Source organism: Lithobates pipiens, unplaced genomic scaffold, assembly GCF_037356315.1.
Source record: "Lithobates pipiens isolate NorthernLeopardFrog02 unplaced genomic scaffold, aLitPip1_a1.2 Scaffold_13, whole genome shotgun sequence".
Taxonomy (NCBI): domain Eukaryota; kingdom Metazoa; phylum Chordata; class Amphibia; order Anura; family Ranidae; genus Lithobates; species Lithobates pipiens.
In genome coordinates this window covers 14,601,304-14,711,073 of record NW_027507718.1, presented here as the reverse complement: position 1 = coordinate 14,711,073, position 109,770 = coordinate 14,601,304, and the positions used below count along the sequence as shown (strand labels likewise).

At 41.8% G+C, this 109,770-nt stretch overlaps 1 protein-coding gene across 2 annotated transcripts; it reads right to left on the bottom strand.

Moving 5' to 3' along the window:
- Positions 1-307: 307 nt before the first annotated feature.
- LOC143973952 (uncharacterized) lies at positions 308-108,236 on the bottom strand. 2 transcript variants are annotated; one of them, XM_077474873.1, is made up of 15 exons: positions 108,104-108,236; positions 96,371-99,158; positions 95,563-95,677; positions 67,985-68,070; positions 67,296-67,412; positions 64,181-64,242; positions 61,144-61,291; positions 51,233-51,402; positions 42,629-42,783; positions 33,865-33,942; positions 30,532-30,721; positions 26,615-26,742; positions 22,138-22,254; positions 3,767-3,877; positions 308-713 (listed from the first exon to the last, which is right to left on the bottom strand). In XM_077474873.1, the coding sequence occupies exons 2-15, from the start codon at positions 99,156-99,158 to the stop codon at positions 587-589; spliced, it is 4,392 nt and encodes a 1,463-aa protein (XP_077330999.1). In that variant the 5' UTR covers positions 108,104-108,236; the 3' UTR covers positions 308-586. The 2 variants fall into 2 exon arrangements, with proteins under 2 accessions (XP_077330999.1, XP_077331000.1); XM_077474874.1 differs by having other exon boundaries at positions 108,085-108,193.
- Positions 108,237-109,770: the final 1,534 nt, after the last annotated feature.

Genomic DNA, 109,770 nt, shown 5'->3' with positions numbered 1-109,770 from the left:
CTGGGCGCCATGGTATGATATAAAGTGGGAGACACTGCATTGAGAGTTCCTACCTACAACCTATTAGGAGTACTGGAGGAGGGGGAATTTTTCTTTGGAGTGAATTTTGGCTTGCAAAGAGAATTTATGCTTGAGGGTAACCGTGCAGATTAGTGCTCTATTTTTTTGAAGGCGAGGGAGGTTTTTTTTTGCAGACCCATAATGCTCATACATACACTGTTTTGCCTCTTTTCCCTGGGCCCTAGATGATCTTTTCCTGTGTAAATGAGCCTTATATTGTGGGAAACAAAGAATTAAAATGCATTCATTTTATTATGTTTGTCAAAAAAAATTTTATTAAGAGAAAAATAAATACAAAAAATATACGATATAACAAATACAGGGCAAATTTCTACTTTCCAGTTTTGGCAGCATTTTTCGGGTAACCCAAACAGCTCAGAAGAATTTATTTGTACAATTGATAGAGCATAAAAAACACATGCATATCACATGCAATACACATAAAAACGGCATGCCTTTTTTAGAAAATGCAAAAGTGGGAATGAGTCCTAATACAAACAGTAAAAGACATACTTAAGATAGATCTTCATTCTCCGGAAATTTTTGCAGTTGCTATAGAAAGATCATGAAAAATCTGAAAGGATTTACTGAACTGTTTAATATGTTCAAAATCAGGAGATATGCGACAGCCATAGAGATGGAGTATCTTCAACCTGAAACAACAGTGCACATTGTGTAATATTTAACAAGTATTTCAATTTATTTGCAACACTGTAGAGAGAAAAGCACTACTATATGGAACTGAAAAATCCTCCTAACTGAACTATTAACAATAAACTCTATTACAGTACCATGGCCCATCACGCTGCATGTTAAAGGTAGACTCACATCATAAGATAATTAATCAGGGTGAACACTATTCAGGGCCATTCTTCTTCCTGGGATGGGGGGGGGGGGGATTCAGCCTCGGGCACCTGGAGGAAAATATTTAGTATTCACCATTACAGCCCGCCCGCCCCCCCCCCCCCCGATACAGATCCCCTTCCCAATACAGCTTCTCCAGGACAGATCTCTCTCCTCAACCAGTAAAGTTTCCCCCAGTTCAGATCCCCCCTAAACACTCAGGTAAGATCTTTCACCTGTTTCCCCCAGTACAGCTCCTCCAATACAGTTCCATCCAGGGCAGATCTCTCTCCTCAACTAGTACAGTTCCCCCAATACAGTTCCACCGAGGACAGATCTCTCACCTCAACTAGTACAGCTCCCCCCACTACGGCTCCTCCATCCCCAATACAGCTCCCCTTAGGACATATCTCTCACATCAACCAGGACAGCTCCTTCCAGTACAGCTCCACTTTAATACAGTTCGACCCAAGACAGATCTATATCCTAAACCAGTACAGCTCCCCCAATACAGACCCTCCTCCCAATACAGCTCCTCAGAACAAATCTCTATCCCCCTCTAGTACAGCTCCCCAGTACAGTTCCCCTTTAATACAGATCTCTTTCCTCAACCAGTACAGTACAGTACAGACCCCCCAATATAGTTTCACTCAGGACAGATCTCTCACCAGTACAGCCCCCCCCCCCCCCCCCCAGTACAGATCCCCATCCCAATTCAGCTCCTCGGGACAAATCTCTCTCCCCAACCAGTACAGCTCCCCCAATATAGTTCCACTCAGGACAGATCTCTCACCTCAACCAGTACAGCTCCCCCCAGTACAGCTCCTCCCAGAACAGATCTCTCTCCTCAACCAGTACAACTCCCCTCAGGGCAGATCTCTCCTCAACTAATACAGATCCCTCTCCCAATACAACTCCCCTTAGGACATATCTCTCACCTCAACCAGTACGGCTCCCCCCTTTACAGCTCCCCCAATACAGTTCCACCCAGGACAGATCTCTCTCCTCAACTAGTACAGCTCTCCCCATTACAGATCCCCCTCCCCAAAACAGCTCCCCTTAGAACATATCTCTCACCTCAACCAGTACAGATCCCTCAATACAGTTCCGCCCAAGAGAGATCTATCTCCTAAACCAGTACAGCTCCCCCAGTACAGACCCCCCTTCCCAATACAGCTCCCTTCAGGACATATCTCTCATCTCAACAAGTACAGCTCCCCCAATACAGTTCCATCCAGGACAGATCTATCTCCTAAACCAGTACAGCTCCCCCAGTACAGACCCCCCTCCCCCTTATAATACAGCTCCCCTCAGGACAGATCTCACTCCTTAACCGGTAAAGCTCCCCCCAATACAGTTCCACTCAGGACAGATCTCTCTCCTCAACCAGTACAGCTCCCCCAGTACTACCCCCCCCCCCCATACAGCTCCCCTCAAGATAAATCTCTTTCCTCAACCAGTACAACTAACCCCAGTACAGATCTTCCCAATACAGCTCCCCTCAGGATACATCTCTCTACTCAAACAGAACAGCTTCCCCACCCACCAGTATAGTATCTGGCACTTTTGGCCTTCCATGCTGCCTGGCTCCATAGAATTTGCACAGTATAGCCATAGGATTAGGGTTGCCACCCCATCCCTTTAAACTCAACACATATTAATTATGCTGATTTAGATGGTAATTAAACTAACTTGGTGCCTTATCTATGTAACACGGCCCCCTAGAGGACTGCTTAGAATTACCTGCTCATCTGCAAGGCCATGACCTGGTGAATTTTCCAAGCCACGCTTTCTTGTATCCCTGTGTGGCAATAATCAAACAACTCAATGTATTTAGGTTCAATTAATATTTTACTTGAACCAATAAATGGGAAGATGTCACAAGAGAAGGTAATAAATCTGTTTAAGTTCTAGGCAACTGCACCAACTTAGCAAAAGAATTCCTCCGAAAAAGACACAAGACAATATTTTAACAATGACAGTACTATATACATATATGTACATTTCCTTTAGATGTAATGTTAGCCCCTAGAAAGATGTTTCAGTTAACTGCCACACTAATAAAGATGGAACCTGGCCAGCCTACCTGCTATCCTAGGAAGGGAGAGTGGGTCTAGAGAAGAGTAATATAGGGGCCTTTCTATAAGTAATGGCAATAAAGGTCCCGTTGCAAATCAGATGTTCTTCACCAGCTAGTCGGAGCTCATTAACTGTCACCAACGGCCAGACCACTCCGATGTCCTCCAAACAGGAACTCATGTACAATAATCATGCAGCGGATCTGCTGTCTCAATCTCCCGATGTAAAGCTTGCCACAAACACCGACAGGCAGGTGATTAACAAAGTTAGCCCCCTCAGGCCACGGGTTGGAAGTAAGACTCCGTGTGGTAGGTCGCGACCTCTTTCTTTCTGTTGCACAGAGAGGTCTGTCTTGCGTCAGGCCCAGGAGGAAGAGCCTCCGCATAGGCATCTGTTGCTTTTATAGCTACTCCCAGCAATCTTCAGATGGCAGAAAGGATCCCTGGGATATGTAGTCCTAGCATACAATCGTACAAAGCAATTATCTGATGGGGAACTATTCCTCCCACAATCCTTTTATGTGGCACACAGATATAATGTCACTGCATACATTGATCACTAGAGGGACAGGCAATAACTCGAAATGTTAAAAAAAAGTGCTTTATGTTTGTAGTCCATATTGCTACATCTACATTAAATCAGCCACACAACCTGTGTAATTCATATGTGTTTGGATTTAAAGGGATGAGGTGGCAACCCTACATAGGATACGTGTGTACATCCACAATGACATAAGCACGCTCATTTTCCAAAACATCAGCTACATGCTACTTAGCTTCCATACCTTTTGCAGTTTTTGCTAAGTTTTTCAATAGAATCAGATGTAACTTCCTTGCAGAAACTGAGCTTCAAGCACTCCAGTGAATTATTGCAATAGCTGGCTAGCAAACATACCCTGCAAGAGAGAATAATAAACAGTTAACTTCACATAAATAGCACTGATGCAGTATAAAGATGAATATATAATCGCTTAAATATATTCATTTTAATGTACTGTACACCTTGAGGACTTTTTCCTGATTAATGCTTTGCACCCATGCAAAAATTAATACCATTAAAAATCATTATTTGGATTACATTTAGAAATGTCCTATAAATACAGGCCAGTCAATACCAGTGCGGATGAGGCCTAAGTACAAAGTATAAACTATGCAGGAGCGGCAAACATGAGAACCCAGCTGGATTGCCTTGGCAGGCAAGGGGCAGTCTATAAACTTTCATTATACATAGTAATGTGTTAGGCTACATGTACACTGGGAGTTTTGGATCTCTGTGTGCTGTGCGTCGAAAAACCCAAATTTTTGTGCTCACAGGAGGCACAGGTGTAGCATGCAGCCCCTCTGTCTGCAGCCTGTCAAAGTCTATGACAGGATGAAACAGGCTGCTGCTGGATGCTGTGTTAAGTGGTGTTTGATAGAGGATCCATTTCAGAGGTACTCAGTATAGAGACCGACTGGTTATACAGGAAGCATTACTGTACCCAGGACACAGTGAGTATGAGCCACAAGGACACTTCCTGTTCTTGTCCTAGAAGGTTGCCCCAACAGCAGAGCCATTCTGAATCGGGTTTACCTTGCGTGTGCGCCCCCTCCACTGGCACTACATCCCTGCGGTGAGACGCTGTCTGCGTTCACAGGCACGGGAGCCATGGCCGTGTCTAAGATGCTTTAGCTCTGCCTTCCATGCCATTTTATTAAAATCAGGATCATCATAATATGGCCATCCTGGGTAGGCAGGAATGGGCGTGGATGCTGGGAGGTGTCAGCACCGAAGGCTGTTATACTGAAGGCTCTTCTCATTCATACAGTCATCCGAAAAGCAGGACACTGCGCATGCGCGATGCCGCTAAGCATAAAGGGAATAGTTCCCATGAATTTATGGCGTAGCGGGAGGGAGCACGCTCCAACAACCGGAAGCTATGGGAATTGAACGAGACTCCAAAGTAGGAAGTGGCAAAAATAGACACCCAGAAAGCAGGTTTAATATAAATTTTGGATGATAAAATATGTAGATTACCGATCTATGCAGCATATAGATCAGATATATATATAAAAATATTGTTTACAACCCCTTTAAATTTAGTTCCCAACTGACGTGAACTCACTTTAAAATGCATCTACCACTACAGCTAATGATCCCCCATGCCACACCAAGTAAAGCAGATAAGTTTAGGTTTCCCTAAGGGATGTACACTTAATGATTTGTCATGGTGAAAACTGATATTACTATCTGTGCAAGTCTTCTTCTAATGATATGTTATTAGACCACAGCAAATTTCTATTGCCAGACTTATGAAAATAACCCAGTGGTTGCATGGATTTAGGCACTTTGCTCATTGCACATTACATTATTACGTTTACTATATTACGTCACAGAGTAAAATTTGCTTGTGAGATCTCTGGAACCAGAATCTCAGGTATGCAACTCATTTCTTTTGTAAATATATGTAATTGCTTAACTGACCTTACTGATTATGCACTACACTGGAAGTAGTTGTGGGCGATGTAGTTGAGTGTTAATTTTTATTTTTATTTTTTTGCAATGGAAGACAAGATCAGAGCCTTATAAAGCAGGCTGAGACAAAATAGAAAGTACCGTAGGTTGAATATGTTTTACATGCATGTTGCCATTCCTGACTAATTCATTGTGGAAAATCTGATTGCCTTTAAGCACACTTGTGCACGTGCATTGTAGTGTATCTTTATGCTCATTTATGCTTTATGCTTATATAATTTCATTGGCACCTATCACACATCCATGTTAAAAACAAACACATGTGACTTTCAGAAAAAGGTTAACAGTCTTGTGGTGCACTGGAAAAATAATAAGGCAGGTTCATGGACCCACATTGAGCGCCCAGTAAAAATGTGTGGGCAACAAAACTCCCATTATTGTGCCAAAGAGCACAATTTAATGCTCACACAAAAACCTGCATAAGTTTGAGAAGGCCTTTACGGCCCATTAACACAAGGGTGATGCCTTGTTTTCTAAAACTGGAGTGCAAAATCTGGCGCAGCTTTGTATAGAAACCATTGTTGATAGTGCTTTACGTGAATTCCTCCAAATGTTCGTTATCCCCGCAGCGGTAAGGTAAACATTACAGCAGCACAGTAGTGTGTGTATATAGGCCTCCCACACCTTTTGTGGCCTATTAGCTGCTGTCAGGGCTGGCTTAGCCCTTCCTTCTTTGGGCTGGCCGCTCAGCTCTCGGCTAATTGCCAGCTCTCTTCTCTCTCCACAGTTACCAGTTGTTCCTGATGATGCTCGTCTGACCTGCCTACTTAAGCCTTCCAGCTCACTTCACCTCTGCCTTCGCCTTGGTCACATCACTAGAAACCATCTCCTGCAGTTTGTTTAAAGACTGGCTTGATGACATCCCTTCTGGCTACTTATCCTGCTTGCTGTTGCTCTACTTGGATCCCTGACTTCTGGCCTGGCTGATTACCCGATCTGGTTATTGAACTTTGGCTGACTACCCCATCTGGTTACTGGACTCCGCTTTTTCTATTTACCTTTTTATTTTTATTAGTAAACAAGTGTGATTTAATTGTACTTCTGTCTCAGTCTGATTCATGGTTTCTGACAGTAGGCGAAGGACATGAATTCAGAAGATACAGTCAATCCACTTGTTGGTAATATTTTTTCCAGATTGGATGAACAAGATCACCGCATGGATCAGTTTGCCATGGCGTTGCAAACGCTCCTGAATCACACGGCTCACCTGGAATCCCCCAGGGTGGCTTCTCCAGTACAACCTGAGTCGCAGGCAGTCCCTGCTGCTGCGTCAGTCTCTGTGCAAGCACCTGCCTTGAGTATTACCTCTATAAGAGGTATATCTGGTTCTGCTCCACTTCTCCAGTGATTTGGGGGCAATCCAGTTCAATGCAGAGGGTTTCTCAATCAGTTTGAGATATACTTCGAGATTCTGCCCCAGGCGTTTCCCACGGACAGAAGCAAAGTAAGTTTCGTGATATCTTTGCATTCTGAGAGAGCCTTGGCCTGGGCTAACCCTCTTTGGGAGATGCAAAAACCTGTTGTCTTGAGTTACCCTCAGTTTGTGGCATCCTTTAAAAGGGTATTTGACATTCCCGCATGCTCCGCTTCTGCTGCCAAGTGCCTCATGTCCATCAAACAAAGTATGAGAACTGTTGCCGACTACGCCATTGAATTCCGTACTCTGGCAGCAGAGGTTGCTTGGAACAATGAGGCCCTCGTGGCTGCTTTTTCTCATGGTCTCTCGTATTCCATCAAGGATGAGATAGCAGATATACCTACTGAGCTGGAGAGCTTGATCTCATTTGCCATCCTCATTGACTCCAGACTCAGAGAAAGACTTTCTCTTAAGGTGCCCTTGCGGAAGCCTCCTGTACGTTTGCCTCCGAGCTTTGTAGTCCCACCCATGCCTCCCTCACCTCCCATGCCTCCTGGTACCGAGTTGGTCAGTGAAGATGAACCCATGTACCTGGGCTTCACGTGTCTCTCTGCGGATGAGAGAGCCTTTAGGAGGAGGGAGAGATTATGCCTTTATTGTGGTCAAGCAGGTCACTTTTTGAGGTCTTGTCCTATCCGTCCAGGGAACGCCCGAACCTTGAGGTCCTGTCATGGACCGACCTTAGGTGGCGTTGTTTCGTCCCCAGTTATCCAGAAGGATAAGCCCCTGGTTTTGGTCACCCTATCTTGGGCTGAGTCGTCCATCGAGATACAGGCTCTAATCGACTCTGGGGCTGCAGGCCAGTTCATTGATGCTGCATTTATTTTGCAGCACTCGATTCCGCTGCAGCTGCGTGACACTCCACTTGCCATTGAGGCTTTTGACGGGAGACCTTTACAGCCTGCCCATGTGACTCATGAGACAGTTCCATTGTCCATGACCGTAGGGGCTCTTCACCATGAGATAATCCAATTCCAAGTTATTTCCTCACCCAGGTTTCTGCTGGTTATTGGTTGTCCTTGGTTACAGAGGCACAATTCCTCTTTTGATTGGCTCCGTGCTGAGGTTCTCTCCTGGTCACCACAATGCAGTGAGACATGCTTCTTGAAGGTATCCAAGGTCCTGCGCACCTCTTTACTCCCCTCCCTGCCGGAGAAGTACTGTGATTTTAGCAATGTCTTTGATAAAGGTCAAGCCGGTAGTTTGCCTCCACACCGGTCTTATGATTGCGCAATTGACCTTCAACCTGGTGCCATACCTCCTCGTGGCCGGGTTTACCCTTTGTCGGTCTTGGAGGATAAGGCCATGGAGGAGTATGTTGCTGACGCACTTTCTCGGGGTTTCATCCGCAAATCCTCATCTCCTGCTGGTGCTGGTTTCTTCTTTGTGAAAAAGAAGAGTGGTGAACTGAGACCTTGTATAGATTATAGGGATCTCAATCGTGTCACGATTAAGAATGCCTACCCGGTTTCTTTGAGAGCTCCAAGGATCCTGAGCTAAATCCGCTGCCATCCTTTCTATTCAGACCTCACAGGGGCTAGCCACTTCTCCTAGCTGCTCATCTGGATGTCCTGCAGTGCTCAGCGCCAGCATTTGTGCAAAATCTCTCCTCCAGACGGCCCGAGAGACAGTATATGCCGGAGGCTCGCGGCCGCCATCTTGCCGCTCCTGGGCCTGGAAGCTTCATCCTCCACTGGGACGCATCAAGAGGTAGGGGACCCTCATCCACCCTCCTATCCTTCTGGGCTAACCTTCCTGTATTCCCCAGTAGGTCTGCTGAACCTCTGGGACGAACGCATAGGCCGCGGCCTGATCCGGCCTAGTGCGGCCTAGTGAGGCCTCCGCATCCCCGGCCTTTCCTACGGCAGCAGCCCACGGAGGACCATCGCGGCTGGCCGTTTTTTTGATTGAGGTGTATACTCACTATCTGTCTGCCCACTCCAGCCTGCGGTTCCAACACAGTGTCAGTGCTATGTCTGGAGTGCCTGTGGCCTGGGACTTCCTTGCCTAGATCTGTTATCTCCTGCGGCCTGGACTCTGATGCCTTTAAACAAAACACTGATTTACCTGACAGCCTCGCCATTTGCTTTTCTATACCTACTCTACAGCTGCAATTGCTGGAGGGGGGAGGCTACTACTAGATACTGAATTCCTACACACTTGGCTGCCCTTGTTTCATCAGTGCACCTCATAGCCCCTGAGGGAACGAGCCTGACACTCCTACATATTGGGAGCTGACCGCATTGCTCCTTTTTTCTCCATTCATGCCCGCATAGAATAAAACCGCTACCCCGTGGGGCGTGGCCTGGCCGCTGAGCGAGATGGCCGCTTGAATGCACTGCTCCGCTCCTCCACACTAAAGCCCAGCACACCCAGCCATCTCCTGCCACACGAACGGACTGCTAAACAGCCAGCTTTACACCGGACAGCCTCCGGACTATGTCCAAGAAGAAAGGCAAGCTCAAGGGACCCCGCAGACTCCTAGACTTCTACATGAAGCCCTCGCAGCAGGACTCGCAAAATGGCGCCGACCGGGACCCGGGAAACCCGAGGCTCCCTCCTATCAGCCCTGCGGCGGCCTCCTCTCCGATCCACGCATTGGAAGAAGGAATGGATCAGATGTCAGAGCACTCCATTTCCCCTGGGGACAGAGGTAAGCGGCTTGCAGAGTTCCCCTCGCATTCCCCTGACAAGCAACCCCCCTCTAAGAAGCAGTATGGCGCTGGGACCTGTAGTCCCACCACTACAGACCAACTAAATACACAGTCTCTTGCTGCCTACCCCACCACAGACAACCCAGCATCTGAGCACTCACTGAAAGCCATGCTACTCTCCCTGCAAACAGAACTGCATAGAGACTTAAAAATCTCTCTTAGTCAGATACAGGAGAAGGTCACCACCTTAGAGCAGCGTACAGATCATATAGAGCAACATCTATTTGAAGCCACCAAAGCTCACAACAGCATGGTTGACTTACAAGATGAGCAAGCTGCTATGGTCACCCAGCTCCGTCTCAAAATCGCAGACCTCGAGGACCGCTCGAGGCGGAACAATATTAAGGTGAGAGGGGTCTCTGAATCACTTGCAGCCACGGAAATCGTGCCATACCTACACCAATTGTTCCGCAAACTAGTGCCCACGCTGACGACACAAGACATGCTCATAGACCGAGCACATAGGATTCACAATACAACATCTGCCGGATTCTGTCCCCAGAGATATCCTGGCCAGGGTACACTTTTTTCATGTCAAGGAAGAGATTATGTGGGCAGCAAGAGCTCTGCGCTCACTCCCAGACCTCTTCCATGGGGTGGCACTCTTTAATGACATCTCGGCGGCCACTTCACAGGCGCGCAGGGCCTTTGCACCGGTCACCTCCGTTCTGAACAAACGAAAAATTGCCTACAAATGGGGCTACCCGGTTAAGCTCATTGTGTCTCATCGCAACCAACAAGTTGCTATGTTATCACCCAAGGAAGGCCTTAAACAGCTTCTCAACTGGGGCCTGCTTGCCCAGGCGCCTCCTCGTACCCCGCCGGCAAAGCCACCCTCCAAGATTTCCAACCCGTGGGAGCCACACGCTCTAACTTAGCCGCAGTCCACCTGCCTGCACTGTGCAACATTCTGTCTATCTTTAAACGCATATAAACTTTTTGGCTGGTTCTTTACTTGCATTATGTTTTGCATTTATATTATTGGAGTGGAGGAGTGGGAGCAGATATGTTGTCCCTTCCACGCTCCACAATTGTTGATGTGCTAAGCACATTTATTGGTTTACACGTTTAAATCTTTCATTCGTTCTGTTTGCCTTTGATTTATAAGATACGTCATTGTCCTGTTCTAATATCTGCATAGCTTTAATTTTGCCTGCTCGGATTGGGCCTATTTCGCCTGATCTGATCCAGCTCATTGCATAACTACCACTCTGTATTGTGATATACTGTGAAACGCCTACCTTCCTCCCCCTTTCCGTCCCATCCTCCCCCTTCATTTTTCTCTACCTCCAGTAGAGGGCTGTTCCCTCCCCTGTACCGTGCGGACACCCACTATTTGACCTCCCAGCTCTACTGAAATGACGCTCACAATTGTCTCCTTAAATGCTAAGGGCCTCAACAGTCCTTTTAAAAGATCTCTCCTATGGCGCAAAGCATTGAATCAGAAGGCGGACATTCTATGCGTCCAAGAGACCCATTTTTCTGATTCCAATCCCCCAATATGCACTCATAGACTATTCCCCCACTGCTTTCATGCCCGCGCTGATAAAAAAGTGAGGGGAGTAATGATAGCAGTTCGCTCTTCGGTGGCCTTTACCCTTAGGCACACAGAATATGACCCCGAGGGCAGATACCTCATACTGTCGGCTACATTCAACGACCAGCCGCTCGTCATAGTTAATATATATGCGCCTAATACTCGCCAGAAATCTTTCCTTAAAGCAATACTCCACAAGATCCAACACTACCCAAAAAATGAAATTGTGCTTTGTGGAGACTTTAACAAGATTTTAGACCCCCAGATAGACTCCTCCAACCCAAAACGTAAATTCTCCGCGGCCCTGTCCTCAATAGTCTCCATGGAAGACCTTCATGACCCATGGTGGTGTCTGCACGGTACTGAGAGGGACTACTCCTTCTATTCCCATACCCAAAGATCTTACTCTCGGATCGATCTGTTTCTGGTCTCCAAGATCCTGCTACAAAAAATTAACAAAGCAACCATTGGCCTCATCACATGGTCGGACCATGCACCAGTCTCCATTTCCATCTCTCTCTCGCCCCCCACCTCTAGACACACAATCTGGCGTTTAAACGCAGCACTACTCAACGTAAAGGAGGCCAGGGAGCGGATTCGGTCCGAGATAACTTCTTACTTCACCTCCAACAACGGCTCTGTATCCAACCCGACCACACTCTGGAATGCACACAAGTCGGTCATTCGGGGAATTTTCCTCCAGCTGGGGGCCCAGGAAAAGAAAAAGAAAACACTTGCAATCAATGCCCTCCTACAGCGTATTCAAGCTACTGAAACACTGAACAAGCAAAATCCCACCCCGGCCAATGCCAAAGACCTTAGTGCCCTAAGGAATGAACTAAGCTCACTCCTTCAAAAAAAACATGACTTCTATCTTAGACGTCTTCGTCTAACATGGTATTCTCAAGGCAACAGAGCAGGGAAACACTTGGCCCAACAGTATAAAAAAAAGCAGCGCAAAGCAGAATCCCATTCTTATTAAACCAGCAAGGTCACAAGCTATCAAACCCCAAAGATATAGCAAATGAATTCGGTGCCTTCTATTCGAAATTGTATAACCTCTCCCTATCAACCTCGGAACCGCAGCCTACCGCACAATTGATACAAGAGTTCCTTACCCCCTTACAACTCCCCTCGATAACTCCCCCCCAACTTGAAGAACTGGCCAGGCCATTCTCCCAACTAGAAATACTCAATGCCATAAGCGAACTTCCCCTACATAAAGCTCCTGGCCCGGATGGTTATATAAATGAATATTACAAAACTTACAGAGATCAAATTACACCCCATCTTTGCAACACCTTTAATAGCTTCTTAAGCACTGGTCAGATCCCATCAGAATCCCTCGAAGCTACAATAACTACCATCCACAAGCCTGGTAAACCTTCTCATGACCCTGCTAGCTACCGCCCCATCTCGCTCCTTAATACGGACACTAAACTTTACGCCAAATTATTAGCTACCCGCCTAGCTTTGTTTATTCCCAACTTAATACATCCTGACCAGATGGGCTTCATCCCTTTCCACCAAAGCCTCAGACGGCACCCGCAGGTTCATAGACATGATACATTGGGCGGAGCACCGTCGAGTGCCTTCTCTGCTGATCTCCCTTGACGCAGAGAAGGCATTCGACCGGGTTAACTGGCTCTATCTAGACCTTGTCCTGCAAAAATTTGGCATAAGTGGCCCTTTTAGACAAGCCATTCTGGGCCTCTACTCAACCCCAAGCGCAAAAGTTCTCACATCGGGACTATTGTCCTCCCCTTTTTCTATCACCAACGGAAACCGTCAGGGTTGCCCCCTCTCCCCACTAATTTTTGCGCTGGTGATTGAACCGCTAGCGCAGGCGATCAGAACTCACCCAGAAATAGCCGGACTGAAGATAGATCAAAGTACACACAAAATAGGCCTATACGCCGATGATATTATTATCTGGCTCACCAACCCACTACGCTCACTGCCCCCGCTTTGTGATCTCCTACATCAATTTAGTCTCATTTCTCTATACAAATTGAACCATTCTAAGTCTGCTATGCTAGGAATATCCTTATCCCCGCAGCTCAAAACCAACATTTCCTCTGCATCCCCGTTTTCCTGGGCCCCCAGCTCCTCTCTGACCTATTTGGGCATCCAGCTGACCTCCCCCGCCTCTCTAATACTGCGCACTAACATTGCTGTTCTCACCCAGAAGCTACAGGCTCTAACCAATTCACTTCTACAGGTGCAGGCTTCCTGGGCCGGCCGGATAGCCCTTGCTAAAATGTTTTTATTACCACACGTCCTGTATATGTTCAGAACTCTACCGATACCAATACTCCAATCTGACATCACTAGTCTCCAGCGACTTCTTAACAATTTTATCTGGGCAGGGCGCAAACTACGAGTTAAGGCCTCCTTGCTATACATGCCGACGAAATTTGCTGGGCTGGGAGTGCCCAATCTCAGACTCTATCACAAAGCAACCTTACTCGATCAAACCAAAAAACTTTGGGATATGTCCTCGCTACAGCCATGGACCCTAATCGAAGCAGCAGACATCGTACACACGCCCTCGCATCTCCTAGCAGCCATATGGATGGGTTTTCACCCCACACAATCCTTTCTACCTACTTTGAACGCAACTTTAAATAACTGGAAATCTATAGCACAAAGCTCTGGGGGAATACACCCCCAAGCCCTCCGTCAAATGCCTCTTGCATCCATCTCCCTCCTCTCCCCGGATCTACCAATACAGAAGTGGCTGGTGCAAGGCATCCGGAATATTGGGGATCTATTTCAGGACGACCATCTCCTCTCCTTCCATCAACTTACAATTCGATGCCTCCTCTCTCACAAGGATTTCTACATATATTTGAGAATACGTCACATTCTTTCCTCAATTCCAACATCCACTTGCAACTCAACTAAAGACATCGCCCAACTACTTTGCTCGTCCAAAAACAGGACCCGCGGCATCTCCTGCTTCTATGCTCTCCTAGCCCAGCAGTCTCAACTAGAAAGCCCTCCGGCAATTACTCACTGGGAGGCCAAACTGAACACTCATATTCCCCCATTAGACTGGTACCGGGCAATTCGCAAAGGTACTCAAAAAACGTGTCGCACTGGGAGACTGTAATTAAAATTTTATACAATTGGTACTACACTCCTGTAAAACTGGCCCGCATCTTCCCCGCTCATTCCAGCAAATGTTGGAGAAACTGCAATACGGACGGTCATACACTTCATATTTGGTGGGGGTGTCCCTTTATAAAGGTATTCTGGACAGACATCACTACTTTCATGTATGAGGTAACCGGCTTGTCTCGTGTCATTACCCCGCAGATGGCCTTATTTGGCCTAGACATCTCGCTCTGGCCTCCACATTTTCACCCTATTGTCACACAAATCTCTATAGCAGCCCGTTTAGCTATAGCACGCCGATGGAAGCAACCCACTGCCCCCAATATCAGCGATGTCATTGAAATTTTAAATGAACACTTGCTGATGGAATATCTTTTTGCAAAATCACAATTGTCTTTGAGGAAATTCCACTACCACTGGAAGCCCTGGCTCTCCGACCCCAGGGCTAAACCCTGTACTTGATTAGAACATAACTTTTACCCCCCGTGATAACCTCCATATAGAAGTAATCTTCCAGATCTACTCTCCCTTAGAGTACCCTGAACCCACTGCAATAAGAATGACACGGAGACAGGCTAAACAGCTCACTAACTAAATACTAATCTCGATCCCCTACTGGTATCCACCCCTTTCGCTTCTCCCTTCCTTCCCCTATCCCTCCTTTCCCCCCTTCCAGATCCCTCTCCTCCTGGGGAACTGGAATATTCCCTAAAGCTTGGTGCGCTTGTTCGAGCTATATGCTCTTTGTTATTGTTGTTTATGGACATTATGTCTTGCCTATGTTTTGTCCGCAATTTTCCATGTCTCAATCTGTACTTTATTCATCATTTTCAATAAAACTCTTTGAAAATCAAAAAAAAAAAAAGAATGCCTACCCGATTCCATTGATTACAGAGTTATTTTACCGCCTCAAGGGAGCAACGGTTTTCATGAAGCTTGACTTGAGAGGGGCATACAATCTGGTGTGCATTAAGGAGGGCAACAAGTGGAAAACTGCGTTTAATACCAGAACAGGCCACAATGAATACCTGGTAATGCCTTTTGGCCTTTGTAACGCCCCGGCAGTTTTCCAGGAATTTATTAACGATGTCCTCCGAGATTTGTTGCAGTTGTGTGTGGTGGTTTATCTCAATGATATCCTCATATTTTCCAAGTCCCTGGAGAACCACCACACAGATGTCTGTCGTGTGCTTCAGAAACTAAGAGAGAACAATCTCTATTGTAAACTGAAGAAGTGTGAGTTCCATCGTGAACAGGTTACATTCCTAGGCTATGTCATTTCACTGCTGGTTTTTCGATGGACCCAGAGAAACTTTTGGCAGTCCTACAGTGGCCTCGGCCCGTGGGTTTACATCCTCTGCAGCGTTTCCTGGGCTTTGCCAACTACTATCGGAAGTTTATTCGTAACTTCTCGTCTCTGGTCAAGCCCCTGACTGATATGACCAGAAAGGACGGTAACCCACAGAGTTGGTCTCCGGAGTCCATTAAGGCCTCTCAAGGCTGCCTTTGTTTCTGCTCCTGTGTTGGCACATCCTGATCCTACATTGCCTTTTATCCTAGAAGTTGATGCTTCTGCGACTTGGCGCCCTTCTGTCTCAACGTCCTAACTCTGAGAACGCTATGCATCCGTGTGGCTACTTTTCCAAGAAATTGTCACCTGCTGAGTGCAATTATGAGATTGGTGACAGAGAGCTGTTGGCGATCATTTTAGCCCTGAAAGAATGGAGACATCTCCTTGAAGGTACCACTGTGCCTGTTCTTATTCTTACTGACCATAAGAATCTTACATTCTTGTCTGAGGCTAAGCGACTCTCTCCCAGAAGGGCACGATGGGCTCTTTTCTTGTCGAGCTTTAATTACATTGTCTCATTCTACCCGGTACTAAGAATGTAAGGGCTGATGCCTTGTCACGACAATTTTCCTCCACTTCCAAGTCGGAGTCGGTTCCGGTTCCTATGATTCCTCCTGATCGTATCTTGGCTACGGTTCGCACCAGTCTTACTTCTGCTTTGGGTGACAAAACTCTTGCTGCTCAGGTCCATGCTTCTCCTGATAAACCTTGTGACCGCTGCTTTGTCCCAGAGAGTCTACGTACTGCTGTGCTCCAGACTTACCATTCTCCCAAGGCAGCTGGCCATCCTGGGAAGAATCAACTCATTTGGGCCATTTCCCAACAATTCTGGTGGCCTAGTGTACGGGCTGATGTTACTGCCTTCGTAGCTGCCTGTCCCGTGTGGGCTCAGAGTAAGACTCCACGACACCTTCCAGTGGCCTAGTCTACGTGCTCATGTAACTGCCTTTGTAGCTGCCTGTTCCATGTGTGCTCAGAGTAAGACTCCACTATACCTTCTAGTGGGCCTCATACAACCCATACCCAATGGAGAGAGGCCCTGGACTCACCTCTCTATGGATTTCATAGTGGAGTTGCCCAACTCCCAAGGCAACACTGTTATCCTTATGGCGGTTGACCAGTTCTCAAAGATGTGTCATTGTATTCCACTTAAGAAGTTGCCCACCTCTAAGGAACTGGCTTCCATTTTTGCTAGGGAGATCTTTCGCTTACATGGGCTACCCAAGGTGATTGTCTCGGACAGGGGCAGTCAGTTTGTCTCCCGGTTCTGGCGAGCCTTTTGTGCACAGTTGGGAATCCAGCTTGCGTTCTCTTCTACGTATCACCCACAGTTTAATGGGGCCGAAGAACGAGCCAATCAGTCCTTGGAGCAATTCCTACATGCTATATTTCTGACCATCATAACAACTGGTCTGACCTATTACCTTGGGCAGAGTTTGCTCACAACAGTGCCTTGAATTCTGCCTCCCAATTGTCTCCATTTATGGCGAATTATGGTTTCCAACCTTCCATGTTGCCTGACTCGTTTGTTCCGCTGAGTATTCCTGTGTTAGAGGAGCATCTCTGTGGTCTTCGTTCCACTTGGGTACAAGTCCAGGAGGCTTTGTGTCATGCTAATGATAGGTACAGACTCCATGCTGACCACAGACACCTGCCTGCGCCTTTTTACCAGGTTGGGGACAGGGTCTGGCTGTCATCTCGCAACAAGCGGCTTCGTGTTCCCTCACTGAAGTTTGCACCTCGGTTTATTGGGCCTGTCCGTATCCTTCACAGGATTAAACCAGTGGCTTACGTGTTGGACCTTCCTCCTAGTATCCGCATCTCAAATGTGTTTCATGTCTCCTTATTGAAACCGTTGGTCTGTAACCGATTTACTACGTCGGTGCCACATCCTCACCCTATACAGGTTGAGAACCTTGAGGAGTATGAGGTACAATCCATTGTTGACTCCCATAGGTTCCGTGGGCGCATACAGTACCTGGTGCATTGGAAGGGGTACGGTCCGGAGGAACGCTCCTGGGTTTCATCCTCTGACATACATGCCCCTGTCCTCCGCAAGTTCCATAGATGGTTTCCCCTCAAGCCTGGTGGCCCTCCGAGGGAGAGGGGTCATTGAGGAGGGGGTACTGTCAGGGCTGACTTAGCCCTTCCTTCTGTGGGCTGGCCGCTCAGCTGTCGGCTAATTGCCAGCTCTCTTCTATCTCCACAGTTACCAGCTGTTCCTGATGATGCTCGTCTGACCTGCCTACTTAAAGCCTTCTGCCTACTGGCCTGGCTGATTACCCGATCTGATTATTGAACTTTGGACTGGCTGACTACCCCATCTGGTTACTGGACTCTGGCTATGCTTGACTACGCTTTTTCTATTTACCTTTTTATTTTTATTAATAAACAAGTGTGATTTAATTGTACTTCTGTCTCAGTCTGATTCATGGTTACTGACAGCTGCATAGTGACTACATGGCGTCAGATCTCCAGACATTGCTATGTGCCTGAACACTGCAGAGAGTTGTTCAATACAGCAGCACCAATTTTTGTAGTGAGGTATACAGTTGGAGGCGTAATTCTCTAATGCCGCGTACACATGACTGGACTTTTTGGCAGACTAGGTCTGGTGGTCTTCCCGACGGACTTTCGGCGGAGTTCCGACGGACTTTCCGAACTAACGTGATGACGTAAAAGGGACTAAACAAGGAAGTTCGATAGCCAGTAGCCAATAGCTGCCCTTGCGTCTTATTTGGTCCATCGGACCAGCATACAGACGAACGTTTTTCCCGATTTTGAGTCCGTCGGGATTGAGTCCGTCGGATAGATTTGAGACATCTTCTATTTGTAGGTCCGTCTGATTTTTTTTTTTTTTTTTTTTTTTAGAAAAACGATCGGATTAGCCCACACACGATCGGACTGTCCGATGGACTGATACCGTTGGACGTGTCTGCCGGAAAGTCCGGTCGTGTGTATGCGACATCAGAGTGCATTATACAGACCATAGTTCCCAACTTTCCCTGATTTTGAGTGACTGTCCATAACTTGGAACAAAGTCCCTCTGTCTTTCTTCCTCATTTGTCCCTCATTTTGATCTGATTTGTATAGTTGTATATAAAATGCACTATTTATCTTACGAAAAATGTTTCCCATTGCTAAACCTTTCATCCAATTTCTAAATTGCTGCATCAGTGAATTTCAAAAGCCAGTATAAAGGAATAGAAGTGGTTAAAATAAGCACTTTTGGGTTTAACTAGTATTTTTTTTGTACAATTCTCCTTTAAGGAGGCGTGTCAGAGGGGTGTGTCCTATGCCTACATAGTTTTTCCAATAGGTGTCCCTCATTCCCATCTCAAAAAGTGGGGAGCCTAAAAAATCCATAGCTCTAAAAGTCCTTCTAGTCAACAGAGATCTGATTAACTTTAATTTATTATTGCAAAGGAGGTCACAGTTACATAAATTTGCAAATATATGTGGATGTCACACAACTCCAAGGTGGTTCTATTGCATTGCAGATCCAAATATTTTATATGTGTGTGCCAAACACCGCAAAAAGAGACGGCAACCTGCTCAATCAATTTTTAGCCAGCAAGGAAAGAGTAGGTCACTTGGCTGCCAATACAAAATTCAAAATTCTACAGCATGCACCACCAGAAAAAGGCACTCTGGGTATTTTGCATTATACATTAAAAAAGGAAAATCAAACGGCACTTGTTACCATAGCAGCCATTCTTTCAAAACATAGAATCTTAATGCATGCTACCATAGGAATGGGGATTGAAAATGTTTTGAAAAGCTCTTAGGATTTTTTTTCGTATTTCCGTATTTTAATTAGTGGGCTATTATTGAATAAATGATGACTAGTAAGGACCCTCATTATACCTGGCTGCATGCTATTATCATGGGATCCTATGACCCACAGCCTTCTCAGTAGCAGTCAGCCCTTCTCACTAATTAAATACTAACTATATTTTTGCTGTCAAATGAAAACAAACACAAGCAATATATAATCAGAAGTGGTTATCAGACCATGGTGGGAGTTAATCCATGAGTTGTTCGTGCTTTCTTGCAGCTGTAGTAAGGCCTTGTGCACATAGGTGGTATGGTCCATCAAGAGTCGAATCCTGATGTTTTTTTTTTATTTTTCAATTAACATTAAATGTAAAATTTAAAAAAAAACATAAATAAATTGTAGCTAAAGGCAAACTTTTTTTAGATTACATTTCTTTTTTTTTCCTCTATTAGGTCCCTTTTCACACTGATGAACTGATCTGGTCCCCTTGTCAGATTTTCAGGTGGACCCACTGACACCCACCGGCATCTGATCAGTTAAAAACAGACAGATGGGGATCCGTTCCCCATGCGCCTGGCGGATTAAATCGGTTGACAGTCAGATGAAAACACACAGGCCCAAAAGAGAATGGCATGCTGTATCAGTGTCTGCTCTGCATAGCGGAGCTGACACGGACCTGTCATTCGCCTGCTCAATAGGGATCAGTGGAGAGATCACCCTCTGAGCAAGAGGGTCTGCTTGATGAAGTCCACCCCGTCTGATAGGAATTACTATTCTGATATCAGCCCAAAATTTGGGCTTTTCTTTTACTTACCTTTTTATGAAAATGGTAAACAGGACAAATAGAGAGGGTGAATCTCCCTTACTGGGGCACAAACAAGCTCAAGCACAAACTTTAATAACTATTGTCTGCCGGTGCTGTATAGTTTTTTTATTCTGAGCCTATAGTTCTACTTTAACTCTCCTAGGAAAGTTTGTGGATGTGCAATAGTCTCACCTGACCATGAATGGATTAAACTCAGTGGCAGGTGTTTCTTAACCACTTCAATACCGGGCACTTAAACACCTTCCTGCCCAGACCAATTTTGAGCTTTCAGCACTGTCGCACTTTGAATGACAATTGCGCGGTCATGCTACACTGTACCCAAATGAAATTTTTATCATTTTTTTCCCACAAATAGAGCTTTCTTTTGGTGGTATTTGATCACCTCTACGGTTTTTATTTTTTGCTAAACAAATAAAAAAATACCGAATATTTTGAAAAAAAAAATGTTTTTTTTTGTTTCAGAATTCAAAACTTTGCGAATAAGTAAGTTTTCTCCTTCACTGATGGGCACTGATGGGGTTACACTGATGGGCAATGATAAGGCGGCACTGATGGGCACCGATGAGGTGGCACCAATGAAGTGGCACTGATGAGGTGGCATTGATGGACACCGATATGTGGCACTGATAGGCGGCACTGATGGGTGGCACTGATGGGCGACACGGATGGGCACTGATAGGTGGCACAAATTGGCACGGATTGGCATGGATGGGCATGGATAAGTGGCACAGGTGGGCATGGGTTAGGCGGCACAGGTGGGCATGGGTAGGCGGCACAGGTGGGCATGGGTAGGCACTGATAGGTGGCACAGATGGGAACTGATAGGCGGCATTGTATTATAATATATTGCACTAATGGATGCCAATCAGTGCCAATCAATAATGCATGCCAATCAGTGATGCCCATTGTGGGCACTGATTGGCATCCATTATGGGCACTGATTGGCATCCATTGTGGCACTGACTAGAATCCCTGGTGGTATAGGGTGGCATACCTTGTCCTTGGCATCCCTGGTGGTCTGGTGGCGTCCCTGGTGGTCCAGTGTGGGCATCCTCGGGAGGGCTGTGCTGATAATCGATCAGCACAGACCCCCCTGTCAGAGGAGCAGCCGATCGGCTCTCCTCTACTCGCGTCTGACAGACGCGAGTGAGGAAAAGCCGATCACCGGCTTTTCCTATTTACACTGTGATCAGCCGTGATTGGACACGGCTGATCACGTGGTAAAGAGTCTCCGTCGGAGACTCTTTACCAAGATCGTAGTTGCGGGGTGTCAGACTGACACCCCGCAACAACGATCGCCGCGATGCACGCCCCCGGGGGCGCGCAGCGGCTCATAATCCTGATCACGTCATATGACGTCCGGTCAGGATTATGAAACCACTTTGCCGCCGTCTATTTGCTATAGGGCGGGCGGCAAGTGGTTAAAGTGGTTGTAAACCCTCTGGGACCACTTTAACCTACAGGTAAGCCTAGATTGAGGCTTACCTGTGGGTGCAAGAAATATCTCCTTAACCTACACGGTTAAGGAGTTATTTTACAAAACCTGGGCACCGCTGTCTACAGTGAAGGCGAACGTGTCGTCACTGACGGCTCCCGTGGACATGTGCCAGAGTGACATCATTGTGTCATAGTGCTGGAGCAGCGAGCGGAGGACGTGGACGATGGTCACTTCGGGGGCTTCGATCTCAGGTAAGTTATTCATAATGAGCTAGTAGCTCATTATGACTTTGCCTTGCAGGGTGTATTTTTTTTTACAGGCTTTACTTCCTCTTTAATACCTATGTGATACAGTTAGGGTAAAAACTGATTCTGCCCATATTTCTATATAAATAAATATTATATATATATATATATATATATATATATATCAACAAAAAAAAAACGATTTATAAACATACCCCCTTTTTCCTGTTCCTGTTGAACTAAGATCCAGATATCGAATCTGTTGACAGCTTCTTGCTAGTGCTTGAATTCCTATGTCTGATATCTTTTTACATCCACTTACGTCAAGATACCTGGGGGCAGATTGAACACTGCACAATGTAATTGTTTATATGGAAATCAACATCAAAATATTTCTTCTGTATTCAGGAGCTTAGACACAATTTTATTTTAATAACATCACACTGCAGTATGGTATCTATTAGTTTCTACAAATTTAATCTAGAAGTAATAACAAAGGTACATTTTACCTTTTATAAATCAGATATTGCTATATACAAAATATGTACTGATAATAACTACATAGAAGAAGGGAGAGAAAAAAGCAGGCTTTACTGGTACCAGGGAACAGGGACATGCGGTGAGGTCAGTGGCTGGTGAGGCACTGGCTAGTATCAGAGCCAGATACACACAGGTTACATATGCCGTGATCATTAGAGCGAGAGCAATAATTCTAGCACTAGACTTCCTCTGTAACTCTAAACATGTAACCTGTAAAAATGTTGGCGCCATTCCACCAGTGTGCGCAATTTTAAAGCATGACATGTTGGGTATCTATTTACTCGGCGTAACATCATATTTCATAGTATACAAAAATCGGGCTAAATTTTGTGTTTTTTATTTTTTTATTCATGAAATTTCCCCAAAAAAAACTTGTAACATCAGAAGTTGCAATGACCACCATTTTATTTCCTAGGGTGTCTGCTAAAAAAATATATAATGTTTGGGAGTTCTGAGTAATTTTCTAGCAAAAAAATGATGATTTTTACATGTAGGGGAGAAGTGTCAGAATTGGTCTGGGTGGCAAGGGGTTAATTACCATAAGTAAGATACAAATAATTATTATATATTGTTTTTAAGGTTATTTACTATATTTTCAAAAACTGTACTCAAGCAGGTGGCTTAACCACTTAAGCCCCGGATCATTTGGTTGGCCAAAGACCAGAGCATTTTTTGCGATTAGGCACTGCGTCACTTTAACTGACAATTGCGTGATCGCGCAACGTGGCTCCCAAACAAAATCAATGGCCTTTTTTCCCCACAAATAGAGCTTTCTTTTGGTGATATTTGATCACCTCTGCAATTTTTATTTTTTGAGCTATAAACAAAAAACAGTGATGTTTTTGAAAAAAACACATTATTTTTTACTTTTTGCTATAAATATCCCCCCCCCCCCCCAAAAAATATAAAATATTTTTTTTTTCCCTCAGTTTAGGCCGATACATATTCTTCTACATATTTTTGGTAGAAAAAAATCGCACTAAGTGTATATTGATTGGTTTGCGCAAACGTTATAGTGTCTACAAAATACAATGGTATTTTTATTAATATTTTTTTTTTTTTTGCTAGTAATGGCGGCAATCAGCGATTTTTATCATGACTGCGACATTATGGCGGATACGTCGGACAATTTTGACACATTTTTAGGACCATTAGCATTAATACAGCGATCAGTTAAAATCAGTTAAAACTGTACTTACTGTAAAAATGTCACTGGCAGTGAAGGGGTTAACACTAGAGGGCAGTGAAGGAGTTAAGTGTGACCTAGTTTGTGTTCTAACTGAAGGGGGGAGGGGACTGTGCAGGGAAGATAACAGATCGTCTGTTCTCCCCTTTTTAAACACACAGATCCCAGTTCTCCATATGGCCCGAGCAATTGCAGGAGCCCAGCAGTGTTCGAGACCGCCGGGCACTCGCATCGGCTCGGGGGGCGATTGGGGGACGTCTATGGTACCGACGTACCACGGCGGCGATATGCGCAGCTGAGCCATGTTGCTGCAGTATAACTGCTGCGGCTGGTTGGCATGCAGTTAATGGACAAATTACTGAGTTATAACTTCAAAACAGTAATTTCACAGTAAATAGATAAATAATAATATATCATTTAGCTTGTACCTTTTCAGAAGCAGCAGATTCTCATTCTCGCTCTTAACTGTGTAAGGAGAACATGGGATTCTGGGTAAATATTACATGTGTTTTCCTTGTAGTTAAGAGGGCTGGGCTGGAAGGGAGCATGCATCTTTTAGACACATTCCCCCTTCTATGACACTGCAGTGAGAGGTGTGCCTCCACTGCAGCATTTTTATTGGACAGCTTGGGCCAATGGTATTTTACCATTGGTCCAAGACTCTAAGCTGTCCATTGAGCTCAACTGCTGAGCTACAACCCTCAAAGTCGATAGTTGTTTTTTTTGGGGGGTTTTTTTTCATGGCAGGTGAGGCTCTGCCTCCCCTGACTGCATGTCCCTGCCAGGAAAAAAAACCAAAGGGAACAATTACAAAGGCTTTAATAAATGATAAAAATCACAAGATAAAAATACCATGGGATAACATATCCCTAGTATGACGTCACATGTCTCATGATAACAGTATGTAATGTGAATAATTTAACACATAACAGAGCAGTCTAGAAAAGGTTGACGTGTTTCACATGGGGCTTCCTCAGGACTTTTTTACATGTTCATGAGGAAGTAACCTCTCTAAAAAAAATACATGTTAAATATCCATCTTGCAACTTACATTTATTTATAAACAATTATCCTGCATTTTTATTTTGTGACGTTTATCATTTAATCAAGCATTTGTAATTTTACCTGTTGTAGTTTCCCTGGTACACGTAAAGTCTGCTTTTTGGATGCTTTAGGATGTGATACTATACTGGCAGCTTCTCTTTTGTATTGATAATAACATTAAAAAGGAAATTCTAAGTTTTACAATGGGATTGATTTACTAAGGCAGTAGAGGCTATTCACTTAACAAAGTGAGTGTTCAATTTGAAAAGTGTATGTTTAGTAAATAAGATGAACCTGTCTTCACTTTAATACCCAATCAAATAAGCAAAGAAAATTGGAAAAACATGATTTTTACCAGCAACTACATTGGATGATTAAAGTGAGCATAGCTATATCTTATCTAAAAAGCTCAGTGAACATTAACTTTCCAAAATGAACATTCATTTTCTTAATGTTAAATGGTGTTAAATTAAGCTAAAAACAGATGCAGGATAAATGACAAGCTCCCCCTGACAGGCAACTCCTTATTTAATGAAACAGGACTTTAACCAGTGCTGTTTTAAGTCTTTATGACAATCTGAGCAAAATCTAGTCCAAAGCAACAGACCGACTGATGTAACATAAGTCTTCTAATTTTGGATTTATTTTCTTTAATGACCGAACAAATTAGACAACACACTATTGTATATACACGTTTTTAAGATTTTCACCACTAAAGATGGTTTTGGCACTCCCTGTGCAACACACCTTCTTCTTCTAATAGGAAGAACAGCTACATCATATTAGGTGGTTTACCAGTCTGCTACAAAGCATAAATGCAGTACTGAGCTTTCTAATTCAAAAGCTTAGCTTGTTCTGGAAACACAGTGTTAAGCTGGCCATAGATGGTTCGAATCTCTGGCGGTTCAGTGGGGAATGGGCGAGATTCGAGCCCCTCTATGGACAGGCTTATTGTACACAAGTGGATCCATCGATCAACTTGGGTACAACAAGCATGTTGGATTTTTACATGCGATTATTGCCAGCAGCTATAGCCGCTAGCAATAATCACTGTGTTCTCCTGGGAGGGATGGCTTCCCGCACCTACCCCCTGGGAGAACACAACAGCTCCACAGGAGGGATTCCCTGATTAATACTGACTGTGTTGATGGGGGAATCAAGGGATTTTTATTCCTGCAACCTGTGGTTGTAGGAAAGGGATCACCTTAGGGATGCACAAGCAATAATTGTTCATTTGTAAAATATACATTTCATACTAACTATTTAACATTATATAAATCATTAGTGTATCAATGTGTAGACTTTTTAAGATATAAAATCCTGACCATACACCATTATCATTTCACTTCATCCAGGGAGGGCTCTATGTACATCAAGGAGTGGTAATTTTTTTGGCAGACAATTATTTTTTAACTTAAAGTAGAAGTGCACCCTAACACTAAAATCCCTGCATCTATAGACACCCACAATCCAACACTAACCTATCTAGCGCTGTAAAGAAGAAATCGGTATACATATCTTCTTTGAAGCTGTTCCGACCCGATCCCACACTGCGCTGTCAGCTGCAGCTTCGCTGTGGAGGCGGGTGCAGAAGACACAGGCGACAACAGAAGCCCCATAGTAACTCTATTAGTGACGTCACTTCCCATTCATTTCACAACCATTGTCGGCCGTGTCCTCTGCAGAGAGACCAGATAGGCTCCAAAGAAGGTATGTACACTGATTACTTCTTTACAGGGCTAGAAAAGTTAGTGTTAGATTGCGGGTGTCTGTAGATGCAGGGATTTTAGTGTTAGGGTGGACTTACACTAACACGTATTTATAGGTGTAAGCTTCACAGATAAGTATAGTTGTACTTACGTTATTGAAATTTAAATGAATTTTGAATAAATTAATGAATTTCTAATAAATGTTGTACTTACGTTATTGTTTTTAGATATGTGCTAATTTCCACTAGACTTATGTCTGTTACTTGAGAACATGAACTGAGAGTGATATTGTCTAGCTTTGGGCATTGTTTCACAATATAATGGACAGCGCGATCTCTTACCTGCAATACACAAAAGAAATTCAGTGATAATTAACAAAATATATAAGGTAATGTATAGCTATATATATATATATATATATATATATATATATATATATATATATAGCTACAGCTTTGGGCTGTAGTATAGTTGTTAGAAACATGGGGGTAACATGCACTAGTTTCAGCGCTTATTATAGATTTATTCTATTCTAGTCAAATACATTTAAAATGTAGAGCATGCTATTTTGCATAACTTATAAAATAAATGTATTTCTAATTTAAACCCTTACAGCTCTTATAGATATTTGGACTTGTATATATTGTAGTATCATTGCTGACATGGGGTGATCGGAAGCAGTAACAGATCACCATTGAAAACACTTCTAGAGCCTAAAATGTTCCAAAACTTTATCCATGATTTGATATTTCAACACAATCTTGACTAAACAAATAATATTTATTAAAAGGGTTATAATGTGGGTCATTCCCAGTAACCAGTGTGGTAAGACTGCTTCTGGGGCTCATAAGAAGCTGAAACCATTTCCTTGGAACCAGGGGCCACCAGCACCTAGTTAGAGAGTACTAAACATCTTTCAGGTCACAGTTGTTTTATATGAAGCCTTCCTGAGCTATGTAAGCTAACAGGGCTTCAGAAAGCCCCTAAGGCCCCATTCACACCGGAGCTTTTTGTAGCTTGAAGCTACAAAGCTCTGGAGGGGGGAAACAATCAATTATTCTCTATGGAGATGGTTCACATCTCCACTCCAAAATGCCTGAAGCTCAAACAAGTTCTAGAAGTTTTTTTTTTAGGCAGATTTGGGCATTTTTCTGCTTTTTACATTGGTGACCCTTTGACCTGTACAAAATCGTGGCACAAATTGTATGACTTTCTGCCTGAAAACGCTACGCTCAGGTGTGAATGGGGCCTTATCCCCCACCACCCCTCACTACTTTATTACTTGGGACCTTTTCCTGTTCTTCGCTGACAGTGATAGGCAGTCCATTGCAAGAGAAATGTACCTACTCATTCAGATCTCTTCAGCATACTCCAAGCCCTGAACATCCCATTTCTGTAAGCAGTGCATTATATCTACTTCTCTCCACCTGCACACACCTACGTAAATAAGTCTCCAAAACTGTCAAAGTTCACACAATAAGCCTTCACACATATAGGAATGGGTGGAGATTTCTTACAAACACTTGAGACAGAGCATACAATCCTTATTTTTACCATAGACAGGGAAGCGGAGCTTGAAGTGTAAATCTAAAGGCAGTCGTCAACAAGGATAAACTCCTTCTAGAGGCTGACTTTTTCCAAGGCATGACAGTCCCATACACAAGACTAAAATTAGCTTGACCAAATTCCTACACCATTACTGTATTTGCAACTGCTACCCACTGCTCTGCTTCACTCTAAACCACACAAAGAGAGAGAAACGTAACTATTCCATATCCCTCTACCAGATTTCTGGATGTTACAGAAACACTAGGCATTGTTGGTCAAATTAGAAAAAAGTTCTATTTTTTTTTCTCTGTTAATACATAGAAGACAATCAGACTCTGGGAAGAACCCTTATTTTTCAAAAAACTTAAAATGTATACGCAAACTGTTGGTTCATTTTTTAAATCCTGTATAATAATAATACATGTAGCACTAAGGATCATAAGTAATAAAGGACAGGGTGAGGCCTCATTTACACCTGAGCTTTTTCAGCTCGTAAAACGCCCAAAAAATGCTCAACAAACAAAATCCCATTCATTTCAATGACACCTGGTCACATCTGAGCGTTTTGTCACCTGAAGCAAAACACCTGAAGCTCAAAGTACATGAGCTTCTTTTTGGACAGATTACAGGCATTTTCCGCTTTTTACATTGGTGACCTTTTGACCTGTGCAAAAACGCAGTAAAACGCGTGACTTTCTGCCTGAAAACGAAACGCTGAGGTGTGAATGCAGCCTCAGGTGTTAATGCAGCCTTACTGCCAAATCCAAAGGTACATAGCTGAAAAGTGAAAAAAAAGTTCTGGTTAATAAAGGGTATAAATTCCCCAGTACTTAAGTAGTTAGGAAGACATGGCTTGCACAAGTAGGTGAGCAAGACATGGGAGAATTCATTGCAAAGTACTTTGTAAAGTGAATTTGAATGCTAAATGAGCCTACACAATGACTGCATCCAGTGGGATTGCCAATGTAAATATGTTTATTTAACTCATCCTGCCTCATATTAAAGTAAAACTAAAGTTAAAACCTTCTTTTTTTGGATAGAGTGAGAGAAGGGGGTAAGGGAGGGTTATAACCCCTGTCTTTTTTTTTTTTTTTTTTTTTACCATCTGTGTCCTATTGAGGAGATTTGATTTCACTTCTTGTCCCATAGCCAAAATAGGAAGTAGGAGAAATCCACCAGGATCTCCAGAACTAGTGTCTCCATTGGAAGGTTTCGCCTCTAAATGTACTAGTAACAACCCAAAATGTGTTACATAGTTGATAAGGTTGAATAAAAACACTAGTACATCCAGTTCAACCTGTGGGGTGTGTGTGAGTTTATGTCAATAGCAATTCCCATATCCCTGTATGTTGCAATTGTTAAGGTGTTTCTTTTAACTATTGGTGCTCACCAGGTCCTTTTTTATCCTGGATTCCCCCATTGATTCTCCCCCTATCGAGTAACTTGCCTTCATATTTTTAGCACCCAGATGCATTACTTTACATTTTTCAACATTAGACCTAATTTTCCATGTAGTTGCCAAACCCATTATTTTAATTAGACTTTCTTGTAAGGTTTCCACATCTTGTTGTAAAGTTATTGCCCTGCTTAGTTTTGTGTCATCAGCAAACACTGAGATTTAGCTATTTATCCAATCCTCTATATAATTTATGAATAAATTAAACAGAATTGGTCCCAGGACAGATCCTGGGGGGACCCCACATACCACATCAGACCATTCCGATTACACATTTTTTATCCTGTAACCAGTTTTCTATCCAGGTACATACCCTATGGTCCATGCCTACAGACCTCAGTTTGTAAAGTAAAAATTTATGGGGGACTGTATCAAATGCAAAATACAGATACACCACATCCACAGGCCTACCTTTATCTAGATGGCGGCTTGCTTCCTCATAGAATGTTAGCAGATTGGTCTGGCAAGAACAACCCTTCATGAATCCATGCTGATTACAACTAATGATACTGTTTTCATCAGCAAATTCTTGGATATAGTCCCTTATCATCCCCTCCAATAGTTTACAAACTATTAATGTTAGACTGACTGGCTTGTAGTTTCCAAGGATATATATCTTGGCTCTTTTTTAAATTGGTACCACGTTGGCTGTTCTCCAATCAGCTGGTACCATTACATTCAGTAAACTGTCCATAAAAACAAGGAACAACGGTCTAGCTATTACCTGACTGATTTCCTTAAGGATTCTCAGGTGTTAGCCATCTAATCCTGGTGATTTATTTATGTTAAGTTTTTCAAGTCTATTTCTAACACTGGCTTCTGTTAGCCACAAGGGTACATTCTGTGATGTGTTATTAACATTACAGTTTCAGATTTCTTTCACTTTCACTCTTACTAATAATGGTAAACAGGACAAATAGAGAGTGTGAATTTACCAAACAGGGGTACAGGCAATAAAAACCCGACAGGTGTTCTAATCCTTCTCTACTCTATCCAAAATTAAAAAGTTATGCCTTCAGTAATACTTTTATTTCTAAAGATTCAGGTGCTTACATTTGAATTTTTTTTGCACAAGTAAATAAATGTGTAGCATTTTTGTGCATATTGCTAACAACTGGAAGCTTACCACATTAAGGCCTGTCAAATTTAGTGTGTTGATCTTGTGCAGGTTGGATGCTATTTTTGTTAGACAGACATCAGTGACTTTCGGTATTCTGCCAATATTTAAATTTTCCAGGTGGGAACATTCAGTAGTTATGGAAATCAAACTCTTAGCGGTGAGGGCATGGCAGCCAAATACTTCTACTTTGACAAGACTAAAAAAAAAAAACATTTATTACAATAAAATACATCTTAAAAAATCCAGAAAAGCTCAAACGTTCCTTTTTTCTACTTGTCAATATTTTAAATTTTGAGATATATATATATATCTCATTTACACAATATTTAATTTCACCATATTTGTGAATCAAATGCCAACATGTCAAGTATGAAAATATTTGAGTTATTATTGTCCTACAATTTAAATGCACTTAAAACAAAAATATACAATAATATTATTAAAAATACTAATGCCATATACGAATCTGGCAAATTGAAATGATTAAGTGAACAAAAACCTCCAAATCCTCAACATGTTCATGTAGAGCGAGTAGAAAAAAAAGTTCTACCAGCATAAGTTACAATGATACACAATACAGAATTCATTGTCTCACAGGCACCCAAAAACTCAGCTTACAACCAAGCATGGGTTTACATAACAGGACCTGGAATTATACAGATCTTACTGTAGATGCCACACAGTTTTGTTGTTGCTTTTAGAAAACAGCAACAACAAAACAAAAAAATCAGTCCTTCTAAAACCAGTCCTGATCATGGTAATGATCTTGATACAAGTGTATTTCTATCACTACAAAAGGCATGTTGTTGCTGGACCATGAAGGTTATGGAGTTAAAATACACAGCATACATAGGATAATAATTGTCCCAACACATCATTTCTAATACTCTGTACACAACTAAATCCTTTGTACATATAACGTATATGATTATCTTTTGTGTATTGGTCTGTCTGTTACTCTGTATTCAAGAAAAAATAAAACTGAAATCTCCCTTTTTAAAAAAAAAAAAGATTAAAAAAATAAGGGGCCAACAGCAGTACATTATTTTGAGTTGAGCTGCAATGCATCTATTTTTACAATATATTACAGACTTTGTGCTTGTAGAACATGCGGCATGGAAGAAACTCATACGTGAGTCCAGAGCAATGAATCAAAATTTCCTCAAAAATAAATTAGGACTGATTCAAGTGTTTGCAATCAGAAATGGGAAAGCATATCAATTCATCAATATACTGAATTCTTCAGAGGACAAGGTCAACCGAATCATTCTAGCAAACATCCATACAACACAACAGTCAGTGTTAAACCTGCCTTCGGAAGTAAAGTTGACAGGAAAATATCAGTTATGTTTAAGTTTATGTACACACATGAGAATTTACAAAATGTCCAAAATATTCTTATATATGCCACGTCAATGTAAATGAAACAAAAATGAATCCAACACAGGTAGATACTGCCAGAGTGAGTGGAATCCATAATATTGGGATAATTTATCTAATTTTCTAACAGTAGAATTAAATGTTTAGAACATGTCAGTTTTGTAACTCAGTGCCTTGCATGATACCAGTACAAAAAGATCCTTTTGTTGAGCAAACATTTTTTTACAGGAATAATACAATTTGTTTAGAGTATGTAACACATACATTTGCAGAACTATACTTCATATACAAGACACCTTTTGATGGGATTTACTCCATAAGGGTCCTTTCACACGGGGCGGATCAGTTCTGATCCGCCCCGTGGATGTCCGTTTGCTCAGCGGGGATCACTCCGCCGATCCCCGCTGAGCAGGGAGATGACAGGTCTGTCTCTGCACACTGCGCAGGGACGGACCTGTCACAGCGCCGCTCTCCCCTATGGGAGATCGGATGACGACGGACCGCAGTGCCCGTCGTCATCCGATCCGATCCGCAGACGGATGGAAAAATAGCTTTTTCCTCCGTCACACTTTTTCGGATCGGAGCGGGTCGGATGTCAGCGGACATGTCACCGCTGACATCCGACGCTCCATAGAGCTCTATGGAGCACCCGTTCAGGTCCGCCTGAAAAACTGACAGGCGGGCCTGAACGGCACGTTGGTGTGAAAGAGGCCTAAGTCTGAATTCCTAAAACTTATGCACACACCACATCAATCATAGGTGGACAAGCAAATCATATATATATGTCAGTATTAAGAAAAGTTGTAATTTTGTCTTTTTACTAATCAATTTCAGGTCTCTATTAGAAAAAGGCAGCTGGAAACTTCTTGTATACAGGGAGTTTCAATTTCCTGGCTTTGCCCAGGAAACCACATGGGCCATGTACAGCCTTCCATACAAGTGAATGGTTGTACACCCTCATACTCTTGTAGATGCCAATGCTTCTTTGCATCAGCGTTTATCCATGCATGTTTTTTTCATGTGCGACTTCCCAGACCTGGCAAAGCACCAGGAATTTACGCCAGGCATGGAAAATGCCTGTAAATGCCCTGTGTTTATGAACCCTTATGCCCCATACACACGAGCAGAATTTCCGTCGGAAAAATCTTGGATGGTTTCCGCTCAAGCTTGGCTTGCATACACATGGTCACACAAAAGTTCTCTGAACTTTCGACCATCAAGAACGCGGTGACGTATAACACTACAACAAGCCGAGAAAATTAAATTCAATGCTTCTGAGCATGCATTGAATTGTTTCCAAGCATGCGTAGGAATTTTGCGCATCAAAATTGCTACAGACGCTCGTAATTTCCAATCGGACCTTTTTCCAATGGAAAAATAGAGAACCTGTTCTCAATCTTTTGCTGGCGGAAATTCTGCCAGCAAAAGTTCGAAGGAGCATACACACGGTCGGTATTTCCAACCAAAAGCTCACATCAGACTTTTGCTGGCAGAATTTCCGATCGTGCGTACGGGGCATAAGTGAATTTCTTTTGTGGCTGCTGGAAAGGCATGAAACCTTTGATTTGTTAAATAGTAACTTTCAAATTACTTAGTTACCTCAATTTTTTAATTTCCTTTACAATGGAGATGAAGATGATGTACAGTGGGTGAACAAAAAGGTCTGAATGAAGTTACAAACCAATGCATTCTTAGCTTATTAGTCATAACTTAATTAGTTTAATTAATTATTTTTTATATCAGCATAGTTTCTAGATGCTCTGACTAAAATGTAAATAACAGGGAGGAAGGGAAAACTCTGAGTGGTGTTTACGATGAATAGAAAAGGTGGTAGATGGCTCTGAGGAAAATTCCCTTGTAAAGTGTAACTTACCTTGGAAAGCGAACCGTCTATTTTGCTTTTAGAAAATCAACTATAATTAAGGTGATATATCAAGATAGAGTTTATGCATTTTATACCTTTTACTATGCTTTTTCAAAAGGGAAGTGATGGCATGATCTGTAATTTTGCAGCCATTCATCGAAAGATTTTTCAATCTACAACAGAGAAAAAAAACATTTTGTGCATATTTGCTTATAACAATTATGTGAATTGTGTCTTTTTCATTATTTGTAATATACAATATATTGCCCAACTAAAATAAAAAAAAATGTCTGTGTAAAGATGAATGCAATGTTTAACTAGAAAAAATATGTGAAGAATCATTACATAGGTAAGCTAAGTCATAATAAGTGCTGCAAAGAAAAAGTGGAGGTGTTGCCAATAGAAACAAGTGAGAAATATGCACAACAAAAATGGCATCTTGAAGATTTTTCCTGCTGTGCTTATGCATCAGCCCATGTCCAAAGAATGACCAATTATTCTGTCACCTTGTGCCATGGTTACCTTCTAGCTGTCAGAATTCTCAGTTTACTTCCCGCCTGTTAGTTTCCCCATTGTTTCATTAGAATCTTATGACATCCTATACTACATGCATTGAAATGTAATCTGTACACTTTGACAAAAAAGACATTAGTAAGGTAGTTTAATATTTTCAAATGTGTAACATGCATGCCATTTCATGGAAGTTGGCCGTCTGCCAACTTTATAAGCCATTATTTAGTGTTTGTCAATTTTGCTGATTTGTAATCGCAGAAGATGGTTTCAAATGCAAAGAGCAGACAGAATCTGGTCATATTGGGCATTTATTACTGAACAATTGGGTCTTTTTCAAAGTTATTTTTTAAAGGGTAAATACTGATGACTATCAAAGTGAGACTCCATTTTTCGAATAAAATGCAATTATCTTCAGGTTAGTTAAAAATATTGCATGAATTTTAGAAAACTTTATTCCTGAAGTGTGTGTGTTCTATGGATTCTTATTCCTTGATACTCATTGCCATAATTAAGGATCTCTAAATCAGGATAGTTGCTGTTTTGACACTACTGGTTTATCTTTGTGACTAAGTCTAGGTTCACACCTTTGCATCTCCCTTTTGCATGCTGTTTTTAGTGCATTTTGCGATGCATGTTGAAGCGTGGCTTGCACATTTCTATGGGCCTCAAAACCCATGAAAATAGGTAAAACAAGCAGACCTGAGCTATTTTACTAGCGTGTTCTGATGTGCATGCTGAAATGTGAATGTGTGAATGGATCTTAGGGGTTGAGTACTCTGACTAAAGGGCTAAACCTCACTCAGGTAGTATGGGACACCATGAAGGCATTTTTGAGAGGATTATTGGTTAAGGCCATAAGCGTCTACAAAAAAGCATGTAGAGCAGTGGTCATCAACCCTGTCCTCAGGGCCCACCAACAGGCCAGGTTTTATCTATTACCTTGGGGAGATGCAGACTAGAATACAGCAATCAGTGAGCAGCAAATGATATCACCTGTGATGTATTTCAGTTATCTTGCAAACCTGGCCTGTTAGTGGGCCCTGAGGACAGGGTTGATGACCACTGATGTAGAGAACGGGAATCGCTGTTAGCAGCATAGGCGCAGCAGAAAGAAGTTCAGTATAATCAGAGTCCTACTACCTCTAATCGTAGGGTGTGGAATGATGCACAATTATTATTAGACATGTGCATTCGTTTTCGTCCGAATGCATTTTCGTCCGAATTTCAGCTATTTTCGTTTTCGTTTTGACAAACGATAACGAAAGCACAAAATCCGAAAAACGAAAGATCCGACATAATAAATGCTTTATTTTCGTTTTCATTGCTACAACAGTTCGATATAGAATAGGAGATTCGACATGACTCTGACGATAACAATCTCTATAGAACCTGTGGTCGAATGTGCTTAACCTTACCTCTATTAGTCCAAGATTATATAGAGAAAATATTCGACAGAGAAAAAAGATTTGACAGAGAGAAAAGATTCTGCAAGTTACTGTCCTAAAAAGTGTTTGGGGACCCAGGTCCTGCCCCAGGGGACATGTATCAATGCAAAAAAAAGTTTTAAAAACGGCCGTTTTTTCGGGAGCAGTGATTTTAATAATGATTAAAGTGAAACAATAAAAGTGTAATATTCCTTTAAATTTCGTAGGGGGGGGGTTGTCTATAGTATGCCTGTGAAGGGGCGCATGTTTCCCGTGCTTAGAATTGTCCCTGCACAAAGTGTCATTTATGCAGGAAAAAAAGTCCTTTAAAATCACTCGCAGCTATTATGAATTGTCGGCTCCGTAATACAGAGAACACTCATTGAAAGTCATTGATAAAAAAATAAATAAATAAAAAAGCGTGGGGGTCCCCCAAATTCAATTTCCAGGCCCTTCAGGTCTGGTATGGATATTAAGGGGAACCCTGCCTCAAATTTAAGAAAAAATTTGACGTGGGGTTCCCCCTAAATATCCATAACCAGACCCTTCAGGTCTGGTATGGATATTAAGGGGAACCCCGCATCAAATTTAAAAAAAATTTGACATGGGGTTCCCCCTAAAAATCCATACCAGACCCTTTATCCGAGCACGCAACCTGGCAGGCCGCAGGAAAAGAGGGGGGGACGAGAGAGCGGCCCCCCCTCCCTCCTGAACCGTACCAGGCCACATGCCCTCAACATTGGGAGGATGCTTTGGGGGTCCGTGACCCCTCAAAGCACCTTGTCCCCATGTTGATGAGGACAAGGGCCTCATCCCCACAACCCTGGCCGGTGGTTGTGGAGGTCTGCGGGCGGGGGGCTTATCAGAATCTGGAAGCCCCCTTTAACAAGGGGACCCCCAGATCCCGGCCCCCCCCCTGTTTGAAATGGTAAGGGGGTACAAAAGTACCCCTACCATTTCACAAAGAAAGTGTAAAAAATGGTTAAATAAAACAAACACACTTTTGAAAAATTCCTTTATTAAAAATAAAAAAAAGATTCCAGCGGCGGTAATCCACTCTTGCTATCCAGCGACGGACGGTCATCTCTCCAGCGATGTCTAATGTCATCCAGCGCAGCGCAGCATCCTTCTTCTGTCTCCGTGGAGGAGACACTACAGACATTCCGGCGGCTTGACGTTTCTTATATAGGGTGGGCGGGGCCACCCGTCACCTGACCCCGCCCCCCTCTGACGCAAGGGGAAACCCGGGGTTCCCTGTGACGTAGGGGTGACCCGCACCCCTCTGATGTAACACAGGCAGGTTTCCGTTACATCAGAGGGGGGCGGGGTCACCCATACGTCACGGGGAACCCCGGGTTTCCCCTTGCGTCAGAGGGGGGCGGGGTCAGGTGACGGGTGGCCCCGCCCTCCGTATATAAGAAACGTCAGCGCCGGAATGCCTCCAGTGTCTCCGTGGAGGAGACAGAAGAAGGATGCTGCGCTGCGCTGGATGACATTAGACATCGATGGAGAGCTGACCGTCCGTCGCTGGATAGCAAGAGTGGATTACCGCCGCTGGAATCTTTTTTTATTTTTAATAAAGGAATTTTTAAAAAGTGTGTTTGTTTTATTTAAACATTTTTTACACTTTCTTTGTGAAATGGTAGGGGTACTTTTGTACCCCCTTACCATTTCAAACAGGGGGGGGGCCGGGATCTGGGGGTCCCCTTGTTAAAGGGGGCTTCCAGATTCTGATAAGCCCCCCGCCCGCAGACCTCCACAACCACCGGCCAGGGTTGTGGGGATGAGGCCCTTGTCCTCATCAACATGGGGACAAGGTGCTTTGAGGGGTCACGGACCCCCAAAGCATCCTCCCAATGTTGAGGGCATGTGGCCTGGTACGGTTCAGGAGGGAGGGGGGGCCGCTTTCTCGTCCCCCCCTCTTTTCCTGCGGCCTGCCAGGTTGCGTGCTCGGATAAAGGGTCTGGTATGGATTTTTAGGGGGAACCCCACGTCAATTTTTTTTTTAATTTGACGCGGGGTTCCCCTTAATATCCATACCAGACCTGAAGGGTCTGGTTATGGATATTTAGGGGGAACCCCACGTCAAATTTTTTCTTAAATTTGAGGCAGGGTTCTCCTTAATATCCATACCAGACCTGAAGGGCCTGGTAATTGAATTTGGGGGACCCCCACGCTTTTTTTTTTATTTATTTTTTTTTTTATTTTTTTATCAATGACTTTCAATGAGTGTTCTCTGTATTACGGGAGCCGACAATTCATTATAGCTGCGAGTGATTTTAAAGGACTTTTTTTCCTGCATAAATGACACTTTGTGCAGGGACAGTTCTAAGCACCAGAAACATGCGCCCCTTCACAGGCATACTATAGACAACCCCCCCCTACGAAATTTAAAGGAATATTACACTTTTATTGTTTCACTTTAATCATTATTAAAATCACTGCTCCCGAAAAAACGGCCGTTTTTAAAACTTTTTTTTGCATTGATACATGTCCCCTGGGGCAGGACCCGGGTCCCCAAACACTTTTTAGGACAGTAACTTGCAAATTTGCCTTTAAAATTAGCACTTTAGATTTTGAACGTTGGAGTCCCATAGACTTTAATAGGGTTCTAAAGTATGCTATATAGTTAGCTCTGTCGAATCTTCTTTATACATTCGACAGACACCATAAGCCTTCCAAGACAGATTCGACCGTAATTCATGTGGATTTTCGGACGAATGCAATTTTTGAACGAAAAACGAAATAAATAAAAACGAATTTCGGGAGTAACTAAATAAATTAAGTTTTCAGACGAAAACGAAATTCCGAAACGAAATATTTTACTCTGCACATGTCTAATTATTATATAAACAGACTTCTATGAAAAAGGCTGCGCAGTCTGACTTTTTGTCTAGATGTCGCAGTTTTGAAGAAGGAGAAAAATCAGGCAGAATGCTATCAGTAATAGCCAAATCCCAAGAAGATAGTAAAATTATTTCTGCTATTCGTACAGTGGAGGGAGATATTACTTATGACCAGAAGGAAATAATGCGATTCTTTGTTCATTTTTATAGTAATTTATATCAAAGTAAAGTTAATTGTTCTGACAAGACTTAGAGAATTTTTAGGACCTTTAAAACTCCCCTCTCTTTCTGAAAACGATAAACAAGAACTGGGAGCTCCTCTGACATTGGAGGAGTTGATTAAGGCAGTGGAAGAAAGTCCAAATGATAAAGCCCCGGGTATTGATGGGTTACCTATATAAACAATATGGTGAGGTTTTGCTTCCAGAATTATTGAAGGTCCTTAACCAGGCTTTGGAATCATTCAGGCTTCCTGAATCTATGAGGGATGCTTGTATTATTGTATTACCAAAGCCGGGAAAGGACCCTTTGGCTCCAGAATCCTACCGCCCGATATCATTGTTGAACTCGGATGCTAAGATTCTAGCCAGGGTCCTGGCTAAAAGACTAAGTAGACATATGCAGGGATTGATTCATCATGACCAATGTGGCTTTATCCCAACAAGGTCTACAGCTATTAATATAAGGAGGCTTTATTTGAATATGCAAATACCAACTGATAATATTGGGACAAGAGCGATTTTGTCACTCGACGCTGCGAAAACTTTCGACAGTGTCGAGTGGACATATCTGTGGGAGGTGTTGGGTTTGTTTGGCCTGGGGGAAAAGTTTATGATCAGGATGCTGTATGCCACTCCGAGGGCATGTATGCTAATAAATGGCACGGTTTCAGAATTTTTCCCACTATACAGAGGAACAAGACAGGGGTGTCCCCTGTCTCCTTTACTATTCGCACTGGCCCTTGAACCACTGGCCGAGGCCGTCCGACAGGCAGAATCTATTTGCGGATCTATTTGCGGATTTATTAGAGGAACGAGGATTGAAAAAATCTCCTTGTATGCTGATGATGCATTACTGTTTCTTGGGGATACAGAAGGTTCTTTAAGCTCCTTAATGTCACTAATAAAAAAAAATTGGATCGTTTTCTGGTTACATTATTAATTGGGATAAATCCGTACTACTTCCCTTAGACAATCCTAGTCTGTCCAGGTTAAAAGAGGCCCCTCAAGTTAAAATAGTGTCATCATTTAAATACTTGGGAATAATGATAAACTATAGAATAGAAAACTATTTAATGGATAACTTGTCACCTATTCTTAACAAATTCCAACTTAAGAGCATGGCGTGGACCAAATTGCCATTATCGGTGGTAGGCCGTGCAAATCTCATAAAAATGATCTGGACCCCTCAATTGTTATATATACTCCATAATTCACCGATTTGGATAACTTTAAAATGGTTCAAAAAAACAGAATCAATATTTCGTAGACTATTATGGAAAGGAAAAACCCCGAGAATTAAGTTATCAATTCTCCAGAGGGCAAGGGATTGGGGTGGATTAGCGGTACCACAGCCAAGACTCTACTTCATAGCCTCCCAGCTTCAGCATTTTGCAGGCTGGGGAGAAAGTAATTGGGAAGACCCCATACAGGTTTTACTGTTAAATAACAGTTTTCGATATAATCTTGTGGCTCAGTTGGAATCCGGAGCCCTGGGTAACACCTGTAGGGGTCTAACAATGACACTTATGAATAGAGTCTGGAAAGAAATGAGGAGTATAATGAAATTTGAAGGAGTTTCAAAATACTCCCCGCTTTGGGGGAATAAGCAATACAAAGAATTATATAAATTGGAGGGATTCGAAAGCTGGCTCTCTAAGAGGCTCCAATCTATAGAACAGATGTTTACACATAATGTTCTGCGCTCCTTTCAGGACCTGCAAGAATCCTTTCAACTGCCTTCTAGTCACTTCTATAAATATTTACAATTACGGCATGCGATTCAAACTCAGTTTAGAAGGGAAAAGATAGTGATAAAACCTACCCCGCTTATAACATCATTAGCAAGGGGGGAGGAAAAAAAGGGCTTGATCTCGTCTTTATATGGTCAATTGATGAGACTATATCAGGATAAAGTTGTCAGCCCGGGTAGAACAGGCTGGGAGAGAGACATAGGGGACATCTCAGATGAAAACTGGCAAATTATCTTGAGAAGGGTACCCCTAGTATCATTATCACCGGCTCAATGCCTGACGCAACTATTTATAATATATAGGGTATATAGAACACCAGTTAAATTATTTAAGTGGGGCAGACGCGATTCTCCGGAGTGTCCTAGATGTCAAAAGTCTCCAGCTGATTTAATACACATGATGTGGAATTGTCCAAAAGTGGCTAGATATTGGCGAGAGGTGGTTAATACAATCAATGCTACATGTAATACACATATCAACAGGACCCCTATGACATGTCTACTGGGATATTTTGACGAGGAAGGCTTCTTTCCCAGGGAGGTGATATTAGATACCAGACTATTGTTTATTGCACGTAAGTTAATTGCTCTAAGGTGGATATCTTCGAATGCACCTTTACTTGAGGACTGGCGTCTTCAGGTAAATGAAAACATCTTGAAAGAACAGCAAATTGATTGCAATAGGGGAGAATCCAATAACTGGATTAAAATATGGAAACGATGGATATCGGATCCACGGTTAGTTCCACCCTCACTGGTAATGGGGGAGTCTGTATTGAGTGGTTAGTATCGTTTTTTTTTCTGTTTGAGTGGGACAGTAAACGCGGTATTCAAAGGAAAATGGGGTAGAGAGTTATACCAGAGGGCAGGAAAAATTAAAAATAAAAAAAATTGTAACGATAAAAGATGTGGGTAGAAACAATCTTCTCCTTTGTCAGCTTGTGATATATAACTCACTATCGAAACTACGCTAGGGATTTGTCGCCCAGAGAGTGCGTGTTTTTTTTTTTTTGTGTGTCTGTCTGTGTGTATGTTTGTAAATACTTGTGTCTAAAGGATGGTTAGGTAGTATATATGATAGTGGCAAGTAAGAATAAGAGAAAAATATAAAAAGTTGTTTTACACGGATCAATTGAAATAAATAGGAAAACGAAAATAGGACGTTCTAGCGGTATAAGGAAACAAAACTGTAAAATATATACTGATACTGTAACTTGGTCTGTTATAACTTGTAATATGTCAAATAAAGAAATAAACAATAAAAAAAAAAAAAAAACCTCACTCACCCACTATTCCTCATCCTATGAGAGTGCATTTACTGGTCATTGAGGCATGATCATTGGATAAGAATGGCAAGTTGGCAGAGCTTAGACCCAAAGCCAAGGAAGTCAAGCCTTTAGCAACAGTCAAAGTTAAAGCATATGGTCACACAAAAAAAAAGCTTTCCTGTCTAAAAAAGGTAATAGTAGACATTTATTGGTACCTACCTTAGGCAGGACTTTTCATTTTAAATGTTTAAAATCGGTAACAGATTCACTTTATGCACAGGACTATTAGATCTAAATGTGGAGTGACAAGCCAAAATGATACACCAAATGCAATTAAAAAATGGATAATTGTCAATACCAGGATGGCAAACCAAAGTATATAACATAATGCAAAAGATGTATTTTATAAACTATGTAAAGCCATATGGCTGAGTTGGGTCGATGTGCCGACATACATTTGCATTGGCAGGGACTGTGTTTATGAACAAGTGTGATCAGTGTCATAGTGCACATGTGTATTAGCAGTCTCAAGAGCAAGGAAAACATTGGAAAATAGCACACATACACCCAAAAACAAGTGAACTGGATGGCTAATGTGAGTTTCAGAATTAAATACAAATCTGTTTTTGTTATGGCATTCTAGAGCAGTGATGGCAAACCTTGGCACCCCAGATGCTTTGGAATTAGATTTCTCATGATGCTCATGCACTCTGCAGTGTAGTTGAGCATCATGGAAAATGAAGTTCCAAAACATCAGGGGTGCCAAGGTTCACCATTACTGTTCTAGAGTGTCTCCAGAAAGTAACTGAACTATTAAATACCATATACAATATTTACCGAGCACATCCTTCTACAAGAGCAACGATGCCTTTATCTGTGGCCCCTGTCCAGCTTATGTCTACTGACGTCAATTGGATACAATAAGCACTGGCATGGGATAAAACCGCGTCTCCTTCAAATCTCAAACCACTGCAATTTGTTATATTCAGTTCCTGCACAGATAAGAATTACAATAATGTGAAGCACATGTATGACATTTCTGAAAAGGAAACACAGCATTTTGTAGAATCAAAAGAACTAACATTTGGTAAATATAATATTAATGCAAATCTAAACCCCAAAACAAAATGTAATAAGTTGCAGTTTAACCCCTTTACGCTGCTTAATATGTATGTGCAGTAGCAAAAGGGTGGGCTTTAACATACATGTGTCGCTGGGCAGCTGTTGTTTACGTGCTGAGAGTGAAATCACTGCTCACTCCCAGCACAAAGATTGAGCTGTGGCAGACTGTTCTCATTCCAGGCTACATATCAGTGGCAGAACCGTCTTCTGATCATATGACCACTTGTGAAAGCGGTCACATGATCACCAATCCCCCCCCCCCCCCCCCCCCTCAGGGCGTTCCGAACTATTTAAAGGGACACCATGGTAGGCAGGAAGGAGTTAAAGTGATTGTTTCACCTTGTAAAACAACCCCATTCAGTTTAAAATAGAAATGAAAGGCATAAAAGATATAAGATATAAAAAAAAATTTAAAAAACATTATAAATACCTTTTTTATAAGTGATCATATACCCTCTGTTCTCAGCTGCATAAGAGCTGGGGGAAGAGAAGAAGCAGCACACTGAGCTTCCCAGTAAATGGCTGTGCAGCAGGGGCATGTCAGGAAAAGTTTGATCATTGGAGGAGAGTACACTAAGCTCCCAGCATAGCTAGAGAACTGACCACACTGTGATTGCCTGCTTAGTGTGGTCAGTTTTTAATAGGAAAGCAGAGGTACTGGTAGGAACACTAGTGATTTCATGCAAAGGAATAACAATACAAAGAGAACAGGATACTTTTTCCTACAAGTACATTGTACAGCAGGCACAGATTAGGAATAAGAAGTGCTGGCGTAACAAACGCTTTAAAGGCTTCATGCACATAGGTGTATTCGCCTGTGCAGCATAAAGACACTGTGCATTTCTGGTGCCCAGGATGTCCTAGAGCGGCCACCTATAGATATGAATAGATGAAAATGGATAGTAGTGCATGTGCATAGATGTAGAGCAGGGGGAAAAAGAAGACCCCCCTGAGAAAGGAAGTCACGGATGGACCAATCTGCTTATCAAGGGAACTTTATTATTGCACAAATAATAAAAACAAGAATACAAAAATAGGTACTCACCACCAACACCTAGACTAATATTAAAATAAGACAATGTTGTCTATATAAAAGCAGCTGCATCACATATACATCAGGGACACACACGTCACGGATGGTGCACCTCGTCACGTTAGCACAAGTGCACCATACACTAAGAGTATAGTGGGAGCTATCTCCATCTGAGATATCAGGACGGCGTGCCTAGACAGCTTCACAATGCTACATCAATACAGCGGTATCAGCAGAAGTACCCTATGGAACTCCCTGGACTTCTGTGTGGCAATCGAGCACCCTGCATTAAAGGATGTGAGCAGTGTGAGATCCCCTTATAGATGGCATACTATGGAGATACCTGGGACACCTGCCAGCTATTAGAGACTCTTGTCCACAATGGTTGGGTGAGTGGACCAGTGGTCCTGTGATTGTCTATATCATTGCACAATACAAAAGGTCTGTCCTGACCTGCAGAGGAGCTTTACCCACTATCCTAGTTAAATAAACTTTACACTGGGATACCCTTGCTTATAAGGCTTGGCCTGAAGCTAAAAACCTGTGACTTCCTTTGTCAGGGAGTCTTCTTTTTCCCCCTGATCTATTTTTGTTAGAATTTTAAGCCCTGGAGACCGCACCATAGCTGGTGAGCCTGCAGCTTAAGAGACACTGCACCTGTTAAGCTGATGGTTCCCTATCATTTTAAATAGATGTAATGACCTGAAGGCACATTACCTGCATTCCGGCCATTACATTTGTTCTCATGTGCTGCTTAGCTGGGTATAGGTTCCCTCAACCCATTTGTGTCTATGGGCAGCACTACCTAGCTCCAAGACATCTGGGATACCAAAAATACACAGCATCTTTATTCTGCAGGGGAAAATGCACCTTTGTGCATGAAGTCTAACAGTGCTTAGATGTTAGTTTTCCTATTTTAAAGCTTTCTTCCATTTAGGGATGTTCATATGTAATCACACATGGAGTGATTACATATGGTTAGGGATGTGTGGATACTCAGTTTTTGTGTCTATATTAAGCATATACAGTGGGGAAAAATGTATTTGATCTCCTGCAGATTTTGTAAGTTTGCCCACTTACAAAGAAATAAAGGGTCTATAATTTTTATCATAGGCGTATTTTAAATGATAGGAACAAAATATCAACCACAAATCCAGAAAAACTCATGATACAAATGTTATAAATGAAGTTGCAGTTCAGTGAGTAAATTTAAGTATTTGATCCATAAGCAAAACATTTAGTACTTGGAGAAACCCTTGTTGGTAAGCACAGAGGTAAGATGTTTCTTGTAGATGATTACCAGGTTTGCGCACATCTCAGGAGGAGAAGATCCACTCCTCTTTACAGATCTTCTCTAAATCCTTAAGGTTTCTTGGCTGTCCCTTGGCAACTCAAAGTTTCAGCTCCTTACATAAATTTTCTATAGGATTAAGGTCTGGAGACTGGCTAGGCCACTCCATGACATTAATGTGCTTCTTCTTGAGCTACTCTTTTTTTGCATTGGCAGTATATTTTGGGTCATTGTCATGCTGGAAGACCCATCCATTAACCATTTTTTTTAGTGTTCTGTCTGAGGGAAGATGGCTCTCATCCAAGATTTTACAATACATGGCCCTGCCCATTGGCCCCCCAATGCGGCAAAGTTGGCTAGAGAAACAGTCCCAAAGCAAAATGTTTCCCCCTCTGTGCTTGACTATAGGGATGGTGTTCTTAGTGTCATAGCCAGCATTTCTTTCTCCAAACACAGCGAGTCTAGTTAATGCCAAAGAGCTAAATTTTGTTTTCATCTGACCAGAGCACTTTATCTCAATCCTTCTCTGAATCATTTAGATGTTCATTGGCAAACTTCAGACAGACCTGTACATGTGCCTCCTTGAGGAGAGGCAACTTGCGGGCGCTGCAGGATTTCAATCTATGGTGGCGTATTGTGTTAACAATGATTTTTTTTGGTGACTGTGGTCCCAACTGCCTTGAGATCATTCACAAGCTCTTCCCGTGTAGTTCTGGGCTGATCCCTCACTTTTCTTATGATCATCCTTACCCCATGAGGCAAAATCTTGCATGGAGCTCCAGACCGAGGGCGCTTTATGGTTATTTTGTATTTCTTCCATTTGCATATAATCGCTCCAACAGTTGTCTCCTTCTCACCAAGCTTTTGCTGATGGTCTTGTAGTCCATTCCAGCCTTGAGCAGGTGTACAATCTTGTCCCTGATGTCCTTTGACAGCTTTTTGGTCTTGCCCATGATCGTGAGGTTTGTATTTAAGAAAGAGTTTCTGTGGACAGGTGTCTTTTATACACATAACGAGTTGTCGTTAAGAGCACCTTCTTAACCGGTTCCCGACCAGCGCACGCCGATGTACGTCGGCAGAATGGCATGGGCAGGCATATTGGCGTACAGGTATGTCCAATCTCTAATGCCGCCCTGCCATCGCGAGTGCGCCGCCAGAGGCACACTTGCGTGCTGGTCTCACGGGGCGGCTGAACGGAGAGATGTAAACAGCATCTCACTGTTCTGCCTAGCAACTAGTGACACTGATCTCTGCTCCATGTGATTGGAGCAGAGATCCATGTTCACTAAATGAAAGCCCAGCCCCCCACAGTTAGTAACACACCCCTAGGAACACTTAACCCCTACACTGCCACCCACTGGTTAACCCCTTAACTGCCAGTGTAATTTACACAGGAATCACTGCATTTATATAGCAGTGATTGCTGTATAAATGACAATGGTCCCAAAAATGTGTCAAAAATGTCCGATGTGTCCGCCATAATGTCGCAGTCACAATAAAAATCGCTGATCACCGCTATTACTAGTAAAAAAAAAAATTATTAATAAAAATACCATGAAACTATCCCCTATATTTCGCTTAATGCTATTTTTTTTTACCAAAAATATGTAGAAGAATATGTATCAGCCTAAACTGAGGGAAAAAATGTTTTTTTATATATTTTTGGGTGATATTTATTATAACACAAAGTAAAAAATAATGCGTTTTTTTCAAAATTGTCGCTCTATTTTTGTTTATAGCACAAAAAAATAAAAACCGCAGGGACGATCAAATACCACCAAAAGAAAGCTCTATTTGTAGGAAAAAAAGGACGTCAATTTTGTTTGGGAGCCACGTCACATAACCGCGCAATTATCAGTTAAAGCGACGCAGTGCCGAATCGCAAAAAGTGGTCTGGTCTTTGACCAGCAAAATGGTCCGGGGCTGAAGTGGTTAAATTGACAGGACAAATCTGTGTACTACATTAACACATACTATAGCCAGTCTGGGGGAGCCAAAATATTTGTTGGTTGGTAGGGGAGCAAATACTTATTTTACTCACTAAACTGCAACTGTAATTTATAACATTTGTATTATGTGTTTTTTTCTGGATTTGTGGTTGATATTTTGTCTCTATCAAAAATAAAACCTATGATAAAAATGATAGACTTTTCATTTATTTGTAAGTGGGCAAACTTACAAACTCTACAGGTAATCAAATAATTATTTTCCCCACTGTATATGACTTTGTAAAGTTTATACTTTTTTTTATAACGAGTTGTGATATCATATGTGTACAAATAGTGGTATAATAGACAACTTGTGATAGTTTTCTTAGCTTTACCAATAAAAACCTGACAGATTTTACCACTCTATCCATAACTAAAAAAATTATTTTGGTTTGAGTTACACTTTAGGCATTCCATTGCCTAATCAATTTGTTGTTAAAGATGTGCAGAGTAAGTAGTATTTTATTTTGTAACTTAACTGAAAGTATATTTTCATGAGAGGATGCATTCCAGGACAAAGAAACTCCCAGTTACCAGATGACCGATAACTCGGTAAACTGGTATGTGAAATAAATCTCCTGCATTTCATCTAAGAGAACAGTGACGTCCTCCATTTCTCAGTACCTTCTACATAATCTCACACACTTGCTTGCCAGGTATGGTTCCAGGATGTGGTTTTCTTTTGTAAACAAACACGTGAAAGCTCTTCAGACTTCAATAGATATGGGTATGGCTACAACTGCACTGTGCCTCAGATATTCCCTAACAGTCCTAGTCCAGTTCTGCACACTAGTGACGTCTGTCCTGCATCTAACCTACTAACTGCACAGCCAAAACAGTAAATGGAAACAGCGAGCTGTGCCAAAACCCCTTAAGGCTTCGAAGGAACAGGTGCATTATTCATTTGCGCACTTCAGACGTTAATAAAACACGTTCAAGATGTTGTGGATTTTTAAGATACGTATGTGAGAACAATACAAATTTTTATTCAGGGTTTCTCAAACATTTTATCCAAGCCACCAGACTGGCTCAGAACTGTATTCAATGGAAACATTTGGAAAGATCCCCACAATTATTTTTTAACTATTGGTGTAAACTTTGAGTATAAATTACTCCACAATGCCTGTTTAACACAAAAAAGTGTGTAAAAAAAATTGTAAGAAGCAGTATTTGAGAAAAGGTGAGGGAAACAATGCTTTATTTTATAAGTCAGCCTAATTTAAACTAAGAAGCATAGCAAAATAGAGCTTATAGTGACCTATTAAATGTAAGGAAATGTCAAAATGCTAGCCTGTGCTCTGTAATAAACCTACAGACAGATGTCATATTCATTTTGTCCCTATTGAATCGCTCCCTCTGTATCTGAGGCAACGGGACGTTGTTCTCATCACTAGCCATCAAGATTGGGAGCAACTTCTCGCTGAATCTGCCTACAAAGCAAGCAATTCCGAAAGGACAGTGGAATCACCCATCTGACATTGTCCGAAACCTGTTTTAATCTTATCTTGATGTTATATTACCAATATATGCAAACAGATCATTTTTTTTGTGTTCACCATTGTGTAACAGCAAAAGGGGAAAATAGTTCAAATAAACTTTGATTTAATAAGCAGTAAACATGTCCTTGCTGCTGCTGGTAGTGTGGAGCAATTCAGACTTAAAACTCCCCAACTCCCATTCCGCAAGACTGGGAAGCTGTCAACTTACTGCTGGGACTGAAAGCTAAATCATCTACGGAGTGAAAACTAAATCATCTACTGAGTGAAAATTAAAGTGTTGTTGCTGTGAATTTGAGGATGAATTACTCCACAATGACTGCTGATACAGATGTCAGGGAAGGCCACTTTTAAAGCTTATTTATTGCTTGGATTGTGTATGAAAATATTTAAATATTTAAATGTTCTTATGCTGGTCATGGCTCTATAGTTTTTTTTTTATTTCACTATGTTGCATAAAAGATGGTTAAAAAACTGTACAGAAAAGCAATTTTGTTAAATTTTTAAACATGTCTTCTTTATTGATAACAATGCACCCAAATCTACTAACATATTACTACTATTTCTGTTTCCCAACATTTTTGCACTTAACATAAAATAGTTTTCTTAAAGTCTATTGAGGAACATAGGAATTTAGGAATTCTGAAACAGTTCAGATATACTGCTGACTGTGGCAAAACAAAATTGTTGAAACCAGCCCCCACATAACCCCAACTCTACTCATCATGCCCCAATTTTGGGAGCAAGCAATACACAGGCGATCCAATTGATGAAGGAAGCTCCCATAACAGAGTATCTTAAAGAATCAACAACTGAATCAAGGCTATATGAAGAAAAGGCCATACAAAAACAGGGAAACTGCCACAACCAAGGGGAATGCACTAAAGGTCATCTGTCTTGAGGTCATTCTCAAGACGGAGAATTACCGCTAAGTGGAAACTGCCAACTATCTACCAGAAAAGAGATGGAAAAGCACACTATCCTAACAGGAAGAAAACTAGACCAACATTACAATTGGGTCAACCAGAAAAAAATGTACTGGGAAAAAAAGATCCCTAAAGAGAAGATTGAACAGACAACTACATCCAAAAGTGACACCGGCTGGTTGATCAACCAATCTCGCAACAAGATAGTCATGATCCCCCGCAGGGGAAGCATTTCCGTGATTAGAATAAATTAGAAGGATGGTAGAAACTTAAGGGAGCTAAACCTGAAAAGGTAGGGTTATAAACAACACCTGCACAAATGGCTGGCAGGGATGAGCATATAATAGATTTAAAAAGCACATAAGGGGTCCTTCCAATGAAACCCCCATGGGTGTTCCTGGGGTGTGATGAACCACATAGTTAACTTCCTAACCTGTTGCTAACTTTATGATTTTACGAATTATTTAATTTGTAATGTCCCTGGAATCACTGATAGAAAATGACTGGTTTAGCTATTCCAGATGGATTATGTTCCTTGTAATATCCCTTGATTCATAGATTAAAATGAAAAGATTGTTGAACATACTAAAGAGATTGTTGCTCACACTACCAATATTGAGTTAGATCATTATTTGACTCAAACTGATATGCCTAACCTATCCTCGCAACAAGTATTGTTATTGGAGGCCCCCATTACAATTGAGGAAATAAAAGCTGCTGTCTTCTCCTTTGTGTTTAATAAAATGCCAGGGCCAGATGGTTCCCCAATTAGTGGTATAGTCACTATAAAGAAATTCTACAAAGTTCTAGAAATCCTTCTTACCTCTAAGGAAGGCATAAAAAACTGTATACTGTGAATCATTTTGCCTCATCTGTTTAATTAACTCAATAAACTCAAGCAGCACTGCTTGTCAAACTCAGTCATTGAGTACAATAAGGCTGTACTTCAACTGTGTGCAATGCACAGCATTGCAGCGTGGAAGTTCGGCAATATAGGGTTAAATCAGGTGGTGAAGGCTCAATATAACATTGCCTCACTGTCTGTCAAATGCCCTCTGAAAAGCACTGTGACTGGAAGGAGGGAGCCTGAGCTCGGTAAAGCAGGGATTTCTGCAGATCCCGACCTGGAATGAAGAGCAGTTGCAAGGCTCTTGGGGCTTGCAGCGTGCAGGCGATATCAAAGGAAGAACTTGGCCAGGTAGAACAACACTCTCCCATCGGCTACCTGCTGTACCGATCGGCTTTTCAGGCTCTCTCCTTCCAGCTCTTGCAGCTTTCCACACAGATGTCTGTCAGCATGCCTCGTTGAGCCTGTCAGCGTCCTTAGTGAAGATGCTGGTTAAGAAAGGAATACTGACAGTGGAGGTTTTAAGGGCCAGATAGGGACAGTCAAATTGCTAGATTTGGCCCTGGAGCCGCAACTTGCTTATTCTGACTTATATGTAGCCATTAAATACTTTAAACTGCAAAGCAATATTTTTTATGATCTTATGCTAAAACATATTTAGTGATCTAATATTAAAAACATCGTGAAATAAATAAAATATGTGCTTAGTGACCTAGAATATTTGCACAGAGGTTTTACCATAAGAGAAGTCTTGCAATGCTGGAAAAGTTTCCCAAGGCCTTCTTCTGTTATGTTTTGGCTCTCATCATGGCAGCGATATAAGGACAACGTTTCAGGGTGATGAAGTCCTATAGACACTAGACAGTTGTCACTGAGAGAATGGCAGTTTGTAATCTTAATCACCTTCCCTAAATCAGAAGAAGAAAAATGTTAGTCAAAGGTATTTCATAAAAGAGCACTGCATCAAATACAGTATGTTATCCAGTGTCCTTGTAACTTCCTAAGGACTGGACTGATACCAAATGATTTGAGTGATATCTAATCAGCTTTCACTTGCTATCTTCTGTGGACTATAAAACCTCGCCTCACTATGTGAGGAAGATAAGGAGAAGAGGCGGTATTTGTAGTCCATATCAGGGGAGCAGGCTGACAACGTTGCTCCTCCATAGATACAGTACAAAGAGTGAGCATTGCCACCCTAGGGTAGTGTATTACTGGCAGGATCAGAATGTGAAAATAAAGGAAAGCTGCCTGAAAAAAGAAAATGGATACAACCACTACATCCAAGGACTGGTAATCTAAAATATAATTTATTTTTGTTATTGGTTTTACAAGTTTTTCAAGTTATTTTGTGGGATTTGTCTCATGTTAAAGAGTAACTCTACTTTTGTTGTGAAAAAAAAACATGCCCTTATGGGTGATTTACATTGCAAGGATTTTAACAAACTTGCAGATTACTACCTTTTTTGTTATTCTGAAGAAATCCCTGTGTGTTTGTCTGTGTCCATGTGGAAACGTGAGTCTAATGGGAGTGGTTTCATAATTATCAGTCAGCTGTGCAGCTGCAGAGCTCTAATGAAGAAAGCTGCTGGGGCCTGCATCCCTTTAGACGTGTTCCTATTGGGAGTATCTCACCAAAAATGACATTTTTGTTGTAGGGGATGCCACATATCTGACTTGTATCTTAGTACAGACTTCTGGGAAAATCAGTGAGCCAATCACAAAAGCAGGAAATTATGTTTCTGGGGGGGGGGGGGGGGTGGTCTGTACACATTCTGTGTACAGAACACATCCATGTAGCCACACTGCATTGCATTTTAAGAAAATTACAGATCTGCAGATTGAAAAGGAAAGGTCATTTTTAAAAACATTCAATCACAATATGACTTAAGTCGCAATTGTATACGTTATATTATTTTTTTCGTTATTTGCTTTTTTTTTTCCCACGAAAGTGAAGTTGCCCTTTAAGCAAATTTTTCTGCTTGATTGTGTAAATGTTGATTTGGACTAATTTTGTATGTTCTATTTACTCTTTTTTAAATCTGCTTTCTAAAGGAATTTCTATATGAATGTGTATATGAGACCTGTCAGCACTGCAGACTAATGACATACTATCTGTACTATAATCCAGTTGTTCTTTTGTTTGCCATTCAATCACCAGGGAAATATTTCTTGTTTGCTACTGGTGACCGCTCAGTCACTATGCAACCTGGATAAACATCGAGATCTTATCCACCTTCAGTTATCCTGTACAAGCAGCGGCAATTGCAGCACTCAAACTCCTACACAAAATAAACATTTTGTTCAGAAAACAGATGAACAGCGACTCTGACGTTGTGCTTTGATACTGTGAAGTACTGCGCACTGCATGTTTGTCCAAGGTGTTAATATTTGTATTGGAATTTACAAGATAAATGACGCAGTACCCAGGCAACATCTAATAGTACAACCAGCCAGTGTCCCTGTGCCCCAGGCCAGAACGTTTTACATGAACGCGGTTTACGTCTGATTATATACTGTATCATACAGACATACCAGCTGCATGAAATAAACGCATTCATTTGAAATAAGGGTCATTTGTAAGCAAGGTTGCAGGGCAGACCCCTCCATTCTGTACAAAGACAAATGACAATTGGGCACTACAGTTAGCCATCATTACAGAAGCATTTATTAATGATCAATTGAGATAAACCTTGAATTTCTCAACCTTTCTCAACCTTTTTTAAAAATGGGTGTATATGTAGCCCTGTGCTACACAGGCGTTCACATAACAAGTTGGCCTGAATCTTGACAGCCTGATCTGATGAACAGTTTCTGGGTAAATGCAGGTACTGTGCATATGGTATGCTACCGTAACATACCATATGCTCAGTACCTGCGATTACGTGGAGGATAAACTCCACCTGGGGTCATGCCCACATCATAAGATTCATGTTCTGAAGCTCCATAAGTGCTCTGAACAAGAGGTTTTGCTATATATGTACAGGGACACCGCCTCAAGATGTTAGGGGAGAATTTCTTTTAACTACTTCCCTACTGGGCACTTTTACGCCCTTCCTGCGCAGGCCAATTATCAGCTTTTAGCGCTGTCACACTTTGAATGGCAAGTGCGTGGTCATGCAACACTGTACCCATATGAACATTTTTATTATTGTTTTTACACTAATAGAGCTTTGTTTTGGTGGTATTTGTAATCATGACTGGGTTTTTTTAATTTTTGCTTTTTTTCATAGTTTGTTATAAAATTTTGCAAACAGGTAATTTTTCTCCTTCGCTGATGGGCACTCATAAGGCAGCACTGAAAGGCACTGACAGGCTGCACTGATGGGCACTGATGCGGCGGCACCAGTGAGAACTAATGAGGAGGCATTTATGAGGCTGCACTGATAGGTGACACTTATGGGCACTAATATGTGGCACTGAAGGGCACTGATAGGCAGCACTAATAGGCAGCACTGTGCACTGATAGTTGGCACTGATGGGCACTGGTAGGCGACACTGATAGGTGATACTGATGAGGAGGCACTAATGGGTACTGATTGGCAGCAATGGTTAGCACTGATTGGCAGCACTAACTGGTGGGCACTGTTTGGCAGCACTGGTGGGCACTGTTGGGACTGAACTGATAATCAGGACACTGATAATCAGCGCCCTGAATATCAGTGTAGATGTCCCTTTCACACAAGCCGGTTATAGGCTCTCCTCTCCTCATGCTGTCAGAGTGGTAAAAGGCCTCCGTGATTTTCCCTTTACCCTGATCTGTGATCAGCTATGTTCTAAGGACACAGCAATCACAGAGTGCACCGCCCTCACGCCGCTGCGGTCATATTACGCCCACCCAAAACTGACCAGCCGCGCTGTAGCCATCATTCAGCTATAGCGCAGACAGCAAGTGGTTAAATATGTGTAGAAGTAAACTTTACATTGGTAGTCAGTGTAGAAGTGATATCTTATATTGGTGGGCAGTGTAGTAGTGACAACTTACATTGGTAGTCAGTGTAGGAGTGATGTCTTATATTGGTGGTCAGTGTAGTAGTGACCATTTACATTGATGGTCAGTGAAAAAGTGATACATTACATTAGTGGTTAGTGTAGAAATAAACATTTATCCTGGGTGTATGGCCCCATACATTTGTGTATATCAATGTAGGCAGGAGATCAATCTGCCACTACTCTTGTCTCAAGAAATCAATAGTAACCTATGGAGGAACCCCAGGTTTCCATAGCATCCCGGATGAGAAGGGCTTTTGTTTTAACTTGTCTAGACTGATTGGCTATGACAGCCTTCCTTACATATTGTGTTAGGTTTGAATGGTCACAATTATTATTTATTCTTTTATGTCTGTCAACACAAACATTATCATTACACCCAAAACTCAGTTCCTGTTGCTGAAGAGCTAGACCTCCTTTCTCCTTTCTCAGATGTTAAATAGCAGGTAATCTGCTTTTCTACCTAAATCTGTCATACTTGAGGTGATTGTAGCCATATTAGTGCAATTGTGACAGAGAAAATTGAGTACTGCCCGTGATACCTTCTTTATTTGCACAAACATACAACTTTTCAGGAGAAGTTTTTGGGGTATGTCCCCTTCTTCAAGGTCCAATCAGTACTGATTCACAACAGTTTTAGCAGAATGTTAAAATGTGAAAGTAAAAAAAAACAAAAACAGAAACAAAAAAAACAAAACATAATCTCTGAGGGAAAGGGAAAGGGAAAGGGAAAGGGAAAGGGAAAGGAAAGGAAAGGAAAGGAAAGGAAAGGAAAGGAAAGGAAAGGAAAGGAAAGGAAAGGAAAGGAAAATAAATAAATAAAAACAAACACATACAAATCAATGTGTATGGCAATGGTAATAAAGCTAGCAGCAGAGTTAGTGAGATAAGACAGAGGGATAGCTATAGACTGGGGGACTGGGGGACAGGGGACGGGGGGAGTTGACAGTCACAGAAGGGGTCATAAAATTGTAGTATAATGGGTAAGGAAACCAATATCTAAATTTAGGCCGTTATTTTTTGTGTCAAAAAGAAGTATCATTCTTAGTTCAAATGGGGGAGGGGGGGGGGGGGGGGAGTTGACAGTCAGAGGGGGTCATAAAACTGTAGTATAATGGGTAAGGAAACCAATATCTAAATTTAGGTCATTATTTTTTGTATCAAAAAGAAGTATCATTTTTAGTTCAAATGTTTTCCTTTCCTGGATAGTTCTGAAATTCCCTTTAAGAACTACAACATCTAAGAACTAAAACACACTATAGAGGTCTTCTATAGTGTGGTCCGGTTGTGTGAAATGATGCCCCACAGGTGTGCACAAACTGTCTTCTTTATGTTCCTTAATAGTGTGTCTGTGCAAATTAATCACTCGCTTCTGTCCTGTTTCACCAACATAAGATCCTTTGCTACACCTTTTGCATTGGATGAGGTACACAACGTTACTGGTGGTGCAGCTGTATGATCCCATGATATTAAAGGTTCCATTTGTGTGTGTGACACTTTTGAATAGATTGATCTGGTGTCACAGTTTGCAGCGTTTTTTTTATTGCAGGGTTTGCTTCCATTATTTGTGAAAATGTCAAAATCAGAGTGAAGTTTCCTGCTGATTAGTTTATGTCTGAGGTTGGGTGGTTGTCTGAAAGCCAATATTGGGGGTTGTTGGAATATTTCTTTCAGAGTTTCATCCTCTGTTATAATGGATTGTAAATCTTTGATTATCTTTTTGATCCCTTCAAGTGCTGGGTTGTATGTGGTGCTTGTTTTTTTCTCTGTGTTTTGGAGAAGATTTTCTCTTTGGGATTTCAAGGCTGTGTTTATGTTGTTGGTGTTTTTTTCTTTGTAACCTTTCTTATGGAAGGAGTCTACCAGTGTACTGAGATGTTTATCTCTGTCTTCTGGGTCTGAACATAGTCGGTGGTATCTGATGGCCTGGCTGTGTATGATGGGCCGTTTAGTGTGTTGGGGGTGAAAACTGTAACTATGGAGATAGCTGCATCGGTCAGTTGGTTTTCTGTATATCGAAGTCTGAAGCTTATCATCCCTGATGTATACTGTGGTGTCTAGAAGTTGACGTGTGTTTGAATAACCCATTTTTAGTTTGATAGATGGGTGAAAAGTGTTGATCAATGAGAGAAACTGTACTGTCATCCATTTTCCATCCATCCAACATTCTGCTAGAACTGTTGTGAAACAATACTGCTTGGACCTTGAAGAAGGGAACATACCCCGAAAGCTTGTCCTTAAAAATTGTATGTTAGTGCAAATAAAAAAAGTATCATGGGCAGTACATCATTTTCTCTACCTAGATCTGCACACTTGCTATTGTCATTACAAGTGAGTTTCCCACTCTGTTGAATATTTTATTTCTACTATGGAGGATGCAGAAGAAGTGAGAACACCTAAGCCATTACTGTACTAGAATATCCATTGTTCTAGAGTCTAAGGTGAGCAACAACAGATCCAGGCACTATGGTCAGAAGACTGGTGCCCAAAATAGGGCATCTGCTATCAGACTTGCCTGAATTGACTCTTTAAAGTTGAACCCCAATCAAAAGCCTAAATACAAAAGCCTAAATACATATAAGCCTAAATTGTTATATGATAGCTGTTCTACTTGCCAAATGATTTATATTGCCATCTGTCGAGTACTGAGATTTACAGAGCCCTAGTAGACAGATTGGTGACCTTACTTTTTTTCTTCTGCAGTAATACACTAGAACCTGGTCACCTCCTTGCCCTCAGCCTGTGAGTGGGCAGACATGATTTATCGCTCTTCTCTTGTCAGCAGAAGTATATATAGTATTGGCTTCTAGTGATGCCCCTTGCTCTTCTTGTATAAGTTGTACTGCTGGATAAAGTACTTTTAAATGCTAAAATTGAATCAAATTCAGTTACTTAGACTAGTTGTATTTCAAAAATAAATGCCCAGAATCTGGTGTTCTCACCTTCGAAAGAAAGACTACATAAAAGTACAATAACTGGCAAACACAAATGCAGGCAAATAATTTTCTTTGTATTTATTCCTACTTTTATCATGGAACAAATCAGTCCAGCATTGTTTTACCTATAAGCATAGCACAATAGGCTATGTATTACAGAAGATCACTATTGATAATTGTCTACTTTTCATTTTGGATATGCTAGCATGACTTTCCAGGTGTGTTTTTTTTTTTTTACTATTTTATTATTTTTATATGACCTGATGACTTAATGTATTCTTTGTTTTTGACCTGCTCTCTCTTAATATGTTTTTAGCTTACTGTTGATTTATGCTAATTTTAATACATTTGTTAGATTACAGCTTGTTTTCCAACAAACCACTAAATATAGCTACAAAAATAACTTATGGGAATAAGGCAGCTGCTCGTCTAGCTGTGTACTTTTTCTCCAGTCAAACAAGAATAGAAAGAAACAAACTCATTCATCAAATATTTGTCATCATCATTATTAATCAATCAGAATTGCTGTTTACTATTCATATGAATGTTAACAAAATAATTATATTGCAATGTGAAGTGAAGTCAACAGATTATCAAACTATAGAATTACAGAAGACGGAAACAAATTCCATTTACAGATGAGTGAAGCTTTATTTCCGTTCTCACAAATTCCCCTCTCTATTGGTGGGACATCCACAAGATCCCTCACTGATGCTGACATCTGTGTCTGTCGTCTTCTGGGTTTGTCATCTTTGGCCATTTTGATTGAACAGCCCGGGGTGACATAACTCCCACCCATGCGCACGGAAGTTGAAGTGGAACTTTATGTACAAAATAAAAATTGGTGAACACACAAGATTTTTGCAGGCAGGACATGCTTTGTCTCTTCTGCATTAAAATGGCCCACCTGCTTGCCTGCCTCTGTACAGTGAGCTGCGCACACACAGCTAACTGCAAATACTTGGCAATGCCCAATCTGACTGCACTACCGTGTATGCGCGGGAGTGATGTCATAGCAGCCCAGCCAAAAGAGGTGCCCAGAAGCCAGCCACTGGAAGAGCTCCAGGATGCAGCATTGCTGGAACTGAGATGAGTAAAGTTCTGCTTTAATTGATCCCAGCACCCAGCAGATGCCACATAAATCTGCATGTACAGCTCAGTGCACAGTCTTTAGAGGTTGGGTAACTATTCCGCAATAAAATGCCTGCCTGCCTGCTTGCAAACGTTGTATTAACCAAAGAAGAATGGCCAAAGCTTGTTTGGCCATACTTCTCCTGTGGGTCACAGCAGTGTACTTACTTTAGCATTGATGGCCCAGAATCAGCCAACAGAGGGCTGAAGTCCACTGTTGGTTGACGTCACAGAGCTGCTCTGATCTTGACAATAATCTCTAGATCCACCCAGATTCCTGACCAGACACTGGCTCAGCCTCTCAGTGTGCTGCTGAAAGCCTGAGCCAGCCGTTCCCGCTACCCTTCTAAAACCTGGCGCTCCAGTAAGCTCTGGAGAGGCAGAGCAGAGAGTAGTGATTGAGTCAATACTTTCTGCTCAGAGCGGACCGGATAATTGAACTCAGTGCTCGCTCAGTTCTCCGGCTTAGAGGCAATGGGTGACAGTTTGCGGCATCGGACTGATGTTGCATCAGGTAGGTAAGTACGTATGTTTATTTATTTTTTTACAGTCCTGCACTTCTCCTTTAATTTGACACGTAACCTAGATCACGCAAATCCTTTTGCTAAGCAAATTCTAAAACTTCTGTTGGTTTGCCCTAAAGGGTTCATACACATTTTGGTTCCTGCTGCAGTTCTACAAATGCTCTTCCTTGTTTATTCCCACTCTTTGCCTTCAGCCACTTAGGAGAGGCATTTTATTAGGCACACCTTCAGCCTTGTTCATTGAAAAATCACTTATGAGGCATATCCTCAAAGTGTGTTCCTAGACATTATCCAATTTTACCCCCACGCTCCCTCTCCTCCTACAGAGCATGTTCTAATATATACAGTGCATATATATATATATATATATTAGCATAACAAAGAGGAAGATAAAAGAAGATGAAGAGGATTAAAATGTAATAGATTTTAAAGAGGATTACCTAACTGAAAAGACAGTCACATCAACGGAGATGTAATTCGATGAACCCAATACTCTTGTCTTTTAAGTACACCTTGCTTTTCAGTCAGTTATGATAAAGACTGTGGGTTTGCAGTCAGGGCTGCTGATAGAAACCATGGGGCCCCGTACAGCCTACCTGATGGGGCCCCCTTCTGCCCCAACCTCAACCCCACCTATCCATCCAGCGAAAGGGCTGATATAGGTGGGAAGGGGTTAATGATGCCAAGAGGTGTCCATGTCTTACTTTGTAAACTTACAATCTTTTTTTTATTTATGTGCATTATATTAAAAATATGCAGCAAAGTCAGTGTAACTGGCAGAAGATGCGGGGGGTAGGTCAGTAGAACAACGGACAGAGTCCCCTCCATCACAGCAGAGCCCCCTCCATCACAGCAGAGCCCCCTCCAGCAGAGCCCCCTCCATCACAGCAGAGCCCCCTCCATCACAGCAGAGTCCCCTCCATCACAGCAGAGCCCCCTCCATCACAGCAGAGCCCCCTCCATCACAGCAGAGCCCCCTCCAGCAGAGCCCCCTCCCGCAGAGCCCCCTCCATCACAGCAGAGCCCCCTCCATCACAGCAGAGCCCCCTCCAGCAGAGCCCCCTCCATCACAGCAGAGCCCCCTCCATCACAGCAGAGCCTCCTCCATCATAGCAGAGCCCTCTCCATCACAGCAGAGCCCTCTCCATCACAGCAGAGCCCCCTCCATCACAGCAGAGCCCCCTCCAGCAGAGCCCCCTCCATCACAGCAGAGTCCCCTCCATCACAGCAGAGCCCCCTCCATCACAGCAGAGCCCCCTCCAGCAGAGCCCCCTCCATCACAGCAGAGTCCCCTCCATCACAGCAGAGCCCCCTCCAACACATCAGAGCCCCCTCCAACACAGCAGAGCCCCCTCCATCACAGCAGAGCCCCCTCCATCACAGCAGAGTCCCCCCCAGCAGAGTCCCCTCCAGCAGAGCCCCCTCCATCACAGCAGAGCCCTCTCCATCACAGCAGAGCCTCTTATATCACATCAGAGCACCTCTCAACATCAGTCCCCATTTCAGGTTGGTGGGGGAGGGGGCCTCTCAGGAGGTGTTAGGATCGTTTACATTACAAAACATTTGACTGTTCATGTTGTGTCAGTGCTGGCAGGCCAGATGCAGTGTCAGTGGGCCTGTTTTAATCTGTGCCCACATGAGAGAACTCTCCTGCACAGCAGCGTGTCTCTTACCTAAGAAGCTTCTGTCCAGGGCTGCTAATCCGTAGACTTCTCTCCTCCAACCAATGAGAGCAGCGGAGGGGTGTGGTCTTGGGTCTGTGGAGAAGGCAATCTAGAAGCTCTGGACTGGATTACAGAGCTCAGCTGAGGTCCTGGGAGACACAGATTCCTGGATTCTCTTTCCAGGATTTTGTAATGGAAAGATCCAGTTTGTAGTGTACAATGAGCGCAGGGAGCCACTTGTAAATTAGAAAGCGTTTTTTGGGTTTTCTCTACTGAACTGTCTTTGAAGCTGCACAGGCCCCCCCTGCTGGCCGGGCCCGGTACAACAGGGCTGGCTGTACTGGCTTATCAGCGGCCCTGTTTGCAGTGCCCTTATAAGAAAAATATACCAAAGAAGTACTTACATAAACTATCATCATTTGCAATGTATCTGAACCTTCTGCATACTTGAGCAACATTAGCCAAGTCTTTATGCAACAAATTAGCAAAAATGTTAATCCACAGTTCATCTGGTAGAAGTAGCCACATGGAATCATGGTCTCCATCTGGAGCCTGCACCAGAAATAAACATAATTTAGGCAAATTTTGCATTCAGTCTATTAATAACAGAGTTGTACAAGATGGTACATAATGAAGGTTGTATTTATATTACGATCACAGTGAAAATAATGGTCAAAAACAGCATCATAACTAAGGCAGCCCATACACAAGTCAGTTTTTATTTTGTTCAAGCAACGAGTTAAACTGACCAGATTCCCCCTCCACATGTTTGAGGTGGATGAGGGAATTCTCTCTGCTGTGGTCCTGCAGCACTTGTCGAGTGGGGAAAATCCAACTTCTGCACAACCACAGTGCCCATACATGGATTGACATTTGGACAGTCCCTGCTTATCCGGCTGAATTTCGATCCATGTATGGCAGGCTTAAGCTTCCAGGGTAGATGGAAGGCAAGGAATATGTGCTAAATATTAAAAGAGACATTTGGCAAACCATTTTTTGGCTATACTTTTGGGTCAAAGGAGTACATTGCCTACTCCGGTGACCCAGGGTCAGTTGATAGTAGGCCTTCGCCCATTGTCAGCTGACAGGCTAGAGCTGTGCCATCTTTGAGAAGGATCCTGACAATATTATTGAGATCCACCTGTCTGCCTGATTGGCAGCTAGCTCTTCTTTTTAGCATGTGACTGAGAGCCAGCCACACCCCGCCCCCCCCCCCCCATTTTGGAGGAGGCGATCAGGGAGCAGTGATGGATAGCCCAGTTTTCCGCTATGAGTAGCTCTCTAAGACTACGCATGGGACAGCTGAAATGGATGCTGCAGCATGGAGGAGAGTATGTATGTTTGTTCCTCTTACAAACCCCATAATTCTACTTTAAAATGGTTGCAAATGTAGTAGCATATCCCTCTATAGTGTGTACTTGTCTCAGTCCAGAGCACTAAGTGTAATTTCTGTCCACTGCCTTGTTCCTCTATCTGCATGAATCAGTTCTGACAAGTTTTCTTCACATCATAGATACAAGGTGAGGGAGCTCCAACACAAAGCCTGTGACTGACAGCTTCAGCTCTGTTCCTGTATGCTGTGTGAAGGGTGTGTGTGTCACTTTTCTCCAATCAGCACTCAGACCTTTCCTTACTGAGCTTTACAGAGTATAATTTCAACTCTCAACCCACTTTTTTTTCCTGACAGCTCAGACAAGCTTTTAAAATTCTGGACTTTGAATGAATGTAGAGAAGAGAAAACTGCAGATAAACAAATAAATTATGTAGGAGGGTTTGTGTTATCTTTGTGTTTTACTTGAGGCTAGTCACTTGGGGTATATGTAAGAGTTGACAATCACTTTAAGGCCAAAGAAAGCCTAAGGACACCAGTTGGACTGTTTATAATTAAGGTGTATGTCCAGCCAAAACTTGTTTTCTGTTGAACGACATGGGCCTGAGTTAGAACCACTGGTGATTTTCGAGGGAACTCCCAAACAACAACAAAGACAGAAATAAAAATGCTTTTTTTTAGGCGAGCAGGGGAAGGCTAGAACCATGTCAGATTTTTATTGCTGTCCTAGTCCTTGTTCTAGATTTGCAGACCAGACATAGGTTCCAATCCTCTACTCTATGCAGAACTGAAAAAAGTTATTGACCAGGCATATGTTTTAACTTTGAATATTTACTTTGTAAAAAATGTAAACAGCTAGGCATAAAGCAGTTTAGACAGTGGCAGCCTGTCCATGGAAGGTGAACGGGTGCCACCTCCCATCAATACGTCCAGCCCCCTGATCTACATAACAGGGTGCCGGACTATGGATTCCATTGGGGATAGAGTGTTTTTTGAAGCACATGATTAGAGCCAGAGGCTCTAAAAGGCTTCAATAAAGGGTGTGCTCGGGGCACAAAGCACTGCACTCTGAGCCCACCCAGTTGTGTATTTTCACATGCACGTTCATCCCGCCAATCAATGTTTCCCAATGGACCAAAGCATCAGGCGATCCTATTGGATGCCTAGCACCTAGGTAGAAGAGAGTGGAGACACAGAGGAAGCCGCTGCCTGCACCCCGCCACATGCACGGCGCGCAGAGCGTGCTGGAGTACACCACAGCCTGCCACCTAGATTGAGTAAGTGCCGGACCGCTGGCCACCCAGGGTGGTAGTGCCGTGCCGCCAGCCGCCCAACACTTTGTGACTATATATAACTAATATAATTTCAAACAAACATGCAATAAAGTCATAAATCCAGTCTTATGAGGTCTGATTTCACCCTGTGGCTTGACCATTTCTGTGCATATTTTTTAACTGCATAATGCTCTATCAATCTCCATTTCTATGTAATCTTTCCTATTAGCTTGGTACTTATACATGGTGTCACCTGCATTTTCTCTTCACCTGTGGATTGTCCCCTCATTGCCTAAGACTATTTAGAAACCTCATTGCCTATGACTATTTAGAAACTCCACCCCCATCAGCCAAACCCGGTGTACGGTCTGAACTAAGTACAAGTATTACTAACTGTGATGACTTGGCTTCAAGCCCAAGTGTATTCCCATATCCGATTGTGTTTTTTATGTGGTGTTGGTTTTCTAACTTCTGATCTTGATTGTACGATATATCTAGACATGTTTTACTTATCTGAACCTGCTCCATGTAGGATTGTGCAAAGTAATGGTCATCCCCAGCCCTACCTATGATTAGAATACACATATGACTGCTGATAAAACATTACATTTCTTCTTCTATCTAGTTGTTGTCTGTTTTGATCTTTTCCAGGTCCTGCCTTGCTTGGCAAATCTTTGACTTCTTGTTTCTATCAATTTCTGGATATCTGCTATCCTTTTTCAGCTGGTGTCTGAAGTACGGGGGTCTCTAAAACCCACCAATGCAATCAACAATCCCATGATATTTTTTGGAGGGGTATTCCGTAATGTGTGTTGTGCATTTTTGTGGTTTATTTACCCATTGAAGCCTTCGGGAAGAACTGTCCGAATTGTCTTTACAAAGATGTTCAGTAACCACCCCTGAAAACAGAAGGAAACAGAAGCATGGTAAGGGCATGTCAATATATAATGTAGTTTTATTAAAGTACTGACCATTACAGTTCCCCCCCTCTGTTTAACTTGACCATGTCTAACAGTGGCCATAAGCTTTTACTCTACTTTGGTCGCAGAGAAGAATTAAAGCGAACCTATACAGAACCTTCATAGAAATAGTTGGCTGCATTTCAATTTCCGAATCAGATGCCTCGCATTGGATGGCATCTTCAATAGGACAATGAAAACGTATATGGTGAGAACTACCTTTGAGCTTTTTTATATTATGTACCACTTTATAGGATAAGGTCACCTTTTTTTTTTTCTAAATTCCAGCTTCCCTATGTACCAATATAGCATTAATGTACTTTTTTTGCAAAAATAACAAAGCTTTCCATTAAATCTACAGACACTTACTTCGCTTGTCCTCGTCCATGTTTCCAAGCATATCCATTAGTTTTTCCTTACTTCCTGGTCAGACTATAGATCATGACACAAGAAGGAGTTGACCAGCTGACCTCATTAGCACACACCCTGCATCATCCACCCACCCATTTCCAGCTGCACGTTTTTTAAATGAAATGTAATCAGTCAGTGATTGCACTTACTTCACTGTCCTCATGGATGTTTGTACAATCAGATTGTAAAGTGTATGGCAATCTTTATACACCTAAAATTACTAGTTGCTCTTCTAGTGCCAATAATTGTTAACAACACACCAAACACAGAAGCAAACACACATTTTGCCATGTGAAAAGACGAGTGGCAAATGCTGCAAAATGCACAGTAAAAAAAAACGCAACCCACAAAACGCCAAAATGTGCCATGAGCTACATGTAGTGCAGCCAATTGAAATTAAAGAGGAAGTAATGGGTGTTACTTCCTCTTTGTGTTCCCTGCAAAGGTAAAGCATAATGGGCTACTATGCATTGCATAGTAGCCCATTATGTGACACTTACCTGCAGGAGAAGCCCGCAATGTCCCAATCTTCCTCGCTAGTAGCAAGCGTCCATTCTTCACCCCTCTTCCTTCCGGGGGCGTGAGCTCTGGCTCTGTGACTGGCCAGAGTCGCGTGACGTCACTCCCGTGCATGCGCACGGAGCCACCTTTAACGGTATGACCCGAGCTAGAAATGGCACAGCGTGCCCTTTCTAACTCCGACGCATGTGCAGAAGAAATTGATGTACGGTGATTTGCAAATATTTTCTAGACCATGTAGGTCTGGGAGATATTTCAAGCACCTACAGGTAAGCCTTAATCTAGGCTTACCTGTAGGTTAAAGTGGTTGTAAAGGGTTTACAACCACTTTAAGAACATATTTCACAGACTATTTATTTCAATTTTCACGTGCAGTTTAATATGAGTTTTTTACCTTTTTTCCTTTATATGTATTTTGGTACACACTGTAATGCACTGTTCACTATGTAAAAAAAAATCTGGATTGATGCCCACCCTATGTCAAAGGCAAAACGAGCTGCAAAATGTGCGATCCCACTAAACTAGATGTGAATGGGGCCTGAAAGTGCAGTTGGTGAGTTGTCACAAGAACAATGAGGCTCCATTCACATCTGTGCATTTCCTTGCATTTCAGAAATGCGCTGCACCATTAATCACATTTAAAAATGCACCAGGCTCCACTCTAAAATAAAGTCCTGAAGCTTCTTTGGGGCAATTGTTGCATGTAGGGCAGCCCATTCAGGTGCCTTATGTGTGATGTGTGAAAATGCTCCAAAACTCCTCACCCCCTCGCTAAAATGTTTTTAAAAAATGTGGGAATGCGAGTTCCCGCTATGCAGAGATGTGAACGGTGTTTGACAGCTGAGTGTTTCTGCCCAATCCCTCCTATGTACTTGTATAAAGACGCCCATACACTGATTGTATATTGTATATTTAGTGAGAAGGGTGATCACTGATTGATTGCATTTCATTTACAATACGAGAGTGGATGATGCAGGGTGTGTGCTAATGAGGTCAGCTGGTCAATTCCTTCCTGTGTCATGATCTATAGTCTTACCAGGAATTAGGGCAAAACAAATGGATACATTTGGAAACAGTGATGAGGACAAGTGAAGTGCGTGTCTGTAGATTTAATGGAAAGCTTTGAATTAAAAAAAAAATAATACATTAATGCAATATTGGTACATAGGGGAGCTGGAATTTAGGGGATACTTTTTGACATCAGTTTGGTATGCTTTTAAGATCATTTACAATTGATTGACAGGTTCATTTGACCTGCAGTTGACTTCCTTCAGGCCTGCATTTGACTTGCTTTTAAAGCTGCACCAGGCTACTTTCAAGCACTACCATGGATCTGTATGGAGAGAAAAACAGTTCTGAGAGAAAGCCTGTATACACAGGCCTTTAATATCTTTTTCGACCTTTGACATTTATCGTTTGACTACATCTTCACTGTAGCTGTACAAGAATTGTACAGCTCAGCACAACTTTACAGTCTCGCAAACAGCCAAAACTGAAACAAGTTTCCAACCTTGCTTTGACACAGCGGAGATGAGTCAAAGCAAAGCCGTAACAACAAATACCATAATAGTGTTTCCTCTTCCATGTGTACATTTACTGGCATTGCTGCAAAAGCTAACATAACCAACTCTTCCATTGCTGTTGAAAGGAGCTTTTAATAAGGGCAATGTAAAATAGTGATAGCAATTAAACATCGCATAAACTGTGGTATTTATATTAATTCCTTATTTGTTTCCTTAAAACAAGCCTGCATTTGGCAAATTAGGCTTTATAAATATTATTTATATAGGGGTCAGTTAACTTCTTTTAGATGTACAATACATTCTTTAGGCCTTATTCAGTGAAATTCTAAAATGCAGCAACCCACAGCACCCAATTATCTTTTCAATTCTAATTGGACTTCTGTGAAAAAGATCTCTTTTCTGAATAAGGCCATGTTGCATGCAGTTATATTATCAGAATTTTCCCTAAAAGTACTTTTACCACCGAAGTTCTGTGAGAGTTTGAAATTTTAATCCAGCTTTTGAAATACATTGGCAAATATAAATAAGCAAACTACTTACATGCGTTAACTGTCTTCATATAAGCAGCAGCAACACTCTTGTACTCATCAGCCTTGGTAAGAGAGGAAGTATTTTTTCTTTCAACATGTGCTGTCATCTTGCTGGACATGTCATAGTCTAAAAGATACATGATTTCCATTGTATGAAAAAAAAAAATTATACCATAAAAAAGCAACCAGGCTAGGCAGAAAACATTATGCATGTATCTCTGCAAGTAGTGCATGTATGAGTGGTTGACATTTTAGACAAATAGCGCCAGTGACAGTGCAGGGATTTAAGTTTCTTCAGTATGTTCAATTTTTCATAGGAGACTATTTGGCTTTTTCAGTAAAGGAAAGAGCAGTGGTAAAAAAATAAAAAAATAAAAAGTTAAATGCAGAGACCTACATAAGAATTCACCTTGCTGACATGGCTTCAGAAAACTGTAAACTGATAGCTTTAGTACTTTACACATCATCATTACTCTTTGCACTGACTTATGAAATTAGACTATATTAAAGTAAATAACAGTTTTTACCACTTACTAAACTCAGCCTGCATAAACATCTCAGTGCTCTAAGTTTTTTATGTAAGTGGCTGTGGTTATCCAGTCATTGGCATGCCCAGGTTTCCTGTTATACTGCTAACAACACAACAAAACAATGTATTTGAGTTTACATATACTTAGAAAAGCATGTATATAGCCCTACCCAGACCTGATGCTTTGCCATTCTGCCACTGATTATTTTTCCTTTTGGTTTCTGCTGAAGAAGGTCTTTGATTACTATGCTGTGACCTGTAAACATTAATTTTTAAATCAATAGGATATAAAAAACGTTTTCTTTATCTTGGTTAAAAAAACTATACTTGTCAACAATAATATGCTTTTAATTAGTGTCATATATAAATGTATAAAATGATGTCATGTAATGGTTAAACAGATCTGTTTTTGAAATAATACTAGTGTGAGAAGCTTGAAATGGAAGTTGCATATGAGTCCAATGCCGCGTACACGCGATCGGAATTTTGGTAGAAAAAAGCTCTGATGGTTTTCCCAACGGAATTCCGATGGTATTTCACTCAAGCTGTCTTGCATACACACGGTCACACCAGATTCAAACCGTCAAGAACGTGGTGACTTACAACACGCATGACGGGACTAGAAAAAGGAAGTTCAATAGCTTCCGTCTTGTAGCTGAATCTAAGCATGCGTGAGTTTTTGCACGTCGGAATTGCATACACATTAACGCATTTTCAGATAGGAACTTTTTGCGACCGAAAAATTGAGAACATGCTCTCAATCTTTTGCTGGCCGAAATTCCGCCAGCAAAAGTCTGATGGAGCATACACACGATTGCGTTTTCCGACCAAAAGCTCACATCGGTCTTTTGCGTGCCGAATTTCATATTTTTTGCGGGGTATTAGTGCAGTGAAGCTGAACCTATACAGTTTTACTGATGGTACAAGTGACATTGCTGTCCCAGAACTACTATTGTAACCCAGGAGTCAAAAGATGGCAGATTTCAACAGAGACAAAGTTGTTGTAATGTTCAACTCATGATATCTCAACCTTGTTGCAAGAGTAGGCTTAAACTGGCCATAAACAGTTCAAATCTCAGATGGTTCAGCAGGGACTGGCCGAGATTGGAACCATGTATGGGAAGGCTGATTGTAGCCAAGTCAATCTATCGATCGACTTGGGTACAACCAGCATGTCAGATTTTTAGGATGTGATGGCTGCCAGCAGGTATAACTGCAAGCAGTAATCACTGTGCTCTCCAGCCCAATCCCCCCACCCCCCCAACCACTCCCTGCCAGAAGAGAACAATAGCTCCGCGGGAGGGATTCCACCATCTCTTAGATGAATGCATGAGGCAGTCAGTGTTGATGGTGGAATCCCTCCCGCGGAGCTATTGCTCTCTTCTGGCAGGGAGTGGTTGGGGGGGTGGGGGGATTGGGCTGGAGAGCACAGTGATTACTGCTTGCAGTTATACCTGCTGGCAGCCATCACATCCTAAAAATCTGACATGCTGGTTGTACCCAAGTCGATCGATCGACTTGGGTACAACCAGCATGTCAGATTTTTAGGATGTGATGGCTGCCAGCAGGTATAACTGCAAGCAGTAATCACTGTGCTCTCCAGCCCAATCCCCCCACCCCCCCAACCACTCCCTGCCAGAAGAGAACAATAGCTCCGCGGGAGGGATTCCACCATCAACACTGACTGCCTCATGCATCCATCTAAGAGATGGGGAGCTTAGATGGGGTATGGGCCAAATAAAGTTTTATAGCAGAATTGTATTCGAGTGTGTAGCTAATATTGGTTTGTTTTGCATGATAGTATTTGCTCGGTGAAAGATTCTCCTTAACTGCTTGCCGACCGCCTCACGCAGATATACTGCGGCAGAATGGCACGTACAGGCAAACTAACGCACCAGTACGTTGCCCTTTAAGAGGCGGCCTGCGGGCCAGCCTGCGGCAAGCTCCGTGAGTCGAATCGCGGGTCCCGTGGACTCGATGTCTGCAGGGATACCCGCGATCATCTCACAGAGAGGAAGAACGGGGAGATGCTAATGTAAACAAGCATCTCCCCGTTCTGCCTAGTGACAGTGTCACTGATCTCTGCTCCCTATGATCGGGAGCAGAGATGAGTGATGTGCCACACATAGCCACGTCCCCCACAGTTAGAATCATTCCCCAGGACACACTTAACCCCTACAGTGCCACCTAGTGGTTAACCTCTTCACTGCCAGTGTCATTTACACAGGAATTAGTGCATTTGTATAGCACTGATTGCTGTATAAATGACAATGGTCCCAAAAATGTGTCAAAAATGTCTGATCTGTCTGCCATAATGTCGCAGACACGATAAAAATCGCTGATCGCCGCCATTACTAATAAAACATTATTAATAAAAATGCCATAAAACTATCCCCTATTTTGTAAACTCTATCAATTGGTTTGTGCAAAAATGATAAACGCTTATTGCTATTTTTTTTACCAAAAATATGTAGAAGAATACACATCAGGCTAAACTGAGGGAAAAAAAATGTTTTTATATATTTTTGGGGACATTTATTATAACAAAATGTAGAAAATAATGCGTTTTTTCAAAATTGTCGCTTTTTTTGTTTACTTTTTTTGTAGTGCAAAAAATAAAAAGCACAGGGGTGACCAAATACCACCAAAAGAAAGCTCTATTTGTGGAAAAAACTTCAATTTTGTTTGGGAGCCGAATAATTGTCAGTTACAGCGAAGCAGTGCCGAATTGCAAAAAGTGCTCTGGTCTTTGTCCAGCAAAATGGTCTTAAGTGGTTAAACTTCATGGGTGTGAGGAAAATTCATAGAAGCATGACTTTCAGACCGGATTTATACAGTAAAAAACTTGAGGTCTTCAATCCAATCCAAATTCAATGAAGTCTTTTAAGGCCAAATGGCCAATGACTAAAGCTACCTATCTAGCCCACATCCACTATGACCTATAAAAAAGCTGTAGCGCTTAATACAATCTACAGTTATAATAATAATAACAGTACAACACGACAAAAAATGTACAACATAATTAAATAATACTTATGCCACTTACAAAAAATGTAAATGTGTTTACCAGTAAAACAACATCTAAGTATAATTTCCTTTCAATTCCACTGGACTCTATACCGTAGACTTTACAACAGTGAGCAAATGGATTTTTAAAAACAAAAACACTAACTGCTATAGATAGAGCACCAAGAATTGATATTACACACCACCCTCCAAAATGTTTTCTGGGCATTTCACAGGGTTTTTGCTTTGTTGTTTTGATATATGAACACTGCTTGTTCCAACATATTCATGAATGTGGGTAGTCGTATATTCTTGTAACATGTTGTGCTCATTATCTCTTCCTATACAGATGGATGTATTGTTTCATTTCCTCCTGACAGACATTTAGTAAAATAATAAATGTGATACTTTTACAATACATACTGAAAGGCCTTTTTTCCTACATCAGTAAAGCATAATTCATGAGTGAAAAGGCTGAAGTTTGCTGAATGCCTGTAACAGAAATACAGCCAGGAAAGACCATAATAGTGGTTCCCCCATCACCAATGTGGCCACGATATGTTTAATTTCATCAAGCCAATTATCTGACGCCTTCACAGCATTTTATCTTGGTTTAGAGAGTTATGTTATGCAATATCACTTTTATTTGTTATAATATGTAAAGTATCTTATATTTGTATTCTTTCAAATAGTAAAATAGTTTTCACCGATCTTTCTCAATTGAAATTAGGTGTATATATTATACAAGACACAAGTCCGTCGAGATGAAAAAAATTAAAAAAATCAATAAATAAATACATTTAAAACCTCCAAATACAGGACCCTATATGCCAATTGATCACAAGGAAGGCAGAAACACTACAAAGCATGGTCCAATTTGCTCCAAAAGAGAAGAAAAATTCCTTCCTGATCCGTTAATAGCCTGTTATAGTAAAAAAAGAATAATACTGAGCAGGCTAGAATTAGTTCCTGAGATAGTCTATTCTGCATTTTTATACCTCTAATGCCCTGTACGCACAGTTGGAAATTCCGATGGAAAAGGTCCGATCGGATTATATTGTCGGAAAATCCGATCGTGTGTGGACTTTATCCCTCTGAATTTCCGTCGGAAAAAAATTGGGCAGGACCTCAAATTTCCCGACAACAAAATCCGATCGGACTTTTTCCGATCGTTTGTAGAGAATTCCGATCGGACAAAGTGCCACACATGCTCAGATTAAATTACAAGACCAAAGCTATTGGCTACTAGCCGCAACATAGTCCCGTCGCAACAAATGAACGTCACCACGTTCCGAGCGATCGGATTTTCCAACAACTCTGTCCTACCGTGTGTATGCAACACCAGTTTTGGACAAAATCCAGCGGAAAAAATCCGACGGATTTTGTTGTCGGAATGTCCGATCATGTGGGGGGCTTAATATGAATGAACTTCATTCACTTTGAACTTTTGGTCTATAAATTCCCTACCGACCACTCCAAAATAGCTAAATATGATTTTGTTACTCTCTGGTAAAGCCTTGGCATAGGCCTCTCCCCTGTCATGACTCGATGACCTCACTGAAGCCTAGAAGAACTTTTCCTGCATTATCAGGAGGGTATGACTATAGGCCACTATGCAGTTCAATTTTGTATGCTGGCCTCCCTTAGAAGTCACTTGGAACAATGAAGCCCCTAGCACTACATTCTGGCAGGGATTATCTGAATGCATAAAGAAGTGGCTAGTAGATCCATCCCTACCACTCTAGATCAGGGTTGCTCAACCTGTGGCTCTCCAGCTGTTGCAAAACTACAAGTCCCATCATGCAATCAGATAGATGTTTGGTGCCAGGAAGGAGAGATCAAAAGATCTAGACTATGCTGTCCTTTTTCTGGCCATCTCTCCCCCATTTTTCAAAATAAAGTGTGAATCTACTCTATCTTGCCCAATTTAAGTTTCAGTTATGCATCCTGTTGGAAACATGCATCACTCCCAAAGAGCACATTTGATGCTGCAATTTGGGGCTACGCTGCTACTGTGTTGCAAAGGCCATCTGCTGAAGACCTGCCCTATCTGTCCAGTCAACTCTTGGATCTATTTGATTTGAAGGGAGGTGCCCTAGACCTGTTATCCATTTCAGCTGTCTTCTCTCCATCTGGTGGAACCTGAACACTTATCACCTTTCTGCATACATTAATTACAGAGCAGCCAGAAACTTAATCTAACAGTCATTGCCTTTTGATTTGAGCATTCCTCTGATCTCTCTGGCATCCCTTCTCTCTGTGTCCACAGTTTACAGTTATATTTTGTCTGTAGGTCCCATCTAGTTTCAGACATCTTCCATAGTTTTGCACATTGCAGCATTACATCAAAAGGAGATTTCCTTTCTGAAATGTCCTAAATTTACTAATTCCCTTAAAAGGGTTGTAAAGTCAGAAGGTTTTTTTATCTTAATGTATTCTATGTTTTTTTATCTTAATTTATTCTATGCCCCCCTCCAGCATCCCCTAGTATTTACCTGAGCCCAATCTTCCTCCAGCGATGTCCATCATTGAGTTCCTTGTCCATCCAAGACTCTCCTTCAGATTGGCTGAGACACAGCAGTGGCGCCATTTGCTCCCATTGCTATCAATCAAAGTCAGTTAGCCAATCAGAAGTAAGAGGGGGCAGGGCAGAAACGGGGGCTCCATGTGTGAATGTACACAGTGTGGTAGCGATTTTGAAGGATAATATTTATATCAAAGAGCTTAAAAGAAATTTTTGTGAGGACCAATTAACTTACTATGCCCTGTTTTAGATATATATATATATGTGTAACATGTATACTAGAATATTTACTGTTCTTGGTATCTCAAACACACAAACCTGTTGGTCGGCTGTTTGTACAGTATCTAAGTTACCCCATTGTTCACAGAGATGGCCATTTCAGATATAGTGCCTCTTTTAAATGCTAATTTATGTTGTATCAAAGAGGGCTGACGGTTGTAAATCCAGAGATAATTAAACCGGTCTTAAGTCGGAACTGGCAGGGTCAGAGATCAAAGGAAGTTGCTCATAGAGGCATCGGAAGTTTGATGCTCAACTGGGCTTGAAATTATAACCAATCAGAGTGTGAGCCATCCTGAACCAATCAGAGCCAATGGGTGCGTTCCATCTTCTGATTGGCCGAGAATGCATATAAAATAGGGAAAGAATTAGCTGAGCCCCCTCTTGAATTCCAGACCACCGGAAGTCCATGTAACGTATACTTGTATCTCTCTCCCTCTCTCTCTCTCTCCCTCTCTCTCTCTCCCCCTCTCTCTCCCCCTCTCTCTCCCCCCTCTCTCTCCCCCCCTCTCTCTCCCCCTCCTTTTTATTATGCCTCTTTTCTGTTTCTAATTATTTCTTTCTTAGGACTTATCTTGAAATATTGATAAATATATTGAAAGTGTATGTTTGTTGTAAGCATATGACCTAAATTATCTTGGCAGCCTAAGCAGCTCTGTACTTGTAACATCACTTGAGTTATATGATAAGTTCTAATTATTCTAAAGTTTCTTTTCTGTATAAATAAAGGTAATTGTTTATCTTTTCGCACTGTTATCGTTCATTTTTATTCTTATGTAGACAAAGGTTTAATCACTTATTTTCTTGTATCGTTAGTCATTTAAGTGAGATATAAAAACAGCCATGACAGATGGTGCCCCGTGTGAGGAAGCTTAACGTTTGTATGTGGAAGGCAAGACAAACTCGAGAAACGGTAAGAATTTTTATGTCATTGTTTGTATGTTTGTCTTCCCTGTAGGACCATCAAACTAACAAGCTTCTTTTGAACATTGTTTATATTTATATAACCTTTTGTCTGTACTAATACTTTAATGAGACTGATTTTGAATAATGTGGATATTTATAAAATGAAATTGTACGTGCGAATAATGGTGAAATTTGGAATCTCTGAGAAAAGGATGTGTCTCTGCCAGAAAGCAATTTCAGTTGACCCTTTGAATGAGATTAGGCCAATCGTTGTAATGGAGACACACACAGGTGGGCATAGAGCTGTGTTTCCACTTGTGCAACTCCAGAGTCTCATGATTTAGAGTGTGACTGTGCGGGGTGACTTTGGTGTGGCTTTGAATGCAACTTTGATCCAAATTTACTCTCTGGGTCGGAGTCGCATCCGGAGTCGCATAGGAGTGTTGCAGGTACCTTTTCATAGTCATTGCAGCGTTGGGTCGCATAAATTGGGACTAGTGCTATTGAAATCAATTAGCTGGGACTTGTAATGCGACTTTGTGTCCAAAGTCGCATGGCAAGTTGCATTAGTGGAAACAGAGCCTAAGTCGCACGGAATGATCTTGTGTGTATAAATTGGGGCTGCAACTGACGATTGTGTTCATAATCGATTGGTTGGGCGATTATTTTTTCGATTAATGTCCTGATAGCCTTGGGGAAAGCATGGTGTATGATTTGGTTAATATGTGGGGTTTGAAGAAAGAGGCGGTTTGTTCTTAAATATTTCTATGCAGTGGTGAATGTAAACAACCATCTATATGGTTAGGGAACAGAGTGGCAGACAGAGGCGGATCAATGTTTGTTTGCAACTACAGTGATGGGAAGATTTGGAGAGAATAGGGAACTTTTTGGTCAAAGGAATTTTTAGGCGGTGTGTGTGGTTTTCGTTCAGAAATTACGTTGATTTTAAAAACAGGATGTTAAAAACAAGTTAAATTTCAAACATTCAGCGAATGTAAATGGATTTTTCGTCAATGTTTTCTCGCCTGAGAGTTGATATGTGTGGCCAGCATGGAGCTTGGTGCAGGCCTATGCAGTTTGCTTTTGATCTGTTTCTGCAGTGCTTTTTGCTGTGCGTTTTTGATTTTCATGCATGCGATTTTGCTGCGATTTGCATTTTCTTTTAGCCAGTTTGTTGTACGTCAGATTGGAGGACACGGCTTGCTGCAGGGGCGCATTGCATGTTTTTCTGCAGCCTCTCCATTAAAGTGGGTTGAACCAAAAAGGCACCTTTTTGCGTTGAGGCAGGATTCCCTTTGTGGTGCAGGAGGAGCAGATAGTCACTACTATAAGGGGTTAATTTGTACTGTAGATCTGTGAAAGTGTTGTTTTTTTGTACAATAGAGGGCTCGATTTTGTTTCTTTAACCCCATTATGTTACTGGCCGATTGATCGATTTGTGAAGGTAGTAGTCAATTGATTTCATGGCCGATTAGTTGTTTCAGCCCTAGTATGAATCGGTCTTTTTGTAAACTGCTAACTGTGGATGGTAAGCTTTGTAATTAGACCTGTAAACATTATAAATGCTACAAATCATATAGAAATGAGGTGTGCCTCAGTGGATGGCCTCCTGTACTACAAGTTTATGCCAATCATTGAGATAACAGAAGTACTAGCCCTTCATTAAGCATTTGTTTTAAAATACCTCAGAAAAGTCCACGGGGAGATTGAACTATTATAGTTTGGATAATCTCCAGGCTAATTTTTTGAAGGACTATAGTCAGAACAGGGAACATTCGGAGTAGTACGCTAGCAGCCCGCACAGGCCGTGTACAATAATCGGAGATGCGGGGCCGGTTATAGTGATAAAAGGCGCAAACCTTAACCGCTCCAAAAAAAGTAACGCGCCGGGTTCTCTGTACGCAGAGCCCGAGGAAAAAAAAAACTGTTCTGACAAGTAGTGAAAAAAAAGCAGCAACGATGACAGGGGCGGGGCCTGTCAACCCAATTCTTGGCCAGAGAGTAGCTACCTCTGGGGTAAAGACAACCGGTAAAAAGGTTGGGGGAATCAAGGTCCATCGTCCATAAAGGATGGGTAATAAATATGGGCCTTGGGTTATATATGCAAGATTGGGATCGGTGGACTGTAAAGAGGTATTGTAAGAAACTTAATGTACGGGAAGATCTGTACTGTGCTCATCGCACTAAGATGACACGGCCATAGGACTTCAGCTGCCCAGGAGATAACAGAGCAAGGGATTTGGGTATGTCTGAATTCAGGGGGACATCCTCCACACTTAAGGTATGTACCAACAATGTTCCATTCCTGGTGTTTCTGCAAGAATAAATCCCAGGAAGGTAAGAGTTTTTTATTGCCCCCATACAGGCGGAGAAGGGGTGAATGAAATGGGATGGATCTCGGAAAGAATTTCAAACTTACCAAACAGAGGTTATGGGTTTAACAAGAAGTACAGGTTCTGATAGAAAACATGTTAATAGGTGTGATATCTGGAGGTCATCTTTGATCTAATTGTGTGAGTGTGGGTGTGGAGTATGCAATACTGATGTGTCCTGTAAAGTTGTTCTCAGTTGCTGACAGCCCATTCTAATGACCCCCCTTCTTTCTGACCAGGTCAGTGAAAATGTAAAGCAAACTGTATTGACATGCAAATGACCTGAGCCAAGACTTGTACTAATGAACTGAAAAGGTGCATTTACTAAATTGTGTTTGTTTTTTTCCAGAAAGGACAGGTCTGCGAGATGAATTGGTAACCGCTAAAAAGGTTTATTACAAGTTGCTAATTTTTTTCTATCTCACCATGGTGAATACATTTTTTTTTGGGGAATTATTGGTATACCATAAAACAAAAATCCACGTGGTATTAATATGTACTAAGTAATACATATTAATGAGTTGAGCTCAACAATTTTTTGGGTATTTTTAAAAAAAAAGTGCACTATTTATGTAATGTAATGTGATGTATATTGGTTTAACATGCTAATCTCTTATCACAGGTATATAACCAGTTTTTTAAGCGAAAAATTGATTATTGTTTTATTTTATTGGTGTTTTTATCCCTCAGATTCAATAATTGGGTTTCCTGGCTTACAGAACAAAGAAAATCACCATCACCATAGACGATTTTTTTCTTTTTCCTGGTTTCAGCACCGATATCTAGTGGGTGCTTCTATTTGTTAGCCCAATCAGCTGTGTTTCGGACTACCTGAGTGGGTGTGGTATGTTCTGATCTAACATGTATGAAGCTCTGGAATGAACGAGTTTCTTTGCACCACTGATTAGCCATGTTGATACTTGTAGTTCCATGGATTTAACTGGTAAGGGTCAGCAATTAGATGTTATCTCACAAGACTTGTGTTAAAGACTGCTTCACCCCCCCTGCTGTCATTGTAATTAGATACACACAGCCACTGCTTTCTTTGCAAGCTTAGCTTTTTGCCTTAGGCTAAGGTATGTTAATGTGCCTAGCTATCTGGGTGTCCCCAAGTGCAGTTCACAACTGTTTCCTTCTGTGTCACCATGCAATCCTATTTTTTTTCCCTAGAGTTTCCGGTTTGTTTGCTTTTATGTGGCTATTTGTTATCAATTACCTAATGAATATTGGTGTGTTTCAAGGCACACCGGTCGGCTTGTGTACCTACTACTGTTCAGTGATCACAGCGCCTTAGTCCTGCAAAGGATTTTTCTTTGCCTGTTGGCAAGTTGTGTCGGGTAGCAACAGTTCCTCGAGCTGGATATACATTATGCAATTTTTATTCTCCAATTTCCTTGCATGCGATTTACCTGCAGATGTGTAGTTTGCATACTATATGCCAGATTGTATACAAGTTGAAAGTGTATAGGTCTGGCCCCGTATTATATAGTTTGGGTTCAGTCTGGAGAAAAGTTGTGCTGGAAGTTTGTATGGGGTGCTCTTGGCTGTTCCAAGGACCCTCACTTTGGATATATGTGTGGGCATGCTGTATTCTCATCAGTTAATACCTATCAGTGTCCTCCCTGTCCTAGTGTACCTTAACTAGTGGTCAATGGCCTGCGTGCCAAGAAGACCAGTGTTGCACTATGCCACTGTCATTCATGGGAGTCCGGTCTAAAGAGTGTGGACAGTTTGTTTTGTATCAGTGAAGGATAACATGGTCTGATTACCAAATTGATAAAGGAGGGAGAAGGTGTACCTGTTGGCAGGTGGTTTCAATTCGGGTACTCAGAACATTTCCCATACTTAGGATAAAAGAGAGGGTTAAGGGAGACTGCCTTCGGAGTTGGAGGTGGGGCACTGGGTACCTTATAACACTACGGAGCTGGACATACTCTGGACCACATTGGGAGGTCTTGTGCTACATATCAGGGAAGGGGTTAGTAAAACCAACTTGCTCTGTCCAGCATCACTTTGCAAGGATAAGCAGGCAGGGGGTAGTATCCAGGTTGCCTATGAGTCGTAATAGATTGGTTAATGACTCCGTTCCAGGATCATGGAAAAAAATCTAACTTGCACTGTTCGCATCCCTAATGGCAGGGATGGAACGTTGTGCAGATATTGTGGTCAATCTGGGTGCTATCCTATCAGACTCTACGGTGTTACACCCTGGAGTCCATCTTGTTCTGATGGTTTGAGTCTGGACAGCCTCAGATGACTGGTACTGATGAGTGCTAGAGAAAGGAAGGTGTTGTGCTATGGGAAAAGACAACAATACTGGCACAGGAGGGGGATCAGGTCCAATGGAGGCCGGGGTAGTGTCCCAACTAGTCTTAAAGTTAAAAATAATCGAGACCTGAGACAAGGGTATCGGTGCTGGTATCAAACGTCCAGTGATGCCCTCTATGCTGCTATACGGGTTGAACTGTTCTCAGCATGGTACACTACCTCAGGGAGTCTATTGCACATCTTCCCCTGGTCTGGTAATAGATATAGCAGGGACACAAGGGTGGACCCCTATTACCCCAGAGAAAAGGTTTTATAAAAAAATCCTGACATCCCTATTGAAACCTCCATTGGGATTCGGGAGGAGTTAAAAGTTGGGTGGTTTGGGGCAACAGAATTTAGATTTAAATTTAGTGCCAACAGTCTGTGCAGGGCGTAAATAGAAGGGCCCTGATCAAGGGGTTTATGATCTAAGGAGAAGAGGGTGGTACAAAAATAATAGCGGCTGGGAATAGGGAGCTGGCTGAGGTAACATTTTAGGTGGAGGCGGGGTAGGCTTCCCGTAATAAAAGTTTTTTTTAGGGATCACCTAGTGGTGTTCAGGGTAGGAGCTGACTGGACATACAGGGATGGTGGAGTTCCAGAGGTTCTGGAGCGATCTTGATGTTGAGCATGGGAGGAGGTATTAAGAGAGCTGGAAATCCGGATGTCTTAGGAGGAGTGAAGTGGACTATTTGGGTGAGCTCACAATCAAAAGAGGTTAATCTAAATATCTCCAACTAAGGTTTCTTAATGGGAAAAGTTTATTCAGGTACCACCTTAGGGCCACAGCTTCTAGTAAACTCCACCCTGTTGCTGTCCTGATGTGGGTAGCTATTAAGAGACCGATGTAGAGTATTGTGTGCATTTAAAAGAGGACCCTTGAACTATATTTTTTTCTTTTTGTTATTTTGGGAAAAGCCTCTAAGACAATTTGAGCAACAAACTGCAGTCGGGTTTGACTAAATTCTAAAAGTTTTTTTGGCAACCATTGTTTTATTCTCTCCTTTTTTTATTTTTATTTTATTTTTTTTTTATATTTTTTGTACCAGACTTGTAAATTTTTTGTGACAGTGATCCGGTTCACCTGTTGATCACTAATATGGGAGAGGAGTCACCTGTTTTTATTCTTTTGTTCCTCTTTTTACATTTTTTGCTAAGTTGCTGCGGTAACAGTGGCAATGTATCATTTTTCAGGGCACCTTGTAATAATTTTTCGGGTCAGTTATATATTGTTCGTTTTTTTATGAATGTAGATTCAATGTTCTTTGACATCTGGGTTGAAGTAGCATTAAACCTGTATGTGTTTTTTATTCTTTTTGCTTATTTTATTTTCTTGTTCCTACTTTCTTTATTTCATCTTCTTATCTTTAATTACTTTAAGTGATGATACCAGTCAATTAGCTGATAATGTTCTTCTATATCTTTAAAAGTAAAATGTATTTGTCTTCTGGAACGCTTGTTGGAATAGCAGAGATGAGCTGTAAATTGGAAGGCTTTACCATTTCTGCCTTAATATAATTCTACTTCCTGCTTTAACCTGAGCACCACGAGCAGGTGTGGTGAACCCAGGGACCTGGCAATAACAGGCAGTATTGACTATCCCTACCATCAAGGGCCATGGATGATACTGGCTGTTGCTTGGACTCTATTCCCTGTGGGGAGCCCACTATACTCGTCCACATTGCACCCCTCATAAGTATTGGGTCTCAATGGCCAACCCGCTGCTCCTGTCTGGCATTCCTCCACTATCTGTACACTGACATTCTACCTTTTTTTGTTGTTGTTTTTTTTGCATTCATGCACGACTGTCCGGAGGCTCACCCAACCACCACCAGAATACATCCTTGAGATAAGTCATCTCTTGAGACAAATGTGCAACAAATAGGACTCTCCTGAACTGCCCTTCACCATGCTGAAAAGTGCTGTCTCGTGGTCCGATCCAATTGGAGCAACCGTTACAGGACCAGATATGTCAGGATCCCGCTCTCAATGTGGGAGTTCCGCTCTTCCAAGGCAGAGGGGCGATGGAACATTGCAGTACAGACACTCATGGTTTGGATGGGAAGTCTCAAGGACACCAGGATTTCTTTTGGCTGTCTCAAGCCTACATGGAGGAGTTGCGGCGTGTTCAAGAAAGACAGAGGAGGCCGTGGTGGTGGTGGGGAAGGATTGGGGCTTCTGGGCTGTTGTGGGTGGGTACAAAATCACTGAACCAGGGTGTCAGTTCAAGAATGAACTTCAGGGGGAACTGTGGTAGCGATTTTGAAGGATAATATTTATATCAAAGAGCTTAAAAGAAATTTTTGTGAGGACCAATTAACTTACTATGCCCTGTTTTAGATATATATATATATATGTGTAACATGTATACTAGAATATTTACTGTTCTTGGTATCTCAAACACACAAACCTGTTGGTCGGCTGTTTGTACAGTATCTAAGTTACCCTATTGTTCCCAGAGATGGCCATTTCAGATATAGTGCCTCTTTTAAATGCTAATTTATGTTGTATCAAAGAGGGCTGACGGTTGTAAATCCAGAGATAATTAAACCGGTCTTAAGTCGGAACTGGCAGGGTCAGAGATCAAAGGAAGTTGCTCATAGAGGCATCGGAAGTTTGATGCTCAACTGGGCTTGAAATTATAACCAATCAGAGTGTGAGCCATCCTGAACCAATCAGAGCCAATGGGTGCGTTCCATCTTCTGATTGGCCGAGAATGCATATAAAATAGGGAAAGAATTAGCTGAGCCCCCTCTTGAATTCCAGACCACCGGAAGTCCATGTAACGTATACTTGTATCTCTCTCCCTCTCTCTCTCTCTCCCTCTCTCTCTCTCCCCCTCTCTCTCCCCCCTCTCTCTCCCCCCCTCTCTCTCCCCCTCCTTTTTATTATGCCTCTTTTCTGTTTCTAATTATTTCTTTCTTAGGACTTATCTTGAAATATTGATAAATATATTGAAAGTGTATGTTTGTTGTAAGCATATGACCTAAATTATCTTGGCAGCCTAAGCAGCTCTGTACTTGTAACATCACTTGAGTTATATGATAAGTTCTAATTATTCTAAAGTTTCTTTTCTGTATAAATAAAGGTAATTGTTTATCTTTTCGCACTGTTATCGTTCATTTTTATTCTTATGTAGACAAAGGTTTAATCACTTATTTTCTTGTATCGTTAGTCATTTAAGTGAGATATAAAAACAGCCATGACAACAGGGAGCTGTGACTCAGCTCGGGTGCCCCCATAGCAAGCTACTTGCTGTGGGGGCACTCAACAGGAGAGAGGGATAAGAGAGCTGAAGAGGGACCCGAGAAGAGGAGGCTCTGGGCTGCTCTGTGCAATTCCACTGCAACAGAGCAGATAAATATAACATGTATGTTATTTTAAGAGTAAAAAAAAAAATACTTTACAATCACTTTAATCTAGACCTCTTTTGGTTGCAAAAACACTCTCCACATCTGGACTGGAACTCTGGACATATTTCGTCCTGGGAGAAACAATGTCACAGTACCTGTTTGCTCAAGGTCCTGTCACCTTTCTACATCACGCTGGCCAGTTCTATCATCCATTCCAATGCTCCCACCACAATACCAATCGTTTCAAGATGTCTTCTACATTTAAAACAAGGATGGATCCCCTCTGCCTTTGATTACAAAGGACTTAAAATCATCACAGTCAAAAATAAATATCCTCTTCCTCTAATTTCAAAATTATTCAACAGACTTGTGAATTAGGATTCACAAGGGGGATGAGTAGAAGATGGCCTTCAACTCCTGGGACAGGTATAACAAATAACTTGATAATGAATATAAATGACATGATGTGATTTAGGTTATGTTACCCCCCCCGAAAGTATTCCAAAATGTAATCAACAATTCTTCTGTGACCTCTTGTCTATTTGTGTTATTGTATACATAGATAACATTCTTGTCTTCTCCCCACACCTATGCACCTTTCATCTTCATGTGAAAACAGTTTTACAGAGACTGTGGCAAAACTAACACGGGTACATTTGTTGTCATAAAATAATTTAGTTACCCCCAACTCCACCTGACTACTCATGTGAAGATCAGTCATTCCATGTCTCCCTTCTAAGACCTCTCATCTACAGGCTCTTCCATTATCTTTTTCTGCTAACAGTAGTTAGACAAATCTTGGATTCAAAGAAGTTCATAGAGAGGTTCCATTATTGAATGGAATTGCTATGGTTCAGAGGAAAGTTGTTGGACACCTTCCATGGATGTTTCCACTCTCCATCTGATAAAACTGTCTCCACACCTGCCTCTAAACTGATGAGGAGATCTTGTAAGTAGGGAATACTGTCAACTACTTTCCTCGCTCCCGTGCCAGTGAGTGCAATAATAATCCCGAGCATTGGTATAAAAGGATGCAATGATAACCCCACTCATAGATATCAATAAGTGCAATAATAACCCTCAACATTTGTGTCAGTGGATGTAATAATAATTCCCATCATTGGTATCAATGGACACAATAATAACCTCCAACACTGATTGCAGTGGACACAATAATAACCCAAAACATTGGTGTCCATGTACATAACAATAACCCCCAACATTAATGTCAGTGGACACAATAATAACACCCAGAACTAATTTTAGTGAGTGCAAAAATAATCCCCGACATTGATGTCAGTGGAAGCAGTAATAACCCCCAACACTGTTGTCAGTGAACTCAATGATAACCCAGACATTGGTGTCAGTGAATGTAATAATAACGCCCAACATTGGTGTCAGGGGACACACTAATAACACCCAACATTGATGTCCGTGGATGCAATAATAATCCTAGCACTGATGTTAGTGGATGCAATAATAACCCCTAATATTGATGTCAGTGGACACAATAATAACCCCAAATAACCCCCAACATTGGTGTCAGTGAGTGCAATAATAAGCCTCAAACTTGGTGTCAGTGGCCGCAATAATAACCAACAATATTGATGTCAGTGAGTGTAATAATAACCCCCAACATTGGTGTCAGTGAGTGCAATAATAACCCCCAAGATCAATGTCAGTAGCCACAATAATAGTAATATAACCCCCCCCCCGCCACATTGGTGGTCACTGGCAGTGAAATTAAATCCATCCACCCCCCTGCATTGGCAGTCAATGGCAGTGAATTTTAATCTCCCCAAACCCTCTACATTGGTGATTAATAGCAATGAAAGTTGTTGGTCATTGCAGAGAAAGCTAACCCCGCCCCCCCCCCCCCCCCCCATCTCCACCTCTCTCCCTGAATTGGTGCTCATGGCATTAAAAGTTAACCTCCCGCCCACCACACACTGGTGATTATTCACCTGAATATGTTGCTTTCTCTTCCCAGTCTGGTACTTTACTTGTACTGTGTGCAGTGCTAATTCTGCATCACAGTAAGTCTTTCTTTCAGTGCCAGTTGCTGAAACACCATGGAGATCAATGGAAACCATTCTAGTGGCCAGTACCCCACTGCTTAAATGGTGCCCAATAGCTTGTGGGCCACAAAGAGGGAGAATGGGTTGCATGGAGCCCTAGGACTTTAGGCATTTTGCGCAGATCCCTTGATGTTCTTTTAGAACGGACACGGACACGGGCGCTCGCTCGCCCCCCTTTCCTGGCCGGCCGGGTAGCGTGCTCGGACAAGGGTCTGTTGTGGACTTGGGGGGGACCCCCACGCCGTTTTTTTTCGGCGTTGGGGTTCCCCTTTAAGTCCATACCAGGCGGCGGGGCCAACGACGTCTCCTTCGCGGGCCCCGCCTACCTGGATACCCGCGCGAAATGAGCGGACTTTTCTCCGGGCGGGAAAAGTCCGCTCATTTCAAAAGTACGGCGGACTGGCACACACACAGGCGGATTGTCCGCCGAAATGCGAGTCCGACGGACTGTATTACGGAAATTCCGAAATACTTAGTCCGCCAGACTGCACGCTGAAAAAGTCAGCTGAAGCCCACACACGAGCGGACTGTCCGCTGAAATGTGTTTCGGCGGACTAAGTAGGCCAGACAGTCCGCCCGTGTGTACGCGGCTTTACTGTGATGCAGAATTAGCACTGCACACAGTACAAGTAAAGTACCAGACTGGGGAGAGAAAGCAACATATTCAGGTGAATAATCACCGTGTGTGGTGGGCAGGAAGTTAACTTTCAATGCCATGAACACCAATTCAGGGAGGGAGGTGGAGATGGGGGGGGGGGGGGGTTGTCGGGTTAGCTTTCACTGCAATGACCAACAACTTTCATTGCTATTAATCACCAATGTAGAGGGTTTGGGGGAGATTAAAATTCACTGCAATTGACTGCCAATGCAGGGGGGTGGATGGATTTAATTTCACTGCCAGTGACCACCAACTGAGTGATCAACGGTCTTTGATCGCTCTGTTGTTGGTCTTAGAAGCAGCTGGGGACAGATGCAACATTGGATCGATGCTCCATCCACCTAGCTAAGTATAATTAAAACAAAAAATCTTGTTTAAAGGGAAAAAAATCCCCCTCTCCTTCCTAAGAACCCTTCCTCCCCAAGCAAAGATTCCCACTGTAAAACATCTCCCTCCCTCAAATATCCCCCAAAAAATTAAACCCTCTGTCTCTAAACCGACTCCCCAAAGCAAAAATATCTCCCTCAGTCAACACCCTCTACCCCAGCAAAGATTCCTAATTATGAAGAAAATCCAATCAAACTCCCCTCCCAGAAGTAAATCCCTGCCAACAACCCCTATAAACTTCTCTACAAGAAACTTCCCTCTTCTCCAAAAGCAAAACCACCCCCTTTCCTTAACCTCCATCAAAAGAAACTCCCCCAGGCTGGAATTCTCAGTTCCTCATTCCCAAAACAGAAAATGTATGCCTCCCCACTTACCAGACCTCAGATTCAGCATGGCACAGAAGCAGGAAAGCTTCTGCATCCCCAGTCTCCCTTGTCATATGATACCTCAAGGAGGAGTCTAGGAGTTCCCTCAACTGTGCACTGTCAATTGTCGGCATCTGAGACCTCACAGTAATTTTCAGGGGGACCCTTTATTAAACTGAGGGGATTGTTCACAATAGAAGGGGGGCTGGCTGCTTTACTCCAAAACTCTGATTGCTTCTACTGTGCTGATGCTGAGGCTAAACAGCAGGAACACTGGGCATTTTGCAGGATGCTCTGGGGGGGGGGGGTTTGAACACCCCTGACCCCCCTTATCCACGCCCCTGACTTGGTGTCTGGTAGGGTGTTCCTTCCATGCCAATCTACAACATTTTGTCATAAAAGGTGTCCTTGTTTTCGGAGCTCAGGACGTTGGAAATAATTGTGTACAATAATAAAGATTCCCATGTAGGTAACTTTGTTAATAGCTGAACACAAGCAAATGTACTTATTTTTACCAAACTAAACAACCTTATGGTTTGTAGATATTATCACATCTGTAGGTGATTGGCCTGCTAATTTCAGTCCCCGCTCTCATGTCATCCTGGACCCTGTACAGTAATAGCATTCTGTCTTGGACTGCTTGGCCTCTCACCACTGTGATATTTGTAGCTTTCCTTTGCTTTGCTCTTGTCTTAGCAGAAATAATGTTGCATGTGCACATCATATATAGCCTCAAAAACAGGAGTTGCTATCCAAGAACCAGAATCATAGAGCATTTAATGAAGTCATGCAATGGATGAAAGGGTCAGTTCACTAAAATGGAATAGTTATATTAACTCTTATTTTATTCAATGATAATTTTAGGCTAACACTTTTCACTTGACAAACATAACTATCGCTTAGTATCCACTTTTTATAGCTTAATTATCTTATACCTTGTTATTTTATCTCATGAAGTGTTATTTTATTACTACTTCCTTGGCTCCATTTCTAGTGCTCCTCAAGTAGGCACCTCGCAATTTGGTAAATTGACTTTGACGTTGATTTTATCATAACAGACTCACTGAAGAGTTTTATGCAATTTTGCAACCTGAGTATTATTAAACAATTCGTATTGTTTTATTATCAGAGAAGAATCTAAGGACTGCATTGTTCAGTAAACCTAGCAAACAAATAAGGCTCTGTATCACTTTGCATTGCACCATGCATAGCTCAGTTTGTGCGTAATGTTTGTAGTATCTGATTCACTGTATTTCTCAAGTCACATTAGTCAATACATAGAAATGTCCATTTATGTAGATTTCTGCTTTCTTTTCAATTAATAAAATAAACCTGAGACGTGGTTTCTTTTGTTTCACTGAAAATCAATACGTTTTAGCAAGTTTTATGCTACAGCTTGTGGAGCCATCTAGTGGTTTTTACTTGAAGGATAAGTGAAGTGAATAATTTTATTAGCTGACACACAACTATTTAGGAAATTTTACATCTTTCTTTTCATGATGATACAATGAACAACATAAAAAGTGTTCCCACAGCTTGTTTATATTCAGTTTCACCTCACATGCTATGAACATTTTGGGGTTGATTTGCTAAAACTGGAGTGCAGAATCTGGTGCAGCTGTGCATGGTGGCCAATCAGCTTCTAACTTCAGCTTGTTTATTTAAAGTGGTTGTATACCCTTACAAACCACTTTGACCTACAGGTAAGCCTAGATTAAGGCTTACCTGTAGGTCCAAGCAATATCTCCTAAACCTATATGGTTTAGGAGATATTTGCCCGAAAACGGGCACCGCTGTCTACGGCACATGCGCCGTAGACAGCGGCGCGCAGGCGCACTGAGCACGGCATTTCCAAGAATGGAGCTGCCGCGCGTGTCAACTCCTGTGCGCATGCGCGGGAGTGACATCATCGCGGCTTCGCCGAATGACAGCGGCGGAGCTGCGTGACCCCACCAACAAGATGGATGCGGTGGACTACATGGGACAGCGGCGACTTCGCTGGCTCCTGTGTCAGGTAAGTGACACATAATGGGCTACTATGCGATGCATAGTAGTCCATTATGCTTTGCCTTTGCAGGGAATGAAAGAGGAAGTAAACTCATCAGGGTTTACTTCCTCTTTAAGTTTTGAAAAAACAAAAAACCTGGAGGATAATTGGTTTCTATTCAGAGCTGCACCAGATTTTGCATCCTCCAGTTTTAGCAAATCTCTCTCTGTGAGTCTCATGATCATCACCATTTTTATGAATTTTGAATATGTTTTCTACCAATGGAGCAAAAAAAGTACCTACTAAAACAAATTAATTCTCAGGTCTACGCATATTTTTCTTGAAGTTGGAACACCTCAAACTCGAAGTCAGCTAAATCCCATTGATTTCATAGCCTAGGTTTTTTTTTTTTTTTTTTAGATCAGAACCAGGGATAGTACTTACATTGAATGAGACATGTCCCTTGTACCACTGAGCCAGTTTTTACATCAGGACTGTTTGCTGTTGTCTCTAGCTATAATTCCTCTTGGACCTCTGGGTTTTATCTGCCACCTATCCTGACTACGAGCCTGAACCTGACAACAGTTGTCCATCTTTTTTGGTATCAGAAGTGCCATCAAGGCAATCACAAATTTTCGCAACCAGGGAGTTGTCCTGTAGCCAAACCCATCTCCATCAATAGGGGCTCTATTACAGACAAGGTACTTCCAGTGGCCGTGGCCCCCAGTGATGTCTCTCTTCAACTTGCTGGCAAAGTAGAGTATCTGTACTTATTCTGCACTGATCTTCAACCTGAATTCCAGTGCCTATAATAATTGCCCCAGTCCCTGATTTCAGTACTAGCACCTATGTTGTTTCTCTAGACCAGGGGTGCCCAACCTTTTTAAGAGCGAGGGCCACTTAAGCAGCTTGGTAACCAGTCGCAGGCCACAATGAGCGGAGCGGGCAGATGACAGGTCACGACTACTCTACAGACCCTCCGATCCACCCAGATGGAAGGGGGCGAGCTACTTCTATTTTATTTTTTTTTATCAGATTTTTAGGACTGGATTGGAGGCAGGCAGGAGTAAACGGACAAAAGGTCCGATTGGGTAGGGCCGATCGCGTGAAAAGGGCCTAAACGGCTTTCACACTGATTACCCACACCGTGGATGCAGGGTAGTGCACCTGTGTCTATCCTGTGGGTTAACTGAACCTTGCCATAGACTCTGCCTGGCCCGGCGCTGTACAGGAAGCAACAGCTTATGGGCTCTGCTCTGCAGCCGTTTTCTTCCTCTACCACAAGCTTCATTTACAACACTGATGTTGTGGTATGACTGGTTGGCAACCTGCGATCTGGGCTTACTAACCCGCCATTCCAGAGCAGGAGATCGCGGGCCACATCAAAGGGCTCCGCGGGCCACATGTGGCCCCCGGGCCACTGGTTGGCCACCCCTGCTCTAGACACTAGAAACATGCTTTTTCTCTGCCCTGGATATCCACTTTGCGTCTGTAGGTTCCTCCTCTTCAGAACCCTCTCCATATCCCCAAAAGCTGTCCATTGTTCCCTGCTGTTCATGATACAAAAACTTGACAGATTTAAAAGGGCAGTAATGGTAAAAGAGAAAACTGAGCTGGAAAAAAGAATCTAACAAAAAAGCTGCAACACAACGTGGCATACACACAGATTTCTACAGATTTAAAAGGGCAACAGTTCTATTTCCCTGTACTTTACTTTTCAAAAATTACTCCAATATCTAAAGCCTACATATGAGCAACTTGATTTGCTGCCACATATCTATGTGTCATTGACACAGATAGACATAGAATGTTTAGGAACTACAAGTCAACAGGGAGCTTCCATCATGGCAATGATAACTGCAAAGGTATAGCAGTAAAGACCACAGGCAGACAGTCATAAAATGGAACACATAAACACAGAGAGTTTCAACACTTCAATGCTGTGTTGAAATAGTGCTAGAAGACTATTATGGGGAAGATGCAGTGCCATGTCATCATATCACAAATTGTTATGCCATGCAAAGTAGCTCAGCATACAGTGATGATTATTTTGAGTCTGTCTAGCCAGCAGCAAGGGTCAGGCTGCCAGCCAAATTAACTTTTACTGATGAAATTACAGACCAAATCAAATTACCACTATAATGGCATCCTGTTTATAACAGTTATGTGGCAATGGAATAGCTCAATGCAATGATCAGAGAAGGTTTTCGAGGGCAGGTGATAACTAACGCTTGTTGGAAGTAGTGGCCCTCGCATAATGGAGCAAGTGTTGTTTTTTAGTAAAGGGTATACATTTCATTTATATTTGCTATTAGAGGAATTATAAATGGGCTATTATTGTAATTACTAGTTGTTGAATGGGGAATATATCATATGTATTGTATTTATTTATTTCTCCCCAGGTATGTTCCTTCTTATGTGTCCTCCCTGTCCTCTATTTAGTGAAGTTCTGCATATTATTTATAATTAGCTTTGTTACTGGCGTTTTTTATTTATATGGCCGCAGATGTGTTTTATCTTTCAGGTAGAACCACAATAAAATGGTGCCTATGGTGGCAACTTGCAGCTTCATTAATATGGCTGCGGTTGTGGTTATCATTGGATTACACCTACAACAAAATGGCGCATATTACGGCTACATTTTAATGGCATAGTATATATTCTAGTACTCTCCAACATCCAATCAGATCCCCCTGAGGAAGACACGTGATTAGCCTTGTGTCGTCACATGTAGGGGAGAGGCCAGAACGGTGGAGTTCGGAAACATGCTCGTTTGTACAAGCTGCTGACACATATAACTTTGGAATAAAAATAAAGGAAAAAACCGCGCTCGACAACGGTGGGAAGTAAGAGAGGATAGTAATAACAGTGGCTACGGCTAAATACTAGTTATATCATTAGGTTGCTGCCACCCACAAAAGAAAGAAACTCCAAAAGGTGTTTCCTCCAAAAAATAAAACAATATGATAACCAGGGTGATTGGCGCTACCTACAAGTAAAACTCCTTATATGTATGTATATCAATATATAATTCTGAATATATCATGTATTCATCTAGAAGAATATATATATAATAAAGGGAGGCATAACCCCCAAAAAACTACCAATCTGCAATTTGAAATTCACAAGCTACTCAGAATTCCCAAAAAAACAACAAAGTTCCTACTAAAGATATGTTCCTGGGATTAACAAATAATTCCAATAAGCAACAGAAAAGGAAAAAACGAAACCAGACAACAAACTAGAAACCAAAAAGAATTTTTTGTATCTGTATCGCTAAGAGACAGTATTCCCTAAAATCGCATAAATGCCGAAGTGTGGTTTGAGTAGGCAAATTCCCAGTAAGAGGCGTATGTAAATGTGCTAGTGAGCTTATAATCCCAAACATGCAAACTGTAAGTGTAAACGCTAATATAGATACATATGCAAGAATTTTTTGCCTAAAGTCGCATTATCGCCAAGATGTGCAAAAAACCAAATATAAGGTGTATATAAATGTGCTTAATAAAATTAAAATTCACAATACAAAATTCAGATTATACAACCTATGCATGCAATATGCTAATATAAGCATATATATATGGAAAAACAAAAATATATTAATAGTATGGTATATAAGTATATAAAAAATTATATCAAAAAATATATATCAAAAAAGTGCAGCTGAAAAAACAAAGGGCAAAAAAATGTGTACAAAAAAGAAGAAAGAATATATATATAAAAAAATATATATATATAAAAAAGCAAAGGGTCTCTTAAAAAAACAGTAAATAACAAAAAATACAAAAATAGTGTCCAAATTCCCAAAAAATCTCTTCAACAGTGCAATTATAAAAAGTTCAAAAGATGTGACTAAAGTGCTCCTCGTGCAATCTCCAACGTGACTTCTGTGTTCCCCCACAAGATCCCCCACTCACCAGAAGAATAAACCCCTGCAGGGGTAATTCGCCTTGGAATCAAAGTCTACCGATAATCAGCTCTTCATTCGCATCCAGAGAGAGTTTTTTCAGTTCCTGCTGATGTCCGGCTCATCAATCGCAACCAAGGGGGAGATTTCCTCATAGGAAAAAAATTGTAGTCTCCATAGTGTGATTTGTATAAAAAATCAATTTATTGCCACAAAAATATAAACAAATAAAAACATAAAAAATGATAAAACAGAAAAGACAATTCTCATATGTTGAGACAAGATGTGGAACCACAGTCCATTAAAAAACCTTTCCAGCCTCCATATATGAATGATAACGTTCCAGGAAAAAGATAAAAAATCCTAGAACAGGGCTGAGAGAAAGGTAATAACCATACGCTAATGGTGCTTTATCCCAGATAACACAAAGGACTAGACACCAAAAAATATATATAATGGTGATGTCCCAGGATATAACCTGTTGTCTAGAGTCACTCCAGTGTTTGTAAGTCCCCCAGGGATAGAGCCCTTCTAGCGCGAAAAAATAACAATAATAATCCGAACGTGGAAACCGCCCGGTGGACACGCAGCTACGGCTTGCACTCCAACTGCGCTCCAACGAACGGAACTGACGTAATAGGCGTAACTCCGTCGAACGCGTTTCGTCATTGACGTCTTCAGCGGAGCTGAAGACGTCAATGACGAAACGCGTTCGACGGAGTTACGCCTATTACGTCAGTTCCGTTCGTTGGAGCGCAGTTGGAGTGCAAGCCGTAGCTGCGTGTCCACCGGGCGGTTTCCACGTTCGGATTATTATTGTTATTTTTTCGCGCTAGAAGGGCTCTATCCCTGGGGGACTTACAAACACTGGAGTGACTCTAGACAACAGGTTATATCCTGGGACATCACCATTATATATATTTTTTGGTGTCTAGTCCTTTGTGTTATCTGGGATAAAGCACCATTAGCGTATGGTTATTACCTTTCTCTCAGCCCTGTTCTAGGATTTTTTATCTTTTTCCTGGAACGTTATCATTCATATATGGAGGCTGGAAAGGTTTTTTAATGGACTGTGGTTCCACATCTTGTCTCAACATATGAGAATTGTCTTTTCTGTTTTATCATTTTTTATGTTTTTATTTGTTTATATTTTTGTGGCAATAAATTGATTTTTTATACAAATCACACTATGGAGACTACAATTTTTTTCCTATGAGGAAATCTCCCCCTTGGTTGCGATTGATGAGCCGGACATCAGCAGGAACTGAAAAAACTCTCTCTGGATGCGAATGAAGAGCTGATTATCGGTAGACTTTGATTCCAAGGCGAATTACCCCTGCAGGGGTTTATTCTTCTGGTGAGTGGGGGATCTTGTGGGGGAACACAGAAGTCACGTTGGAGATTGCACGAGGAGCACTTTAGTCACATCTTTTGAACTTTTTATAATTGCACTGTTGAAGAGATTTTTTGGGAATTTGGACACTATTTTTGTATTTTTTGTTATTTACTGTTTTTTTAAGAGACCCTTTGCTTTTTTATATATATATATTTTTTTATATATATATTCTTTCTTCTTTTTTGTACACATTTTTTTGCCCTTTGTTTTTTCAGCTGCACTTTTTTGATATATATTTTTTGATATAATTTTTTATATACTTATATACCATACTATTAATATATTTTTGTTTTTCCATATATATATGCTTATATTAGCATATTGCATGCATAGGTTGTATAATCTGAATTTTGTATTGTGAATTTTAATTTTATTAAGCACATTTATATACACCTTATATTTGGTTTTTTGCACATCTTGGCGATAATGCGACTTTAGGCAAAAAATTCTTGCATATGTATCTATATTAGCGTTTACACTTACAGTTTGCATGTTTGGGATTATAAGCTCACTAGCACATTTACATACGCCTCTTACTGGGAATTTGCCTACTCAAACCACACTTCGGCATTTATGCGATTTTAGGGAATACTGTCTCTTAGCGATACAGATACAAAAAATTCTTTTTGGTTTCTAGTTTGTTGTCTGGTTTCGTTTTTTCCTTTTCTGTTGCTTATTGGAATTATTTGTTAATCCCAGGAACATATCTTTAGTAGGAACTTTGTTGTTTTTTTGGGAATTCTGAGTAGCTTGTGAATTTCAAATTGCAGATTGGTAGTTTTTTGGGGGTTATGCCTCCCTTTATTATATATATATTCTTCTAGATGAATACATGATATATTCAGAATTATATATTGATATACATACATATAAGGAGTTTTACTTGTAGGTAGCGCCAATCACCCTGGTTATCATATTGTTTTACATATAACTTTGGAAGTCGTTTGGAGAGGAATCCTATGCTTAATGCTTTTACAGTTTTGTGTGCTGGAAGCACCTAAAATATGTGAGTACCCTGGTGTTATGTTTTCTAAATAAATGTTTAAACTAGCGATAATGTACTATCCAGCCTCTTTCTTATTTTAAAATTAAGGACAACTTGTCTGGATTTTCCTGTGGGATCTTGCTGAGCCAGTTTGACTTAGATCCCAGAAGTGGTTCAACTGCTTATGTGGACCAAACTTAAGTGTGCCGTCACACAGTTGGAGGTGAGTAAATTCACGCGCGCGGGGGGGGGTTAGCACGTGTATGAAGTCACCCTCTTCTGATCAGGATTATCATCACTAGTCACTTTTTGGACAGTAATACGTATAATATCCCAATTTGCACTTTTGTCTCTGTGGATTGATGAAAATTGGGAAAAAATATTTTTTTGGACACTTGATATTAAGGAATAATAATACAACATTTCTTTCACTGTGAGCTTGGTTGTTACACAAGAAAATATTTTTTTATGTTCATAGTTACATTTTTTAGCAATATTGATTTTCATTGTTTATGTCTATGACCATTCTTCCAGAACCGCATTTGTGAGGTCAGGCACTGATGTTGTATGAGAAGGCCTGGCTTGCAGTCTCTGCTCTAATTCATCCCAAATGTGTTCAATCGGGTTGAGGTCAGTTAAATTCCCCCATAGGCACACTCCTAAACCTTGTGGACAGCCTTCCCAGAAGAGCTTAAGTTGTTATAGCTGCGAAGGGTGGGCCAACTCAATATTGAACCCTATGAACTAAGACTGGGATGCCATTAAATTTCATGTGAATGTAAAGGCAGATGTCCCAATACTTTTGGCAATATAAGGTAGGTGACATTACAGAATGCATGCATTAGCTAATTGTGGCCATTACAAGGATGGCTAAAGTTCAAGTTTAAGAGCCAAGTTTTAAATAAAGGTGTGTATATATATATATATATATATATATATATACAGTATATGCACTATACGGTCTATTTTAGATTTAAATAAAGGCATATCTATATCTATAGCTATATATATATATATATATATATATATATATATATATATATATATATATATATATATATATAGATAGATAGATAGATAGATAGATATATCTATATATATACTGTATATGCAATACATTTCGCTCTATTTTAGTTGGATAAAGAAAAAAATGTATGATGTATCTTATTCCATTGCAACCAGTTGTTGTCAGGACTAAGGATTTTGCTAGCACTAGAATAAAACAAAATTAGGCAAACCTTGGTCTCAGCTCTCCATGTGTGTATGAGGACCATGCAATACTGGACTTCTCCCAATACCTCTTAGGACCAGTGCCTTTTGATGACTTTTGTGGGGTGTTTTGCTGCTTTCTATCTAAAATGCGTAATAATAATAATTAGAAGTTAAAATATATATTACTTGTGCTCACTGTCTACCTATAGTTCAATATGCTAAACTATTTTAGCTACAGATGGCATTTAATCACCAGTTCACCTAAAACTAATACTGGAACCCCAAATGATATAAACCGAAGAACACAATCATTCAACAACGAAATGTTTGATTTAATTTATTAAACATAAAATGTACTGTACAATCAAAACACTCAGTGTCTAGAATTCTAGCCATTTTAAATAATGCTGTTATAAGTTTTTATTACTGCTTTCATATATAGATTGAAATCAAAGTATGATATTGGAAACTTATTGTAAAACTCAATGAAATAAACATGTAAAAATTAAGATTACAAGCCTGGTCTTAGATTTCTTAATTATATAAAGAATAACCATTAAAAAAACATTGAGGCTGAATTATTATAGGAGTAGAGGCTTTTCTCCTTGCAAAATGCATGTTTTGAACATTAGTGAATAAGGTGAAGCTGTGTTCATTTTAAATACCTAATCGTGCAGTAGAAAAAAAAAAATCCTGCTTTAATAATTTCCCTCACACATGACTGGGTATTCAAAATTAACACAACCTCACAGTAAAAATTCAATACACTTTTCGAGGTGAAAAGCCTCTACTTCTTCATAAAATCAAGCCTAGTAGCTTCAACTTATAGTTTACCTATTGAATTCTTTAGTTTGGAAACAGTCTCATAATTGTTCTCATTGGATCCACTAAATTGTCTGTTAGACCTCTGTGGTTGATCAAAGTGAGATGTATAAGGTTTCATGGAAGGGCTGTTTGCTTGTAAAAACTCGATTCCACCTTCATCACCATCGCTTGTGGAATCTGTCTTGGTTGGGTAATAATTATACATTCCACTACTTATTTGAGGCTTGGGTACCTCTTCACAAGACTCATCTTCACTAGATATTTCACAAGAGTGGTCTCCTTGAAAAGATTTACTTTGCTTCTCCATATTTTGAACTTTAATCATATCCAGTTGTTTCACATAATGGAAATATTTCTCAAGCACACTGCCATCACTGTCAGAAACTATATCTGAGTTGTCTTCCCAACATACTTCGGTTTTCCCTGCTCTATCCACTGTGGGCATTTTATCAAGACCTTCAAATGTCCCATCACTGAAACGTAAAGCGTTGTCCAAGAGTTGTTCATGTGCAGTTAGTGGCCTTGGTAAATCATTTGTAGTGTCTGATTTGGGACCTCTGTCATTCCCTAAAACTGAACCACACTCTTCACACCAACTTGTTTTTGTGGTATTGCAAAAACTGCACACAGTGCACACTCTGTATGTTCTTGGTGTCAGATCCTCAAACAGATTCATTTCCTTGTAGGTTCTGTTTGATGGAGAATGTATCCTACCAAGGGAATTATTTGATACATATATCACTGTGTCATCTCCACTACCTGAATCCTTTTTTACTAAGAATGTTCTATCTGTACTTGATCCATCTTTTTTTAACACATGTGTTTTCTGCTCTGTTACTTTCTGATGCGTTTCAAGATTTTCCAAAAGAGCATTAAGTCTTTCTGTATCAAGGCTGGACTCTGATGAGCTAGTATCCTCTTCTTTGATAACAAATGTGTGTTTTGCCTTATCATTTGATTCTACCATATCCCTGCTTCCCATGCTGTAATTCCACTGGTTCCCAAATGAATCTTCATCATCACTACAATCTTTTCCCCTAAAATCAAACTCATTTTGCAAATTATCATAGCTTTTGCTGTTTAAATGTTTGATATATTTATAATCTCTGGTGTCACTTTCAGATGAAGGTGACACAGCTCTTTCACTGTAGTTAGAGGTCTGCAATTTAGGAGAAAATACATGTGTAATTTCTTTTGTTCTGGAAACATTTGTAAAATCAGATTTCATTTTTAAAAGGTTTCTTGGACTTTTTGATATATGTGATTGCTTTGATTTTTTCATACTATGATTAGTAAGTGCTTGTATTTTCATGTTACAGTTTTCAGACTCCAGTTCTGGGTCCTTCTTTAATGTACTGTCTCTAGGAATATAATTTACTTCTACGGACCTATCCACTTTGCTATCCACTGATTGAAAAGCTGAGTTTTTTTTATCCAAAGTACACTGTAGACCATCTCCCGCATCAGAGAAAAGCAATTCATCTCCTACATTGCACTTGTTCAGGAATTTTTTTGCCCACGTCATTACATGTTGAAGCTTTTCTGCTTCTGGAACAGAAATATCATCCAAAAGACCCTTGTCTAAATCAGAAGAAAAGCTGCTTCTAAGAAGACTCCTGTAAGTAGAATGTCTGGTAGTTTCCATCTCTGGTTCTAACGTAAAGGGATTGTGAACAGTAAAGTGAGTAGCGTGTGCATTCGTTTCCACCTCTGGTTCTGACTTAAGAGGACTATGAGGACTACGGTAAGTAGAGTGTCCATAATTTTTCACCTCTGGTTCTAACTTAAGGCGACTATGAGGTTTAGGGTAAGTAGCGTGTCCATTATTTTCCACCTCTGGTGCTGACTTCAGCTGACTTTGAAGACTAAAGTGAGAAGCATGTCTATTAGTTTCCACCTCTGGTTCTGTTTTAAGATGACTATGAAGACTATGGTGAGTAGACTGTGCATTAGTTTCCACTTCTGGTTCTGACTTAAGCTGACTTTGAAGACTATGGTAAGTAGAGTGTCCATTTTTTTCCATCTCTGGTTCTGATTTAAGGTGACTATGAATTAAAGGAACCTTAGTCTTTGCTTTTTCAAGTGTAGGATAATAAGAGGGTGAGATCATAATTGACATTTCTTTGCACTCTTGCTGAAAATCTTGAATGCCAAGTACTTTGCCTCTTTCATTTTCTTGGTCTGGTTGCACATTATGCTGACTCAGTGGTGTATTATTCGTTTCTTTTGAAGTTGTTTGTAAAGCAGTATATTGATTATCAGGATGTTCCTCAAGCATTAATTCATCTAGGCCTTGCTGTGCCCCATGTGAAATCAATGATTCAGAAACAGACTTTTTTGAAGTTGTTTGCAAGTTATAGCTATTAGGCTCCACTTCTCCTGGAGCTGGGGGCAGGTGTTGATGAACTGTAAGCTCTGCAGTGCTTTTATTTGCTGATTCTGTCTCTTGAAGTTCATACTTAGTAGATACTGCAGTCTTTGCTTCTACTGGTTGCAGAATTGCTTCCTCATGAGGGGTCTGGGTCAGAGCATTGTCACTTTTTTGGATATCACATTTTGTAGAAGTCTGTTTTTGTTTTAAAATAGGTGCAGAAAGACACCTGCGTGGTGTTTGGCTCCTCGTAGGTTGATGTTTTTTGTGGGAACGTGGTGTTTCTTCTGCACTGCATACCAAACTTTGTGAACTTTTTCCACTGAAGTAACTCAATCTTTTGGCTCTGAGAAATTTCAGATTACTAGTTCTTGGTGTGTCTACTGTGCCAGTTACTTTATCAGGCATTGTAGGTGACTGCTCCATCTGAAAAAATAAATATCGAAATTTGAACAACCATACAAAAGTAAAATACAACAGAGATGGTTTTATTTACATACAAATTGGTGAAGGGCAAGAAACCACAAAGAAACACAATGCCTTAATGTGAACAGCATACTTTTGAGGGGTCTTCAAATGTCTAATCACTAATCACCTTAAAGGAGAAGTCCAGCCTGAGCTCATTCGGCTGGGCTTCTCCTATGGATCACAGTAGTGCAATTCATTTTGCACTCCTGTGACCCGTTTTCAGCAGAGAGCCGTCTGAAATCCGCTCTCTGCTGACATCACCAAGGTCAGTCCAGGCACCGCATCATCCTGACTCTGGAAGTCTGGATCCACCAGGTGCCTGGGCTGATAGCTGTCTCAGCCTCTCAGCGAGCTGCTGAGATGGCTGCCCCCCACCCCTCCACAGCTCAGTGCTCCAGTGAGTGTGGAGGAGCAGAGCGGAGAGCTATTGATTGACAGGCAGCAGCTCTCCACTCTGGGATCTGTGAGAACCGAGCCATTAGCGGTGCTCGTGGCCCAATTCTCAGTGAAGAGGCGGCTAGGGACAGATAAAGCATCGGACCGATGCTGCATCCACCTAGGTAAGTATTAATCTGCAAAAAACAGGATTCCCATACTTCTTCTTTAACTGCGTGCCGACCAGCTGCCGTCATTTTACTGCGGCAGGTCGGCACAATTCCGCAAACCATTGTAGCTATACGTCAGCTCGCGGGATCAGTATAACAGGTGTGTGTGCCACCGGAATGTGCTCGTGCACCTGCTGCACTGCGGAGGGTGCCGATGCTCGTGGTCGACAGTTGCGATGACCTCCAGCCACGAGTGATCGCGATCACGAGGGACAGACCACGGAAGTGTGTGTGTAAACACACAAATTCCTGTTCTGAGAAGAGTGACAGATCGTGTGTTCCTATTAGCTAGGAACCACGATCCGTCACTTCCTCTAGTCAGTCCCCTCCCCCTTCAGTTAGAATCACCTCCCAGGGAACACAGTTAACCCCTTGATCTCCTGCTAGTGTTAACCCCTTAACCCCAGTAACATTTTTACAGTAATCAGTGCATTTTTATAGCACTGATCACTGTATAAATGCCAACGGTCCCAAAATGGTGTCAAAAGTATCCGATGTGTCCGCCATAATGTTGCAGTCCCAATAAAAAACGTAGATCGCCACCATTACTAGTAACTAAAAAAAAATAATAATAAAAATGCTATTAGTCTACCCTCTATTTTGTAGACGCTATAACTTTTGCACAAACCAATCAATATACGCTTATTGCAATTTTTTTTTAACCAAAAATATGAAGAAAAAAATCTGATTAAAAAAAAAATGGGGATATTTAATATAGCAAAAAGTACAAAATATTGTGTTTGTTACAAAATTTTTGCTCTTTTTTTGTTTATAGCGCAAAAAACAAACTGCAGAATCAATCAAATACCACCAAAAGAAAGCTCTATTCATGGGAAAAAAAGGACATCAGTTTTGTTTGGGTGCAGCGCCGCAGGACCTGGCCTGGTCATTCAGCAGCCAAATCTTCCGGGGCTGAAGTGGTTAATGTGTTTAATATGGTTATTTTCTGTGATTCTGAGCTCTATCTAGTGGCCATAATGGGATATTTTTCCTCAAATGCCTCAATCAGTAAAAAGCAGAAAACGCTGTGCCTAGTGCAAAAAATATCAGAAAAGAACCTGCTCCAGCTGGCTCATAAAAATAATTCACAGCACTGTACAATCAGTCTTGTAATTTACACACCTTTCCAAGGCTGCATAGACAGGTATGTGTCACTTTGTCAACTCTTTACCTGCTCTCTGAATGAAGGATGGTCATTACCACCATCAGGGATGTGAACGAGAAAGCAGCAAAGCTGAGCTAAAAAACAGAAAAATTATCTTTCTGGTTGTGTGATGTAGTAGAAATGTCTGGAATCACACAGTACAGGTAAAGTCTAGCTGAATCACATTTAGTTTGCTAAAGCACAGTGTATCGGTTCATGCATTTCAATGACAACGGACCCCCCCCCCCCCCCCATGTTTGGAACTATAAGAGGCTCAGATGGGGGCCTAGCATTTCCTATCCTTATTAAATACTATCAATTGACTGCACGCGATAGCATCTTGGTTCACCCAACAATCTTACAATAAATAGACAGAAATCAAAAAATTATGGCTTGCTCTTGTGCACCCAAATAACCTACTTTGGAGATCGAATGCGGATGTAGACCCTAGTCGTTTGCTGGGATCTATGTCCCAACTTCGACTGCTCTGGTGTAAATTGTTGCGTCAACATGAGTTGTCCTCAGAAAAATCTTTGACGACCTCCTTTATCTGCAACCCCGAGGTTCCAGACAGCCTCACACACCGGATGTCTTTGCCATGGATGTTGCAGAATTTATTCAATTTTGGAAATCTAGTAGATCCTAGATCTCGCAAACTGATGCCATTTTCTAAACTTCAGGATAAATTTGATCTGCCCCACCGGATGTTTTAAGATATCTGCAAATTTGCCACTATGCCCTAACTATAACTCCAAATTTGCAATTCTCTCCCCCATCCCCCTTTGAAAACTTTTGTTCATTTTAGCAGGCTCTGCCTGGAAAGGATTAATTTCCAATATATATCGGATACTGAATGCCTACTCTATAACTGCACAGGGCAAACATGCGTACATGCTTCGATTGAAGAAAGCACTCGTGAGGTACTCCCTACAGAGACATGGCAAGTGAATTGGTCCCAAGCAGCCAAGAGTTCCCTTTGTACACTTTATAAGAAAAACACCTATAAAATTCTCTATTTTTGGTACCTGACCCCAAACGTGCTTCATGCCACCTACCGCACTAGTTCTGACCGGTGCTAGTGTTGCAATAGGGATAAGGGTACTCTTCTATATATTTACTCGAGCTGTCCACTAATTTCTCCTTTTTGGCACTTGGTACAACAGTTGCTGAATTGCCTTTTTGAAGTACCTGTCCCTATGACACCAAAGCTCTTTTTATTAGGCATGAGCATGGGAGGAGGGGATGAGGGAGCTAGAGAGCAGGAGGTCTTGAGAAGAACGAAGAGAACGAGTAGGTTGGTATTTAGAGACTAGGTTAGTGATGTAGCTGGGGGCTAAATTGTGGATGGCTTTCTAAGTAGTTGTTAGTATTTTTTAATTTAATTTGTTGGGTGAGTGGAAGCCAGTGAAGGATTGACAGAGAGGAGTAGCAGACACAGAGCGATTGGTAAGGTGGATAAGTCTGATGGACTGAAGAGGTGATAGACTATGTAGAGGTAAGCCAATGAGGAGGGAGATGCAGTAGTCGAGGAGATAGATGACCAGGGAGTGAATTAAGAGCTTTGTTGTGTCATTGGTTAGAAAGGGGCGTATTTTGGAAATGTTGCAGAGGTTGAGGCGGCAAGATTTGGACAGTGATTGGACGTGGTGCTTAAAGGAGAGTTTAGGGTCCATAGATTTTGACGGAGAGATCAGGGGAAGGGAAAGGGGCATATGGGGGAGAAAAAATTATAATTTCAGTTTTGAAAAGATTGAGTTTGAGGAAGTGGTGTGACATCCAGACTGATATATCTGTTAGTAAATTAGTGATAGGTGAGGAGACAGAGGGAGTGAGCTGAGGGGTAGAGAAATAGATTTGGGTGTCATCAGTGTAGCGGCAGTATTGGAAGCCATGGGAGGCTATTAGCTGACCCAAGGAAGAGGTGTAGATTGAAAATAGGAGAGGTCCAAGAACAAAACCTTGGGGGACCCCAATAGAGAAAGGAAGAGGAGAGGAGGAAGTAGAATTGTAAGAAACGCTAAAGGTGCGGTTGGATAAGTAGGAAGAGAACCAGCAAAGAGTATTCATGGAGACCAAAGGCGTGGAGCTTTTTGAGGAGGAAGGGGTGGTCAACCCTATTAAAGGTAGCAGAGAGGTCCAGGAGCTGGAGATTGGAGAACAGAATAGTGCTGAGCAATTGAACAGATGTACCTTATAAAGTGGGGAGTGTGTGTGTGTGTGTATGTATGTATACCCTGTTTCCCCTAAAATAAGACCTAGCGTGATTGTCGGTGTTGGCTGCAATATAAGCCCTACTCTGTTTCCTCAAAAATAAGCCCTACCCTGAAAAGAAGACCTACAAGGACTTTAACCACTTTCAGACCGGACCATTTTGCTGGTAAATGACCAGAGGTCTTTTTACACTTTGGCACTGCGCTGCTTTAACTGGTAATTGCGCGGTCATGCAATGTTGTACCCAAACAAAATTTGCGTCCTTTTCTTCCCACAAATAGAGCTTTCTTTTGATGGTATTTGATTTTTATTTTTTGCGATATAAACGTAAAAAGACCGCAAATTTTGAAAAAAAATGATATTTTCTACTTTTTGTTATTAGAAAAATCCAATAAACTCAATTTTAGTCATACATTTAGGCCAAAATGTATTCAGCCACATGTCTTTGGTAAAAAAAAAGTCAATAATTGTATATTTATTGGTTTGCGCAAAAGTTGTCACATCTACAAACTAAGGTACGTTTTCTGGAATTTACGCAGCTTTTAGTTTACGACTGCCTATCTCATTTCTTGAGGTGCTAAAATGGCAGGGCAGTACAAAACCCCCCCAAATGACCCCATTTTGGAAAGTAGACCCCCTAAGGAAATTGATAAGAGGCATGTTGAGCCCATTGAATATTTTATTTTGTTGCCTCAAGCGATTGAATAATGACAAAAAAAAAAATATTTTTTTTTTTTTTACACAAAGTTGTCACTAAATGATATATTGCTCATGCATGCCATGGGCATATGTGAAATGACACCCCAAAATAAATTCTGCTGCTTCTCCTGAGTACGGGGATACCACATATGTGGGACTTTTTGGGAGCCTAGCCGCGTACGGGGCCCCGAAAACCAAGCACTGCCTTCAGGCTTTCTAAGGGCGTAAATTTTTGAGTTCACTTCTCACTACCTATTACAGTTTTGAAGGCCATAAAATGCCAAGATGGCACAAAACCCCCACAAATGACCCCATTTTAGAAAGTAGACACCCCAAGCTATTTGCTGAGAGGCATGTTGAGTCCATGGAATATTTTATATTTTGCCACAAGTTGCGGGAAAATTACAAACTTTTTTTTTTTTTTTTTTTCACAAAGTTGTCACTAAATGATATATTGCTCACGCATGCCATGGGCATATGTGAAATGACACCCCAAAATAAATTCTGCTGCTTCTCCTGAGTACGGGGATACCACATATGTGGGACTTTTTGGGAGCCTAGCCGCGTACGGGGCCCCGAAAACCAAGCACCGCCTTCAGGCTTTCTAAGGGCGTTACAGTTTTGAAGGCCATAAAATGCCAAGATGGCACAAACCCCCCCCAAATGACCCCATTTTGGAAAGTAGACACCCCTAAATTTAGGGGTACACTAGTGAGACTAGGTAATAAATGGCGGGTGCCCTGAAACTATAAAAAAATAACTAACCAACCAGCGTCACCTGTAACAGTTATATGGTGATCACTGGTGAAAGGGTTAACTAGGGGGCAATCAGGGGGCTTTATGCGGTAGTATATGGGGGTCCCTGGCGCTATAAAAAGCTGCGGCAAACCTAAATACCTACCTGCCTAACTAGCGTCACCTGTGACACTAATACAGCGATCAGAAAAACGATCGCTTATTAGGCTGGGTTCACACTGGAGCGATGTGGGAACGCCACGAATGCGCGGCGGGTTCCCGCATCGCATGCCTCCCGGCGGCAGTTCACACTGCCCTATGCGAACTGCTGGGAGTGTCAGTGAAATGTTACTGACACCCCCAGATCAGTTCGCATATCGCAGTGCGATCTGCAAACTCGGATCGCATGGTGTGAACACCCATGCGATCCGATTCTGCTGCGGGCCAAAAAAAGGGTCCCGTGCGAATTTGCGGCGGGTGCGGCGGGTGTGGCGGGTGCGGCGGGTGCGGCGAATGGCTGAACTCGAATCGCACAGAGATCGGATGTGATTTGCACTGCAGTGCGGTGCGAATCACATCCGTTCTCATAAACCGCTGCAATGTGTTCCCAGCCTTAGTGACACTGGCGACGGGGGGTGATCACGGGGTTAAACCTTTATTGGGGGGGTTAGGGGGGTACCTTAGAACTAAAGGGGGCTAACCCTAACTGCCCTAACAGTTATTAGTCACAAATGACACCCGCCGGGTGATCAGGGGGTTAAACCTTTATTAGGTAATAAATGGCGGGTGCCCTGAAACTATAAAAAAATAACTAACCAACCAGCGTCACCTGTAACAGTTATATGGTGATCACTGGTGAAAGGGTTAACTAGGGGGCAATCAGGGGGCTTTATGCGGTAGTATATGGGGGTCCCTGGCGCTATAAAAAGCTGCGGCGAACCTAAATACCTACCTGCCTAACTAGCGTCACCTGTGACACTAATACGGCGATCAGAAAAATGATCGCTTATTAGGCTGGGTTCACACTGGAGCGATGCGGAAACGCCGCAAATCCGCGGCGGGTTCCCGCATCGCATGCCTCCCGGCGGCAGTTCACACTGCCCTATGCGAACTGCTGGGAGTGTCAGTGAAATGTTACTGACACCCCCAGATCAGTTCGCATATCGCAGTGCGATCTGCAAACTCGGATCGCATGGTGTGAACACCCATGCGATCCGATTCTGCTGCGGGCCAAAAAAAGGGTCCCGTGCGAATTTGCGGCGGGTGCGGCGGGTGTGGCGGGTGCGGCGAATGGCTGAACTCGAATCGCACAGAGATCGGATGTGATTTGCACTGCAGTGCGGTGCGAATCACATCCGTTCTCATAAACCGCTGCAATGTGAACCCAGCCTTAGTGACACTGGCGACGGGGGGTGATCACGGGGTTAAACCTTTATTGGGGGGGTTAGGGGGGTACCTTAGAACTAAAGGGGGCTAACCCTAACTGCCCTAACAGTTATTAGTCACAAATGACACCCGCCGGGTGATCAGGGGGTTAAACCTTTATTAGGTAATAAATGGCGGGTGCCCTGAAACTATAAAAAAATAACTAACCAACCAGCGTCACCTGTAACAGTTATATGGTGATCACAGGTGAAAGGGTTAACTAGGGGGCAATCAGGGGGCTTTATGCGGTAGTATATGGGGGTCCCTGGCGCTATAAAAAGCTGCGGCGAACCTAAATACCTACCTGCCTAACTAGCGTCACCTGTGACACTAATACGGCGATCAGAAAAATGATCGCTTATTAGGCTGGGTTCACACTGGAGCGATGCGGAAACGCCGCGAATCCGCGGCGGGTTCCCGCATCGCATGCCTCCCGGCGGCAGTTCACACTGCCCTATGCGAACTGCTGGGAGTGTCAGTGAAATGTTACTGACACCCCCAGATCAGTTCGCATATCGCAGTGCGATCTGCAAACTCGGATCGCATGGTGTGAACACCCATGTGATCCGATTCTGCTGCGGGCCAAAAAAAGGGTCCCGTGCGAATTTGCGGCGGGTGCGGCGGGTGTGGCGGGTGCGGCGAATGGCTGAACTCGAATCGCACAGAGATCGGATGTGATTTGCACTGCAGTGCGGTGCGAATCACATTCGTTCTCATAAACCGCTGCAATGTGAACCCAGCCTTAGTGACACTGGCGACGGGGGGTGATCACGGGGTTAAACCTTTATTGGGGGGGTTAGGGGGGTACATTAGAACTAAAGGGGGCTAACTCTAACTGCCCTAACAGTTATTACAGTCACAAATGACACCAATGCAAAAAAAAAATGACATTGGTGTCACTGTGACTGGGGGGCAGGGGTAATTGGGGGGGTGATCGGGGGGTAAAGGGGGGGTGTGAGTGTGCCTGGCATGTTCTACTGTGTGTGTAGAGTGTTGGTGCAACTCACCGATCCGCTCTCCTCCGTGTCGGAACGAAAAATACCGACACGGAGGAGAGAATACATCACTTCCTCTCCTGTGTTTACATTACAGGAGAGGAAGTGATGTCACGGGGGATTTCCATTCGTCGAGAGCGATCGCGAGGGGGTGGCCATGAATGAATGGCCGCCCCCTCATCCCGGATCGCTCTCGAAGGAATGCCGACCGCCGCAGGCACCGGGGGGGGGCCCGATCGGGCCCCCCACCCGCGGGCAGGCAGGGACTTATATATACGCCCATATGCCTGCCCGTGCCATTCTGCCGACGTATATCGTCGTGCGACGGTCGGCAAGTGGTTAACTAGGGCTTATTTGGGGGGTAGGGCTTTTAATTGCAGCTATCACCGACAATCACACTAGGTCTTATTTTAGGGGAAACAGGGTATATATATATATATATATATATATATATATATATATAAATAGATACACTGTATATTTTATATATATATATATATATATATATATATATATATATATATATATATATATATATATATATATATATATATATATATACCCTGTTTCCCCTAAAATAAGACCTAGTGTGATTGTCGGTGATATATATATATATATATATATAATATACAGTGTATCTATTTTATACATATATATATATATATATATATATATATATATATATATATACATACATATATTATAGGCAGTGTATAGATAGTAGCTAGATAGTATATACAGTATATATATATATATATATATATATATATATATATATATATATATATATATATATTAGATTAGCTTCCATTACCAAAAGAGTGAAAAACAACGATTTTCTTTATAAAGTTACACAATGACACAGAAGAGCAACTACAAGCAGGGAGACAAGACATGATCTTGCAAAGCCCCATCCCTGACCATTAGTGATGAATAGTGATTGGACAGGTTACTATAAGTAAAATGCAGCACAGATGAGTGAGACATAAAGAAAACACAAGGAGCACTGTGATCACCATACACATTGCCCACCCTTCTCCTGATAGATGAGGAGCCCCCTGTGGACATACCTCCCTCCCGCACGCTCACCTGTCTCGCTCCAGAAAACAGCTCGCACACAGAACACTGGAGCCCTGGGTCACCATAGCAACCCGGACGCTAAACACGGGCTGTGTGTAGGCAGAGCGCATGCGTGTTGTTTAGGTAGACGCCTGGAGAAGAGTGACGTCGGCACATCCTCCCTGGTCACATGACGAGCAGCTCTTGTTGCTGGGTGGCTTTGTTCTTAGAGTCTCCTGTACTTGCTCATTATAACGGGGTTGGTGTAGGCTTGGCTTCTTATGGAATAGCTAAGGGAACATGTATGCTAAAAACCCACATAACCATCCACAGTGTGTAACAAGCAGGTGCTTCCTTATCTTAACCACTTATTACCCAGGCCAATTCTGACACTTCTCTCCTACATGTAAAAATCATTGTTTGCTAGAAAATGACTCAAAAACCCCAAACATTATAGATTTTTTTTTTTTTCTTAGCAGAGATCCTAGGGAATAAAATGGCAGTTGTCACAACTTTTTATCTCACACGGTATTTGCACAGCAATTTTTCAAACGCATTTTCTTTTGGAAAAAAATGCATTAAAAAAAAAAAACAGTAAAGTTAGCTCAATTTTTTTGCATAATATGAAATATGGTGGTACGCCGAGGTAAATAGATACCTAATGTGTAATGCTTTGAAATTACGCACACTAGTAGAATGGCGCCGAACTTCGGAACTTAAAAATCCCCATAGGTGACGCTTTAAATGTTTTACAGGTTACCTGTTTAGAGTTACAGAGGAGGTCTTGCACTAGAATGATTGCTCTTGCTCTAACATTTGCGGCGGTACCTCACCTGCATGGTTTGAACGTTGTTTTCATATGTGAGCACGCAGGGACAGGGGTACTTAAAATGTTTATTTTTATTGTTTATTTTACTTTTATTTTTCTATTTTGACACTTTTTATTCCTATTACAAGGGATGTAAACATCCCTTGTACTAGGAATAGTGCATGACAGGTCCTCTTTACAGTGAGATATGGGGTCAATAAGTCCCCAGATGTCACCTCTAGGCCTGATTAAAAAAAAACAATCCTGGCTTCCCAGATGAGGCGGCTGCATTTTTTCAAATGCAGAGGCTGGGCATGACGTCATCACATCGCGCCTGGGCACCAAAAGATCATCCGTGGGTCACCTGGCCCGCCGAACTTCCGGGGGTCACCTGGCCCTAGGGTTGCCACCTTTTCTTCAAGTCAAACCCGAACACTTTAGTGGCACACACCAATTTTCTTTTATAGTATAACTATACATATATTTTGCAATTAAATAAAACATTTCTAAACATATGAAGTTAATTACATCAGAATCCACAGAGTCCCCCTTTACATCAGAATCCACAGAGTCCCCTTTTACATCAGAATCCGCAGAGTCCCCCTTTACATCAGAATCCACAGAGTCTCCCTTTACATCAGAATCCGCAGAATCCCCCTTTACTTCAGAATCCGGAGAGTCCCCCTTTACATCAGAACTCGCAGAGTCCCCTTTCACTGTAAGGGGGGACTCTGATGTATGGTAGAACTCTGGGGACTCTAAAATAAGGGATGCTCTGGGAACCTTGATTTAAGTGGGAACACTGAGCACTGTGATGTACGGCGAGGGCTCTAATGTAAGGGGGAACACTGAGGCCTCTGATGTAAAGGGGAACTCTGATGTAAGGGGT

What these genes read in the sequence shown, in the direction of transcription:
- LOC143973952 (XM_077474873.1), bottom strand. Translation starts at nt 99,158, where the DNA reads ATGGAGCAGTCACCTACAATGCCTGATAAAGTAACTGGCACAGTAGAC. An exon ending in CATGGAGAGCTGAGACCAAG is followed by an intron (nt 68,071 to 95,562) that starts GTTTGCCTAATT and finishes TAATGTTTACAG; the next exon opens with GTCACAGCATAGTAATCAAA. An exon ending in ATTTGACAGGCCTTAATGTG is followed by an intron (nt 26,743 to 30,531) that starts GTAAGCTTCCAG and finishes TGTGTATTGCAG; the next exon opens with GTAAGAGATCGCGCTGTCCA.